A 131933-nucleotide genomic window follows, 5' to 3' on the forward strand; every position below is an offset into this window, starting at 1 on the left:
CATGGTGCGGTAGTCGGGATGGACAGAGGCAGACGACAAGAAGTGCGTGCGCTGAGGCGAATTCCATGCTGGAAGGAGAAAACAATGCCGAAGAGCGTCCGGCACGTGAATGCGCGGCGCAAGAAAAGGAACTAAAAGAAAAGCCAACCAATTAGGAAAGACCATGGGGCGTCAGGCAGCCAATCGGAAAATGACTAATCGGCCAGAGCAGAAGAAAAAGCATGGTCCACTGGCAGAAGGGAGGAGACGCCGGGAGAGTTCCAGGAAGCGACACCAGGAGGTCGGCCACCGGACCGGGAGTTGAAGACAGGCCGCTGGATTCCGGACCCGAGCCACCAGGACTTCACCCGACCGGGGCCTCCTGCCAACCCGTTCCTGTGCGTGCTTCTGCACCCGTGGGCAGGACGAGAGCAGTCGGGCTACGGGCCCAAGTTCTATGCCCAGCTGCCCAGTCAGAACGCCGCCCCCGTCTGTCATGCCACCTGCTGCCCGAGGCCGGCGTTCGAGCTTCTGTGCCCGTGGGCAGGACGAGAGCAGGCGGGCTATGGGCCCAAGTTCCACGTCCAGCTGCCCGGCCAGAATTCCCCGCCATCTACTCGTGCCGCCTAGCCGCCTACCTTCTATCTGCAAGCCAGAGCAAGCGCGCTCCGGTCGCCCGGTCAACCATCCAACACCCTAACGTTAAGTGAGACCGGCGCAACTCTTTCCATCAACTTGTCACCGCGTCGAGACTGTTATGCGTCCCTGCTGTTGTGGCAAGCCCAGACACGCACACTAGTTAACGTCACACTAGCCCCAAGTGTGTTTCTTACTGCCGTGATGTCTATTTGAGTGTTCATTTTATGCTTTCTATTTCCTTCGATTTATTTTAAGCCTCTTTCTGGTTTCATTAAAAGTTGGTGTGTGTCCTCGAAACCAACAGCTTTGTCCCCAATTAGGCATCACACACACATACAAGCTCACAGTTCATGGCACAATTAAATTAACTGCACATCAGCTGGTTACAACATTGAGCACAAGGGGCCAGCCAGGCCTTTTGGCACACTTTAGGAAAGAATTGAACCAACAGCTTACCAACATTTCATCAAAACAATTATTTACTGTATGTCTCGTATCCCACAGGAACTGTCCTTTCTAAAAAAAATAGCTTCACTGTGTGGTTCAAGCAGATGTCATTTAGGTTTTTCATTACCTTCAGCAGCTGGGCTTTTTTTCCTCACTACAGTCACTGACGCATCACTTGTTTCGAATGGATTGGCTTTAAAAAGCAGCTGTCCGCGAGCTGTGTCATCGGTGCAGACCCAAGAAGGCAGTGGCACAGAACCGTGAACGATGATGTTCCTGAGGATGGCGAAATCTTCTTGGTCCTCGAGCACATTCCACGAACCGGGACCCTTGACGTACTCCTGTGGAGTCAGGGCCAGGAAGCGCAGCTTGGGAAGAAAGGGCCGAATGACCGCTTGCAGCTCCAGTGGGGTCTCACCCAATGACAGAGACTTTCGGCACTTCTCTTCCGCCCACTTCCGGATGGCCAGGAAGATGCAACTCTCGGGCACACCACTTATGACTTTCAGAATGGACTCTACCGTGCTGTCGAGCGAGTCGATGAACGATTCTGAATTGATCACCGAAAGGGCATCATTCTTGAGCACCTGAAGAGCTGCCTTGTCGATCCTGTCAGTGTCAGTTGTTGCCAAACAGTCCAAAAGGGGACAGACCTTGTCAGCAGACATATTTGCTTCAATGTATTTGGAGCACACTGTCACAAGTTCAGGCACGAGGTACTTGTCTGCAGCTTCTCGAATGTGGATTGCCTCTTCGAAGGAGTCAGGTTCGCAAGTGCCTGAGTAGAGGTACCTGCGCAATAACAGTGAAAGCTACCATGTTAGGATATAAAAGTCAGCAGCATGCTGTACACAAAGACAACACCCAGATTTGTACATGCTCTGCATGATACAGGGATGCAAGCGGCCAAGGAAGTTTTGCAGCAGCTCTGGAAGCAGCAAATTTGACACTTTGGGGCAGGTTTGGAGCATGAACTGTCTGTTTTGGAGCAGCTTGGTAAAAGCCAATATCAGTGAAATACAGGCATATGAAGAAAAGGTGTTCCCTATTTGACTTTACAGAACAGTATTATGTTAAGAGGAAGCTTTAGCTCGGGCCCAACTCCGACGCGGCCTATTCAAATACATGTAAAACGCAAGAACGTTTTTATGAGATAACCCCTGGACCGATTTTGATGAAATTTGTCGCATTTGAAAGAGAAAGTTAATTTCTAGTGACTGTTGGAAGCGGAATTTCGATTTAGGGCTTGAATTTTCTTAAAACGATTTTCAAATATTTGACCGTTTGAAAAAAATAGAAGCACGAAGTTTATAAATTCATAGCTCTGCATCAAGAACCGATATCGCGGTTCTGTAAACGGCATCCATTAGATCATTCAAAGCGGACAAATTCAATATGTCATTTTACATCTTACGTGAATTTTTGACGCTGGTTACAACGGTATTGCAAAAGTTGTATTTCTCTATTATTAAATTTTTTTATATTCATGTGTAACATATCAATTTTGTCCGCTATGGATGTACTTTTAGATGCAATTCACAGAATTGTATTATAATCTTTAGTGGTTGAGTTACAGAGTTGTAAACTTGATAGTTTCGTTTTTTGAAAATTTTTGATTTTCGCCAATTTTTAAGAAAAGATTGACGACCTAACTCAAAAATTCGAAACCAACAGTCACTAGATATTAAGTTTTTCTTTTAAATGCAACAAACCTCGTCAAATTTGGTGCAGTGGTTGCCGAGAAAAACGAATTCTCCTTTTACATGTATTTAGATAGGAGCACTCGAGCTAAAGCTTCCTCTTAAGGCAGATCAGTTCTGCGAAGGCCCGCAAGGCAAGAAAAATTCATGACAGGCAAAAACGTCATCCACCTGACTGCAGTATGAAGCTACAAAGGAATCTCATACAGGTTTCTCAGAAAACACCATTAAATTACATACCGAATATGCCAACTAAATGTGGCCAAGAAAAAATTAACCGAAGGCTTTCTGTGAACTCTCTATCTTGGTGAGCTTGTGTTAATGCTAGGCGAGCTTCTTTTTTCCATTGTGAACAAGCAAGTAATAATTAACTTTAATGAATTAACATTACTTGCTTATTTATTATATGGTGTCAATGCAAAAGTTGTGGAATATGTTGAGAAATGACCGAAAACAGCCTATATAGCGACCTAGGTCTTGCGTACCCTTTTTTCACTGACAGAAAAAAGAAATCCATGTGACGAGTCCCCACATCAGCAATATAAGTGGTCTCAGATGTAAACGTCAACATCAGTGCACTGTCTATATTACGAACATGTAAACTTCGGTCACAGTTTTGTAACGGTTAGGAAAGCAAACCGCCACAAGACCATGCTACTTCGCGTTGGATAAGGCCCGAAGATGCACGCCAAAAACTGCCGACATGGTGAGAAAGAAGCACGGCGGCTCGTTCGCTGTGCCCCTACTTGACGAGGTTTGTGTAAAGATTGATGCAATTTTTGGTGCGCAGAAGCATTGTCACGGCCACAGCAGGTATCTTTCTTGTTTTTATTTTTGATTTATTTCACATTTTTTTTTTCTCATTACGAAAAGTCTTAACGAATTTTAGGTTGTTTTAAATGCTGTTGGTCATTTCTCAACGTCTTCCACAACTTTTTCATTGACATTTCATAGATTACATAAATTAACAAATTTAGCTAATTGAACATATTGGTTTAGTGCACTTACTACACAATAAACGAGAAATGTTCACAGTGGCCACCATGAACAACACCCATCAACATACAATGAACGTGTTTATGTAGTGCTGTCAGGTAATTTTTAATTCTTGGCAACCTCGGTTAAGACAGTAAATACCACAGAATAAATGTGAAGTTGACGTACTGGTCATTGCATGTTTGCCAGTATTTCACCTGGCTTGCCGAGAGAAAGCTCTAAGATATCTCTAAAAACAGCAACGGGATAAAAATATTTACTGGCTTTCCGCTCTGCGTCGTCGACCAATATATTGAATGAGCCCAATTATTCGGGCCTTATTCACAGTTCTGCCACAGGCGCTATATACAGTTGAACCCGACTATATCGAACCCGTTTACATTGAATTATTTTATGCATCGAACAATTTATGGGCACGGTATAGTTACAATGAGTATATATAGCAAAAATTACGCTTACATCGAACAAAAATAGCAGCGACTCCCGATATATTGAACGACAAGCTGCAGAAATGTGCCCCCAGAAGTTGGCTTTCCCTTGCGGTGGTGGGGAAACCCGGCGGCGTGGGTCCATCCAATCGCTTTCCCTACTGTGACCACGCTGCCTTGGCCAAGCCGTCGACACCCCCCTGCAATAAATGATCCTGGCCTGCCCGCAGCGCTTGCCTAGATAACCAATCAGAGGCTCTTGTGTCCTCGTCGTGCAAAATGCCGAAAGTGTGAGTTGTCTCGCTGCTTTTCTGGTTCATTGTGTTTTCACCTTGTGGGCCTTCTCCCTCAGTGTTGCCGTGAAGAAGCAACAGAATTCGCCTTTCATCGTGAAGCTCGAAATCATAAATCGGGTCAAACGCGGTGAGAAGTCTGATGTCCCTGCAGCGTGCAAGATTCTGAGGAGCACTCTCAGCACGTTCTTGAGTAAGGGGGAGATAGGGTTAAAGCGGACAAACTCGCGACCCGGTGCCTGTGGCGCTCGATGTGTATGCATGGTCGTGTAGAAGTGGTTCATCCGAAAGTGCTTCTGACGTGCCAACTTCCGCGTGCTCGGTGATGACTAATTTCTGATGAATGCGACGAAGCCATTGCAGGTGTTGTCGAATTTTGGAGCGAGCTGTCAAAATTTACGGAAGCTGTCGACGAATCAACAGTGGACGAGTTTGTGAGTGCAGATGATAGTGTCGCGGCCACGGGAGAGCCCGAAAACGAAGACTACGTTGCCAACATTGTACCGAGCACAAGTGAAAGGGGGCGCAATTAGGAAAGCAATGACGGTCCTTTGCCCACATCCTCTGAAGTGATTGGTGCACTCACACTAGTCCGGTGGTTCTGAGCAAATGCGGAAGGTTGCGGCCTCAGCTGCTCCGACTCCTTAGAAAATGTGGAGAAGTGTGTGCGTCGCAGGCAGTGAAATTGCCCAAGCAGAAGAAAATGCAGAACTATTTCATGCGAAACTAAGCTGGTTTCATCAATAAAGTGATTTTGTAAATGGTATGTACTTTTATGACATCCAATTATTTAGCAGGCTTATATCGAATTAAGCTCCATATCGAACTGATAGGCATTTTCTTGCGAGTTCGATATAGCCAGGTTCAACTGTAAAGCTAATGTAAGATGGCAACTGATATTTCGTGCACTGAATGATGCCTTATTAAAATTTTTGTACTTGATTTGTGCAAGTCACCTCAAGAACATCACTGCCTCGAACGCTGTTTCGGAGGTTTGCAGTCTCGCCAAACATTTGATTACGATCACAATTTGGCCGCTAAGGTTGACTAAATATGAAACTTTAGATCCTTGGCTTGCGTTCTGCATTGGCAAGAGCCTGATTTTGTGCGATGTAGCGAGGCAGGAAGTTGCGTAGCCGGAGTGCATGTTTCAATGATGATTGCGATCGACAGTGGAAGTGTGCCACCAGGAAGTTTCACGAATGCAAGCAGGCCGTTTGTTGGTGTGCCAAGCTATCATCCCGGTAACCGGACATGGTGCACGTGCGAAATGAATTTAGAAAATCACACGCATGGCTTTCGCCCATTAATCGGCGCATATGTACCAAAAGGGTGCAAAACAGAGTGCTAAAAGCTCACGAGCTACATGCTGGGTAGACTATGCAACCTTATTCATTCAGCATGGGTTTCATTCCTGACTGCCCCATGAAATGAGCGCCAGTTCAAATTATCTTTAGCTGGTCCACATATATGAAAACGTGTAACATTTTTATGAAACATTCGTAATGCATTGCATAGCACAAAAGTTTTCTTTTTCTTCAGTTACTATATGCCCCCAAACACACTACACTCCAAAGATGCCGACACTGAAAAGGATAGCTTTAAGCTTGGATTGCACAGCTAAGCCTTAGCCAACGCATGCCTGTGGCTGTGTGGCTGCCACTGAACACTCACATCCTGCAAAATATGGGAACTTCATTCGAATTAGTGCTTTGGCGCAAGATGGCGCAGCACTTCCATCCTTGAGGTTATGAATATGAGGAGAAAGCAGATGGGTAAAGCACGAGAAACAGCTACTACAATGTAGGGGACAGACTTGCAGAGGCGGAGGAAATGTCAATGCTTGCATTTAGTCACTTAACCTATTTTGGGCTGCACATTATGCTGCTGGCATCTGTTCAGCCCTTATCAACCTTTTCGGGCACTGTGTACACCAAGATAGTGCATCAACAGCAAAGGCATTGATGAAATTAACAATATTTAAAATGTGTTGCATACATCTTGAAATGCTACGATTGCAAATGTGCTGCAATTTTGAATAACATGTGCAAAATGTTTTAGCAAAATGAGTGGGAAGGTAGACGATTGGGGATCTTTACTCGGTGTCCGTATCTTGTATGCAGTGGGTCCACTTTCATTGTTTTTCACAATGTCATGCTAGCCAGGCATAGTTTTTCAAGTGGCTGGATAAGTGCTTCTCAAGCTTTTCAAAACATGATATAGCTGATGTTCTCATATTTGATGTTCCTGTCACGAGCTTTCGCGTGGAGTCCACACTCTAAACTTGACAAAGCTCACTCAAATATTGATAATTTTTAATCTTTGCTGCAGCAGTACACTTTCTACGATCCTGAAGATGCAAGAAATGTGATGAAAGTAAGTTTTCAATCGACAGGATAAAACGGCATCAGAGAGGTTAATGCAGTACACACATAAAATTTTCATGTTGCATTTTTCTCTTCGACAGGTAACCGTCAACGCAACAATCATGGTTCAAAGCCTTGGTTGGAGAAGCATGCGATGGTTGTCTTTTAATGCGACCAGTTTTTAGCAAAGGATAAATGCAGCGCAACTGAGCTGACATGGCAATCAGAGCGACGTCACAGCAATTACAGGAGGCAATCATGTGATATCACAAGCCAGTCAAGAAATGAGCTAGCTCTAATGAATTCAGCTAACTAGCTCAGTATATAAAAACCACATATTCAAAACATTTCCCTTACGATAGTTATGTAGACAGATCGAGATAGATCAATTCAAGGTCCAGCAATATGTGATAAGAGCACACAACGCTACATGCCAAAACGACCAAGACCAGGGTGTCTACCAAGTTGACATTTCCAAATTCCCCAAGTTTTCCAGGTTTTCCCTGAGCACCTTTGCAAAATTCCCTGAATGAGCCAGAACTTTGTTTTATGTCAGGACAGGCTGACACCATGTTGCCCGATGATGTCACTTTCTAGTAAGCATGTTGAAAAAAAAATGATTTAATCCAGTTTGAATTGTAAGGAGTAATATCTATTAAAAAGAAAACAGAAGGAAGGTGTTAGTAAAATGCACTGCAAAACAATGGTAAAACCCATTCCAAATTGAGTCGAACATTTTCAAATACGAATGAAAAGGAGATGCATACATAAGTAAATATTTTTGAATATGAGCTATTTCTATCAATGATAGCAAGCTCATCGGTATGAGGCCTGTACTTTGTCACAACTAAGATTCTCTCTCAGCAGCTGGGAAGTCAACATCAACTGTCCTGACATACTCTCAGCCCATACACAATATCTCAGTGTTGGGTTTCACTGCTTTAAAGTGTTTATTTTGGTTTGGATGAGGGAGACCTGCATCTCGGTGTCAGCCAACACTTTGTTTTTTGAGCTCAAGCTCCTTCAAAGAGGCAGCAGCATGCTTCCTTTCCCGTTAATTCCTCATATGTCGGTCCTTTCTATTCTCATCCTCCTTCTGCCACGCGTTCACCCCATCGATCATTTGAAGCATCCTCTTGGTCAGTTGTACAGTCAACGCCTGATTTTTCGGACTCCCTAGGGGCTGCAAAAACAACCGAAAAATCGGGCAGTATGCAAAACATGAATGCATGTCTTTAACTGCCCAGCTAAGATTGCCACAGGCATGTCCGAAAAAGCTCTTAAGGCCTGCCAGTTAACTTATTAGGCAATCGGTGCTCGTACTGTGACAGGAGACGGGGGTGCATGCGTGTATAATTAAGGAATACATACTGTGTCCCATGACAATTGCTTCTTCCCACGTTTGTTATGCTTCACCACGCAACACTGCTGCACTGAGGCGAAGCTAACTTTCGAAGACTGGCATTCCACAACGTGTTGTGCACTGCGAGCTTCGAAGCCAATCGTGAGGATTACAAAGGCGGAGTCGGTGCCATTGCTGACAGCGGCGAATTCTTTCAATGAAAAACACGGCACCGCATGGCAAGAAGTTTAATAGCGAACATAGAAGCAGCTATGCCTAACATTGCCGCGGTGGTGGCTACAGCTGCCAGCGGACCTGCATACGAGTGCAGGTTCGAGGCGACGAGATAATCAAAATGGCAGCGGTGATGGCTTTGATTAATACTATTTCAGACTTGCAGTCAGGGCAATATACATTGACTATATGGTGTACATGGTGATGCCGCAAAGCCGTGCAAATTATCGAGCATGTCCGAAACATCGGACGTCTGGAAATTCGGTCGTCAACTGCTCTGGCAATACCTCGTGCTGATGACACGGCGTCAGTGACGATTCGTTGCGATTCCTCTGTTACTGGAGCCAGCATTAACACGACTTTTGTTCCCTTTCAATAAAGTTACAGCTAATTTTCCCTGATAGAAGCACAAATTCCCTCAGTTTTGCCTGAGTATTTCCAGACAATTCAAGTTCCCTGAGAATTCCCGGTTCTCCCGGTTGGTAGACACCTTGAAGACATGCATGCAGCGAGTCTTCTCAGTGCAGTATGGTGCGTGAAGACGGGAGGAATGTGTGGCACAGAGAAGTTCAATAAGCGCCCCCTTTGGCTCGTTGCGAAATTATTATTATAGGAATAAAAGGCAATACATTGAAACTCAAACACAAAAGGCTCACATGAACTGGATCTATGGGCGTTACGAATACAAGTTGATAGGAGAATAAAAGTAAGCAACACAGCAGATACCCTCACTCGGCATGGACTTTGTTGCGTCAAGGTAACGTTTGTATGGGCCTCGAGCTCCACCACTGGAAAAGCTGAAGCCACCGTCGGCGTGACATGCTATTAGGGATCACATGGACATAGCGGCCGCGTCGGCTGCTTCGGGAGCGCCGAAGCGAGCTGAAAACGAGAGTTTAAATTCCCTCGTACGCTGCGGTCCTCATTTAGTGGCGAGATTTTCCCGCTTCGAGTGTCTCCTTTACAACGTTTGAAAGCACTAGAATAGGTAGTGGCTGCCTTTGAAGGCGCGCAACATGGTAGGCTACTGCTCGGTGCCGCAGTGCCGGACATACGCAATGGAGCACGGTGGCAGCCTTATTCACACGCAGCCGCAGGAAAAGAAGCTCCGTGAAGCTTGGCTCGCGAAACATAAAACCGGCAAACAGTCATCGGCTACAACTCAGGTATGCAGCAAGCACAGACGCGAGGAATATTTCTGCTACGGCACCGGGTCTGCGATGTTTGGAAAACGCGCACTGAGACGCTCGCCCGATTCCGGTGTCCGACTAATGTCATGACGGTTTGGTCTATGAACTTGTCGATGCTATAGATACTGGCAAGTTCAGTGGAATGGAAAGGGAGCAGTAAGACGCACATTAAAAAAAAGGCATGACATATGGTCATGTTTGTACGTGTTATGAATTAATGCACTGGATTGCAAAAAAGCAGTGGGAATCGCACGCTGAGAACACCGATAAACATACAGTGCGACGCAACTCGAGAAATAATATGGAAACGTCCAAGAATTTAGAAGAAAAAAGAAAGATTGAATAGTTGCGATGGCACATCATAGTCCCCATAGGCGTCGAAGTCTCTACAATGAAATTATTTTTGAACCGCTCTGATAGCGCCCGCGCAGCAATGGCTGCTTGTATACTGTCAAATGCTCATATTCTGCGGCCCAAAGCTTATGGCACGGTGCGAAAACGCGCACACGGCGAAAGCGAAACTGCACGGACAAGCATGCAGACGTGCTGTCGGTCGCTGTGAATCTGTGCGATCGCTGCATTGAGGCTTCATTCTATTATGCTCAATTTAGTTATGCAAACACTATAAGAAGATATTTCACATAGTTAGCTCTCAGCGTTTACCTACCTTTCACGCAAAAAGACTCCGTCGCGGCGACCGCGCGCAGTGGTGTTCACTGTACGTATTCGGTAAAGAGATAAACGATTCTGTGCCTTCAGTTTGCCCAAGATTATTATTTAGACAGTAAAAAACTTCTCTCGTTTCGAAAGTACTTACAGAAATGTCCGGGAGAGCTCATGCGTGGCGTTTTCAGTGAGCGCTGACAGCAAAACCTATGAGGGGCGTGCCGCGTGATCCCTCATACTACGCCAGCGAGCCGCTTCCGATAGATGGCGACTCCATAACTCCTCGCCGCCAATAAGACTGACAATTATCCAAGAAATTTTTCCAAGTTCATTCTACAAATGTCAGGTGCATCACACGATCATGGCACATTGCCCTTGTAAGCCTGTTCCAATGTTTACACAATTACATAAAACTAGCTAACAAATCTTAACTTTGTGCTGAGAATCCATGCAAATGCTACTGTCACATTCTTGTCACGGTGAAGTACCAGACGTCCAAAACTGTGGGTCATGAATCTAACTTTATTGGGTGAACATTCAAGAAATTTTAAAACCACAGGCCTTGCAACTTATTGCTTATAAAATAAGGGACAATATGTGAACTTTTAGATTTCATTCTTTTCGACAATTTTGGTTCTCTCTGTGTGAAAAATCTGCAAAAGTAGCCACATTCATTTTCGAAGTTGCCACTTCATTAGTCTCGGTCTTAATTAGATGGTGCTGTAATCTACGACATTGTCGAAGACTGCTGTTAAAATTTGGCATTCAGATGTCTGGCTGTACAATTCTGCATTGCTTTCTGTCATATCTCTGGCATAGCCACTCAATTAAAAGAAAGACCACATCAAGTAGCTCCAACATTCTTGTCATTACACTTTTTAAGTAATGAGTCTGATGGTATGGCTAGCTGGTGTAGGTGAAGCTGAAACAATCTTGATAAACTGCTTCTGGGCGCAAGAGAACACACACAGAAAAAAGAATGCCCTCTTCCCTCCCCCTTTTCACGTTTGTGTTTTCTTGCGCTCTGAAGCAATTTACCACGACGGATTACCGAATAGCCCAGTTACAAGTTCTAAGCTAAAACCAGCATTCTCCCTAGCTTTAGCATAGCCTACATCTTTTCATAATGAAATGCATTACCAGAGCTGCCTGCAGAGGTGTTCACCAATAACAACTGCTGTAGTACCAACATCTCGGGAATGGGCGAGCCACTGGCTTAGGAAAAAGCACTAAGAAAATGCTTGGTACAGAGCTAGCCCAGACCTACTAGCAACATGTGAATGCAGATCTGAGAGCATCCCCTACACTACTATCGACCTGCCAACTTCCAAGGTTTGAAAAGTACCTCTATAGCCTAAGCCTAAAATTACAAAATTTTGTTAAGGAGCCCTCCACCAAATATGGGCACTGCAAACGAACACTGTGGCATGTAAACCATGCAGTGGCAATTACATCCGTTAAGTATGACACAACTGCATGGTGCGAGAACAGTTGAGATTTCTAACACGAGCCTGTGTGCCATTCCTCTCGAGGAAGCCCCGCTTCTTGTGAGACAGTCAGTCAAACGCACAAATGACACTGGATGAGACGCACTGCCTGCAATGTCACTGACCATGGCATGTGACTTCTGTTAATCATGTTAACATGCAATGCTGCCACTGGAAGTGTGCCGCACAACAGAAAAGGAAGAAAAAAAGGAGGCAGAGCTCACCACAAGAATATGACATGATTGCTCAGCTCTAGTTCGGATAGGGCAGGGAAGGATGCCGTTTGTGGATGCTAGTCAAGGCAATGGAGAAGAGTGTCTATATTGGCAGTTGTGCTCGCCTCCTGGGAGCATGGCGACATGGCATTTATATCTTCTCCAATAATGAACCCATTTGAAAAATTCTTGCGGTAAAACACTCCCAAGATAGTGCTTTACAACGTCCATTGTACAACCAAAATTTACAACACGGCCTGCAGAGGGGCCCTTTAAAAATAACAGAAATTACTTTAGTACTCAGTTGCAGACCGTTTATTAAACTAATTCACAGCATTTGTTCTGCAGAAACCTGCAGTCACAGCGGCCAAAAATATGATTGAAGTTATAAATGGGTTCAGGAACTGTATTTGAATTTTCAAAAATAGATTCTGCCCTAAGCTAGAAGCAAATAAAAAATTGCAAAACCATTAGCGTCATTACAAATATTGTAAAAAGCTCAAAAATCAGAGAATGTTACGTGAAAAATTGTAAAAGTTAGGAGATATGCTACTACATCTGCTGGAAACCACCACTCGACGGCTGCTGGAGACAAGCACCACCACTGGAAAGAGTGGCACTACCAGTGATGTGATGTGCGATGAGGGGTCACATTGACTGCATCAGAAGTACTGGAGCGGAACTAAAAAAACGACAATGTTTTTTTACATGTAAGCATTCTTTGGCAAGTACCTCAGCCCCATCACGTGAAAAGTTTAACGCCTTGTATCTGCACAAAACTGAGTAATTTGCCAAGACATTTCATCATTATAATAGTCCAAATATACATGATTGGTAGCTTTATTAGCAATAAAGAACAATTTAAACCCCCCCCTCCCCTCCCGAGAAAGAGAGATTACACACAGGGATACAATGGGCTCCATAGGAAATGCATGGGGAAGCTTATTCGCGCTTTCCAGAAACGCTAGCGCCACCGCGCGAATTTTCTCGGAAGCCGGGAGGGGGTGATGGATTTCTCGCTCACACAGTTTCTACAGGTGTGTTGGCGTTCTTGTGCTCTCCGTTATGGAAAAAACAGTCAACGAGCGAAGAGCAACCGCATGTGCAGTGTGCCGCAATGCACAAATTGTGCAATTTGCGGAAAAGTGAGCCTGCACCACTTTCCAAAAGATAAAAAACGGAGGAAGTTGTGGGCGATCAAGCTCCGCATCGGGAAGGAAGTAAGCAAAGAAATAGTTGCATGTAGCGATCATTTTAACAAAGATGACTTCTTTTGGGGCCACCTTGGTAAGTAATTGACTGTTACGATGCTCTCAATGATTTCATTTTATTCTTGTGGTGAGCTGATTGTGAAATTTTGCCTTAAAGGCAGGTTGAAGCCCTTACGAAAGCGGCTGAAAAGAAACGCCGTGCCTTCGCAAAAGATCCCTCTGCGCTCCCACGAAGCAAGTGTGAGGCCTAGGGTTCCCCGAAGAAAGCCCCCCACAAATTCTCAAAGTAAGTTTAAGTACGCAACCATCACCATTTATTAAATGTTCTGCCTGCACTCACGCTGTTTCGGTAAATATTCCTCGACGGTGCCTGACACTGCGTAGTGAGCATTTCAAACTAGGGAACGTATTGTGCAACTGTTCTTAGTCGTTCTGTGTGAAAATCAAACAGGCGGTCAATGCACAAGGCGTTCGCTGCTTTTTTTTTGGCTGTAGTGAAAATTGTGTACCGATCGGAGGTACTGCGCATGGGTTTGTGATTTTGTATTTGTTTTGCTTGGTCTTAAGTATCTCTTGTATTGACCTAACAATGTTGCAGGAAACAAGGGCCAACACGATGACGTATCTGAAGTGGTCATTAATGAAGATTGCGCATGCGAGCTTCCTGATAATTCGGAAGAAAGTGAATACAATGGTGAGAATTCTTTGTTCCGACCCTCGCGCCCAAGTTTTGATGATGCATAGGCGTTACCACAGGTTTAAGTTTGCCGTTTCACCCAAACAAGGCAAGTCCGGTTGTGCAACTGTAAAGGGCAATACAGTAGAACCCCGCTGTTACGTTCCTCACTGCTGCGTTTTCCCGGCTGCTACGTCGTTTTCATCTGCTCCCGGCATAGCTTCCATAGGATCCAATGTATAAGGAACCCCGCTATTACGTAATAGCTGTGAAAACGTTCCCGCATGATGCATCGCAACCCAAACCCACCTGGGCTAAAGTAGGCAACGTGCTCCAACCGCCATTTTGGCTTTCGACGAGTTTTGACCGGGCTCGGCTATGGAACTGGCTGCAAGAAGCCGCACGCCAGTTCGAGAGGCCACCACTAGGTGGCCATTTTTGAAAAATTCTCTCATTATCATCACTGTGATTACGGTCACCGCATGGTTTGTTGGACGGGTCGACTCACGGAGGAAGGAAACTCAGGAGAGGCCCTGACGTCACTCTTTGTGAAGCTATAGCTAAAGGGAAGCCGGAAGTTGGCGTTGCTCATAGCGTCGCTCCGCCTATCGGGCCAGCTCTCCTCTCTTGTTTACATTTCTCGCGAAACCACACCGCGCTGCGCGCAACCGGGCTGCTCGGATGCGCGCGCTCCGCAGCAATACCAAACAATCGTTAGCACGTTAGCATGATTACGCCAAAGAGGGCAAAATTTCCCGCGGATATTCCTTCGTCCGTTGCCATTGCTGTGGCGCGGTGACGACGAGGAGCACGAGCCGCATGATGCCAGTGAGTTGCCAAATCCTAGCTTTGGAGAAGCCGTCACGGCTCTGGACCTCCCCCGCACGTACGTCGCACCTCACAGCGACGCTGACAGCAATGCGGCCTTCCAGGCTATTGAGAAACGTGTGGTGATTTCTAGCGAGTGAAAGAAACGGCAAGCCACCATAGACTTTTTTAAAGTTCTAAGCGCACTCTGGTGGAAATAAATTGTCTATAGTTGAAGCTGCACTTTTTTCATTCATTTCCGGAGCTTTCCTCACTGTTGTGTTCTCCCGGCTGTTACATTTTTTTTCCTCAGTCCGGTGAAAAACGTATGAACGGGGTTCCACTGTATATTGAGAGTGGTATCGCCGAAAGATTTTGGGCACCTAGATAAATACATGTTCTACTCTTAAGAGACTAAGGCTTTTCTAATGTCACCTTAGGCAAGTAACCTACTGGAGTGACTCTGATGCAATAGTGTTCTGTGTGTGTGCATGTGTTTTTTTTCTATGATCTTTCTCACACTTTGTGCTTTTCTTTGTAATATTTCGGCACCCCCCTTACCCTTTCCCCTGTGCGCCAGGTTAGCAAGGTGGATGTTTACCTTCCAGGTAACCTGCCCGCCTTTCGCATCAGATTCTCTCTCTCTCTGCTCTTGAATTTTAGAGCAAAGGCAAGCCAGTGCAATGCATAGTTTTATTTTGCCGTAGGACTAAATACACTGTGTTGTAGGACACTTCACATTGTTTTATGAAAGATTTAGTTCACCATCATTGTATCGCAGACCCACCTGTGCAGGATTGGCTTCCCCCCCTTTCAAGCTCTTGCTCACAAACAACAGCAGGTAACTTTTTGCTTAAAACTGTACCAATTTCGCCCTCATTTTTTCTTGCGTTACAGAACAAGACGCTGCAAGGGCACTTGTTGAACTTCAAGAGCTGGGCCACACACTCGAGCTAAACAAATACGTTCAAGTGAACTCACTGGACTTCCCACAAAAATTTAGGATTTCGGACGTGCTTCTTTCTGATGCTCACCTAAACACTTTGACTGGCATACCTTGTCATGCACTTCTAAACAAGATTGTTTCACTCGTAGAGAAGTATGAGGCGGCGAATAGGATGGAAGCTTCTGTGAGGGACAGAGTTATTTTGGTTTTCATAGTTCTGAAACAGGCTATGTCTATTTCCTGTCTGAGTGTACTTTTTCAATGCAGCATTTCGTCCATACACAGATATTTTGTGCACACACTGCCTCTTGTTGCTGCGGTGCTGAAAGCTGCCATTGAGTGGCCTTCAAAGGAGGAAATTTTAAACAATATGCCTTTGCACTTTAAGCAGTATCCGAGAGTGCGAGGCGTTGTAGATTGCAATGAAATCCCAGTTGAAAGGTCTCGCTGTGTGAAATGTCAGCTACTGACATATTCACCAATACAAGTCGACTTACACTGTAAAATTTCTCATATGTGTAAGTCCAGCTGGCACAATAACATTCATCAGTGAAGCATTTGGTGGACGAGCCTCAGACAAAGCCATTACAGCTGAGTGTGCAATATTGGAGAAGTTCGAGTCATTCACAGATGACATTATGGTCAATAGGGGTTTTTTCATTGATGACTTGTGCAGTGCCCATGCAATTGGCGTAATTCGGCCACCTTTTGCTAAAAAGGACTGCCAGTTTGACCGCAATGATGCCCTTAGGACAGCTGACATTGCTAGGGCACGGGTTCATGTAGAACGAGCAATACGAGTTAAAATATTTAAGCTCTTCAACTCAACTCTGTCCTGGGAAATGCTGCCTTATATCAATGAGCTGTTCACAGTTGTGTGTGGGCTAACTAACTTGTGCGCACCAATATTGGCTGATGATCAATTTCAGTAAGCACACTTGCAAAGGTGACACAATTCATCATTATCATTGCAAGCCTATTTTATGTCCACTGCAGGACGAAGGTCTATCCCTGCAACCTCCAATTATCCCTGTCCTGTGCCAGCCAATTCCAACTAGTGCCTGCGAATTTCTTAATTTCATCACCCCAGCTAGACTTCTCCCGTACTCGACTGCGCTTCCTTTCTCTTCGCACTCATTCTGCAACCCTAATGGCCTACCGGTTACCTAACCTACGCATTACATGATGTGCCCAGCTACATTTTTTTCTAATAATGTCAATAAGTATATTGGGTATGTCTGTTTGCTCTCTGATCCACACCACTATCTTCCAGTCTCTTAACTATATGTCTAACATTCTTCGTTCCATCGTTCTTTGCGCGTTCCTTAACTTGTTTGCAAGCTTCTTTGTCAGTCTCCACATTTATGCCCATATGTTAGCACTGGTACAATGCGCTGATTGTACACCTCTTTTTAATGATAATGGTAAGCTTCCAGCCAGGATCTGGCATGTGCTCCAACCCATTTGTATTCTTTTGCTGCTTTTACTATAATTTCGAGATGGCTGGTGCTATTACCCTGCTTATCTTTTAGTGCATACATCTCGGTTTGACCTACGCCAAGCTTCCTTCACTGATTTCATGCTGTGTCCATCTTTTACGGCTTTTTTCAGTCGTCACGTTATCATTTCGAATATTACTTATTTTCGCCTTGTTGATCAGTTTTGAGTTTCGTAAATTCTATCTTATCTCTTGAGGTGGACACTTTCATTCTTTGTCGCTTCTTTATTAGATCCTTTGTTACTTGGGAGAGCTTGCCTACTGGTTGCCTTGGTGCCTTGCCTCCCACTTCAATTGCTGCCTCTGAAGCCATCCTCGTTACGGTTTCATTCATTACCTCTATGTCATCTTCATCCCTCTGTTCTAAGGCTGCATATTTGTTTGCAAGTACCAGCCTGAATTGGTCTGCTTTTAACCTTACTGCACCTAGATTGGCTTGTTTCTTCTTGACCAATTTTAATCTTTCCCTCTTCAAATTGAGGTGAATCTTAGCCCTCACTAACCTATCAGTGTTGATCAGACACATATTGCTATGGTTAACGGAGCACAAATTGACGAGTGTTAATGTTACGTTAACAGAACAATCTCTTTTGGTTTATTTTCCACTTAATTTGTGCGACATCATCAGCTGTTCAATTATACATACTGTCTATAGTATGCGCTGTTGGGTCAAATAGGCGTGATGGTTATTTTTAATTTTTTTCATCACTTTGTCGTGTACATCGCAATGTGTAACTAAGTACAGCTGTGAACTTGTACGCATTGCAACCACAAAGACATGAAGAATGTGAACCGAGAGCAGGTGGCAAATATACAAGCATGCGAGAGCCTCGCATGTGGCATACATTTATTTTCAGACAGCCTATACAAATGGAAGTGATGTGTACACATTCAGTTAAGAGACATATGAAAGTTGAGAGGAGGGCGAATATCAACGTTTTCTAAAAATAGTAAATATTGAATATCAAATAGCAAAACACGGAAACACATTTACAGGAGGAATGTTTATTGTGGTATGTTTATAGGTATGATACATGTACTGACAAGTACAAAAAAGCAGCGAAGTATATCAGGTACAAAGGACCCGTTCTAAACAGAGAAACACTAATTTGCAAGTAAAAAAACTACTTAAATTCGCTCAAGTACTTTAGAGTGACTGCAAACAAGCTCTTCAAGAATTATGAGCTGCTGTGAGACTAGCTTTCCAAAGAATGCAAAATAAATAGTTGCTCAAGAACAAAAAAAGATCAACACCTTTATTTTCTCTTTTTTGCAACATGTGCACTGTAGACACTTGTAAAGGTGTCATTTGCAGAGAAAACATCACAGGTTGTAGTGTAACATCCAAAAGCACTAAATGACAGAATACAAGCAAAATTCGCAGGTGGCCATGTATGCTTATGCTGCAAAACCTAGAACCAAAATTGAACTCCTCATTTTGCTTCTGTGATGCTTCAAAAATTCTTGCCATTTCAGTTCTCACAATTTGCTATACTTTCCTTAGCAGACATTGAACAGTAAATATAAATTAACAATCGCTTAATTGCTGCTACATATATTGCAATTCACGGCGGCCGCATTTCAATGGGGGCGAAATGCGAAAACACCCGTGTATTTAGATTTACGTGCATGTTAAAGAACGCCAGGTGGTTCAAATTTCCGGCGTCCTCCACTACGGCGGGCCTCGTAATCAAAAAGTGGTTTTGGCACGTAAAACCCCATAATTTAATTTCTTAAAGGGGTGGAGACATCAAAATTTTCGTTCATGCGTTTGTTGATTCAAACGCTGCGTCATGCTTCAGGGAGCACGATACACACAGCGGGATTCATATATATCCGATAAATAATTTAATAATAGCATTATTATACCGAGCGATTTCGGTTTCGGTTTCTGGGCTCCGGGGGATGCTATGACGTCACAGAGGAGGAAATGCAACATGGCTTGGTCACGTGGACCACAAAAATAGTGACGTAAAACTATGCTGCGTCGTCTGCTCGCGCATACGCGTGCTCTGCCAGCAGAGGTCAACAACTGGCGATTTGAAGTGCATGTCGCGATGATTATAATTATTGTGAAGAGCGACAACAACGGTAAGAAAATATTGCGGCTTGTGAGAGTCGGTGATTCATTCCGAAGCGCCGTAACTTAGCTTTGAAGTAAACCGGAAAAGGCCTAGCAACGATATCGGCGGCACCGAACGATCAGAGGCGGTGAAGCTGCCGTCGGTGCCAGAGTGACCACTCCTCGGTCGCTGATTGGCCGCTTCGCCGTACGGCTGCCGCACAAATGGATCCCGGGCCCGTCCTCTCTACGGCAAGGAAATCTCGCCGTTCGCGAGCAAAACCGCCGGCGCACGGGGCCCCGCGAACGGCAAACGGCGTGCGGCGAGTTTCCGTGCCGGTAACGTGGACGGGCTCTCGCATTGAGAAAGGCCAAGCGAAGGAGAGATCGCTCCGAGCTGCCGAACTATACGACTATGCGAGGAGAGAAGCGGACAACACGAACGCCGCATATCCTGGTCCCTTTCGGAGTCGGCCGGCTAGTGGACGGGCTTTACACTCAAACGTGTAAAGCCCCGTCCGCACGGCAACTCGCCGCACGCAGTTTGCCGTTCGCGGGCCGCCGTGCGGCGTTCGTGTTGTCCACTTCTCTCTTGTGTCCGTGCCTGCACGCCTTACCCCTTCTTTGTATTAAGAAAAGATTTCTATATGGGGCCTGTAGCTCGGTCATAGTGGAGGCTATGCTCGGTCGCTCGGCTCAGCAGGCTCCGTAATCGGCATTTCATCGCTACTCATCATACGTCACGTTTTTGTGCTAGTGTGCTATGACATCAATATTTTCGTTCCTCCTCTGTGACGTAGTCACTGCCGCACTAGCGATGGGTCTCGACTACGAGAAGGAGTTTTTAATGACTTTTTGGAGCTGAAGTAAAATTATTTTGAAATGTTTGCAGCGTCCAATACCTCATTCTGGGTGTCCTTGCATACGGAAGCAGCCTACAACATGCTTTTTATAGTCTCAAAATTTGGTGTCCCAACCCCTTTAATATATTGCAATTCGTAAATATTACAAAGTACTGAATAGCTTTTCTTCTAAGTGTCCCCCCTCCCACTGAATGGAAGTGATCAACAAGGAAAAAACCTATGAACATCAACATACTTTCAAGCCTTGCTAATCTGCACAAGCTTAGCTAGTACCCTTTTGAAGTAGACATACTGCAGTCTGTCTACAAGTGCCTGAATATGCTCGGTGTCTCTCGGCACATGAATGACAAGGCTCTCAACTTTCGAATATACTATAAAATGACACAGACTCCTGTTAAGGAGGAGCATGCCCAGTTGAACCTGGGAATAATACTTGTGAGCTCGTCTCAATGCATAATTTTCTCCATCACACGCAATAAATGCCAGCTTCTTAGCATTTACAAAGTCTTGTATGCTACAGTGCTTGCCTAGAACAGGACACTTCACTTCCAGCAAGATTTTTGTTCCCCTCTGCTCACTTATTCCATCTAGGCTGTAGCCAAGCCAAGGAACATCTGGAATGACGATGAGTCCCAGCTTGCTCATGCTTTTGTTACGAGTCTTCTCGTACTCTTCAAGTGCAAGAGGCTCGTTGTCTTTTCCATACATTGTAGCTTCATTTCCCTTGAAAGGCTCCTTGCAGTACAGCCTGTCCAGCTTTGCTTCCCAACTGCGTGTACCCCTTTCTTCAAACGTGTAAAGTTCTCTGCAGATGCTTCCAGTTATTCTTTTTTTTTCTTTCGCTGTGCTACAGAGTGGATGACTGATCAGTTGTCTCGCGGCATATTTCCCTAGCTTTGGCATAGCAGAGGCACACATTTTGAAGATAAACTCTTTTCATTTTCATTGAGATGTTCAAGAGTAAACCTTTTCAGTACTGTTTTTTCACCATCTAGCACTGATTCAAAAAATGATAATTTTTTGTATTCTCTCAAGTAGCAACCTTGTGTGAAAATTGTGTCGATAGCGTGGACTACGTTCAAACTGCTGGTGAAAGGGATTGACTTTCTTGCACGAGTTTTGTGTTTTGCCAGTGCAGAATGTGGTACTGTGGCAATAAGTTCGTTCCTAATCAGGGCTTTAACATCTTCAGGGACACTTATTGGTTGAAGCTGCTCGACGTGGCAAAACAAACTAGTTGGCCTTGGTTTGCAGATGCTAGCGGCACTGGCACGTCCCCACTGTTGTTGCACATCCGTACATGACAATGAATCCAGGGAAGTGGCACTTGTCCTGTACATCAAAATAAGCATACCTTGCTGAGATACTCTCTGTTTTGGCTTTTTTCTGCATCTTTCATATGATTCAAGAAAATGTTTCCTAACAAGTGTTGTGATGGGGCTAGTTGGAATTCTATGATGTAACTTGGTAGCGCGGAAATAAAAATGAGACCGACGGGAACCATTTCAGTTTTGAGTTAGCACTTGTGTATGTTGGTTCCATTTTCTTCATCCTTTGTTTCCATGTTAGTAAGTTACATCAACAATATTTTACAGTAGATTCAGAATCAAAATCCTACAGTAAACAAATAAAGAAAGCCCAGAACGTTTAAAACATTTCTGGGCATTCTGTGGTTATTAATACAGCCTGTGCCAACCTGAAGTGACTGAAGGAACACATACTCAATTGATTGCTACGTAGAAACATGTTCTTGAAACTCGGTTCTTAGTGCAACAAAAAGCACCAGATGGCACTGAAAAGGCATCATTGCCATTGACTTCTATGTTCGCCTTTTACAATGTGGCTCTTAGTTCGACATAAGGTAAACACATTCAGTGTCACTTGGTGCACATTACAGGCAATCCAACTAACGAAAATAAACAAACACATGATGTAAAATGTTTTACCTGTTCAAATATATCAAAGTGGCAAACACATGTTTGCATTGACCAGAGAGACCGGCCTTGCACGTGCATTCTCCCTGAAAACAATCAAACCAATAAGCACGCAAACGACCTTAAAACCGCACTAATTATTTACAGGGTAAATGCGTAGGCTCCCACATGCACATTGAATTCTGGAAGCCGAAAACAACACATTGGTGCTTTTATGACACTAGAACGACGAAGTTGCGCGTTCTAGCCCGAGAAGTAAAAAAATTGCATTTAACGCGTTGCACTTTGGCGAAATCGCCGTACAGCACGCGAAAACGCTAATCACGCTGGAAACGGGGCGCGCTGGCACACCTCATCGTCTCGCTCATAGCTTCTAAATTCTAAACAAGCGTTCCACAAATAAGCAATTGCAGGGAGCCATGAATGCACATAACGTCATTAATGCACACAACATTTATTTTATGCAGCGGCATGCGGGGTACTGCGCTTTGCTTACATCCGAGTGCTACCAATTAACTGCTTGGTGTCAATTCTCGTATATCACGTATAGCTTAAAAAACGTAAGGAGAAGTACTGACCTTTACGGCACCGGTTTCATTGCAAACTTGAACTTTTATAGTATGCGGGGGGCCTCTCACGGTGCTTGTCTGCAGGCATAGTGACTCGACCTCGACAGCCGCGCTTGTCGTTGCTCGTATTCCACAGCATATTATATGGCCAGCGTTAAACGCAGCCTCTCCTTCTACAACACATCTCTGCGTTTCCTTAGCAAGGTCAAGGATCGCGCTTAGAGATACTAGAGGCCCGTTAGCCACCTGCACCTGGAGACGCGCACGCTTTCGTGTTGGCTCCACCACCTCTATCCCCGCCATATTGAAACGTTCTCCGCGCCCCCTATAGTCGCTGGAAAGTGTGAATAGCAGGGGTGGGCCAACTTGAAATTTGTGGTTGGGCCAACTTGAAATTTAGTGGTATGCTAACACATCCTTAGACAACTCCACCTGAGTTTCTGCATTCTCCTATCCCTGCCATGCTGCCATGTGTGCTTTGCCTGCACTAAGGCTCGCAGCACAGTAAAAAATGATGAGACATTTCAGAGACTCAAAGAAATGTTGAATTGCTGCGAAGGACTACACTTGCCAACCGATAATTAGGACTCAATGAGGATTGCCAAAACATTCAAACTATCGAGAGTCCAAAATACGGGATTTGCCCAAAAATAGGAGACTTATTTCACAAATAGCCAAAAGGAGTGTGCGACATTCTCGGATAGTCATTTTCAAAGATACCTTCAATTTCATTAAAGTAGCGCAAGACGCATCGACGTTTAGGAGTGGCAACATTCTTGGCACAGTGCCAAGCATGCTATTTTTCATGTGACTAGAGCAAGACATGCTGGCATCCATGAGAGACGCCACTCTTGTGAGTGTCAAGCAGGCTATTTTATCACAGTGTGGAAACACTGCCACTGGTAGACGTGTCCGGTGCTAGTCATGCGAAATACTTTATTGCAAAAACGAAAGCATCATTCAAAAGTGACTGTCCAAAAATACAGCCCAAGTTTGCCAATGTGTATTGCAGCGAGCACACAGTTGTCCTTGGCATAGACATTCCATGGCTGGGATTTTATAGCAACGCCTTTTATGCTATTGCTTTTCACGCTTTTCATGCATCGTCAGTGGTCAGAGCAATGCTGCACAAGTGTTAACAGTAGTAGCTGGCCATGAACAGTGGATGATAAACAAGGCATAGAATTGTGCAGAAAGCATCATAACAAAATCACGGCCCATATCTTGTATAGTCACGCTGTCACTACAGATAGACGAAAGTACAATCAATGCATGCACTGAATTCTCATTGACGACTACTAGACTGACTAGGCTTCACTAGTTTAGGTTTCATGGAGTGCCGGTGACAATCTTACTTCAAAATGGTAAATGAAGTAGAATTACAAAGGGGGAAAAATGACATAAAAGCATTTATTTAACTGAACTTAATAGAAAACTTAATAGAAAATGAGAGATGAGGCTAAGCATTGCGGAGGAGGAAAGTGGGCAGAGACGTGCTGGGTTCACCTCCTCTAGCATCTTCTACAGGTTTTGTTTACAATACGGACATACCGGCTTCGTCCCGTGATAACATCGTCCTTGTGCACTGTACACTGTGCATGTTAGTGAAAGCGTGTGACGGGAACCAACAATGGCAGTTCAATCTCACGTGCGCAAGGAAGCGTGTCCTCTTCCGTCACCGCATGGTACCGGGGAAGTGGAGCGTTGTACTTCGGCTGCGCGCGATCACGCGGGCTTTATCTTGAAGGCGATCTGCTTAGGGGCCACAGTCTATGTGGGCCGATGGTTCGTAGCTTTGCATGCACTGTGTCCTCGCTGTTGCTGCCACAATTCCTCATGACAATGTTTTTACAGCCAGTGTCAGCGGTCATCGAGTGTGATGTGTTTATGCTAGCCTGTGCACACTGACACCACGCTAGTGAAGTACAGTCGAGCCCACTTATAACGGCCCCACTTAAGACGAATGCTTGCTTATCACGAACAAGTCCGGCGTGACCGCCAAAATATACGTTTAGGCTATGGCGCTCGGTCTCAGCTACAACGAACGCCCGCGAGCCTAGCCGATCGGCTACAGCGAACGCCTTGGTGTCGCGGACCACTTTCCACGTGGCGAGATCCGCCGACCCTGTGCTGTGCACGCTCCGAGAATTGGCTTTCCCGCGGCGTCTCGCCGGAGGCACGGAGGAGCGGCGATGCGGCGAGGGGATCACCGCGGTAACGAGAGAGAGAAAAAAAAATTCCGGCCCAGTACGCATCAGCAACGTGAACACACAAGTCGAAAGTGACAGCACATTTGCCACGGGACCCCACTGGCCATCGTCGACGTCAGGGCAGCGGCGAAGTTTTCCACCAATTGACAACGTAGCACATGATCATGTGCTTTCGTACCCCCTGTTCTCCCTCACCTCCCCCCCCCCCCCTTAACCCCGCGCCTCACACCTCACATGACTGCGGGACTGTCTTTTTCTTGCTTGTGGTTGTGCTAGCGTTGTCGGCGTTGTTTCCTACTGGTGTGCTCCCGTGCCTATCCGAGATGGCAGATTCGCCGGCGTCTACTTCGACAGTGAAGCGAAAAGCTTTGGACTTGGCCACGAAACTGTTGATCTTGAAAGACCTTTCCCAAGGCACGAAAAACCACGAACTGGTGAAAAAGTATGGTTTGTCGAAATCGACACTATCCACGATACTAAAAGAGAAGGACAAAATCTACAATAGTGCCGCCACGGACTCCGCGACGAGGAAGCGCCTACGGAAAGCCACATATGCAGACGTTGAAGACGCGCTTTTAAAGTGGTTCCTTGATACTCAAGCACGCAATGTTCCCATCAGCGGGCCGCTGATGTCGTCCAAAGCAAAGGACTTAGCGTTCCTCCTGGACTTCCCAGATTTTTCTCCTGGCAATGGCTGGCTCCATCGCTTCAAGCTCCGCCACGGAATTATTTTCAAGACCATCAACAGCGAATCGGCATCGGTAAGCGACGAAGACATTAACACGTGGATGTCTAAAAACTTGGCTCATGTATCAAGTTATGCTGAAAGGGATGTGTGTAACGCCGATGAAACGGCGCTATTTTATCAAATGCTGCCTGGCAAAACGCACGCTATGAAGGGTGACAAATGCGTTGGCAGCAAGCACAACAAAGTTCGCATAACTGTGCTTTTGTGCACCAACATGGATGGAAGCGATCGATGCTTGCCATTTGTCATCGGTAAATCAAAGAGGCCACGTTGCTTCCGCACATACGTACCAGTGCGTTACAGGCATAACTCGAAGTAGTGGATGACACGCGAGTTGTTCGCGGAATGGCTTATTGACTTTGACAGCAGCATGGCGAAGAAAGGGCGCAAAGTTCTTCTGATTCTCGACAACTGTACCGCTCACCATGTCCAAGTTGTCTTAACGGCAGTTGAGTTGCTTTTTCTACCGCCAAATGTAACTTCAAAAGCACAATCGCTGGACATGGGTGTAATACGGTCGTTTAAAGCGGCCTACAGGCGCCGTGTTGTGCAGCGGATGCTGATTGCAGTTGATCGCCCCGCTGCCAATGTGCCTCTGCAGGTCTCGCTGTACTCGGCGATAGAAATGATCAAAGCGGCGTGGATGCAAGTGACACCCGAATGCATCCGGAATTGTTTTCGCAAGGCCGGCTTCGCTGACGCACCTGAAGCAGGCATTGAAGACACTGAACAAAGCCAGCCTGACGACGACTTGTGGCGACGCGTTGTTGACGCTAACCTGGCCGGCTGCTATCTTGATTGGCAAGATTTTGTTGATGTGGACGACGCTGCAGAAGTTGCGGAGTCGTTTTGCGACGAGACCGCCGTACAGGAAGTGCGGGCATCAAGCGACGCTTGATGCCCGCTTACGGGTACTGGATCCGTCGGATCCAGCACCCGTAAGCGCGACCACAGCAGTGAGCCATATTGAGGCACTTAGAAATCTTGTGTATTTTAAGGCCTTGGGTGACGAATACATCGCAGCTTTGAACAAGCTTGAAACCGCCGTCATTGGGTGTGCTCTGACGAGGCAGACAACGATCACCGATTTTTTTTCTCAATAAATTTTTGTTTTGATTGATGTCAATTTTTGTGTGTGGCCCACATACCACGAACTTCTGGATAGAATGAACGAATTCCGCGTGACGCTCGGGTTCGTTATAAGCGGGCTCAACTGTAGTTAGTAAACGAATGTTTACAAGGGGGCGTTCTACTCCGGCGGCTGCTGCGCGAGCCTTGTCTTGAATACAATCTGCGATGTGGACAGTGTAGGCGTCTAGGCACACAGAGAGCCGATAGCTTCGTGTGCGCTATAGCACCCATGAGCTTGCGCGTCCCTTGTGTTCACAAAGTGAAACGTCACGGTCTCATTTTACTTCCTCCTCTTGTTGCTGCTGTCCACGGGCGATGTGCGTGGCAGGTGACCAGTAGGGTGCCTTGATGCGCACGTCTCTGGGTGCGGCACATCAATGCACCCTAGCCTCCAGGATCGGTAGTGGTGGCAATCACTCTGAACGTTCGTCTTACCCAAAGAGTACGTCTGAGGCAGTTCGTCTTAAGCATTTTCTTTTTGCATGCTGTTCATTACATTCGAGAATTCGGCTTAACCAAGTTCGCTTAACGACAGCTCACTGTATCAGCATACGGTCATGGAGTCGGAGTCCAAATTATCTCACAATGCGCTATACAGTGTCTAAAATTTCCGTCATCTTTATGCATCAAGTCTACAGGGCTAGTGGCGGTGCCACAGGACCGTCTCAATAATTAAGCATGTCAGAATTATCGGTGCCCAAATAATCAATCACTGACTGTATTGTACATTCCCATGCTCAACGAGTTCAACGGCTGCACAAGGGAAGTTTTTTTTTTTCATTACCTGGAAGCATTTTCGCAATGACAGTTGCTTACGTCTAGCCAAATGCTCATATGCTCTCACGTAAAGCACACAGTACAGTGTTTACATACATTACAGTGAAATCAGGATATAACAACCTTCAGGGGACCGGGGCGAATTGTTCGTTACTCTGAAAGATTGTTACAGTTAAACCTGGATGTAACAAACCTATATGTAACGAATTCCTGGATTTAACGAAGTTTTTGAATTCCCCAACGCTACCCCCATTGAAGCCCATGTATTTTCGACCTTGATGTAACGAATGCGTTGCGGCGGTTAGCCTTGATGTAACGAACTCCCAAAGCTGATCAGTCATTACTTTTTGCACTTTTAAAGAAAATTCGGTCGAAGAAATGCTGTAGATTATTGAATATTAATGCTGTAAGGAGCCAGCAGCTACGCGAACGCCAGGGATTGCCGCGACCGAGCAAAGTTAGCGATGATGATGATGATGGTGGCAACTAGCGCCGCTCCGTGCCTAACGTAGCAGTCTTTTCAGGCTTTGCTTGTCTAGCGTGGCACCAGGTGGCATTGGTATCGGCAGCTGATTTCTCTTGCAGAATTATTTTGTTTCGTACGGATTTGAGGACAAGCATTCTTATTTTGTGATTTTCATTTGTTTCAACGGCTTAGACACACTTATGCGTAAGAATTCACTTGAAAAGCAACGCTGATAGCCGGTTCTTTCATTGCCAGGGCACGGGAAGGGAGAAGGGAAGGGACGATGACGAATGACATGCGTCACTTTTTTTTCTTTCTCTGTGGATGCGTTGCATTCGCCCTTTTGAGTGTTGTCCTGCGTTCTGCACGTGTGCGTGTGTCAACTGTGCTCTGGTACTGGTTTGTCCGACTTGTTTTGGAGGTGCTAGGCCTGCCTGTCGGCGTGTAGTCGTGCGTCTTCGCTTCTAACTGCGTCGTCGGTTGGTCGTGATGAGTTCTACTACAAGAAAACGAAAAGTTCTGTCTTTTGAAGACAAACTCGCAATTTTAAATGCAGTCTCCGCAGGCGAGAAGAAGAAGGACGTTGCCACCCGTTTCAGCATTCCAGCGAGCACATTATCAACGATTTTGAGTGCGGAACACAGCATCAGAAACGCAGTGGAGTCGGGAACAAGCTCGAAGAAAAAAAGACTGAAGCTGTCCACATACACTGATGTGGACAAGGCAGTGTTCACGTGGTTTTTGGACATGCGAGCCAGAAATGTACCCATAAGTGGCGCGATCTTACAACAGAAGGCAAAGGATTTTGCGTGTATCTTGGGCCATGATGATTTCAAGGCAAGCAACAGGTGGCTGCAGGGATTTAAGAGCCGGCACGGTGTCGTCGGAAGAGTAATCAGCGGCGAATCTGCCTCCGCAGACAGCGATGCTGCTGCTTCGTGGGTGGCTGACAAGCTGCCCGGAATCCTGAGTCGCTTCGAGGCGGCTGATGTCTACAATGCCGACGAGACAGCTCTATTTTATCAAATGCTTCCGGGCCGCACGCTAGCGTTAAAAGGCGATGATTGCCGCGGCGGAAAGCAGCGCAAGCTCCGCATAAGGATTCTGCTGTGTGCCAACCTCGACGGCACAGACAAGCGAGTCCCACTAGTTGTCGGCAAAAGTGCCCGTCCCAGGTGTTTTAAGGGAACGAAGCGTATGCCCGTGAAGTATGTGGCGAATTCCAAAGCGTGGATGACTCGGCCAATATTTTCTGAGTGGTTAAAGGAATTTAACCAGGACGTCAAGCGGCAAGGCCGTCAAGTTTGCCTACTGCTGGACAATTGCTCAGCGCACCACGTCGAGGGCCTGCAGCTGTCGAACATCGAACTGCATTACTTCCCGGCCAACTGCACGTCCCTAATACAACCCCTGGACAAAGGGGTCATTAACAGTTTTAAATGCTGTTACCGGCGCCGACTAATCCTGAAGATACTTCTCGACATCCGTCTGGAACGGGAGATGAAGATCGACATTTATCAAGCAGTCGAGATGCTTGCTGTCTCCTGGCAAGAGGTCAGGGCAGAAGTTATCGCGAATTGCTTTTTAAAGGCCGGAGTAGCCAAAAACGCACGGGCTGGTGGCGACGAGGAGGAGGAGGAAGACCTTTCTACTCCGTCCGATGTGGCCGAAGTGTGGAACGAGCTATGTACTAACGGTGGTGTACCCGACGACGTTGAACTTACTGACTTTTTGTTTGCCGACAACGCTGCCGTGGCTACAGAAGAGATGTCTGATGCAGCAGTAGCTGAAAGCGTGCAAAATCCCGATGGTGGTGATGATGGTGCCTGTGAGGCAGATCCGTGTGACGTGCCTACTGCAAAGGAGGTGATGAACGCAATGGACGTTATGCGCCGTTTCGTCGGCTCACTCGACGATGAAGGAGCTCTACACGATTTAGCTTCTTTGGAGCGGCGTGTTGTGCCTTCACTCGTGCTGAAAAAGCAAGCGGAAATTACGCAGTTTTTTGGTGTAAAATAAATGCTTGAAGGGTGAGTTCACCTTCACGGATATATTGAGCTATTTGGTTTCGTTGCTGCATCATTCGTACGAACCTTCACGCGAAACCTGCATGTAACTAAAACCTGCATGTAACGAAAAATTGCGAGCTTTTGTCAACTTCGTTATCTCCAGGTTTAACTGGAAATTAACCATTCCGCCCTGTCAACCCATAAGTTCATAAGGTGTCACCATATAAGCTATCTATGAAAACATCACTGTTGGCTCTCTGCATACGCTGTTGCTATATTCCATAAATTCTGCCACCATGCATCACCGAAGCACCATAATAATAAAAGTGACGTGTGCAAAACGGACGCCGACACCGAGAACACCATCGACAAAAAGGTAGCTCCGCATCCCCTCCAAAGCGCAATGCCTCTTGCTTTTTACTGGTTGATCACATTTCTTGCCGTGGACACTGCAACTGTCTCACTCAGACAAACACCTGAATTATGTCAAAGGGCAAGCGCGCATAAACAACACCGTCTGGAAAGTGCAAAGTGCGACTGCATGGCATCCCCGTGTGTATGAATGTTACATTTCACCGGGCGCATAGCTAGTGCAGCTGCAGAAATGAACGTGAAAGAAAGAGATGTGTGCAGAAAGAAGGACGGGACGTGCCTCCGTTGCTAGGTGACACTTTTCTGGGAGAAGTATGCCCTCACAAAACCTGATGCGTCGTCGGCTCCGCTCACCCGCATTCCTTTTTTCGTGGGCGTCTTCTCAGGTTTTCCAAACCCATGCGCCGCGATGTATGCTCTCTGTGCCTTGTCGTTTGCTAGCCTACTGTTTGGGCTGCAGTGAAGGATATGCGGAAATCTAAGAATCCCCAGATTGCGGAATATTAGTTCATAGTACTGAGCCGTTGCTAACATCACAGGGAAACTGAACATTGATCGGTATTCTAAAGTTCTTAGTACTGAAATATTTTTGCATTGAAACTACAGTCAAACCTCATTAATATGTACCCGCTTAACACTTTCCTGTCCGCATCTAAACAGATCGACAATATGCTGTCGATGGCTTCAACGTAAATTTTATCCCATTCAGAGCGCTTATGGACAGCTAGCGCCACCTAGTGCATAAAAGAACAACGTTTTTTCAAGTTTCACTTTTGTGTTTCGTTTTTTCACTGCGGGAGGGATATTTAACGCACCTTTTAATCGCGCTTGACGAGCGCTTGTAGTTTCCGACATGGCGTCGATGTCGCGCTCAGCTGCTCCTCGGAAACTGCGAGTTTCAACGGATTCTGATGAGTCTGCATGAGAATTTTGAGATGGTGGTAGCAGCAGTGACTCGGGAGATGATTTTTGACTCATCCGACTTCAGCACGGACGGTGAAAGTGCGTCAAGTAGCTCCAGAATATCGACAGATATCCGCCGGTAAGTTCCGTTTTCTACTCCAAATCATTTCATCGTCGCCGCGATCAGATCTAAAGACATCCGGTGTGTTCTAAAGGTCGCAGTTCTTATCTGCAGGTTGTCAGCATCATTTGGCAGGACCACTTGTCGGCGGTGGCACAAAGAGGGGAGTTTTGCACGAGAAGACGGCCAGGAGTTGACTTCGGCATTGCGCTTCGCAGTGCCGCGCAGCGCTTCGTAAAAGCCATTGACTTCTTTGCGCTGTTCTTCACGGGAGAAATAATCGCAGAGATAAGCAACATGACTAATAAATATGCGTGGATACATAGTTTGGAGAAGCAGTCATACAGTGAGAGAGACGGATCATGGAAAGAAGTGACTTCTGATGAGATGATGAAGTTTATCGGACTTCTCATTTACATAGGTATCGTACAAGTGCCGCGCTTGCACTGCTACTGGAACATGCGGAAATTATTTTCTGGCCTTCTTCCGCCTTCGGTAATGCCAACGAATCGATTCAAAGCGTTGGTTGCATTCCTCAGTGTGTCCAACCCTGAGAAGACAACTGCCGCATCCCATGGCAAGCTGCATCACGTAGCTCCACTGCTGAAGCACATCAACGCCTTATCCGCTCAATTTTTTCAACCTCATTGGAGCCTCTCCGTTGACGTAGGATGGTAAAGTCCAAAGGCAGATCTGGGATTATACAGTACATGCGGGACAAAGTTATCAAGTGGGGATATAAATTGTGGGTTTTGGCGGACTCCAAACCTGGTTACACTGTTCAGTGTATACACGGGAAAGCACGAAGCACCAAACGCACGTGGGCTGGCATTCGATGTTGTGATGTTGCTGGCAGAGGACTACCTGGATCAAGGCTACATAATTTATTTGAACAACTTTTACATGTCGACATCCTTGTTTGTACATTTGTTGGAGCGCAACACACTTGACTGTGCCACAACGCGCAAGGGTCGTCGGGGCTTTCCAACCGAGCTGAAGGACCCTCAATGAGAAAAAAAAGCAAAGAGAGGAGATGGTCGGTGGCTACGGGATCAGGACGTTCTGTACTTACAATGGAAGGACAAGCGTGTTGTTCACATGATGTCGACAGCCCACACAGCCAACAAATTCGTACTTGCGAAGCGAAGGAAAGTGAACAATAAGTGGGAAGAAGTATCTGTGAAAAAGCCGATACTGACTTACAAGTACAACGTGGGCATGCTTGGCATCGATAAATCAGACCAGCTAATTGGGACATACAATGTTCTGATGAAGTGGATGCGCTGGTGGAAAACACTGTTTTTCCACTGTATAGATATTGCTGTTGTAAACAGCTTAATCCTATTTGATGAGCACCGCCGGCAGCATCCCAAAGTGCCTGAATTGTCAAGAGGTTCGCGCTTCGATCAGTTCGTGTTCAGGCTAGAATTGGTGGAGCAGCACCTAGGACTTGATAAGCAACATCCAGACACCCAAGGCTCCTACTGCTGTTCCCGCTACAAGTGCCCCTAGGGATCAACAGCACAAGCCCCAGAAGCTACAAAGATATAGGAACTACAAATTGTGCTATCAAGAACGGAAAGTTGAACAAAAACACGTTTTCCGCGAGACACGCTCTGCAAATTTTTGCTTCACCACATCACACAAGTGCTTTGTGCGGTGGCACGATAGCCACTAGGGCTAACATTTTCTTTTGTAAAAAAATAACTTGTACATATAGAAAGTTCATGTTTTCAGGAATATTGAATACGGCCTTTTTCTTCAAAATCTATATTTTGATTTTTTTTATGTTGTCTTAGTGCAAAGCAGCATCAATGTTCTTACGGAGTTTTCTCGTTTTTGTTACAAATTTTTTTATTAAGTAATTTTTTCAAAGAATTGGTAATAAATGTTTGCTTGCAAATAATACCATTAGAAAGCACATTCCTTCTACAAATTGACACTACACATTTTAATATCAAGCATTTGGTGCAGCAGCAATAAAATTCTTTACTAGACCACCCGAAAACTGCTTACTTTCCAGCGGACAGGAAAGTGTTAATGTGTAATTGCATTTTAAATGCAGCCGCGAAGATTCCCCCACCCAGCCCCCATTGAAGCCCATGTATTGGCTGACCGCTTAAGCTGTAGTCGCCCAGTGCACACCAAATGGATAGTGCGTACTACTTTCTTGTTCTACATGCACAGGCACAAAATCGGCAAAATCTCATGAGTGCAGATGTTCGAATCTCGAGTTACGACCAGCCATTTGTGCACAGGCGCGAGTATGAGCGGGTGTGAGAAAAAAAATCTGGGGGCTTTTGCTCCTTGAATATGTGACTCTGCCTAGGCATTACGGAGGAAGTTTCTTAACGCATGTTGTATGTGTTTATCCCCTAGGTATGCCGGCATTGCGGAGTGGAGTCGAATTTGTTTACGCTCCCGACGCTGGCTGGCCGCACAGTGAGGCAGTGGGCACGGACGCGCCATTCGGTGATCGATTGTTTCTGAAGGTACACCGGACAGACTTCCTCATGCCTGCGGCGCTGAGTCAGTCAGGCCGAATTAAACCTTGCCTGCCCCTTATGGAGCTCTACCTTCAAAAAAACATCACTGATTTTTCCAGGGGAGCTGTAGGGGCCATAGCAGAGGCCTGGCTTGCTCTCCCTGTGCAGTATCTTCGCTCTTGGCAGGCTTTTTGTATGCGCTGCCCATTTTTGAGTGGTCCCCTCGAGTGAAATAAACACATGGTGGCTTTGCAACTGCGGGTGAACTCGGCTGACTGCTTCTCACGCTTCCCGGCAATTGGAGCGTATGTAACCGTAATGTTTACCGGAAAACGCTCGCTGCGAATGCTATGCACAAAGGAGAGCTTTGTGGTGGGACCGTGGCCTCTTGCATGGGCCGCGATGGATGGATGGATGTTATGAGCATCCCCTTTGGAATGGGATGGTGGGTTGCGCCACCAAGCTCTTGCTATTATATTGCCTAATGTCCTACCTAGGTTAAAGAAGGAAAAAAAAAGAAAAAGAAACAACACTATGAACTCCCACAACCAAATTTTCTGCTCCCCTATTGTGAACTTTGCTTTTGTACGTTTCCGTTTTTTGTCATTTCCCTACTTTCCTTCCACCAAACTTCCAATCGCCTCTTACTAATCTCTATTGCGGACATGTTCAGATGTCTTCACATTCTAATAAAACATACTCCATCCCTAGCTTTACCGCAGCCACACACATGCTTCTCCTTCCTTCTTATATCTCGCTTTACAAGTGCGTGTTCTAATAAGGCATCCCAATCTTGCTTCGAAAAGTAACGAGCTTCTCTCTGAGTTATCATGAATTGTTTCTTTCCTGATTTTGTTTTTTCCTCTTAACCCTTTGACGGTCAATGACGTAAATATACAGCGCCGCGAACAAGTCCAAAAATGGTCGATGCCGTATATCTACGGCGCCATCTGTACGTTTAAAAAGCGCGCCAATTTCCTAACTTTTTCTTTTCTGTCATGTGCTGCCACTATGTGGGGATACTGGGAATTTCTTTCGCACACCTCCCTCTCTCAATTTTCGTTGCATGGTTTCTTTTAGCGCTAGTTTGCTCCCGTATGTCTATATGCTACCGCTCGCGCATTGGCGTGCGCGCGGGCGGGCGGTTTCGGCTTTTTGCGCTTGCGAAACTGATGGCTATCTCGTTTCAAATCGCTCAAAGGGTGACCGCTTGTTTCTCGCTCGTTTAGTGCTCATAGGGGTGCGCGTAGGAAGGATGCTGCCATGCATTCGTTTCCGTTTCTTTTCTTTTTTTTAGGACTCGCAAAAACTAATTGCCCTAGCTGGTTGGTGATAAGATGAAGATTAGCGGAAGTTTGTCACACGTGTTGCTTTTTTTTATGGGCACACAACCAAACAGTTTTCTTGAGTGCGCGCACCTACGCAGTTCGATTAGCTATGGACGTACGTATTAGTGCAAGAGCAGGAACATTTGAGGCTTGCGAAATATTCTCGTGTGCGGATTTTCAAAGCCCTGAACTATGTGCATAAAAATCCATCACATTCTTAATTCTGATAAATTTATTTCCTTTTTTTATTGTTGTTATTCATGAATGAAGAATGCATATATAGCAATGCAAAACATTTTTTTTCTCACTTTATGGTCACCCTAGAAAAATTACGGTAATTTTTTTCCGAAATAAATCCCCAAGAAGTATCGGATCTGCAATAAAAAAATCGACCCTGGGCGGTCACATATGGCAAAAGAAATCGACCCTCAAAGAGTTAATGCTGCACTAGCTAGACAATAAGCAGGTACTGCAAATTACTTTTTTTTTTTTTAAATTATGGTGTTTTACGTGCCAAAACCACTTTCTGATTATGAGGCACGCCGTAGTGGGAGACTCCGGAAATTTCGACCACCTGGGGTTCTTTTAACGTGCACCTAAATCTAAGCACACGGGTGTTTTCGCATTTCGCCCCCATCGAAATGCGGCCGCCGTGGCCGGGATTCGATCCCGCGACGTCGTGCTCAGCAGCCTAACACCATAGCCACTGAGCAACCACGGCGGGTATGCAAATTACTGGACATTTTACTTAAACAGACAAAAAAAAAAGTATTACGAAAACAAATTTGAGCAGAATAACCCCAAAAAGCAGTGACAGTTACAGAACTCTTTTCTTAAGAAGTCACCTGTTGACGCCTCTATAACCAAAATAAATTGCCTCACTCTTGGCGAGCCCAAGGAAATGGCTAATGGTTTGTCAGACTACTTTTCTTCTGTTTACACTAATAACGATCTACATGTGCAGTAGTATAATACTTTGAGCCGTACGACACAATCACTCTTCTTCTTAGGAGCTACACCAAATGAAGTGTGTTACATGATTGCTAATATTAAAAATACAGGGCATGGCTTAGATAAAATTTGTGGCAGGCATTTAAAACTGGTTGTGCATTTAATTTCCGGCCCGCTCTGTAATATTATCAACTTTATGTTTAAACAAGGTGCGTTCCCTTCATTTAAAAAAAATGCTAAGAATATTCCCGTTTTTAATAAAGGCGACAAACAAACTGTTAATAATTACAGCATTTACACGATTGTAAGCCGACCTATATTTTTAAAATTTGAATACAGTCGACTCCCGTTAATACGAAGTTCACGGGGACCGCAAAAAACTTCGAATTAAACGAACTTCCAATTAAGCACAAAACATAAAAAACAGCACTTTATTTGTGGGGAAATCGAGTATTTTCTCTAAGAAAAATAGTCGGTCATCTTCCTTTGCTTCTTGCCGAATCGCGCTGCTAAAAACAAGTTCTGCAGGCTGTAGATGTGGCGGAATGCTTCTTCCGCGTTACCTTCAGCGGCAAAGAAGCGTTCCGCAAGAGCAAGGCCCGCAGCTACATCGGCAGCCTTAGGTTGCGGCTCGCCTTCAACGTCATCGTCGCTTTCCTGGGTCGCTTCCCGGGGCCAAATAATCTCTACAATTTCGCTATCCGTCAGCGCACCGCACGTTTCGACCGCCTTGTCTACGGCGACGTAATCTTCAAAATTGACGTCCCCGAGAGCATCACCAAAATCAGTGCCGTCAAGCTCGCTTGCTGACGCTTCCTCCGCTGAAATTTCAGAGGCATCCTCCGAAGAAGCTGCCACAAAACCGCAAGCCCTGAAGCAGTTTGCGATTGTTTCTTGCTTCACACGATCCCATGCTCGCGCCAACATGTGGATGGCACTAAGCAGGCTCACCTCGTACTTTGTGGAGCTATCCATACACAAAATCATGCGCTCGAGGAGGTGCTGCCTGTACAGGACTTTAACATTCTTGATGATGCCTTGGTCCATTGGCTGCAAAACAGCCGTTGTGTTTGCAGGCAAAAATGCGAGGCGTATTGCACTCAAGGCTGGCACATTCACGTGAGCACTGCAGTGATCGACAAGGAACAACACCTTGCGGTTCGAAGCAGCAAACTTGCGGTCCAATTTGCTTATCCAGCTCTTGAAGATTTCGGCCGTCATCCACGCTTTTTTGTTCGCCTCATAGTCCACAGGGCCTTTAAAACATCTCGGCTTCGCGGCTTTCCCGATCACAAGTAACCGACATCGTTCCGTGCTAGTCATGTTTGCCGCGATCAGCACCAACACTCTCTCCTTGCTGCGTTTTCCCCCAGCACAGTCGTCGTCCTTGAATGTCAGGGTCTTCTCTGGTAGAAGCCGATAGAAGAGTGCAGTCTCATCTGCATTGAAGATGTCTTCCGGTCTGTATTCGGCGAGATATTCACGCAGCTTTCTGTCCTTCCACAAGGCGCATGTTTCCTGGTTAACGGACGCCTTTTCACTACACACGCTCTTGAAAACCAGGTCATGGCGATCTTTAAAGCGCGTCAGCCATCCATCTGACGAAACGAAGTCATCGATCCCCAACATTGCTGCAAGCGTTCGGGCTTTCATTGCAAAGATGTCTCTGCTGAGAGGAAGTTTGTTGCTCCCGGCCTCCCTAATCCAAACCAGCAGAGCCTTCTCCAACTCTGGGTAAGCGCCGGTGTGCATTCGCTTCCGAGAAGTCTTGAACTTGTCGTTCTCAAATGCATCCATTATTGTGCGCTTGTTCTTGATGTAGTTAGAGAGCGTTTCGGCTTGATCCCGTACTTCCGCGCTATGTCTTGTTTGGCGGCACCTCCCTTCTCAACTTCCTTCAAAACCTCGACTTTCGTTGCCAGGTCGAGCGTGCGATAAGAGCCACGGTTTGCCATGGCTATAAACTGCGCGACTAGGTACAGTCAATTGCGAATCACTCGTGGAACAACCTAGCCTACGAGCTTCCCGCACAAAGGCGCTCGACCAAAACACACACCTTGACATACGCTGCGCACGCTGCAAGACTAATCTCGCACAATCTCGCCACTGCCAGTATGCAGTGCTGCGTGCACCTATGGCACCCGCGTGGCCTCCGCGATCAGCTCCGGCCACGCGCGGCAGCCTCCGGCGGGAGCCGCTTCGCCTCCCGCCGGAGTTGATCGCGGAGGCCACGGCAGCCATAGCAATGAATAATCGCGCCGCTCCAAGAAGGATGGCGTTGCGGGCGGCTGCGGTGGCGATGACACCAACGTGGAGCACGGAACTGTTGCAACACTTGAAAAATTGCACATTCTACCAAAGAATGACGGTCACCTCGACGATCCCGGCTGAAAATTAACTTCCAGTTAAACAATATTACTAAATGAGGACTTCGAATTATCGAGCGATTTCTTCTATAGGATTATATGCAAAACTGACGGGACCAGCACTTCACTTCTCATTAACCGAAAATTCCAATTAACCGGCTTCGAATTATTGGGAGTCGACTGTATCTGAAGTGGGGGGGTCGACTTACAATCAAAAACAAAACATGGCACAGGCAAAAAAAGTGAAACCAACGAGATACCAGGGAACTACAACGTAGTTACAATTTTATGTTTACTCTATGGCCCTACCCATAGTTTTCGCTATCCCGCGCATTTGTTCGATTTTTGGAAGGGCTTTTCAACATTTTTTTAGAGTTTTACAGTGCACACAACACTCACGGAGGGTGTCGATAGTTGATGGAAGAGCCACTTATCTATTTGTGGCGGCACCCCCAGAACGGCAGGGCTTGCAGGGAGTACATAGGGTGTATCAATAGTTTGTGGATGAGCAGACACCGCTCACGTGTTTGTATTTCCCTGTAGCTCTTAGTTTCACGCGTTCGGCTCGACTGCCGGCTACCTGTTACTTCCATGCTTCCTCAGTTGTCATGAGTGCTCCAGGCCCACTAAACATTCGGCGCTCGTTCACAGCAGCGTTCAAGAGGGCGGTCATCCTTTACGCCAAAGAAACAAATCACTGCGCAGCGGGCCGCAATTTCGATGTTTCTGAACGGGTGGTGTGAGAGTGGCGACTGCAACAAAGCGAAATTTTCACCTGTGACGGCAAGTGAGGAATTTCCCACGTGCCGAAGTCTGGACGCTTTCCTGAGCTGTAGGCCAAGCTCACGGCATATGTCGCTGAAGTGCGTGATCGGTCCCTGCCCGTAAAGTGCGACATGGTCAGGAAACAAGCCTGGATCTTCGCCTTTTAAGGACCAGCTCCACCGTGAGTACAACGAGTGGCTGGCGGCAGAATTCCGCAAACTTACGCCAACTGAACCTGCCAAAAGAGGCTCCCTAACGTCTGCGTGTGGTTGGGAGCATTCAGCGTGGGCTGCTGTTCCACAAGGTGTCGTGGTGCGGTCGTTTGCCAAATGTGGAATTTCGCTGAACGACGACGCGCTGTAGGACTGTAGCAGCGATGACGATGGCAGCACTAGTGAGGATGAGTAGTCCAGTGACCATGTCAGCTACTAATAAATTTTCGTTTTGGAATGCACCTTTGGGTATGCTCTTCTTTTTCCCCTGTCACACGCGATATGGGGGGGGTCAACTTACAATCGTGTATATACAGTACCGACCAATTGCAATTCTTTCCTGCCTCGGTAAACTCACTGAGAAATTATTTCTTAAACATCTTAATGACTACTTAACAAGCTTTAAGTTGCAAACAACAAAAAAAAAGACAATTTGGTTACCGCCCAGGAAGTTCCACTAATCTAGCTGTGCTGTCTCTAACTGACTGCATAAAAGAATATATAGATTCAGGAAACTTAGTCGGATCTGTTTTTTTAGAATTCAGTAAAGCTTTGACACAGTTAACCATCAAGTCCTGTTTAATAAACTTGAATCTTATGGTATAACCGGTGCTGCACTAACATTATTAAAACATTACTTGCTTGACCAGCCATACAGAGTACATGTAACAAGTACTTTCTCTGCAACAAAATGTGTTAACCAGGGTGTAACACAAGAATCAGTTCTAGGTCCTTTGCTTTTGCTTCGCTATATTACTGATCTTCTGGACTCTCTTAATTCCTCCAACTATGTTCCTCGTGTTTTATAAGCAGATGACACAACCATAACTTCATCTGATAAATCTATTGCTGCTCTTACTTCGAAGTTAAATATTGCATTGAGTAACATTATGAAATGGTGTAGCAACAATTACTTAGTTCTTAGTTCTTTAAAAACTGAATTTATGTTGTTTAAAAGTGTTCAGAGGCCCTTAACGTTTATTCCTGAACTAAAGCTTGGAATTCATTCAATTCCCATTTGCAACAATGTTACTTTTCTTGGCATACATCTTGACCCTAACCTTACTTTTCGCTGTCACTTCCAACATCTCAAGCAGAAGACTGCATTCTGTATCTGTGCATTAATCAAAGCTTGCCCTTCTTTTTTTCATATGAGGCTCTGCTAGCGTTGAATTATGCTTTCATTCAGTCACATTAATTACGGCACTGTTTCATGCAGCAACATGTACGCTAGCGTATGTATGCATGTATGTATGTATGCTAGGCTGTGGGTTCGGTTCCCACCTGCGGCAAGTTGTTTTTTCAGCCACTTTAATTTCCATTAATTCTTCGTTTCTTTATTTCATTTATTAAGCACAAGCAATTTCCCCTATGTTGTCCTTGGTGTCAGTGTTTGTTGGCTTCTTATGATATTACTAATAAAATCGGGACCCTCGGTTAACCCCCTTTCTTCTCGTTTATCACATAACGAGGGTCTCGAATCCGGCTACATTGATGCCTTCAGGTAGCATATGTGGGTTTATTGACCAGTTGCCTTCACCCAAAAAGATCACGTTCTCGTGACGCCTGCGGCAAAAAGGACGTCCCACGTCCGCCACCATGGTCTGTGTGTGGTGGCGCTGCCTAACACTCCCAGGGTTCTACTAGAACACATAAATACCCAAGAAAGTGGATGGGAAAACAGCGCCACGGTAGCTCAATTGGTAGAGCACCGCACGCGAAATGCGAAGGCTGTGGGTTTGGTTCCCACCTGCGGCAAGTTGTTTTTTTCATCCACTTTAATTTCCCTTAATTCTTCGTTTCTTTATTTCATTTATTAAACACAAGTAATTTCCCCTATGTTGTCCTTGGTGTCAGTGTTTGTTGGCTTCTTATGATATTACTAATAAAATCGGGACCCTCGGTTAACCCCCTTTCTTCTTGTTTAACATGTATGCTTGTCACTTATCAATTCAATAGATCGAGAATCAGTCAATACACATTATCGCTTATAGCTCGATGCAATCCAACGCCTTTGTGTTACTTCGCGCATACAATATCTAGCCTGTTAATAATTTTGCTCCAGTTTAACATACTCGTCTTGTTCCACAAGTTGCTTCACAATAACCTTACGTTTCCATTTTTGCAGTTGACCTTTTGCAGAATAAAAATATAACCAGATTTGCGACGAACAATTTTCTGTTACTTGTGGTTCATACCAATTATGGCAAAAGAACACCTGTGTTCACTGCAGTTTCTCTCTGGAATGAATTACCATCGACAATAAAACCCTGTACTTCTCTTTAAATCTTTAAATATTACCTTAAGCCTCATTTCCTACGATAACTGTACTAAGATCTCGCGGTGTATCATTGACTTCTGTCTCACATGTCGTTTCTTGTGTTTCATCCATCCTTTTTCCTGACTTTCTTCTATAACATGCTTTTTGTGTTTGATTTTGAATGAAGTGTATAATAATGTATTTGATCTGTTGATGTTATTTGATAATAATGCTCATTTTCTGTCTATAGATATTGCCATCAATGTTATTATTAACCAAGGGTCCCACTACAGTTCTTTCACTTTGGGACCCTGGTCTGTATATTTGTGATGTTGTAAACACTTTTCTTTTGAACCAATAAATCTGAATCTGAAATGTCAGCGCAGCCCGGATGTTGTACAACCAATCAATTTCATTTTGAACTGTCAGTTGACGATGAAGTTAGAGTAAATCATGGATAAAAGAATGCTTAGGAGAAGCACTGGCCCGCCCAGCTGTGTTGGAAGGAGTGCGACAGGAGTTGCATGCTGTTTTTTGCAAGGAAGAACTAGGACTTGCAGTCCAAACATTTCTGTTTCCATAGCAATCGCACGTGAAACTCTTAACTGCATTCACAGGTAACCTTATTGCGATAACCACCTTCACCTGCTTCACAGTGCATGTGGCATAGTGCCATTAGAAGCGTGCAGTACTTCAGGTACCAGCAAATCTCACAGGTTGTCCCATGTCTTATTCGCTTGCCGAAGCTAAAAAAACTACAACGCACGTCAGCATCTTGCGCTGCAACGCTTCACAGTCTGTCAATTTTCAGACTGCAGATCGTACGTTTTCCCAGTCAAGATGTTTTTTTAGTGCTTTCTTACAGAATGTATGAACGAGATTCTACTGAATTGCCCAAAACATATTAGATTTACTTTGTAATATTTGACAATTCGTTCTGCCCGGGTTCACTATAGCAAAGTTGTGGGGTCGCCCAACTCTCACTCGTCCCCTGAAGTTTTCCCTGCATGGCTCTCACATCTCCTGAATTCTGGCTCCTCTGCATAGCAAAGCGCTGCCTGTGATCAGTGCAGGCACAGAATAGTGCGAGCGTCGCGCAGACAATGCCATCTAACAGCAGGTTTACTCGGGCACAAGAGGGAATGGCCGCTGCCTCTTTGGCTTGTCGCCTGTACGTACGCTCTGCGGGACCGTCTCGTGAGGCTTCAGAGCGGGGCACTTGGATGGACAAACTCCATGTTCAAACGTGCCACCATTCACGACCATACATGCAAATGATTAGGCTTGGTTTCCAACTAGGGGGGCAAACCCATTTGCTCAATATCCTGCCGTGGCGAGTCGCACTTCCTCGATTCATCCGTGCCCATTAACATGTTCTATGGGTAGTAATTCAGGTGGCTCGCATTGGTGTAAGACAGACGCAATAAGTGTCCTTTTGATTGCTTGCACTACTGTGCTGTCGCTCCTTTGTCCCAAAAGAAGGGTTTGAGACCCCACAAAGTTCAACTGCATGTCTTATGTAAACTGGCAATTTTTGTCATAGCCTCCTTATAGCCGAGACTACATTGAATTATGAACTGACATCATGGGAAGATGAGAAATGAACAACGCAATACGCACAGACAACACCATCTTGCCTACTGTCCCTCCCCTTATTGCACCACCCATGGTTTACAATAGTTTCCTTATTAGCCGTCTTGTTAAACAGCACGAGACGACCCAACATAACAAGATGGAACACCAGCTAGCGCAGTCTCATTTTTTAATAGTCACGTCTTTCTTGAACGAAACAGTCATTTCATTATTTGCTGCTTCAGTACCTGAATTCTAGTGTACCACAGACGGTGCAATAAAGGAAGGGACAGTAGGTAAGATGGTGGCGTCTGTGTGTATTGCCTTGTGTGGCATTTCCACTTGTGACTGACTTCACAACACACACATGAGAACACACTGACTTGAGCAGCCCGTAGAATCCACTTGGGTGCAGGTCAGTGATGCAGACCTTGTCCTTTTCGGGCAGACTGCCAAAGAACATGGTGCCAAAGACATCATTTCTCATGGCCAGGAACTGCTTGTGCGCTCGGATGGTCCTCGTAAGCAAGTACCGCTCTGACTGTACCACGAACTCCACGTCTGAGAACACCGTGCTGTCCAGGTACTTCTCCAAGTTGATCTGCACATACAGTTGTTGAATGTCAAACAGTGTTACAAGCACTCATGTTCTCCCAAAAGCTTTGTTAAGGGGACAGTTGGGTGCTGGACCAAACTTGCTTCACTATGATTCAAGAAATGCGATAAGACCAACGTTATTTCTCTGCTTACCGTAGAACAAGAGTTCCTAGAATTTGAACTGAAACTCCAGAAGAACACTCTTTTGTGTTTTAACATCATAAAAAGAAAGACTTTTTTTTAAAATATATGGTCAAAGATGCAACTCTCCCCTTAAAGGGCCACATAGAATTTCGGTTACATGCTGGAAGTTGTTAAGTTCCCTCTGAAGAGTGTTCTACTACAAGATTCTTTCCCATTAGTTCATTAATAGCCGATATAGAAATATTTGAAGTGCCGCAAACCCATGACTTCAGGAGGTGAACATCGCACCCCCCCCCCCAACACAGACACTCTCTCCACTTGACCCGTCTAGCCTTCACAAGTGAAATTCCTACCATGTGTTCTCCCACAACGGAGCTCGAAGATTGCGCGATGCATACGTCACGGGCCCTGCTTTCTTTTTTTCCCCACTTCCTTTTCTTGTTGTGCGGCGCACTTCCACCGACGGTGTCGCGTGTGTGCGAGTTGCTGCGTTTGTCTAGTTTCGTGCAGCACATAATTTTGTGCACTGTGAATGAGAATACCTGACTAGCGGCATAAAACAGTGCTACACGAACGCTGAAGCAGACATAAGCGGATCACAGAGCATGACCGCATGCTGGGTGGAAAATGACAGTTTCGTTGTCTCCATGCGCGACTGCATGACGTGTGAACAGGCAGACTAAACTAAAGTACATCTCTCTTGCTACAGTACAAAGTAAAACAAAAACACGCAGGCATTAGGTTTGTGTGTTTTATTATTTCTCTAAACTTCAGTTCATCTTTTGAAGCAAGAGATTACAGAAATAACAGATGTTGCCTCGAATAATTCTCAAAGTCACATGTCACTATGAGCGACGGCATAGCATATACATGTGCCTAGGCGCACTCGTGCATACACATCACCTCTACGGTTGGGAGTATGGTGCCCGCAAGGAGAAGGGCAAATTGTGTTTGTTTTTAAATTTCAGCTCTTTCTGCAGTGCACAGTAATGTAATACTTAGCAGACATGATCGTTAGCACGCATTGTATACACTGCACTTGTCAGCTCAAAATCGCCAAACCAGGTGAGGGGCTTCAAAAGAGCACCTGAAGGCAACTGCACATTACCCCTCAAAGCGTGCTTGAATGAGCACACTCAGTGATTGGTCGATAGAGTGTTTGGGTTCAACATCCAAGTGCAACAGAGTGGTCACGAGAGGCACCATGGGCAAGGGCTCTACATGCGATAAATTTTGACTCTTCTGGTTTCTCTAATTTGTGCCTAGAGCAAGCTATACAACCTGTCAATGATAGAAGTGGCACTTGGTCTTTTGGAGCAACTTTCGGAGCAGGAAAAAATCAGTTTGGAGCAAGGAAATTATACTCTCGAGCCCAAACTTACTGCTCTGGTGCAAAGAGGAAGCTCTGTATAAGTTAATACTTCCTAAAACATTGTATTCAATATGTATTATACTAAGATGCTAGCATTTTTTCTTCAACTTGCTGTTCCATTTCATTATTGTTACATAAGAAATGAAACTAAGTGCAAACTTATTCCTAATTAACTGTTAATTCTGCATTTCAATAAAGAATTTCATAAATAATTAGTTTTAATCTCAAGGAATTGAGTCACCTGCACACTGTAGAAAGCCTATCACACATTCATATATGTGGGCAGCACAGTCACAGCTTCACTTTCACTTTTTCACTTTTTTATTTCCTTAAGGACCCCTCACTGGGGGTATTACATAAGCTATGTAAATTGCAGTGTGTACATGTGTTACATGTCTACACGTGTTAATGAATTTCCACACGCGAAACAAATTGTACAGTTGGTACAGAGATGGAGTGATTCGACGGTTGCGCGGGCAAAACTAAGATTGCGCGGGCCTATACACAACCGGCATCCTTGTATATGGGTGTTACCTCACCGGTCCTACATCACCCAGCCCAGGCGATCGCTTCTATCACTACTCACGGCAACATAGAAATCTGCTAGATTGTTTTTCACAAGAAGTAGTACTTAAGAGAAGAACATTAGAGCAAATGCGCAAGTGTTTTGTAAAACAATGCCAAGTATTAAACCACTGGCGTGATCGCCAGCAATGATAAGACGGCATTTCGTCTCTGAAACGGAAAGCTTTCTATCACAGCTTTCTTTTTTTTCACAATTCCTGCAAAGTCTTCATTAAGTCGGGTTTATTGCAAGCTAGTTTCATTGATTCGGGTTGATGACAACATTCAACCTTATGGTACTTGCTGGGGAATGGAAATTTCTTCGTTAGATAGAGAACGTTGTAATATTAGGCTTCATTAGATCCGAGTTTTAACAGTATTCCCAATCCAGAGCAGGTGCGGGTCAGCGCAGGCCTGGCACAATACCTGTCATAAAGGACAATTTTGCACAGCATGTACGGTCGAACCCGACTCCATCAAACCTGTTTACATTGAATTACTCTATATATCGAACAATTTATGGGTACGGTATAGTTACAATGAGTATACATAGCAGAAATTATGCTTACATGCTTACATGGATGTTTGCCAGTATTTCACCTGGCTTGCCGAAGGAAAGCTCTAAGATATCTTTAAAAACAGCAAAGGGATAAAAATGTTTACTGGCTTTCCGCTCTGCGTCGTCGACCAATATATTGAATGAGCCCAATTATTCGGATTATTCACGGTTCTGCCACAGGCACTATACACAGTTGAACCCGACTATATCGAACCCATTTACATTGAATTATATTATACATAGAACAATTTATGGGCGCGGTATAGTTACAATGAGTACACATAGCAAAAATTATGCTTACATCTTACATGCATGTTTGCCAGTATTTCACCTGGCTTGCAGAGAGAAAGCTCTAGGATATCTTTAAAAACAGCAACGGGATAAAAATGTTTACTGGCTTTCCGCTCTGCGTCGTCGACCAATATATTGAATGAGCCCAATTATTCGGGCTTATTCATGGTTCTGCCACAGGCGCTATATACAGTTGAACCCGACTATATCGAACCTGTTTACATTGAATTATTTTATACATCGAACAATTTATGGGCATGGCATAGTTACAATGAGTATACATAACAGAAATTATGCTTACATGCTTACATGGATGTTTGCCAGTATTTCACCTGGCTTGCCGAAGGAAAGCTCTAAGATATCTTTAAATAGAGCAACGGGATAAAAATATTTACTGGCTTTCCGCTCTGCGTCGTCGACCAATATATTGAATGAGCCCAATTATTCGGGCTTATTCACGGTTCTGCCACAGGCGCTATATACAGTTGAACCCGACTATATCGAACCCGTTTACATTGAATTATTTTATACATCGAACAATTTATGGGCATGGTATAGTTACAATGAGTATATATAGCAAAAACTATGCTTACATCGAACAAAAATAGTAGCAACTCCCGATATATCAAATGTCAAGCTTCGGAAATGTGCCCCCAGAAGTTGGCTTTCCGTTGCGATGGTGGGGAAACCCGGCGGCACAGGTCCATCCAATCGCTCTCCCTACCATGACCGCGCTTCCTTGGGCAAGCCGTTGACACCCCCCTGCAAAAAGTTATCCTGGCCTGCCCGCAGCGCTTGCCTAGATAGCCAATCAGAGGCTCTTGTGCCCTCGTCGTGCAAGATGGCGAAAGTGCGAGTTGTCTCACTGCTTTTTTGGTTCATTGTGTTTGTGCCTTTAGGGCCTTCTCCCTCAGTGTTGCCGTGATGAAGTGGCAGAATAGGCCTTTCGTCGTGAAGCTCGAAATCATAAGTCGAGTTGAACACGATGAGAAGTCGGACGTCCTCGCAGCTTGCAAGATTCCGAGGAGCACTCTCAACACGATCTTGAATAAGGGGGAGATTAGGGCTAAAGTGGACAAACTCGCGACCCAGTGCCTGTGGCACCCGACGCGTACGCACGGCCGTGTACAAGTGGTTCATGCGAAATTGCTTCAGATGGGCCGGCTTCCGCGTGCTCGGTGATGACTAAATTCTGATGAATGCGACAAAGCCGCTGCTGGTGTTACCGAAGTTTGGAGCGAGCTGTCACAATTTCCGGAAGCTGTTGACGAATCGACGGTCGACAAGTTTGTGAATGCAGATGATGGTGTCGCGGCCATGGGAGAGCCCAAAAACGAAGACTACAATGCCCACATCGTAACGAGCAGAACTGAAAGTGGGCGCAATGAGGAAAGCAATGACGGTCCTTTGCCCACATCCTCCGGATTGGTGCGCCCGCACTAGTCCGGTGCTTCTGCGCAAATGCAGAAGGTTGCAGCCTCAGCTACTCTGACTCCTTAGAAAATGTGGAGAAGTGTGTGCGTTGCAGGCAGTAAAATTGCCCAAGCAGAAGAAAATGCAGAACGCAGAACTATTTCATGCGAAACTAAGCTGGTTTCATCAGTAAAGTGATTTTGTAAATGGTATGTGCTTTTATGACATCCAATTATTTAGCAGGCTTATATCGAATTATGCTCCATATCGAACTGATAGGCATTTTCTTGCGAGTTCGATATAGCCGGGTTCAACTGTAGTAGGATTTCCTTCATGGCGCAGCGCCTGCATCATTGACTTATAACATTCTTGTATTATTGAAATATGGCCATTGGGGTCTGGAAACAACAAATCATGAGACGCTTCATAAGGCTTTGATCACAGCAAAACATTGGACTGCATGATTTTCACCAATGCACAGTCATCTAAAGCTGAGCATGGATTCTTCATTGCTTTGATACCAGCACTGTCTGAAAAAGAATGGTTATTGTAAAGGCATGCTCTGACGTGGGTCATTCTAGTATAGGCAACTAAGGGAAGCAACACTCGTACACAGAAGGTTCCACAAAGCTCAGTAGAGATTCAAGAGAGAACTACACAAAGTACTTTAAAAATTACCAATTTAAGAGTTCTTATGGACTAGTAACAGAATACTATGCAGCCTAACTCAGGACAATAGTGGTTTTAACAATATATTGGATATAACAATGAGCACCTACGCAGAGTCAACTTTTGTATGTGTTCTATGGTAAAATAAACTGTTTAATACAGTGCTCCCATGGCAAGCTATCAGTTATAACAATTATATGTAATTATCAGAAGTGTGCACTAAAAGAATGGAGAACACAAAACCCCTAGAAAAAAAAATGTGAGCCCCTTCACTACACCCGCCATTGTGTTGCGCACCCCACATAGCATGCTTATAAACACCTACTAAAACATATTAATCTTCCGAGACCTATAAGTGGGGGGTGCAAATTTGTAAGACCATATTCTCACAGTCATAGCCCAATTATCATAGTGAGATGATTTCTTTCTTCGTATATCTCGCATTGCAATTTAGGAGCTTAACCACTGTAAGCTTAAAGAAGAAGAAAAAAATGCGAGGATATTGAAAAATAAGACATTTACGACAGAAAGCTGAGCTAGTTGGTAAGGATTCATTATGCAAAATAGAAGTGAGGCGTGCAGACAGGACACAAGAGTAGAGAAGTGGACAACACGAACGCCGACTATCAAATGAAGGGAGCACTGAGGCGAAAAAAGAAAGAAGACACAAAACTCATCTGCCCATGCTCAGGAATGGTAACACCACGTGTCAATCGGGTACACGTGCCGGTCTACGTGAGAGATAACTGTTAAGGCACTTAATCTCTTTCTTATGTAAAGTAATCGAAGGCTGACTCACGCACGCACTTCCACCATTATAGATATGCCATGCCTCTACCATAAGACACGTATCTTCATTCTTATGCCTGTACAATATCGCGCATTCGTCTAACTCTGGCGTGCAGTTACAATCTCTGCAATGTAGCGAAAGATTAGAAGGCGATCCACCGGTTAACGACATTTTATGTTCCATTAGCCTCTGATTGATACACCGTCGCGTTTGCCCTACGTAGAACTGGCCACAGCTAAGGGGAATTTTATAGACCACACCCATACGACAGTCAGTAAAACTGTTGTTCTTACTGTGCTTCACTGGACAAATATCTGTTCGTTGTTTGCCTTTTACCGGCTCCTTTCTATTCTGTACGGCAGCGCATATCTTACCTAGCTTATTGGGAGCGGTGAAAGCGACATTAACATCATATCTACTAGCAACTTTTTTAAGCCTGTGCGACACTGAATGAATATACCGAATAGCCAATACTCTTTTTTTGCTATTACTGCTTTCTGTAATCACGTCCGTCCCTCTCGAAACCGACTTCTTTAGGCGCTCAGCCACAGTGGCCACCGCTACACTAGGATAACCTGCTTCTAATAGGCGCCGAACCTGCGCATTGAAACTGGCGCTCATTTTGTGCATGTAGGATCTGGTGAGGGAAGACTTAAGGCACGACATGGCAATTCCGTTTTTTACTGATTTATAATGCTTGGATTGAAAGTTTAGCAACGGCTTCGAAGATCTTGGGGAGTACTGCCAACAAACATGATTTTGTTCGAAGATCAAGGAAATGTCAAGAAACTGAATTAAGCGTCGCTGAGGAAATTCTTTGGTAAACTTTAATCCTCCTCCATAAAGTTTAAATTGGTCACTCTCTGAGGTAACAGCGGAATCGAATTCTTCCCTATTGTAGAAAATCAGGTAATCATGTACGTAACAAAATAACTTGATAACGCTTTCACCTAAGGCTTTCTCTAAGCAGCTGTCAACCTTACTCAGGTAAATATTGCTAAGAATAGGGGGCAACCTTCGAGCCAATACAAATGCCTGATTTCTGCAGAAAAACGCAATCTCTCCACCTAATCAGCGTCGACTTCAAGTACGTTGATATAATTTCTAGAAAAGCTCCCATGGAAACACCGCATCTGTCTATAAAAGCCGACTCTCGCATTTGTTCTTTAATGCACTCATTTACGGAATTTAGCAATCCGTCATGCGGCAAGGAATAATACAGGTCTTCGATATCCATACTAAAAGCTGTACAATCACCAGGGTTTTCCTCTCTCAAATACTGAACTAGTGCCTGAGAATTACGTAGGTAAAAGGGGTCTGAAAAAACTAGAGAAGCTAGGCAATTCTGTAGGTAACTAGCGACACAAACCTGCCACGTCCCTTTCTCTGACACTATAGCACAAAAAGGAATTTCTTGTTTATGGGTCTTGGCCGAGAAAAACAGTTCTAAGGTGAGGGATTTAGCTTTCTTGACATTACAGACAAGCCTATAAAGATTATGCCTTGACAAGAGGTCAACCGCACGTTGCTTAACTACCGAAGGCTTGAGTTTACTGGCTGCAAATTCTTTTCTATGGCTGAAATCGCTTTTTCTGAAAACATGTCATCTGGCATAATTACGAAATGACCTTCCTTGTCAGATATTACTGGTCTAAGTTTATGCTCCACAAGGTAATCAACTAACGGTCGGACAGGGTCAGGCGTCTTAAAATGAGAATTTGATTGTTTAATGCTAGCAATGCAATCCGAAATACAGCGCGAGCGTTCTTCTTCCGGGACGAACCTGGTTATGCAGCGCGGTATGCTTAAAACATCCAACGGGTTTTATGTTAGGCTTACAACAGTGCTTAGGACCGAAAGCAAGGGTTCTTCTATGCTTATCACTTACGATGACGTCTCCAGGAATCAGTACATTATTTGACGGTGAATTATTAGAAAGGTGTTTCCTCTTACTTTGTTGAAGCTCCGGAAGTTTCATCCTCCATAGGATGTCCGCATGTTGCACGGCTAACTTATTCCAATCGGCGCAGGGGCGGTTCCAGCATGCGTAAATGAGGTTTGTGTCTGCTTTCTTTTTTCGCCTCAGTGCTCCCTTCAGTTGATAGTCGGCGTTCGTGTTGTCCACTTCTCTACTCTTGTGTCCTGTCTGCACGCCTCACTTCTATTTTGCATAATGAATAAGACATTATTATGCATAATATACAGAGGTTACAAACAACCATGTAAGATGGCTAACTAGTCTAAAACACAACAAAACAACTTTTTTTCTATGCATCACAGTCGACAAATGAAATGCAAAAATAAGCATAACATATATTCAGCATGCAGTGCAATCAAGTGCCCAGCTCAATGTACCTTGCAGAAGAATAAAGTTTGTCTGAAAGAATATAAGGAGAGTATGAAGCACCATAGATATATTTGATTAGATTTTATAAAAATATATCTTGCCAATGCTGTGTGGGGTACCCAAAAAACTTGCCTCGTTAAGTGAAGGCTGTGGCTTGAATTCTGCGTAAAAGCACCTATAGTAACACGATGCCGAACTTGACTATGACAGAAGAAAACACCAATGAACGCCTGGCTCACCTCGCCATTCTTAAGGGTGTCGCTGGCACTGACCCCTTCAAAGGACAGGATGCTTCACAGGTGCAAAAGAGTATTAAATGTGATACAAATTTCAAAACATACAGATATGCAGCACGGCTAGTGCAAAGACGTGACGTCGAGGTGAGAGCAACACCAGTGACACTCAGTCCAGGCAGCAGGTGCATCAGACAGTAACAAAAGAAGGGAAAGAAGCATTGACGCCCACAGTACGACGACCCTACCATGAAAAGTGCCGGCAGCTGGTAGCGAATGCTTCATCTGCTTCTTGCTAAACGCCTCTCCGAAACCAGAGATTATGCAATGCCTGGCACTAAATAGGTGGGAAGACAGTGCACATGATGCCATGCCCAAGGTTCTTAGACACGCTCAGTTTCACAGCTCATTATGCCTGCCCACTAGCCAGCGTGGCCATAGCAGCTGTTGCTGGAACTGCTGGCGCTGCAGTCACATTCTTTAGACATGCACCGTGCGTCGTCTGTTCCTGCTGCGCTGGCTCATTTGCACCAGCTAGCCTGTAGCGTTTGTTTGCTGCTAAATTTAGTTTAGCTATGCACTCACAGCTTTATGATAAATCACCCATGGTTAAGGAGAATTCACTGCCTGTGTATCTAATGGCGCTGCAGTCGCGTATCTATTCACGCACACCGCATCACCTACTCCTGCTACTTGATCACTGCGGTAGGTTGTTATTTCTAAATGGCCAGCACCCTTTGCTCTTTGGTAACTGTAGTTTAGCTGTGCACACAAGAGTTTTATGCCAAGGACTTCCCTGTATCTGTGTTTCCCATAGCAACGCCCTTGAAAGATGGATCTAGCTAGTACCTGTAAGATGAAACTACGGCACAAGTGAGCGGTTGTACGCTATGGTTCTGCTTTTCCAACCAACTCAATTTTCAAAATTGGAAGTGCCCTGTTTAATGCTCTTTTTCTTTTGGCCTGCTTATTCTTAACATGTGCAATAAAGTCAACAAGTGCCTGTGCAGAGGTAGTGCTATTAAGGATGCATTGCGTGCTGTAACTTGTAAGGTGCACAAGAGCTTTGCTGGTAAGCTAGTCGCCCCTCACTCCTTTTGTGACGACAAACACTCCTCTCGCTATCAAGACACTGCACTCAGTGAGTTGCGCCAAATAAACCTTATACTGCATTTACTTGAATAATGATCGCGCTCGCGTAATGAACGCACCCCTGAATTTTGTCATCAAAATTCGATTTTTTTTCTTTCCTGTGTAATGATTACACCCCGCACTTGCCGTAGCGATACGTTGTGTGCCTAATCTTGCTAATGATGATTGCGCTTACCATCTGTTGAATGCGACGCGAACAACTCTTCAAGACATACCAAGTGGTCTGCACACCAACATTCTTAAGCAGATGCCCCATTTCATTCCTTTCATCCCTTTCCACACTTCCGTGAAAAAAAAAGAAAGAAAGCCACAACCAAACTTGCCTTGGCTTTATTCATCATCATCATCAGCCTATGTATATACACTGCAGGATGAAGCTATGGTGGCTAGATGGGGGTAGTGTGACGGGCGAGAGCGGAGGGGTGCACAAATTTGCGATGAAAGATGGCAGCCCCAGTAGATGGCGCTGGCTGCGCGACAAGTGGCAGCGGTGCTGGCCGGTTTCGCCTTGGGCCGCATGTTTTTACTTTCACCTTGTTTCCAATAATTACATGCCGCGTACGTGTTAACAGGACATGAACTTGTCATTTTGTTAGTTAGTTGAAAAGCATGCATTTGAAATTTTAAATAGGGCTACTTAACATAAACGAAAAGCACAATGTTTCTGATAGACGCAACTGGCAAGCGGCGTTTAGTTTAGAATTAAATGTTTCTCAGCACTGACTAGATTTGACATGTTTCGCAAACTTCATCTGAATTAATCCATTTAGTGAGCGCAGTCAAACTGTGTCTTGAGTGTTTGTTTCTTTACGGGCTTTGTTTGGAGTGTAAACTGCTTAATATTTTTCTCTTATATGAAGCAATGGTTCGCGTGTAGCGTGTTTATTTTTCGCTCACGAAGGTTTTGTTCAGTGTTGACATCATTTAAAATTAATTTTCTCTTTTCCTTTTACTTGGAGAGCTTATATTTTTAGAGTAGAAATGGCAATGGCTCTGTTGCACCGAACATCTGCATTCATTATTTTTTTAACTGTTTCTCTCCCGTTCCGTCGCTTTCGTGAAAATGGATTCTGCAGCAGTTTTCTCAAGTATTTGCAATGAATGCAGGGGCTTTCACATACATAAGTGCACTTGATGGAAAAGTAGCACCCAGCAAATGATATATATCTTCCTTGCTTCTCTGGTTTCACGCCACAGCCTCCACATAATACAAGTGCATGTGTGCTGTCAAGCCCTGACTGTGCTTCCTCCGGCCAAGAAACAGTGCACTGTGAGCGCAATTGGCCCCTGAGGAATACAGAGCAACACAACAATTCCGGTTGGTTCCTTTCTGACTTGAATTTCACTAAATTCGGCAGCAAGATGTGGTCAACCTTCTTGCCCTCGAGCTCAAAGGCTCCGAAAAACACACTGTAATGTTCACGTGGAAACATTACCTTATTCCATGTTGCATCAAGTAGGCAGACGTTATGACACATACGCTCAAGTTGCACGGCGTGCTGTATATCTGAGGCAATGATATCTGGCATATCTGGCTCCTGGCATAGCTGCGTGTCCGCTGCGGCATCTTCTTGCTGGGCGTCTTGCCTGTTGATCGCGTTCAGCTTTTGCCATTTTGCAGCAGGTCCACTTTGCTCACATATTTTTCTCCCTTTCCTTTGCATCTGAGCTTTCTTCGTGAAATACGTGGGTGCCTCAGGGAACACAGTAGGCATGGCGTCTTCTTTCAGACGCGGACGACTACGAGACAATTCCACAACCTCACCGTTGATAGTGTGCCGGTAGGTCCTTTAGACGAATCTTTCATCAAAGTGCTGTTCACAAAGCACGCTGTCATTGGTAAGCTCTTTGTCAGCCCACTTAATATTTCGGGCCCATTGCTCACTTCGCAAGACATCAGTTGCGGCTTTAAACACAGAAACCTTTTGCGAGCAAGATCGATACCCGCCTTTGCATCCAGGTACAAAGCACATACTTGAGCGGCTTGACGGCACGGTTCATTACATCCAACAGTCTGAATCTGAAGAGTCCATTCCTCGTGTGGCAACCCAACGACCCAACACTGCAGACAAATTTCACAGACCACGACAGAGGCGATAGCGAAGCGTCAACGCCGCCGGCGAAGCCCAGTCAGTGCCCGGCAGTCGCAAGCGTGGCACCTTTGAACACAGCGCTGCCCCTAGCGGTGGCTAAATTTTCACCGCGTTCCGCGCGCTCCTCCTCCATGGCGCGGATAAGGCACCCGTCCCACTACTCCACTCTAGCCACCATAATGAAGCCCTCTCCCTGCCATCTCCAATTACCCCTGTCCTGCGCCAACCAATTCCAACTAGCACCTGCAAATTTCCTAATTTTGTCACACAACCTAGTCTTCTGCCGTCCTCTACTGTGCTTCCCTTCTCTTGGTATCCATTGTCACCTTAATGGTCCAATGGTTATCTAATCTGCACATTACATGACCTGCCCAGCTCAATTTTTTTCTCTTAATGTCTATTAGAGTACCGTCTATACAAGTTTTCTCTGATCCAGACCGCTCTCTTTCTGTCGCTTAAAGTTATACCTAGCATTCTTCGTTCCATCGCTCTTTGTGCAGTCTTTGACTGGTTCTCCAGCTTCTTTGTCAGTCTCCAAGTCTCTGCGCCATATGGCAGTACCAGTAGAATGCACTGAATGTATATTTTCCTTTTCAATGATAACGGTAACCTCCCAGTCACGAGCTCACGATGTCTGCCGTATACGATCCAACCCACTTTTATTCTTCTGTGAATTTCCTTCTCATGGTCAGGGTTCCCTGTGATTAGTTGACTTAGGTAAACATACTCCTTCACAGACTTTAGAGGCTGACTTGCGATCCTGAACTCTTGTTCCCTTGCCCGGGTTTTTCTAATTATCTTTGTCTTCTGCATATTAATATTCAGCCCCACTCTTACACTCTCCCTGTTAAGGTCCTCAATCATTTGTTGTAACTCGTCCGCAGTGTTGCTGAATAGAAAAATGTCATTAGCAAACCGAAGGTCGCTGAGCTATTCGCCGTCGATCCTTACTCCTAAACCTTCGTAGCTTAATAGCTTGAATACTTCTTCCAAGCACGCAGTGCATAGCATTGTAGAGATTGTGTCTCCCTGTCTGACCCCTTTCTTTATAGATATCTTCCTGCTTTTCTTGTGTAGAATTAAGGTAGCTGTAGAATTTCTGTAGATATTTTCTAAGGTATTTAAATAAGCGTTCTGTACTCCTTGATTACGTAATGCCTCTAGGACTGCTGGTATCTCTACTGAATCAAATGCTTTTTCGTAATCTATGACAGCCATATAAAGAGGCTTATTATATATACTCTGCGGACTTCTCAATAACCTGGTAAATGACATGGATGTGATCCATTGTAGAGTAACCTTTCCTGAAGCCAGCCTGTTCCCTTGGTTGACTAAAGTCCAGTGTTGTCCTTATTCTATTGGAGATTATTTTGGTAAATATTTGATATAATACTGGGAGTAAGCTAATGGGCATATAATTTTTTAGTTCTTTAACATCGCCCTTTTTGTGGATTAGTATAATGTTTGTATTCTTCCAGTTTGCTGGGACCCTTGCAGTCGATAGACACTTCGTATAGTGAGCCACCAGCTTTCCTAGCATTATGTCTCCTCCATCTTTGATTAAATCAACTGTTATTCCATCCTCTCGTGCCGCTTTTCCCCGTTTGATGCCTTGCAAGGGCCTTCTGACCTTATCTCTAGTTATAGAAGTTTCTGTATAGCGTTCATTATTATTTTGAATAGAGTACTCCTGACTCCTCCGGGTACTGTACAGGTCAGTACAGAATTCTTCCGCTGCTTTTATTATACCTTCAAAATTTCCTATGGTGTTACCCTGCTTATTTTTCAGTGCATACATCTTGGTTTGTCCTATGCCAAGTTTTCTTCTCACTGATTTCAGGCTGCACCCATTTTTTATGGCTTCTTCAGTCCTTCTCACGTTATAATTTCTAATATTGCTTCTTTTCGCTTTGTTGATCAGTTTTGACAGTTCCGCGAATTCTGTCTTATCTCTTGAGTTGGACACTTCCATTCTTTGTCGTTTCTTTATTCGGTCCTTTGTTACTTGGGAGAGCTTGCCTACTGGTTGCCTTGGTGCCTTGTCTCCCACTTGAATTGCTGCCTCTGAAGCCAGCCTCGTTACGGTTTCATGCAGTCTTATAACAGAGAGATGATGCTGACATAGAGGTAATGACCTCTATGTCAGCATCATCTCTCTGTTATAAGACTGCATATTTGTCTGCAAGTACCAGCCTAAATTTGTCTGCTTTTACCCTTACTGCCTCTAAGTTCACCTGTGTTTTCTTGACCAATTTTGCTCTTTCTCTGTTCAAACTGAAGTGAATCCTAGCCCTCACTAACCTATGATCACTGCACTTTACCCTACCTATCACTTATACATCCTGTACTATGCTGGGATCGGCAGAAAGTATGAAATCAATTTAATTTCTTGTTTCACCATTAGGGCTTTTCCAGGTCCCATTTTCTGTTGCTAAGTTTCTTGAAAAAGGTGTTCATTATTCTCAGCTTATTCCTTTCTGCGAATTCTACCAGCATCTCCCCTCTAGCGTTTCTAGAATCGACACCGTAGCTGCCAATTGCCTGTTCACCCGCCTGCTTTTTCCCCACTGTTGCATTGAAGCCACCCATTACTACTCTATACTGCGTTTGCACTTTTCTCATCGCTTATTCGACATCTTCATAAAACTGATCTACTTCCTCATTGTTATGACTGGAAGTTGGAGCGTAGGTTTGTACTATCTTTAATTTATACCTTTTATTGAGTTTGATTATGACTACTGCTACCCTCTCGTTGATGCTGTAGAATTCGTCAATGTTGCCCGCTATGTCCTTATGGATGAGGAATCCTACCCCACATTGCTTCTTATCCGGGAGACCTCTATAGCAGAGGACATGGCCGTTATTCAGCAAGGTGCAAGCCTCACCAGTTCTAATCTCACTAAGGCCGAAAATATCCCAAACAATGTCTGATAGTTCTTCAAAGAGTCCTGCTAAGCTAGCCTCACTCGAGAGGGTTCAGGAGTTAAACGTTGCAAGGGTCAGTTTCCATTGGCAGCCTGTCCGGACCCAGGGATTATTAGCACCCTCTGCTGCGTTGCAAGTGTAACCGCCGCCTTGGTCAGGTGCTCCGCAGCCGCTGGAGACTGAGGGCCATTGGTTAATTGAAAATATCATTAGGAAAGCTTCATTATTTGTAGGCTTTATAATCGTTGTGGTCAACAGCAACAAAAAAGGTGCCTTTCGATTCCTCACGTTCAAACTCGTGGGCACGCAACAAATCGCGAGTGGCAACGATAGTGGCCACATTTACACTGATACGTTAGAAGTGTACCCTATTAATACACAACGCTTGTAACACAGCTAAACTGCTTGTCCACCCTTAGCGGAAACATGCCATATTAGCATAGTAGTGAAGACAAATGCCGCAGTTTTCGCAGCTTGCCTGCCATGTGTTTCTATGCCACTGGCAGCTAAGCGTGCCCATCTCTGTTTCTGTCTCCTCAAAGTTGACATGGCTCATTATTGCCACAAACTTGCCGATATTAATGATAGTATTCATTACCGATTCGGAAGAAACTGTTTCAATGCATGTAATGTACTCGCAACAAGAAAAAAAGTCGTGTTCGGCGCGTTCAGCTTGCTTCGCCGGCTGCCATTTTAGTTTTGGTGTCCTGCACTGTTACAGCGGCATCCACCTGTTTGTTGACCTGTTGTCATCCCGCAGCTAACGTGGGATAAAAAAAATTTTTTTTTTCTTTTTGCAGAAAATTTAACCCGCGTAATGATCACACCCCCAAATTTGTGTAAATATTTTTTACATAAAAGTGCGATCATTATGCAAGAAAATACGGCATTTTGCATGCCTTTTTACTGTCACCCAGGGATAATAAAAGTTGTAAGTGAGATATGTAATCTGATCCCCGTGGCAAGAAAAAAAAAGAAAAACACCGTACATATGTATGCCAAAGCTTAATTTTATTTTCGATAAACAAAACAGGCAACATAGTGATTTCAATAACCTTTTGCTCAAAGTAATTTTACCTTTTTTCTGGCCGTTTGCGTGCACCTACCCTGTGAACTAAGTCGTGATCACTGCTCTATTTTTTTTTTTTTATTGAGTATATACGCTTGGCTACATAAATCTTGACTATGCGTGTCACATTAAAGATCGTGGCAACCAACTGCCATCACGCACAGGTGGTCTGTCTATCCTGACCGGGACGTTCCAGAATAAATCGCCAGAAACAGCATTCCGCTTAAGTCTCCGACAAACAAATTATTGTGTGTTCAAATGGGGGTAAATTTCTTGAGGAATAATTTCCGATGGCCTCATCTCAGTGAAGTGTTTGTACGGGGCCGAGAATCACGTGCACATGTATTCGATGTCATAGGCATTTTTCTTCATTTTGTGCATGCAGTTTCTGTTATCACTTGATGGTGGTGTTTGGAGGCTTGCGTGATAAAAGTTGCCTCCGCCGTCTGTAAATGCAAGAGCACTGTACTGCTTTTGGTGGACGTGATCTCCTGATATATATGCCACCGTTTTACTTTGTTCTTTTTTTCTCCCCCGGCTTATTTTCAGGCTGTCTGCTTCTCCAAAGTTGATCTCAGCACTTGTGACGGCAGGATAGCCGCTTGAAATAGCCTGTTGTGTGATATGCTCTTCAAAGACAACAATTTTCATGACTCGAAGATGCTTGTACACTAGTTGTCTCATATAAAATGCTCCACGTGTCACTTGTGTGTGGTGTTGCATCCTAAATACAGTGGAACCCCGTTCATACGTTTTTCACCGGACTGAGGAAGAAAAACGTAACCGGGAAAACGCAACAGTGAGGAAAGCTCCAAAAATGAATGAAAAAAGTGCAGCTTCAACTATAGACAATTTATTTCCACAGAGTGCGCTTAGAACTTAAAAAAAGTCTAGAATGGTGGCTTGCCGTTTCTTTCGCTCGCTAGAAATCACCACACGTTTCTCAATAACCTGGAAGGCCGCATTGCTGTCAGCGTCGCTGTGAGGTGCGACGTACGTGTGGAGGAGGTCCAGAGCCGCGACGGCTACTCCAAAGCTAGGATTTGGCAACTCCCCTGCATCATGCGGCTCGTGCTCCTTGTCGTCACCGCGCCACGGCAATGGCAACGGACGAAGGAATATCCGCGAGAAAGTTTGCCCTCTTTGGCGTAATCATGCTAACGTGCTAACGATTGTTTAGTATTGCTGCGGAGCGCGCGCGTCCGAGCAGCCCGGTTGCGCGCAGCGCGGCGTGGTTTCGCGAGAAATGTAAACAAGTGAGGAGAGCTGGCCCGATAGGCGGAGCAACGCCATGAGCAACGCCAACTTCCGGCTTCCCTTTAGCTATAGCTTCACAAAGAGTGACGTCACAGCCTCTCCCGAGTTTCCTTCCTCCGTGAGTCGAACCATCCAACAAACCATGCTATGGTGGCTAGCATGGTTTGGCTAGCATGGTAGCACGGTTATGGTGGCTAGCATGGCTAGCCACCATAACCATGCGGTGACCATAATCACAGTGATGATAGTGAGAGCATTTTTCACGAATGGTCACCTAGTGGCGGCCTCTCAAACTGGCGTGCGGCTTCTTGCAGCCAGTTTCATAGCCAAGCCCGGTCAAAACTCGTCAAAAGCCAAAATGGCAGTTGGAGCGCGTTGCCTACTTTAGCCCAGGCGGGTTCGGGTTGCGACGCACCATGCGGGAACATTTCCACAGCTACTACGTAACAGCGGGGTTCCTTATACATTGGATCCTATGGAAGCTATACCGGGACCGGATGAAAACGACATAGCAGCCGGGAAAATGCAGCAGTGAGGAACGTAACAGCGGGGTTCTACTGAAAATAGAAAATTTCAGAATACAGCAGGAAATGCCACAGTGCTAAGCTTGCTGAACGCAAAGTTAGCAGCGCATATTTTTTACCTTGATTCTTCCCAACACAACGGCATGGTCTGAAACCAATCGAGCATGTCCATTGCAATTAAGCTTCTGCCTGAGTGCTTGCTGACACTCAAGTCTGTTCTTTTAGTGAATGTGACCTCTGCATAAAATTTTCTGCCTTCTAGATGTGCTCATGAAGAGAGAAAAAAAAAGAAAAGGCACGAAATTGTGCCCAAAACCGTAGTCCATTTCCTGCAAGGGATCGATACTTTTTTGTTAACAATTAGGGGTGTGCAAATTGAAATTTCGAATACGAATAGAATATTTTCCTTATTCGAAGCATATTCGATTCGAGAAATGCATATTCGGAAATTCCCGAATATTTAAGGTCGGCTGAATAACGGTGGAAATAGGTGCGAATAACTGCAAGTAATTGAGCAATTAACGAATTATATCCTTGCTCCGCATTCTCCTAAGAACATGTTTATACACTGAGAACTTCACATGATCCGCTAATTATCTGTATGCTCTGTTTCAGTCTACCTGCTTCAGGTCCGTGAGACATGATCAGTTTCGGCTTCTTTTTTACCAAGCTTTATTCCAGGGCTCTTTCATAATGATATATGATGTACTTTTGGGCTCTGTAAGTATACCCAATAAAACATGTATCTAGAAAATGTTACCATGGACAATTCTTAGATGTTTGAAAATTAAAAAGAAGAAAATATATGTTCGAGCAGAACATTTAATCGCCATCGACAACTCCTGCCTTGTGTTCCCACTTTTCTAAGGGGGTCGCTGGCTCTTTGCTACGTGCTGCGCTACTGCTCTGTGAGGCAAACGCAAACCACGCTGAATTCGCCGCTGCGCTATTTGTAACTATATCGGTGCTGATAGAGCCCTCACTCAAGCGTGTTCTCCAAGAATGGCATCAACTGAAGAAGACGAGCCACTGAGCAAGCAAGAAAAGAAAGCCGGAAAAACTCTTTCGCGGTACTACACAAGACTCTCGCCGTCGACAGCTCAGTGCAAATCGTGCGAACGTGTTCCTCAAACGCCAACGGGAACGACTACTACTCTTCAAAATCACATGAAACAGCACCCTTTGTTGATGAAATAGTACAAAAAAGACACCGCTGCAAACGTGCCATTGAAGAATCAAGTGACCCTGGACGGTATACTACAGCAGAGACAGCAGCCATTGTCTCAGAAGAAAGCAAACGAACTTAACCAGAAAGCGGCAGAAATGGTCGCCTTAGATCTTCTCCCTTACAGCTTTGTAGAAAACCAGAGGTTCAAAGCATTGATGAAAGCAGCTGCACCGTGCTACTGTCTGCCAACTGCCGCATGTGCTCGTCCCGCACTTGTACGACAAAAAAAGAGCAAAGGTATGACACGAGCTGCCAAAAGCACTTGAACAAGGGACGAGCACTCTCGCTTTTATGAGCGATACCTGGACGTCACGGGCCAACGAGGGCTCTGTAAGCCACATCTGTCATTTTCTTATGGTGAAGTTCGAGATAAAAAGTTCCCTTTGAACACGTGACATATGTCGGAGAGTCACACGGCTGTGAACATAGCTGCATCATTGGAGCAGCTATGCACAGACTGGGAGATAACAATCGACTGCATGAATTACATCGTGACAGACAACAGTCACAATATCCGAGTGGCTGCTAGGAGACTGCTATGGCTCCAGCAAGCCTGATTTGCGCACACTCTGCAGATGGTGAACAGTGATGCGATGTCATGCACTCCGACAATCAAAAGACTCTGCAAGAAGGCGAAAGTGATTGTAGGACATTACAAACGTAGCCCTAGTGTGCAGAAGACTGAACCATCTGAAGAGGCAGTTGAACAAAGACGCACTTTATGTTGTGCAGGATGTTGACAAGATGGAACAGGCAGTACCTCATGCTCTCGAGGATCCTTGAACTCAAAGAGTCCATGACACTTGAGCTCACCACTTTGGACACGAGCATAGATAACTTTATTTGACGCAACTGTGATCTGAAGTGCTGAAAAGTACCCCTCCTTGTCATGTCAAATTGCAATTATTTTTGGAATGCTGCACTGCTTCGAAGGTTGCAAAGGCAACTCGGGGTTTGCTAACAATCTTGCAAAATGTATCAAGACCCGTTTTGCGGAGTGCGAATTTGACGAAGTGGCCAGCCTGGTCATGTTTCTTGAATCAGCACTTTGAGGCCACAGTTCATCAGGCATCTGGTCAGATGATCTGGCTGAAAGACCTTGTGACAAGGGAGCTCCAGGCAGCTGACGTGGAACCCAGTGGGGACACTGCTGTGCCAACATAGACTTCGCGTCCTCTGGTGGCATCCAGTGTATGGAATGCGTTTGACGATCTAGTGATGAACAAGGAGAAGACACACTTGGCATCTGCCTCTGAGAGGGAAGTTACAGACTATGCGGAAAAGCCTCTTCTGGAAAGGGGCAAGAATCCTTATGAGTGGTGGCAGTCAATTGACCGCTTCAAGTACCCACTTTTTAAGTGCACTCGCCCAGAAGTACTGGGCCATCCCTGCCCCCCTCAGTTCCTAGTGAAAGTCTTTTCTACCGGTGGAAATGTTGCCACAGTGCATAGAGAGCACTTACTTTCTGAACGTGTTAAGCAGTTAATTTTCCTTCACGATAATCTGTAACAAGCGTTTTACCTGACAGATCATTACCTGACATTATTTGAGTGCATTACCTATAATGAGTGCCTCGTTAACCTGAAGCAGCCATATAAAATGCAATATTATTTTTAAAAGGGTAATAAAGCTATTGTTACCTCGTTTTGCAATTTTTAATACTACACATATATTCAATATTCGAAGACAGTTTTTTGCCTTATTTGTATTCGATTCATATTCAAAAATTTCAATATTCGCGCACTCCTATTAACAATACTAATATGCTAGTAGTACTTCAAAATATAGGCTACTCAGACGATGTTCACAAACTTTCTCTGAAGCGATTTTTCTTTCGGCATAGCACATATTCTCATTTTTAAAGCCCTCCGACGTCTTGGTGGCACGAAAAAATAGTGACTACCATCACCATGCGCCTGGCCACTGGCGCAGCCGAGTGCAAAGCAGAGCCACAGAGGAAGCTTGTTGCTCTTATAACACGCAGAAATGCTTCTGCACAAAGCTTTTCTACAGAAAAACTGCCATGCATCACACAACACTAACAACACAGCAACAGATAAAGCAACACCACCAAAATGACCAAAAGTGAAAGCAGAAATGAAACCAGAAGTGCCACGAGTGAAGAAAGATGTGATTGCAGCGCCATTAGTTTGCGTGATCACCACTTTGGCTACCTCTCAAACAGAGCTGTGAAACTGAAGGACAGTAAAGCCTCGTTAATTTGACCCTCGCTAATTTAGAAAATTATATAATTTGGACTCATCCTCTGGTCCCGGCAGGTGCATGCATTATTTAGTGGAATCAAACTTTTGTTAATTGGGATTTATTTGGCCTCACATAGTTTTCAGACAGGTGTCGGAGCTCGGCAATTGTGGAACGCGGGAAATGTGCGGCGCAAATGAACAAGAACGGTGCTAGTGTCCAACCGAAATGAAGCACCAGTGTCCGCATCGCCATGGTCAACAGCGGAAATCATACGTGAATGACAGCAACGCTGAAATGCTTCATCCCTATTTGTGCTACTAAAGCCTTTATATGCCTTTATTCTTGCGTTTAGCTCCGCTCTTGACACTGCGTCGGCCACGTGCCTTCATAACTGCGTAGTCGCCATCCATGATTGCATCGAGAGCGACTGTGGTTTCGTCCGCAGTTGTTGCCACAAAGGGTAGTGTCAGCTAGACTAGGTGCACGTGTCGGCCACGCGCCTTTATAACCGCAAGTTCGCTGTCTATGGCCGTGTTGTAGCGGTCGAGGTTACGTCTGCCGCGTTAGCTGTAAGCAGTAGTTTCCTTTTGACTCGGTGCTATCTTGTTGAGGGTGAAGAGCACCGGCTACGTCATGATGGACGGACAATCGGTTGGCGACCAGCTCACTGGCGAAAAAATAATCTTGATGGGCGCGCGGTTGTGAAAAACCGTGCTGTCCCATGCGCTGCGGCCGTGCTGGGAAGGAAGTCGCGAGGCTTGGGCCACAGCGAGTGCTAATCAGTTACAAGATGATGACGAGAATTGCCGTTTTAAACACCCATTTTGCCCAAAATGGAAACAGGATTTGCTCGTTCATTCAGTAAATAAAAGCATGTTGACGTAGTACGCACTCGTTTATTGTTTTCTTGATATCCACGATAATTGGACAGTCAATTAATTCGGACATTTTTGTCAGTCCAGTGAAATCCAAATTAACTGTATGTCTAGAACGTTGGCCAGGCCATCTCAGCATGCCCGCTCTTTGCACATACGGCAGATGAGCTCTAAAATGGGGTGCGCAGCCACAGCTGTGCTAGAAAAAAGGAGACACACGCAAACCTCCACCCCCTCCACCTTTCCCCTTGCTAGCACAGGAAGATGGCACTCGTCAAGCCACCATCCTTCTCAGTTCACCCTCACCCGTTTTCACATACACACAAGGACTGCAGCGCATGAAGCACAATAAAATGTTATTGCACTTCGACTTTATATGAAACACAATGCTGCTCCACTCTTGGTCCAAGACCATCTTGGCGCCAAGAGGCACATTTGCAAGCAGCCGCTTGTAATTCAACCATTTAGCTATTTGCGCCCGTGGAAGTTTATTTTTATTGCTTCGGTATCCCTTCGTGGCAGTACCGAAATTTTGTTCTATTGAAATCGTGTATACAGACACTTTATGTTATATTTAGGTTCTAAATACATGGTGTTCTATGGCCAACAAGTCATAAAAGGTTAAATACTTCGTTATATCAAGGTTTAACTGTATTTTGAAGACTTATGTTTAGCACCGTTTGTCCTCTATATGCGAGTCAGTTCGTGCCAAAACAGTAACCAATATTATTTTCTGGTTTTGACTTGATTCGGGTTCAGGCACGTTCTAAGAATATTGGTTTGGGTTCAGTTCTGGCTAGAACTCGGTTAAGCAAGTTAAAATTAAATGAGAAACATTGCAGTTCCATTTATTCGTATGGCTGGCAAAACCAATTGCACATCACCGCTGTCAACAGCACAACCACACACTGACATCACGAACTACGGAAGGTCGTTATATATTAGGCTCTATGGACAATGGGTTAAGAATTTGGTGCAATTCTATGTTAACTGCTAGTAAGCTCTAAGCAGGTACATATTAACCATTTGATGGTCAATGACGTAAATATACAGTGCCGCGAACAAGTCCGAAAATGGTCGATGCCGTATATTTACCGCGCCGTCTGTACGCTTAAAAAGTGCGCCAAATTCCTAACTTTTTCTTTTGTCATGTTGCTGCCACTATGTGGGGATACAGTGAATTTTTTTCGCGCGCCTCCCTCTCTCGGTTTTTGTTGAATGGTTTCTTTTAGCGCTAGTTTGCTCCCGCGCCTCTATATACTACCGCTCGCATATTGGCATGCGCGCGGGCGGGCGGCCGTTTGGATTTTGTTTCGCGGCCGGTTTCGGCTTTTTTTGCTTGCGAAACTGATGGCTATCTTGTTTCAAATCGCTCAAAGGGCGACTGCTTGTTTATCGCTCGTTTAGTACTCACAGGGGTGCGCATAGGAAGGATGCCACCGTGCATGCGTTTCCGTTTCTTTTTTCTTTTTTTTAAGACTCGCGAAAACTAACTGCCCTAGCTGGTTGGCGATAAGGTCAACATTAGCGGAAGTTTATCACACGTGTTGCTTTTTTTGAGGGGCACACAACCATCAGTTTTCTTGAGTGCGCGCACCTACGCAGTTTGATTACGCTACGGACGTACATAGTAGTGTAAAGCTAGAACTGCAAGGCGCGTTTTTCGCTCGCGAAAAACGTTTACAACTTGTTTACAACTTCACATATAAAAAGGAGTGTCGTTCGCTTACCACCGAGCAGAAGAGGCGATTGCTACTATTAAGGGGGATGCTGATACTGAAGCAAGAAAAAATGCGGGTCAGGAGGTATATGTGGGTGCGGCCTGCATGGTTGAGAAGAGAGCGAGTACCATACACTGGTAATATTATTAGCAAATTGTCTTGCCATAATTAGCGATGAGACGCGACGCTTCTCCACTTTAGTTATTACGGCCTCGTTGAAGGTTGCTTTCTCCATTTTAGGTGAATACGATGCGCAAACAACACGATGTGCGAACGAAATCACGGTAGCACGTGTTTTCTATGACGCGCGCGCCAGTTTTGCAGAGAAAAAAAAAATATTTACGCCAAGGAGGTTCCGTCGAGATGCGCAGAGAGCAGGGCCATCTGGCGGCAAAAAAAAAAAAAAATCACGTGACCAAATGCCACGTGACACCTGAACTCTGATTGGCGGACGCGCCGCGCGACGCGTCTTTTTCTACTCCGACCGGCAGCACGCGGCGGCACGATTTCGTGATGGATCATACTGGGCACGTGTCAAAATGACGCTCGCGTCACACCATCCGCACGTCAATCGCGCCTTAAGAGCAGTTCCGCCTTAAGAGCAGGAACATTTGGCACTTGTGAAATATTCTCGTGTGCGGATCTTCAAAGTTTTGAACTATGTGCATACAAATACATCAAATTTTTAATTCTGATAAGTTTATTTCCATTTTTATTGTTGTTATTCATGAATGAAGAGTGCATATATATCAACGCAAAACATTTTTTTTCTCACTTTATGGTCACTCTAGAAAAATTACGGTAAATTTTTTTCGAAATAAGTCCCTAAGAAGAATTGGAATCTGCAATAAAAAGATCGACCCTGGGCGGTTGCATATGGTGAAAAAAATCGACCCTCAAAGGGTTAACAAGCTTTTACTAGACGACGCACACACACAGCACGGCCACACTGCCTTTTCGTTTTGCGTTTCTTCTAATATTTTTGTGTGTATCACTGCAGCAAAAGTTTTCAGCCACGAAACAAATGCCCTGATTGCAAGCTTTGTATCATTGCTTTAAATTATTCGTGTCACCATCGGCATCCCAGCAAGGCAAGAAATTTATCTCGTATGTGTTTTACCAGTTGCGGCGCGGGTGGCTTCGGCTTTGGGGTGGCTTCTGTAGGTGGTGCATTGAACTTGAAAGGTGCTTTTGGGTCTGCCTGCACTAGATGAGAAAAAAGCAGGCTCAGAAAAAAGAAAAAGACAATCAAATAAAAATTTGCAAAATATTGCATACTCAACAGATGTTTTTGAATAGCAGCCCAGAAGATTGTAGAGGGGGTCAAGTGCGAAGGGCACCCACCTACTACAGATCGTCATGATGTATGGGGTTTAATAGTGCAAGGATCAGCTCTTGCCAAAGAGCCTCAAGTAGTTGATCATGGGATCATGGGTTTCATGCTTTTGCTAATCTATGAAAGCCATATAGAGAGGCTTATCGTACTCTGTGGATTTATCGATTACCTGGTTGATGACATGGATGTGATCCATTGTAGAGTATCCCCTCCTGAAACCAGCCTGTTCCCTTAGTTAACTGAAGTGCAGTGCTACCCTCATTCTATTAGAGATTATCATGGCGAATATTTTATATAATACCGGAAGTAAGCTAATGGGTCAATCATTTTTCAATTCCTTAATGTCTCCCTTTTTGTGGATTAGTGTAATGTTGGCGTTCTTCCAGTTCTCTGGAACCCTTGCAGTTGATAGTTCATATAAAGGGCCGCTCTTTTCTTTAAGCATTACGTCTTATCCCTTGATCTGGATCTACCACTGACTGCATCTTTCTTAATTTTGCTAAAGCTTTTGACAAAGTTAATCACTCACTGCTATTTTACAAATCCACTTGTGCTTGTTTGGATTTGTGCTTTCCTTACCAATTGTATGCAGTTTGTCTCTAGTAACGGTCGTGACACCAACTACAGTACGATCAGGTGTTCTACAGGGATCTATATTTGGGTCCTTACTCTTTCCGATTTATATTAAAGGGCCCGTGAAACGGTTTGGACAAATTTTGTAGATGCATAGGGTACAGCTAAAGTTAATCATTCGCGCCACAATTTGTGTGAAACGTCTCACATTAAGAGAGTTACAAGTTACCCTCCTCTATAGCCATGCATTTTCTCCTCAAATCGGTCGCTGAGTGATCGAGGCTAAGCTCCGCTTTAACTGGCTCTGCGTCATGATGGCACGTCATGTCGTCGACTTCCGGTTCTCTAGGAGCGTGTAAAAGAAGCCTCTCCAAACTCTTCGCCAGCTGCTTGGCAGTCGACCCCAAGCGAGAGCTATAAGCAGCTTGCATTGCGAGCATTCTGTTGCAGTGCCGAACATGTCTGGTATTCCGGTAACCACAGGCAAGCTGGGCGTTGTGACCGAACAGTGGAGGCATAAACTCAAGCTGATGAAGGAACTTTAGCATAGACGTGTGTGAGCTGCCTGATTGGTCTCCACGGTCCAGCCACCCGTTGGCACAGAGCTTACAAAGCCAAACAAAGAGCTTATATTGCTCTAACCAAGTGTAAAAGATTTTAAACATTTACAAGAACGTATTAATGAATACACTCCTGCAAAAAATTTACACCAGCAGCAAAGAAGAATACATTTAGTTACTGCTACAGTGTGTGGTTGAGCTCTGTGCCACCAGGTGGCTGCACGGTGCAAACCATTCACATTTGCGCTTATGCTCGCCCCGTGAAACTGGACGGTCAAGCGGCCAGGCCCTGTTCGTTTGCGCTTGCCTTTACCCGAATACCGGACTCACGAAACGTTATTGTGGTAGTAATTCTCCGGCGTAAAGTGACAGCCGCAAACGCGCAAATCCTGGCACCGATCGGATAGCAGAAGTCCGATGCGCTGCAGCCAGTACGATCGTCTACTGCCTTGCAGAGGGACACGATGTTGCAGTTTGACATATTGCAAGTCGCTACGTTTGCAGTCCACAACGAAACAAAGTCGAATCATAGTGCTCGCGAAAAGACTGAGACTGACTCTGACCGCGGAGCTCTCGTCAAAATGGAGCACGTTGTAACACAAGCAGATGACGCTTGATGTGTGCCGGAAGTGCTTAAGTGTAGTGAGAAATTGTTCTTGTGCATTCTCTTTCTGTTACTTTCTTTTTATAGAAACAAATTAACTAACATTCCAACTATTACAAACATAATTTGTTCACCATAAATGTGGAAAAATTATTGATGATGCACCCTGGGGAGCCACTCGGATAGCTCGCCCTACTGACGTCAATTGGGTGATTTAAGTCATATGGGTAGGGGTGACTTAAAATTCCACCGAGCAGTGGTGTACATTTTTAAAACCTTATAATAAATTACACGCTTTATGCAGAGCACTTAGATGCGTCAATTAATGATCAGAAGGACCTACTCTAATGACTCGGTATGTTTGTACAAAATCGTTTCAGGGTCCCTTCAATGACCTACCGTATTTACACGACTGTAAGTCGACCACTTTTTTTTACATTTGAAAGTCTGAAGTTGGCGGGGGTCGACTTACAATCGAAACCAAAACACAGCCCTGCCAAAAAAGCGAGACCAACGAGAGCTACAACGTAGTTACAATTTTATGTTTGCTCTATGGCCCTACCCGTATCTTTTCACTATCCCGTGTGTTTGTTCGCTTTCGGAAGGGTTTCGCAACATTTTTGAGAGTTTTACAGTGCATGCAACACTCATGGGGGGGGGGGGGTAATAGTTGGTGGAAGCGCCGCTGTTCCCATTTGCAGCGGCACCCTCAGAACGGCAGCGCTTGCGGGGAGTGTCGGTAGTTCATGGAAGAGCAGACACCGCTAGCAGGTTTCTCTTTCTCTGTTGAAAGGCATTGGCATTGGCTTGACGCTTTCCACTTGACTGCTGGCTATGTGCTACTTGTACGCTTCCCCAGTCGTCATGAGTGCTCCAGGCCCACTAATCGTTCGGCACTTGTTCACAGCAGCATTCAAGAGGGCTTCAATCCTTTACGCCTTCACTGCACAGCGGGTCGCAATTTCGATGTTTCTGAACGGGTGGTGCGAGAGTGGCGACTGCAGCAAAGCGAAATTTCCACCTGTGACGGCAAGTGAGAAATTTCCCACGTGCCGAAGCTGGACGCTTTCCGGAGCTGTAGGCTAAGCCTGCAGCGTACGTCGCTGAAATACGTGATCGGTCCCTGCCAGTGAAGTGCGACATGGTCATGAAACAAGCCCGAACCTTCGCCTTTATTTTAAGGCCCTGCTCCGCCGTGAGTACAACGAGTGGCTGGCGGCAGAAGACCGCGAAATTACGCCAACCGGACCTGTCAAAAGAGCCTCCCTGACGGCTGCGTGTGGTTGGGTGCATTCGGTGTGGGCTGCTGTTCCCCAAGATGTCCTGGTGTGGTCGTTTTCCAAATGGGAAATTTCGCTGGACCACGACGCGCTGTGGGACCGCAGCAACGAGGACGATGGCAGCACTAGTGAAGACGAGTAGTTCAGTGACCATGTCAGCTACTAATAAATTTTCATTATCGAATGCACCCTCGGGTACGCTCTCTCTCTCTCTCTCTTTTTTTTTTCCTGTCACGCGATATGGGGGGTCGACTTGCAATCGTGTAAATGCAGTACCTAATAAATTTCTTTAAAAATATGCTTATTCACAAACAATTGTGTAATTCATCACTTAATAACAAATGATAATGAAAAAGATTTGCATGCCATTCTCAACAGTTGCAACAAATAGGAAATGGATTTAAATGTATCTAAATGTAAATGCATCCATGTGTGTCGCACTTCATCAACGTGCCCAAACCACACTCTCAATAATACTGTCATTTCTTATGTCTCCTTAACCAAATGCCTGGGTGCTACCTGTACCAGTAACCTAACGCGGAAGGATCATATAGATTCAATCACTGCAAATGCCAACTACAGGTTGTGATATATTAAACTTAACTTCTCCTTAGCACCACATCCGTTAAAAAAATTAACCAACTAGAAGCAATACAAAATCGCTGCATACATTTCACACCAGACTGCCACCATGCATTCAATGCATATATCCTACGCGAAGTCTGAGCTTAACCTTTCCATGCTTGCAACACGCCGGCAGTTGTCCCGCCTCCGCTTGTTCCACAAAGCATTTTATCACAATCACTACCTTCAAACACTTTTGATATAATCATCACCATACACCTCCCTATGTGTTGAACCTGTACTGAAGGTAAGTGTGCCAAGATGGAAAACTGTAACATATTCTGAATCTTTCTTGCCGAAAATTTGTATAGATAGGAACTGCCTCCCTCAGAGCATTGTACTACTAACTGATCTCTTTAATTGCGAGTGACTTCCGTTCTTGTTTCATATTGCACTGCTTGTGTTCCTCTGCTTAATTATATTTGTACTGCTTTGTATGTCTGTCTGTTTATGTGCAACTTTTCTCTTGTATTGTTCTTTCTTTTTTGCTCATGCATGCTTCCCTTTGCAAAGGCCATTTCACATGCAAGCGACGGCGGTGGTCGCGGCGGCCAAGCGGCAGTGCGGCGCGCAGACGCAGCTTCGGTTCACGTGCTTCGTTTTGGTGCGACACATGCCACTGTGATGCACAGTGTTGCTTGTGGAAAGCGCCCATGAGCCGCGGGTTTCAGCGGTCTTCAAGAGCTGCGCCTTGCTCCACATTTCCATGTTCTGGCATGCTTGAGCAGTGGGTTTGATCGAAGTATTAAGTTGGTGCTCCACTTTTGTGCTTGTAAACATTGCAAAAAATAAAAACACTGTGTATGGAACGGTGAATAAAACTTGTTTTATTCACATTTATGTCTCTTTTAGCTCTTTATAGACGAGACCCTAAAAGTCTTGTTTAGTACATGCGCACAGATTAGCCACATGGAAGCAAATGAATGGGTTGGTTCGTATATCCGTGATCTGAGCTTGAAGCACGTGCATGTCTGCCAATGGCTCTTGTTTTCGGATGCCGCAAGGCATTCGGGTGCCATCTCGGCCACCCGGATGCAAGAGGCCTATGGATGGCTTTCAAAGATCCTCGCATCCCTTTTCACATCTAAGCATTCGAGGAGAAAGGCGGCCCTTGTAGAGCTCGGGGTACTTCACCTTTTGACTGAAGAAACATGAACAAACAAAACTACGAACACACTAGTTCGTAGTTGTGAAGAAGGGGGAAAAAAAAGCACCTACATGCACTGCAAACAGAACGCATGGACAGCCATTTCATCGTGTCTGTCCGGGCTCATATGTGGTCACCCGCGGGGGAAGAAAGAGGCAAGAAGAAAACAGCGTGTGGGGACAATCTGGTTCAAAAGAATGGAACTCGAAAAGGACAGATGGAAACAAGCAGCAATTCTGAGACACCGACGGACATGGCCGACTCGAGCGACGCTGACATTGACGTTATGGAAGTAAGCGTCACTTGCAACGATGAGTACCTTCGGCTTCAGTACATAACTTCTTCCCAAACAACCCTCCTCTTTGTTGCGAAAATACTTCCTTTTAGCATCCCCAAACAAGCAGACACTGGACAACTTGAGTGATGAAAAAGCTTGTTGAAAACCACACAAGACATGCAAACTGGCAGCGGATGTCGTCTGCTAGAACCGTCTGCTTGAGCGGCCGAGTTCTCTGGTTCCCTGCACCGGCCGCGCTTTAGCCACGTTCCTGCCACGTGATCTTAATGTCACTGCTCAAGCCGCTCCACCATTCGTTGCCACTCTCACCACTCGTGAACTTTCCCAAATGTTGCAATCATGATTGCAGGAGCACGTGCCACTCTGAAAACTGGTATTAGGAAAGGAGGCTTGCTCTCCCGACGGGTGCCGCACTGTTTCTGGGCAAAATCGCTAGCACGTGAAACAGGCTTAATGCTGTAAAGCCATGAGGGTAAAAATAAATTAAACGTATGCCTATCTACATATCATATGCCCTATTGCTGCATTCTAAATCACAAAAAAATTTAAAGGGACACTAAAGTGAAAAATGATTTCTTCTGCATCAGTAAATTACCATTCTACCGCACCAAAAACACCACTCTTACAACGGTAAGATGTTTGGTAAGCCAGAAAACGCACAACAAAATACGGGTGGCAACGCCTACTTAAGTTCCCGCACCTGGGGGCTGTGACGTCTTGGATTCTGATTTTTTTATTTATTTATTTATTTATTTATACATACTGCAGCCCGTTAGGGCTATGGCAGGAGTGGGTTTACATGCGAAGAAAACTGATTATGATATGGAGAAACAAGAACATAGAAATATAAAGATGTGAAGGAACTATACATCAGCAATAGCATTTTAAAAATTGAGAAATGGGTAACAAATGAAATATAAAAATCTGAAGGAACTATACATCAGCAATAGCATTTAAAAATTGAGAAATCGGTAACAAACGAACTTTGGCAGGTAACAAATTCCACTGTTCAATCATGCGGGGAAAAAAACTGTATTTGAAAGTGTTAGTGCGTGGATGGAGTGGTCTGATATTAGAGGCGTGATAAGCTCTAGTTGAAGTCGGGCAAGCAGGCATTAAAAGGGAGGGATCTGATAGGTGACAAAGAGAGTTCTTATAAGAATAGAAAATCTTCAGAGATTCTATGTGCCGCCGCCTAGAAAGAAACTGGAGGCTTAATTCCATAAGAGCAGCTGACGGTGAAAAGTCTCGGTCGAAGCGACAGTAAACAAAACGAATAGCCTTCCTCTGGACAGACTCAACACAATTAATTTCACATTGTTTATATGGGCTCCATACGGAGGAAGCATATTCTAAAATTGGGCGAATCAGTGTTTTATATGCTACTAATTTAGTGTCCCTCGGAGCAGGAGACAACGTCCAGCGGATGTAACCAAGTTTTTGTAACGCTTTACTACAAATGTAATCTATATGTTTAGACCAAGACAAGGCGGGTGTAAAAATGATGCCTAAATATTTGTATTGAAAAACTCGTGTTAGTGGTACACCGTTGCATATATAATCATAACATACGGGCATGTGTCTGTGAGTAAAAGACATTAGAACAGTTTTATCAAAATTTATGCTCATTTTCCAAGTCGCACACCAGTCACAAAATGAAACAAAGGAATCTTTAAGGCGCTGATGATCAGCGAGTGAGTCAACTGGGCTGTACATAACACAATCATCTGCATAGAGGCGTATTTTAGAAGTAACATGGTCTGGAAGGTCGTTAATGAACAATAAGAATAGTAGAGGGCCAAATACGGATCCCTGTGGGACTCCTGAGGTGACATCGACTACCGACGAATCCGCAGAATCATAGCACACGAATTGGGAACGCAAAGAAAGGAAACTGGAAATCCAAGACACTAACTGAGGGTTATTTAGAATATTATGGAGTTTCAAAAGCAATTTAGAATGTAGTACAGTGTCAAAAGCTTTGCTAAAGTCAATAAAAATGGTGTCAATCTGATTACCTAAGTCGATGTAATGGGAAAGGTCATGAGTGAACTCCGTAAGCTGTGTTACAGTACTAAAACCGCGCCTGAAGCCGTACTGAAAGCTGTTCAATAGGTTATTCTTTTCAAGGAACAGTATTATATGCTTATAGATTATGTGTTCTAGTATTTTACATGAGGTTGCAGTTAAAGAAATGGGCCTATAGTTAGATAAAAGCTGCCTGTCACCAGATTTATATAAAGGTAGTACTTTAGCTCTTTTCCAGGAAGAAGGCACAACGCCACTATTAAGGGACTTCTGACATATAATAAACAGATATTTAGATGTCCATTGCGAGAATCGTACTAAAAAGGAATTCGGAATTCCATCAGGGCTGGCTGGCTTTTTAGTATCTAAGTTTAGTATGAGATTCAAAACACCTTCTAGGCTAATGTTGATATCATCAATTGCATATGAATCGTTAGTTGCAAATGTTGAACGACTGGAATCATCCGAGGCGAATACTGACTGAAAATATGTATTAAACGCTTCTGAAATCTCTAATGGATCGTTAACAACACTGTTGTTGAGTTTAAAAGATGTGGAAGAAGAAGAGCCAGGAGATATGAAAGACCAGAATTTACGGGGGTTAGACTTGAGCAGTTTCGGCAACTGAACATGATAGAAGAAATTTTTGGCCGAGGTGGTTTTTTTTTTTCTGGAGTTCATTTTTTACCTGAGCCTACAAAACGCATCTTCTGATAGAGTCTTCTAGGGCCTACTAATTATATATAGCGGTACAGATTGACTAGACTGTGTTCTAAAGGAACCAAATATTAAACATGGCAAGTTTCGGGAACCTTTAGTCAGCCAACGCGGCCCAAATGCGAAAACATACTTTGGAATCACTGACATCACGCTAACGTACCGGCGCTGGGGTTTCGGCGCGAAATTCAAATACTGATAATTGTACCTTCATTTTCTCCTCTAATAATCAGACTATTTTTTTGAAATGACTGCATGCAGGGTTCTCAAACATTGCTTCACTAGTCTGAACTGATTTACTGTTTCGCTTTAGTGTCCCTTTAAGCATCGATATTTCAATTTACCGCTATGCATGCAAGTGACTTCTAATAAAACTTACTTATTGAAACTGCAGCACCCACTGTGTTAAGACTAATGGATTTCCTAAAGAATCTGGGCACAAATTCTGAAGTTTTGTGAGCACAATTTGAAGCTTGTTTGCCTTGCTGCAATTAACCACAGCGTATTGCTTCCGTGAGTGGGGACCACTGTTGCCTCATTATGGTCAGAGTCGCATGCCGAAGAGCCAATTTTGGCTGCCATTTTCTAGCTTTTGAACAATAAGTGTGTTGCAGAAACTCATTTTTGAAGCAACTTTATTCACTTTGAAGTTGCCAAATTGTCACCAATAGTTTTTTCACATTGCTAGAAAATCCAGCAGTTGCTAAAAGAAAAATTTCTCGCTAAACAGAAATAAATGTTGCTAAGTCTAGCGACAAAATTGCCAAAATGGCAGCACTTCTGCTCACAAACAAACATGTTTGTTACTATTTAGAGACTGAAAGATGTAGATTTTTGCGTTTGTCTTGTTTTCCTCTCCCTATATCTTTCACCCTGTGCAATAAACTTCTTTGGTAACCCAGCAGCTATGTCCCCTGTTTCCTTAATTTGTTTACCCGTTTATGAGCTGTGTGCCATATTGCAGTAAAAGCTTGTTTTAATTCACAACTCGTTAATTTGATGTAGCCGATGCAGTCCATCAAACATATATGTATTGAAAGCAATATGTAATGCATCCCGCTAATTGATACTGATATCCGCACCGACACCCATAATTAAAACTCCACGCCATCGTGGATGGGGAGAGTGCTAGTACGCGGGAGCACGTTGGCGACGCTGACGTCGTCGCGCAGACCACGCAGCTTTGCTCTTTCCATCGGCGGCCCTCTGTTTAGGCCTGAATGGTGAGAGAGACCCAGTTGTGCCTGGCCACATATAGCTAATGCCTCTGTTGCAGGTTGTTTCTCTCCCTCTCAAGACCTTCAAGATAACAACGTAGACGCGGCGCTACGAGTTTCTTTTCCTTTTTTCATGCCACATCTTGGAGGCTATGCTCTTTCTCTACAAACTGTTCTGCCGACAAGCGGCACCAGGTAATGTTTAAAACATGGCGGCCGTGACCCTTGTCAGCACTCGCAGTACCAAAAACATAGCCTTTGAGATTCGTGGCTATTACTCAAAGGAAAGCATTGCTGGGGTACGTGTTTGGACACCGCCTATATGTATAGTGGAATTCGACAGTGTGCAGCCGGTGCAGCTATGAAAGCACAACGGAGACCAACGTTGCAGCAGGTTGTGGTGCGTTTCGTGAGTGCAGCTCTTGTTCCTGCGGTGAGCATCGGCGGCGTAAAGGCGCATTTATAGTTCTGATGTTTTCGGCTCGCGTTGCTTGTGGCCAGTCACGCTACGCCGCTTGCCCTGTGCAAGATGAAATACCATTCCCTCTAGACTTTCAACATGCGTGCTGTCGGCTGCTCTCCTTGGAGCATGCGCAGAACGATCCCTAACCCGCGCGCCGATTTGAACAGCTGTCTGCGACTGGGGGCGAATGGGTGTGCACACCTTTGTTCTCCGTGCGATGCATTGTGCGTCGGCACAGTTGGCGCGGCGAAAGCGTGGATTTAGCAAGAGCCATCACGAGGCTGGGCACATCGGACCTTGTTGGCCGTGTCCGGTTACGTTGGTTGCGCCAGTGCTCAGAACTACAGTTCGAACCCGCAATAACAAAATCGCCGGGGAAAGCAAAAAATTTCACTTTTGCGGGAATTTTGTTAGTGCGAGAATGAGGCAGAAAAGACAGGGAAGGGAATTGGCTGGCAACAAAAAATTTTAACAAAGGAAGGAGAAAAAAATCAATTTACTGCCAAAAGTCAGTCAGCTTACTTTGCCGAGCCTTGCCTTGCAGCAATTTTACTGCTCTCGATTCGCACTGAAAAAAGTGGTCCATTGCCACGACGTTATCATGCTCACCAAAAAACGAACGAATTACGTCGAAGGCATTCAACACATCCCGCGGGTTCGCCGTCTTCTCATGATTATGTACCCGGTAGTCGGCGGCGGCGGCACTTTGGCAAACGCTACTTATGATGACCTCATAGGTCATCTCTTCACGCATGACAACACCTTCATCCGCACGAACGAACTCATTGATGCTGAGGCCATCCGGAACACCATTTGTCATGGCAGAAAGTTCACCCATGCCTGGGCCAGCGATGGCGGCACTGCGCTGTCAGCACTGTCATTGAGTGCGCCTTCAGGCGAATCTCCTTGCGATGCCACTGGATCAGTGCATGACGCTTGCCGAGTGGCAATGAAGCCGGCGTGTTTAAAACAATTATCTATCACGGCTGGCGACGTCGCAACCCATGCGGCGGCCACCATCTCAAGCGCCATGAACATGTCCACTATGGCGGGACGCTTCAACTGGAGGTTCAGCAGCAGACACTGAATCAGCCTCTCCCTGTAGGCGCACTTGATGCTATGAATGACGCCTTGATCGAGCGGCTGCAGCACGGAAACGCAGTTTGGAGGGAAAAAAAAAACAATCGCACGTTTCCAAGCTCCACGTCGTCAACATGATGGGCACTGCAATTGTCCAAAAAAAGGCAGACTGACCTGCCTGCCTTCCACATGTCTATATCTAAGGCCTCAAGCCAGCTGCCAAATATGGCCCCGGTCATCCATGCCTTCAGGTTCGCGGTGTATTGTACAGGCAGCTGACGATTTCCCATGAAGCAGCGTGGCTTCTTGCTTCTGCCGATTACAAGCAGTGGCCGTTTATCTGTGCCATCTATGCTAGTGCACAACAAAATTGTTACACGCTGCTTGCTGCGTTTTCCCCCGCGTCATTTCTGGCCTTTTAAGTCCAGGGTTTTTAATAGCAGCATCTCGTAGAATAAGGCCGTTTCACCAGCGTTATACGTAAATCTCCAAGGGCCTGCACTGGTCCAATACTTCTTTTTGTTCGTTAGCAGCCATGGCGACGTTGTCACAGGGTCGGCGGCTGCTGCCTCCCCGGAAATGACCTTGGCCACTATGTCGCGACAGGCTTTGAAACAGCTGAACCAGCCAGGGCTAGCCTTATGTGCCTGAGAACGCACGCGAAGTCCAGCGCTTTCCGCTGAAGCACTCTGCCAAACAACGGCCCTTTGTTGGCACGCCGTTCACAAAACCATGCGAACACCACCTTGTTTACGTCTGGAAATGCCGCAGCGCTCACCGTTTCGTTTTTCGCACTCACACCATTTTCGAGCGTGCCGAGAATGGAGGCCTTGTTTTTCAGAATCGTAGATATCGAACTGCAAGCAATTCCAAATTCTTCGGTGATATTTATTTTCTTCCTGCCCTTTTTAGCTTGGGCAATAATTGCAGCCTTATCCTGCAATGTCATAAATTTCCTCTTTTTGGCTGGAGGCGGCATCTTAGCAGGCTGGCAAAGCAAATGGTCCGATTGGCACGTAGACACACAGTTGATGCACTCTAGCACCGACGACACTGAGCACACGACCATGTGCGACGGTACACAAAGCCCACTGATAAAGCGTCATCCGGGTTATCCCAGCCTTCACGTGTAGTAGATGTCGAATTGGCTGCCACGCACCCAGAAGTTTCGCTCCGCATTTAACACACGCTGTGATGGCACACAGGATTAAATAAAATGTGCTCACTGCGAGGTCGCCTACGGTTCTTGTCTTTTTTTAATTTGTATAATTTAAATACTAATAATTGCATTTTTGGCCCAAACACTGCGCAGTCGCCCGTTGCGAAGGGGATGGGCGAACGACCACCATCTTCATCACTGTCACCTGTCACAAGGTGTCGCGAGGCTCTTTTTCTATTGTAAACAATAATGACAGCGGCCATAGAAATGTGCTGTGGCAGTAGTTCATGCAATTTAAGCACAGAACGAATGCATTTGAGCAGTTTCCGGACCCAATTCGTGTTATGTGAGTAGATTATTTGCGGACTGTCATTTCAGAAAATTTCGATAATGAGAGAGTGCTGTACAAAAAAGTTTTGTTGTCGAGAGATAGGAAATGCATTGACTCTTATGGGTGTTCACCGGGGATCCGAAAATATTTCGTTGTGGCGAGAATTTCGTTGCCTCGGGATTTCATTACCGCGGGTTTCGACTGTATAGATGTTGTTCTTTCCAACGTTACATAGCGCGTGCACTCTCTAATGCTACGTTCAACTACATACGCACCTTAACTAAGTGATATTGTTCTCAGACTTTCGTTAGTTCAAATATTGCATAATTCTAACTTTTGTAGTATCCCCGCGGAATTCGAATTGACGAGCTTTCACCGTATATTATCTAGTCTTGTAAATTAACTATCGTGAGACTGTATAAGGCACACCTGTGCATTAATGCCTATTATTCAGCCATGCTTTTGCTATATGGATAGTTCTGCCTTCCTATGCCTTTTCTTTTTAATTGCAGCTTGAACAGCAAACAACATACTAGGTGTCTCTATGAAGACTAACCTCCTTATTCAGAAATGCAACTTAACATGAAGCTCATGCTTGACTTGATATAAATGACGCCTGGTGCGAACACGCCGAAGACACTCATTGCGTTTCTTTTGGTGCGTTGACGACAGGCGTCACTTAAGTCAAGCCAAGCATGGGCTTCAAATTAAGATGCATTTCTGAATATGGGGGTAAGTCACATTAAAAAAAGAAAAGCCATTTCGAAATAAAAGGACAGATGCTTCGGATACATGCCATCAGTGGCGGCGGCTGTGGTGTGATGGGTGATATGTGGTAATTATTTGTTAATTAATAGAAAATCATTAACTTAAGCTTTTAATTTCAGCCGACTCACCACACTTGGGAAATAGAAGTGAGTCTTCTGTACAAGGAATATAAAAACTTTTGGATTTGAGAAAATGCAATTACCCGCTGAACTGCAGCACGACGAATTTTAGCTTCCAGAGCACACAACACCAAAACCCAAAGCTTGCGCACAGCCCTCGAGGTGGACAGCCAGCGCCCCGTGCCGAGTGCCAGGCGCTCAGTGATGCAAGCTAAACTGCACTGAGCCCCTGCATCTGAAAACGACTAGCTGCTTCATCACTTTAAGCAGCCTGCTTTCACGTGTATGCCTTTGCCCCATGTGTCCATTGCACTGCAGCAATACTGTAATGGAACACCAGTTTTCTGCTGCTTACTGTGATTCTACTGGTGACAATGTGTGCCAACTTCACCTACCTCCCGAACATCTGCGGGTTGTTCTGTGCTTATTGTTGCTGCTGGAATTTGCAAGGTTCCCTCCTATGGGGGAGCACTTTAAATAAAAACACTAAACCAGTTTATACAGATAAAGCCTTCTTTCAAGACTATATATTCATTGACGTCGCAGTGAAAAGGGCGATTAAGGTGCAACAATCTACGTTCTGAATTTCACGCAGAAACTCAAGTGCCTGTATGTCACTGTGATGCCACAGATTTCCAAGTATATATATATATATATTTTTTTTTTGTATTTTGGCCATCGTGGGGCAGAAAGTTTCTCGAAACCGAATAAGTGCAGCCTACTGTTCTTCCGATTACGTTGTGTGTCCACCTTTGCTGATGAAGAATTAACTCCAGCAGACTGGGGTCAAAAATCCATGGTGCCATGGCCAGCTGGTGCGGGAACACCAAGGCCTCGTCACCGTCCATCTTTCTGCTTTGCGTCTTTTCTGGCTTCGTCATGGTGAGAGCAGCCTATTTGCTATCGCACTAGGGTAATTTGCTAACACAGCTCAAATAACTTTTCTCCTTAGCGCCCCATTTACAAGCAAAGCACTCAGAAGGCAGCAAGTTAAACCTCCAAATCCAGGGCAATAATATAGCAGCAGAAGTGCAGACTTGTTCGATTAGACTGGGCTCCCTCCCCACAAAATCCCAAACACCAACACAACCAATAAAAAAATGAAAAGAAAAATTACTCCTCTTTTATTTATGGCCATAGTACATTCTTACATTCTTAAGGAAAAATTTACTAGAGTGATATACGTTACGGGGATGTTGGGAGTATAGAAAGACTGTATTTACAATGTATACACAAGCAGAGCCAGTGTAGTTAAAAATGGCTAACCAGTTACAACACGCAGAAGCCAGCGTCTCACGATCTTTTTCTTCCTTCCTCTTCTTTTATCCTCACGTAACAATATTGTTTAGAATAGCAATCATTTGTAACTTTCTCACTGACCTATCCACAGTTGACACTCCAGCGCATCAAGGATGGTACTATGGGCTTTGCACCTAACACTTAAATCAGCATTTTAAGGAATTAAACTAAGCCTAGCAAATATGGCATATTGGGCTTCATGGAGATCAGAAGCGTTAGCGCAGAGGATTTTATCTAAATACGTGAGAATTAAGAAATCATTTTTTTCGGCAACCACAGCACTGAATTTGATGAGGTTTGTTTCATTTCAAATGAAAAGTTAAAATCTAGTGGCTGAAGGAAGCAGAGTTTTTAGTTGGGCTTTTATAAAATTGTAGAAAATGTAAAACAAAGTTATTAAGGTGACCACTCGGCAACCTGGTAATAAAAACGGATGTCACAATTTTGCAACGTGCACCTATTAAGAAATTTATAGCAGGTGAAATGATGCCCGACATCTACACTACTCTCATATATACCCGAAATTCGTGAGCAAGGCTTTTGCAGGACCCTTGTAAGGGTTAAGAATTTTATGTAACAATTACATCTACCACACTTGTATATTCAGATGTTCAAACAGATGCAGATTAGAGAACTGCAATATTCATTTCATTCTTTACTTCTTTTTTGCAGAGGTACGGATTTGTAAACCTACTGCTTCACTTTTTTTACCTCTAGGCCCTAAATGAAATTTCTGCTTTCTATTGTCATTAGAATTTAACGTTCTCTCAATTGCAAAACATTTTATACAAATCTGTCTAGCAGTTTATCTCGTCAAACTCTGCTATAATCCACAGTGGGGATTGCACTATTGATTAAAAAAAACATTCCTGTGCTTTACATGTACTTGAACAGGAAGCATTGGAGCTGTTCTCAAGCTATATTAGGCGACAAAATTGATGTTAATAGCATGTGACTCTAGGCACCTGACAAGATCATCATCATCATCATCATCATCATCATCATTCTAGTTACGCCCACTGCAGGGCAAAGGCCTCTCCCATACTTCTCCAACTACCCCGGCCATGTACTAATTGTGGCCATGTTGTCCCTGCAAATGTCTTAATGTCATCCGCCCACCTAACTTTCTGCCGCCCCCTGCTACGCATCCCTTCCCTTGGAATCCAGTCCGTAACCCTTAGTGACCATCGGTTATCTTCCCTCCTCATTATATGTCCGGCCCATGCCCATTTCTTTTTCTTGATTTCAACTAAGATCTCGTTTACCCGCGTTTGTTGCCTCACCCAATCTGCTCTTTTCTTATCCCTTAACGTTACACCCATCATTCTTCTTTCCATAGCTCGTTGCATCGTCCTCAATTTCAGCAGAACCCTTTTCGTAAGCCTCCAGGTTTCTGCCCCATATGTGAGTACTGGTAACACACAGCTGTTATACACTTTCCTTTTGAGGGATAGTGGCAACCTGCTGTTCATGATTTGAGAATGCCTGCCAAACGCACCCCAGCTCATTCTTATTCTTCTGGTTATTTCAGTCTCATGATCCGGATCCGTGGTCACTACCTGCCCTAAGTAGATGTATTCCCTTATCACTTCCAGTGCTTCGCTACCTATCGTAAACTGCTGTTCTCTTCCGAGACTGTTAAACAATACTTTAGTTTTCTGCAGATTAATTTTCAGACCCACCCTTCTGCTTTGCCTCTCCAGTGAGCATGCATTGCAATTGGTCTCCTGAGTTACTAAGCAAGGCAATATCATCAGCGAATCGCAAGTTGCTAAGGTATTCTCCATCAACTTTTATCCCCAATTCTTCCCACTCCAGGCCTCTGAATACCTCCTGTAAACATGCTGTGAATAGCATTGGAGATATCGTATCTCCCTGTCTGACGCCTTTCTTTATAGGGATTTTGTTGCTTTCTTTGTGGAGGACTACGGTGGCTGTGGAGCCGCTATAGATGTCTTCCAGTATCTTTACATATGGCTCATCTACACCCTGATTCCGTAATGCCTCCATGACTGCTGAGGTTTCGACTGAATCAAACGCTTTCTCGTAATCAATGAAAGCTATACATAAGGGTTGGTTATATTCTGCACATTTCTCTATCACTTGATTGATAGTATGAATATGGTCTATTGTTGAGTAGCCTTTACGGAATCCTGCCTGGTCCTTTGGTTGACAGAAGTCTAAGGTGTTCCTGATTCTATTTGCGATTACCTTAGAAAATACTTTGTAGGCAACGGACAGTAAGCTGATTGGTCTATAATTTTTCAAGTCTTTGGCGTCCCCTTTCTTATGGATTAGGATTATGTTAGCGTTCTTCCAAGATTCCGGTACGCTCGAGTTTATGAGGCATTGCGTATACAGGGTGGCCAGTTTCTCTAGAACAATCTGACCACCATCCTTCAACAAATCTGCTGTTACCTGATCCTCCCCAGCTGCCTTCCCCCTTTGCATAGCTCCTAAGGCTTTCTTTACTTCTTCTGGCGTTACCTGTGGGATTTCGAATTCCTCTAGGCTATTCTCTCTTCCACTATCGTCGTGGGTGCCACTGGTACTGTATAAATCTCTATAGAACTCCTCAGCCACTTGAACTATCTCATCCATATTAGTAACGATATTGCCGGCTTTGTCTCTTAACGCACACATCTGATTCTTGCCTATTCCTAGTTTCTTCTTCACTGTTTTTAGGCTTCCTCCGTTCCTGAGAGCCTGTTCAATTCTATCCATATTATAGTTCCTGATGTCCGCTGTCTTACGCTTGTTGATTAACTTAGAAAGTTCTGCCAGTTCTATTCTAGCTGTAGGGTTAGAGGCTTTCATACATTGGCGTTTCTTGATCAGATCTTTCGTCTCCAGCGATAGCTTACTGGTTTCCTGTCTAACGGCGTTACCACCGACTTCTATTGCGCACTCCTTAATGATGCCCATGAGATAGTCGTTCATTGCTTCAACACTAAGGTCCTCTTCCTGAGTTAAAGCCGAATACCTGTTCTGTAGCTTGATCCGGAATTCCTCTAATTTCCCTCTTACCACTAACTCATTGATTGGCTTCTTGTGTACCAGTTTCTTCTGTTCCCTCCTCAAGTCTAGGCTAATTCGAGTTCTTACCATCCTATGGTCACTGCAGCGTACCTTGCCGAGCACGTCTACATCTTGTATGATGCCAGGGTTCGCGCAGAGTATGAAGTCGATTTCATTTCTAGTCCCACCATTCGGGCTCCTCCACGTCCACTTTCGGCTAACCCGCTTGCGGAAAAAGGTGTTCATTATCCGCATATTATTCTGTCCTGCAAACTCTACTAATAATTCTCCTCTGCTATTCCTAGAGCCTATGCCATATTCCCCCACTGACTTGTCTCCAGCCTGCTTCTTGCCTACCCTGGCATTGAAGTCGCCCATCAGTATAGTGTATTTTGTTTTGACTTTACCCATCGCCGATTCCACGTCTTCATAAAAGCTTTCGACTTCCTGGTCATCATGACTGCATGTAGGGGCATAGACTTGTACCACCTTCAATTTGTACCTCTTATTAAGTTTCACAACAAGACCTGCCACCCTCTCGTTAATGCTATAGAATTCCTGTATGTTACCAGCTATTTCCTTATTAATCAGGAATGCGACTCCTAGTTCTCGTCTCTCTGCTAAGCCCCGGTAACACAGTACATGCCCGCTTTTTAGCATTGTATATGCTTCTTTTGTCCTCCTAACCTCGCTGAGCCCTATTATATCCCATTTACTGCCCTCTCATTCCTCCAATAACACTGCTAGACTCGGCTCACTAGATAGCGTTGTAACGTTAAACGTTGCCAGGTTCAGATTCCAATGGCGGCCTGTCCGGACAAGATGCAGTACTACAAGATGCAACAAGATGCAGTACTACAAATGCTGCACGCAATAAATTTATGCTTGAATCTGGAGGTCTTACCTGTTGGCGCAAACTGAAAGCCTGTGGTGGTCCCCTGCGAGTTCAGCACAGGAGGAGCCCTCGAGAGGAACGAAGCAAACGCTGGCGCTGGCTGCGACATTTTACAAGCGTGTCGCAAGGATGGCCGAGATGCAACTTTTACATGCAATGCCACGGCTGAAGTTGCCCTCAGAGGCTGTTTTGTGGCTCTGCAAGGAGCGGGACAAAGGGTGCCAAGGGAAGGGAAGCGCTGTCAAGGACGGCAGAGCCCTAGTATAGACCAGGATACAAATCAAGATATTTTCCTGAAAAAAAAAAAAGAAAAGCAAGCTTAAGTCACCCCTCAACTTTTACAGAGCAGTTTGTTCTAGAGAAAGAAGATGGCGCTTTCGGCGGGGCGCTGCATATTGCCTCAGTGAAAGCGCACAAATACAAAACTATTTCCATTTCTGTCCTGCTTCTGTACGATCATCATCATCAGCCCATTTTATGACCACTGCAGGATGAAGGCCTCTCCCTGCGGTCTGCAATTACCCCTGTCCTGTGCCAACAGATTCCAACTAGCACCAGCAAATTTCCTAATTTCGTCGCACCCCCTAGTCTTCCGCCATTCTATACTGTGCTTCCTTTCTTTGAGTACCTATTCTGTCACCCTAATGGTCCAACGGTTATCTAATCTGCGCATAACATGACCTGCCTAGCGCCATTTTTTTCTCTTAATGTATATTATAATATCGTCTATACCCATTTGCTCTCTGATCCAAACCTCTCTCTTCCTGTCTCTTAAAGTTATGCCTAGCATTCTTCATTCCATCACTCTTTGCGACGTCCTTAACTTGTTCTCAAGCTTCTTTGTCAGTCTCCAAGTCTCTGCCCCATATGTCAGCACCAGTAAAATGCACTGATTGTATAACTTCCTTTTCAATGATAACGGTAAGCTTCCAGTCAGGAGCTCACGATGTCTGCCGTATGCGATCCAAACCATTTTTATTCGTCTGTGAATTTCCTTCTCATGGTCAGGGTTCCCTGTGATTAGTTGACCTAGGTAAACATACCCCTTCACAGACTTTAGAGGCTGACTTGCGATCCTGAACTCTTGTTCCCTTGCCCGGTTATTTATCATTATCTTTGTCTTCTGCATATTAATCTTCCAATACCACCCTTACACTCTCTCTGTTAAGGTCCTCAATCATTTGTTGTAACTCGTCCACAGTGTTGCTGAATAGAACAATGTCATAGACAAACCAAAGGTTGCCGAGTTATTCGCCATCGATCCTTACTCCTAAACCTCCCCAGGTTAAAAGCTTGAATACTTCTAAGCATGCAGTGAATAGCATTGGAGAGATTGTATCTCCTTTTCTGACCCCTTTCTTTATAGGTATTTTCCTAATTTTTTCGTGTAGAATTAAGGTGGCTGTGGAATCTCTGTAGATATTTTCCAGGGCATTTACGTAAGCTGTCTGTACTTCTTGATTACGCAATGCCTCTATGACTGCTAGTATCTCTACTGAATCAAATGCTTTTTCATAATCTATGAAAGCCATATTGAGAGGTTTATTGTACTCTGAGGATTTCTCGATAACCTGATTAATGACATAGATGTGATCCATTGTAGAGTATCAATCAATCAATCAATCAATCATTTTATTTCCTTAAAAAAGGAGGAGAGCAGGACTAAAAGCTTGGACAGCTTGATGAGGTCCCGACCCCTTGTAAGTTGGCATAACAGCAAGATGACAAGTCATACACAAGAAATGAAAAAAGCATCACAATGTAACAGGTAATACAGAGTGAAACAAGACGGCAAGAAATACTCATAAATAAGAGTGGGGAACAAAATTAGGAGAATAAGAAGGCATGGTCTAGTCTTGCAAATAAATAAGTTGACAAAAACGTTTAATTCGAGAGTTTCGGTTTCTGGAGGGATCAAAATTTTGTCGGTCTAATAGGTTTAACCCTTTGAGGGTCGATGCCGTAAATATACGGCGCCGCGAACAGTTCCGAAAATGGTCGATGCCGTATATTTAGGGTGCCGTCTGTACATTTAAAACGCGTGCTAATTTCCAAACTTGTTCTTGCCTGGCATGCACTGCCACTATGTGGGAATACATGGAATTTTTTTCTCGTGTCTCTCTCTTTCAGTTTTCGTTGTATAGTTCTTTTTTTGCTCCGGCGCGTCTGCTACCGCTCGCGCATTGGCTCCTTCGCGGGCGCACGGCGGTTAGTTTTGGTTTTGTTCCGCACGCGGTTTCGGCTTCTTTCGCTCGCAAAACTGATGGCGCAAGGCACATGTGCGCTGAGTGCAACCAACCGATATGTGTGGAGCCATGCTTCAAGGACTACCACACGTTGAAGAAATATTAGTGCAAGAGGAACATTTGAGACTTGTGAAAAGTTTTCATGTACGCATTCTTCTTGTGTATTTTTCTCGTGTGGACATTGTCGATAACAATGCGCCAATTTTTTAAAAATTCCTATAGCTTTATTTGCAATTTTTTATTGTTTTTCATGAATTAACAGTACATCATGGTGTCTACCAAGTTGACATTTCCAAATTCCCCGAGTTTTCCAGGTTTTCCCTGAGTGTCGTTGCACACTTCCCTGAGTGATGCAGAACTATGTTTTATGTCAAGACTGGCTGAAACCATATCGCCTGATGCTGTCACTCTCTAGTAAGCACACAAAAAAATAAAAAAGCGACTTAATCCAATTTGAATACTAAGGAGTAGTGTTTATGTTATTCAAAAAGAGAATAGAAGCAGGGGTTAGTAAAATGCACAGCAAATAAAGTGTCTTCGAAAAAAATTGCAAATGAAGTCGGACATTCACAAATATGAATAAAAAGGTGATGCACATAGAAGCAAATATATTCGAATATGAGCTATTTCTATCAACTGATAGCAAGCTCATGTGGTATGAGGCCCGAACTCTGTCACCAATTGAGATTCTCTCTCAACTGCTTGTAAGCCAACCTCAACTGTCCTGACATACTCTCAGCCCGCGCACGACGCCTGAGTGTTGTGTTCCACTGCTTTAAAGAGTTTATTTTGGTTTGGATGAGGAACACCTGCATCTCAGCATCAGCCACAATTTAGTTTTTTGAGCTCAAACTTCTTCAAAACGGTGGCAGCAAGCTTCCTTTCCCGTTTATTCCTCAATGCATACATCATTTCTGTTCTTGTCCTCCTTCTGCCAGTCGTTCACCCCAAGGACCATTTGAAGCATCTTGGCCAGTTGCACAGAAGCATCTTGGCCAGTTGCACAGTCCACAACCAATTTTTAGAACTCCCTAGGGGTCGGGAAAACGTTCGAAAAATCGGCCAGCTGGAAAAAAATTAATGCGTGTCATTTACTGCCCTTAGGGGCTCAAACCGCGACAGGTACGTTCGAAAACGCTCTGAAGGCCTGTCGGTACACATATTAGGCATATCGGCGCTCGTACTGCGACACGAAATACAGGGTGCACGCGTGTATAATTAAGGAATGCATACTGTGTTCCGTGCCAATAGCCCCTTCCCACGCTTGTTATGCTTCACTGCAATACTTCTGAGTATGCTTGACCATGTAACATTTCTGTACAGAGGCGAAGCGGACTTTCGGGAACGGGCATTATGCAACGCACCGTGTTTTCCAAGTTCCTAAGCCAATCACGAGGACCACAAATTCGAAGTCCGTGCCATTGCTGACATCAGCTAATTCTTTCAATAAAAAACTCGGCATCCAACGGCAAGAAGCTTCGTAGCGAACGTCGAAGCAGCTAGGCCTAGCGTTGCCGCAGTGGTGGCAAAGGCTGCCAGCGAATCTACGTGCGAGAGTGCCGGTTCGAGGTGGCGAATTAATCAAAACGGCAGCGGTGGTACCTTTGATTATTGCCGTTTCGGACCCGCGGTCATGGCAAAACGTCCGGAAAATAAGACGGCGAAGAGTTCTTGCGTCCGAAATTTCACACGTTCTGATACGTTGTCTCTATGGGTTACGTGGCGGTGCCGCGAAGCCGTCCGAATTATCGAGAATCCGGAAAGTCGGTCGTTGACTGCACACTGGGAACTCCTCCAGCCGACAACAGCGCGGTAAAGACGATTCATTACGATTACTGTCTTGCTCGAGCCAGCATTACCGCGACTTTCAACCCTTTCAATAAAATTGGCGCTAATTTTCCCTGATAGAGGCCCAAATTCCCTGAGTTTTCCCTGACTTTTTCCAGACTACTCAATATCCCCGAGAATTCCCGGTTTTCCCGGTTGGTAGACACCCTGTACATATATGCCAACGCAAAACATTTTTTTCTTACTTTGCGGTCACCCTGGAAAAATTACGATAATTCTTTTTCGAAATAGGTCCCTTTGAAGAATTTAAATGTGCAATAAAAAGAATCGACCCTGGGTGGTCGCATATGGCGAAAAAAAATCGACCCTCAAAGGGTTAAAAGCGAAGGTAATGTATAAGATAAAGATTGCTCATCATAGGAAGTTCTTGGGGTGGGTACGAACCACATTTCTTTATGTCGGGTCTGTCGAATATTTCTATTTTCTCGAAGTTTTGCTAGATGAATTGTATCATCAATGCCAAATTTTACGAAACCTTTGTTGCACAACATCAACCTATAATTGTAAAAACAAAATACAGGAAGAATTTCATATTTAGAAAAAAGTGGTTCTGTGGAGTGCGTATAATGGACATCAGCTATGTAACGCACAACTCTTTTTTGTAGCAAATGTAGTTTGCGCAAGTTTGTTACACCAGTTGTGCCTCACACCATGACGCAGTACTGCATGACAGATACCACCAGAGCATTGTATGCATTATTTTTACCTTGGTCGGGAGAAAGCGACGCAGACGAGCAGTAACACCAATGACAGATGACAATTTAGATTGGAGATGATCAACATGCTCATTCCAGGTAAGGTGCTTTGTAAAACGCACCCCAGGGATATTAACGGAATCCACTATCTCTAACTGCTCACTGCCCAGACACAAATTCACATTAGTTGTCAACAATTTTCCTCTAGGCGCGTACAAGATAACTTTTGTTTTCTCAGATAACTTTAGTTTTCTTTTGTTTTCTGATTTTTAAGCAGTTTATCACGGACCACCGTTCTAAGTCAGACAGCGTCTTATTAGCCTTTATTTCTATATCTGTTTCCACATTGTCTGTAATAAAAACAGTTGTGTCATCGGCATATGAAACGAATGTAGCGTTATCTTTACAGCGTACAATGTCGTTTATATAAATCAAAAATAAAAGTGGGCCCAAAATACTTCCTTGCGGCACACCAGTGATAATTGGCTTCCTTGGTTGTGTAAAGTCCAGTGTTTCCCTTACTCTATTGGAGATATTTTGGTAAATATATTATATAATACTGGGAGTAAGCTAATGGGCCTATAATTTTTCAGTTCTTTGTCGTCTGCCTTTTTGTGGATTCGTGTAAAGTTTGCATTCTTCCAGTTTTCAAGGTCCCTTGCAGTCAATAGACACTTCGTATAGAGAGCTGCCAGTTTTTCTAGCATTATGTCTCCTCCACCATCTTTAATTAAATCGACTGTTATTCCATCTTCTCCGGACGCTTTTCCCTGTTTCATGTCTTGCAAGGCGCTTCCGACCTAATCTCTAGTTATAGGAGGAGTTTCTGTATCCTGTTCACAATTGTTTCGAATAGAGTACTCCCGAGTCCTCTGGGTACTGTACAGGTCAGTATAGAATTCTTCCGCTGCTTTTATTATACCTTCGAGATTGATGATATTACCCTGCTTACATTTCAGTGCATACATCTTGGTTTGTCCTATGCAAAGTTTCCTTCTCACTGATTTCTGGTTGCATCCATTTTTTACAGCTTCTTCAGTCTTTCTCACGTTATAATTTCAATATCACCTATCTTTGCCTCATTGATCAGTTTTGACAGTTCTGCGAATTCTATCCTATCTCTTGAGTTGCACACTTTCATTCTTTGTCATTTCTTTATTAGGTCCTTTGTTACTTGGGAGAGCTTGCCTAGTGGTTGGCTCGAATGAATTGAATTATGGGGTTTTATGTGCCAAAACCACTTTCTGATTATGAGGCACGCTGTAGTGGGGGACTCCGAAAATTTCGACCACCTGGGGTTCTTTAACGTGCACCTAAATCAAAGTACACGGGTGTTTTCGCATTTTGCCCCATATCGAAATGTGGCCACCGTGGCCGGGACTCGATTCCGCGACCTCGTGCTTAGCAGCCCAACAACATAGTCACTAAGCAACCATAGCAGGTACTGGTTGGCTTGGTGCCTTGCCTCCCACTTCAATTGCTGCCTCTGCAGCCAGCCTCATCTCTCTAATCTGAGGCTGCATATTTGTTCGCAAGTACCACCCTGAATTTGTCTGCATTTACCCTTACTACCTCTATGATGACATGTTTTTTTCTTGACCAATTTTACTCTTTCTCTGTTTAAATTGAGGTGAATCCTGGCCCTCACTAACCTGATCAGCAGTTGGAAATGCAACTGGGTTTTCGCCAACGCACTGAGCTCTATTCATGCTGCAAAATGTGGAGCGGTGGAGCGAGGACATGTGCTGTAGATGGCTTAAAGGATAGTGACTGGCATATTAAGGAATGGATAGAATCTGTGTGTCCAAGTTTATGAACCACTGCTACATAAGGGTTGCCAGTGTTGCTGGCTCTTCGCAATGCATGGCTTCAGCCTCGAGCACAAAAAAAATCACTCATCAGCCAGCATTGTATCACTAAGCTCCAAGGAAAGCACTTCAACCCCAGAAGGTCAGCAAGAGCAAGTTACAAATTGACAAAGGGAGTAACGCCACTTCCTGATGATGATGATGATGATGATGATGTGTGGTGTTTTGTGGCGCAAGGGCCAGGTTTGGCCAAAGAGCGCCATGACAAGTGGTAATGTTAATGGTTTATGGAAGATGTGACTTGGCTGTAAAGTGGCCTAAAAATAGTCGCAGTAAAGTGCGTAAAATCTACGTGCTATAAAATTATGGCGATGACTAATGACGAATACTATGAACACTAGAATGCATTGGGAAAATGATGCAATGTACAAAATGTGTGAGATGCTAAAATTTTCTAAGAGCACTACTGCCTCGCCAGAGCCCTTGAACCCAAGGGACGAGAGGCATGCGCTATGTGGAACAACTATCGCAGCGCTATCCTCTATAGAGAGGAGGTGCTACGAACGTATGGACTAATTACATGTAATACAACATCTTTCAGGAAACCTAGGACTGCGCTGGTATCAAAGAGTGGTTCTGGACCAAGTAACATAACAGGATGAAGGGGGATGTGCTGCCGGTATGCTAGGGAAAAATGTTTCCTTCTCTCAGATTCGGCTGCCCGACACTCCAGGAGGACGTGGAGGACGGTCAGCCTCTCCCCGCATCTACCGCAGGTTGGAGGATCATTTTCAGTGAGTAAAAAGTTATGTGTACCAAATGTGTGTCCTATTCTGAGGCGACAGAATAGGACATCTGTTCGCCGTGACTTTGTTACGGAGGGCCAAGAACCTAACTGTGGCTTTATCACGTGCAGTTTGTTATTTACTTCTGCGTCCCACTTACGTTGCCAGTGGTTTCGCAGTTTCCTTCTTAAAAAAGGCTTCAGGTCTGTGACAGGGACCGAAGCAGTAGGATTAACTGTATGCAATGAAATTGATGTGGCCATCTGGTCTGCTAGAACATTACCCTCGATGCCCCTATGTCCAGGCACCCAGCATATAATGACATGCTGGTTAGACATATATGCTCCACAGAGAATGGAATAGAGCTCAGTAATTACGGGGTTTCTGTGTTTACAGTGTGACTTCAAGGCTTTTACGACGCTTAGGGAGTCTGTAAATAAAATTGTTTTTTGAATATTTTATTTTCTGATATGTTTCACAGCCGACAATAGTGCATGGGCCTCAGTCGTAAATATGCTTGTTTCAGGGTGCAGTACACCGGATTCCGAGAAGGATGGGCCAATGGCTGCGTAGGACACCCCGGCATGCGACTTAGAAGCGTCTGTGTAAAACTCTGTGCACGAGTACTTGTACTGCAGCTCCAAGAAGTGCATCTTTATACGTGTCTCTGGCGCATGTTTAGTGACCTCTATAAAGGATGTGTCACACTCTATCAGTTGCCACTCCCAGGGCGGTACTAGCTTACCTGGAGGCATTAGGCGTTGTTCGAGAACTGGGACATCCATTTCCGTGCTAAGTTCTCTTGCACGCAGTGAGAAAGGAAGTCTCATAGAGGGTCTGTTATGAAAAAGTGTTTCACACGTCAAGTCGTTAGCAGTTGCGAAACACGGATGTTCCTTATTAGAGCGAACCTTGAGAAAATACGTTAAGCTGATGTTTGTTCTCTGAAGATGGAGTGGCCACTCATCTGACTCTACATATAGACTTTCAACAGGGCTTGTTCTAAATGCGCCAGTGGCCAGACGGATACCCAGATGGTGAACGAGGTCTAACATCTTAAGCGCGCTCGGTGCGGCAGAGTGATATACTACGGCACCATAATCTAACCGTGATCGAACTAGGCTCTTCTAAATATTCAATAAACACTGTCTGTCGCTACCCCACGTTGTGTGGGCTAGGATTTTAAGTAAGTTCATTGTTCTAAGACATTTTTCTATAAGATGTTTTAGGTGAGGAATGAAACTGAGCCTGGAGTCAAGAATAACACCAAGGAATTTGTGTTCTTTGTTGACAGGAATTTGTTGTCCGCACAGTTCTACACAAGGATCTGGGACCAGGCCTCTCTTTCTTGAAGAGAACACAAGAACTTTTGTGGGGGTTGACCTTAAATCCGTTTTGGTCTGCCCATTTGGACACTTTGTTTAAGCCCTGCTGTAGCTGTCTTTCGCATACTGTGAGGTTGCAGGATTTGAAGCCTATTTGTATACAGTCGACTCCCGTTAATACGAAGTTCACGGGGACCGCAAAAAAACGTCGAATTAAACGAACTTCTAATTAAGCACAAAACACAAAAAACAGCCCTTTATTTGTGGCGAAATGGAGTATTTTCTCTAAGAAAAATAGTCGGTCATCTTGCTTTGCTTCTTCTTGCCGAATCGCGCTGCTGAAAGCAAGTTCTGCAGGCTGTAGATGTGGCTGAACGCTTCTTCCGTGTTACCTTCAGCGGCAAAGAAGCGCTCCGCAAGAGCAAGGCCCGCAGCTACATCTACAGCCTTAGGTTGCGGCTCGCCTTCAACGTCATCGTCTCTTCCTGGGGCCGAATAATCCCTACAATTTCGCTATCCGCCAGCACACCGCACGTTTCGACCGCCTTGTCTACAGCGACGTAATCTTCAAAATTGACGTCCCCGAGAGCATCACCAAAATCAGTGCCGTCAAGCTCGCTTGTTGACGCTTCCTCCACTGAAATTTCAGAGGCATCCTCCGAAGAAGCTGCCACAAAACCGCAAGCCCTGAAGCAGTTTGCGATTGTTTCTTGCTTCACACGATCCCATGCTCGCGCCAACATGTGGATGGCACTAAGCAGGCTCACCTCGTACTTTGTGGAGCTATCCATACACAAAATCATGCGCTCGAGGAGGTGCCGCCTGTACAGGACTAACATTCTTGATGATGCCTTGGTCCATTGGCTGCAAAACAGCCGTTGTGTTTGCAGGCAAAAATGCGAGGCGTATTGCACTCAAGGCTGGCACATTCACGTGAGCACTGCAGTGATCGACAAGGAACAACACCTTGCGGTTCGAAGCAGCAAACTTGCGGTCCAATTTGCTTATCCAGCTCTTGAAGATTTCGGCTGTCATCCACGCTTTTTTGTTCGCCTCATAGTCCACAGGCAGCGTCTTCACGCCTTTAAAACATCTCGGCTTCGCGGCTTTCCCCATCACAAGTAACCGACATCGTTCCGTGCCAGTCATGTTTGCCGCGATCAGCACCGACACTCTCTCCTTGCTGCGTTTGTCCCCAGCACAGTCGTCCTTGAATGTCAGGGTCTTCTCTGGTAGAAGCCGATAGAAGAATGCAGTCTCATCTGCATTGAAGATGTCTTCCGGTCTGTATTCGGCAAGATATTCACGCAGCTTTCCGTCCTTCCACGTGGCGCATGTTTCCTGGTTAACGGACGCCTTTTCACCACACACGCTCTTGAAAACCAGGTCATGGTGATCTTTAAAGCGCGTCAGTTAACCATCTGACAAAACGAAGTCATCGATCCCGAACATTGCTGCAAGCGTTCGGGCTTTCATCGCAACGATGTCTCCGCTGAGAGGAAGTTTGTTGCTCCTGGCCTCCCTAATCCAAACCGGCGCTTACCTTCTCCAACTCTGGGTAAGCGCCGGTGCGCATTCGCTTCCGAGAAGTCTTGAACAAGTCGTTCTCAAATGCATCCATTATTGTGCACTTGTTCTTGATGTAGTTAGAGAGCGTGTTCGGCTTGATCCCGTACTTCCGCGCTATGTCTTGTTTGGCGGCACCTCCCTTCTCAACTTCCTTCAAAACCTCGACTTTCGTTGCCAGGTCGAGCGTGCGATAAGAGCCACGGTTTGCCATGGCTATAAACTGCGCGACTAGGTATAGTCAATTCCGAATCACTCGTGGAACAATCTAGCCTACGAGCTTCCCGCACAAAGGCGCTCGACAACACACGCCTCGACATACGCTGCGCACGCTGCAAGACTAATCTCGCACAATCTCGCCACTGCCAGTATGCAGCGCTGCAGGCACCTATGGCACCCGCGTGGCCTCCGCGATCAGCTCCGGCCATGCGCGGCAGCCGCGCGTGGCCTCCGGCGGGAGCCGCTTCGCCTCCCGCCGGAGTTGATTGTGGAGGCCACGGCAGCTGTAGCAATGAATAATCGCGCCGCTCTAAGAAGGATGGCGTTGCGGGCGGCTGCGGTGGCGATGACACCAACGCGGAGCACGGAACTGTTGCAACACTTGAAAAATTGCACATTCTACCAAAGAATGACGGTCACCTCGAGGATTCTGGCTGAAAATTAACTACCAATTAAACAATATTACTGTATGAGGACTTCGAATTATCGAGCAATTTCTTCTATAGGATTACATGCAAAACTGACGGGACCAGCACTTCACTTCTAATTAACTGAAAATTCCAATTAAGCGGCTTCGAATTATCGGGAGTCGACTGTATCGTCTACGTATACGGAATAAAAAATGGCAGGTGGTAGTGAAGCACGTAGTGTGTTCATCTTAACGATGAAGAGGGTGCAGCTGAGCACGTCTCCCTGGGGTACATCAGTTTCCTGGGTAAAGGGACGTGACAGTGCATTGCAGACTTTTACACGGAAGGTACGATTGGACAAATAGCTTTCAATTATTTTCAACCTATTTCCACAGATGCCCATTCCTGACAAATCTCGCAAGATCCCGTAGCGCCATGTTGTATCATATGCCTTCTCCATATCGAGGAATGTGGAGAGGAAATACTGTTTGTGTACAAAGGCATCGCGAATATATCCTTCAATGCGCACAAGATGATCTGTTATTGACCGCCCTTGTCTGAAGCCACATTGATAGGGATCAAGTGTATTGTTGATTTCAAGGAAGTGTATGAGTCTATGATTAATCATTTTTTCAAAGAGCTTACACAGACAATTCGTAAGAGCTATCGGACGATAACTTGCTGCCACGGAGGGGTCTTTTCCCTGCTTCAGGACAGGAACCACAATCGCCTCTTTCTATGCAGATGGGAGGTATCCCGCAGCTAAGATAGTGTTGTAAAGTGTGAGTAGTGTAACTTGTGTATCAGTATGCAAGTTTCTGATCATATGCATGACTCTGTCAGGTCCCGGTGCAGCGCTTTTGCATGTGTTCAATGCAGCTCTCAACTCGGCAATACTGAAAGGCCGGTTATAGGGTTCATTCTGTCTGGATTTTCTAATTATTGGCTTACATTCTTCTATTTGTTTATATTTGAGAAAGGACTGAGAATAATGGGTTGAGCTCGACACGCTCTCAAAGTGCTCCCCAAGTGAGTCTGCCTGATCTTGCAGGGTATTGCCTTGTGTGTTTACCAGAGGGAGTGAATATGTTTGGCGCCCTCTAATCCTATTGACCCTGTTCCAGGCTTTGGCCTCGTCTCTAAACGAGTTAATACTCGATAAAAACTTCAGCCAGCTCTCTCTTCTGGCTTGTCGGCGCGTTCTCCTGCCTTCGGATTTTGCTTTTTTAAAGTTAGATTCTCCGCAGTGGGAGAGGCGCATAGCAACCCCCCCGCTTTGTTTTGTTTCTTACGGGCGGTCATACATTCGTCGTTCCACCGCGGGACGCGCCGTTTGCATGCTAAACCACTCACTTCGGATATGCATTTTGATGCGGCATCTATTATGAATGTTGCAAGATACTCCACCGCAGCATCAATTTCTAAAGAAGACATGTCAGCCCATGAGATTCTAGTGAGAGTTCGACATTTCACCCAATCAGCTGTCTCAATCTTCCACCTCGGAGCTTGTGGAGGATATTCGTTTTCTTTAGGTGACCTCAGCAGTATAGGGAAGTGGTCACTGCCGTAAGGGTTGTCGGTAACTTCCCATTCAAGTTCAGGCAGTACAGACGGGGAGACTATGCTAAGATCTATTGAAGAATAGGTTCTGTTTGCAAGAGAGTAATATGTGTGTTCCTTCTTATTCAACAGGCACGCACCAGAAGAAAAAAGGAACTGTTCAACAAGACGTCCTCGCGCATCTATACGAGGATCGCCCCACAGGAAGTTATGTGCATTGAAATCGCCAAGAACAACATATGGTTCTGGCAATTCATCTATAAAGGACTGAAATTCTTGTTTGCTTAGTTTGTAGTGTGGGGGTATATAAAGAGAGCAAATAGTGATAAGTTTGTTTAGCAGAACAACTCGAACCGCCACTGCCTCAAGAGCAGTTCGTAGTTGTAAACGTTGACAGGCTACGCTTTTTTGAATTACAATTACAACACCGCCCAATGATGCGACAGCATCATCGCGATCTTTGCGAAAAGTAACATACTGTCGAAGAAAGTTTGTGTATTTTGATTTTAAGTGTGTTTCCTGTAAACACAGCACTTTTGAATTGTGTTTATGGATAAGTTCTTGCACATCATCGAGATTCCTAAGAAGACCTCTGACATTCCATTGAATGATTTGTGTATCCATATTTAAAGAAAAATTGGTGCTGTGTTTACGGAAACGGAGGTGATGCCTTAGATTACAGAGCTCTTTCGAGGCTCTGTAACGGGGGTTCTACCCTTTCTAAAGCGTTCGAGGGAGCCTCGCCGCTCCTTAGGCGCTTGGTGCGCCTTGAGAATAGGTGTAGTGTCCATTGCCTCTTGTGAGGCGCCGGACACGTGCTCTTGAGAGCGAGATGTTTCCCGAGAGAGTCCCGCCTTGGAGGGCAAGACCCCTGCGCCCACCAGCCCGGAGGTCGATGGGGCTCCCTGAGGGAGCTGGCTGCGCCGGCTGTTGCCAGCGCTGGAAGGGGCCGGCGGGGTTGGGGCGGCCTCGGCTGCGCCCACCTTCGGGGTCGAGGGCCCCGTCTGCTGTGTTGGCATAGCAGCGTTAGCTGCAGCCGCCGAGGGGGCGGTTGGCGTCACTGCCGCCTCACTGGGTGTGGGTCGGACAGCCGCCGGAGACCGTTGTGGCGCTGCCCCCTGACGTGCCACATCGGCAAAGGTGTGCTTTGGCAGGAAGGATACCCGCCTGCATGCCTTTGAAACTTATGTTTTCTTTTACTTTAATTGTAACTATTTCCTTTTCTTCCACGATGGGCACGACCGCAAGTATGCAGCGTGCTCCCCTTCACAGTTTACACAATGGAGAGAGTTTTACAAGTTTCAGAGGTGTGCTCATGAGCACTGCATTTCGCGCAGGTTTGGCGGCCTCGACAGCTCTGTGAACTGTGACTGAAACGCTGGCATTTGAAGCAACGCAGGGGATTTGGAACATATGGGCAAACACGGAGCTTGATATAGCCGGCCTCGATGGACTCGGGCAGAACACTTGTGCCAAAAGTAAGTATCAGGTGTTTGGTCTGAATTTCCTTATTATCACGCCTCATCTTTATTCGCTTAACGTTGATGACGTTCTGCTCGCTGAAGCCCTCCAAGAGCTCAGCCTCAGTCAGCTCCAAGAGATCATCATCGGAGACTACGCCACGGCTGGTATTCATAGTACGATGCGGTGTTACTGTTACTTTGGCGTCGCCAAATGATACTAGAGTGGGTAGCTTTTCATATTGCTTCAGGTTGCGGAGCTCCAAGAGGAGATCACCGCTGGCCATTCTGGATGCTTTGTAACCGGTACCAAAAACTTGGGTCAGAGACTTGGACACGAGGAATGGTGAGATTGTTCGAACGGGTTTGTTTGGTGTTTCAGAGTGGACTACATGGAATCGAGGAAAAATTTCTTGTTGACGGGCGAAAAATTCTAAGACATCATCGGTGCGCCCCCTCTTCAGGGAGCGATCAGGTAGTGGGGGGAAAGAAGAAGCCATAAGAGGTTGTAATTTCGGCAGTAACGCCAGCCACCCACTGTGGAGTCCTACAAGGGGACGCAGCAGGGCCTGTGAAACACGTCCTGCAAACGTCAGCTGTACATTACCACTATAACCAAATCTGAAATAACCTAGGTTGGTTATTCACACAAGGTTAACCCTTGCTGCCTGGAAAAATTGGAAGTAAAGAGAAGCGAGGAGAAGACAGGAAAGATGGAAAGTGAGAGAAAGACGAAGGTTGGAGGGAGAGCGAGAGACAGGAAAAGGCAACTACCGATTTCCCCCAGTTGGGTCAGTCCAGGGGTGCCGTCTACGTGAAGCAGAGGCCAAAGAGGTGTGTTGCCTCCGCTGGGGGGCCTTAAAGGTCCGAACACCCGGCATCGGCTCAACCCCCAGGATCCCCCTTTCCCCGGACACGGCTAAGCCACGCACGGTTAAACGCGGGAGGGTCCAACCCTCGTGTGCTCGGGTACGTGGTGTCGCAACACACCAAACGCCTGCTGACGCAGACGCCCCTGCGGGGAACGCCACTTCCTGGCATAGTAAGTTTATCACATCATTATCTACACACATCCACCTCAACTCGCGCGCAAGCTTATGCCCATGCTATTGCCAATGTATCAATAATAAGAGAACAGGCACAGACTTGAATCAATGTGCTAATGTATGGGCAACGGCGACTACATTGACATCACACGAATGTTTGAAGCTGTACGTTTCATGACGGTCAACAGAGTAAGCGAGTAACTAGCAATAATATGTGTGCTGCAAGTTATTACAAAGTTCAGAACATTTACCTTCCAAGCCCGTTGTGCAGCTAGAACAAATCTATTGCAACTAGGCACAACTGCAAGTGTTTATGCAGAAAATAAACAATCAGATAGTGACCGCACCGAGAAACTTTACTGAATAAGAAACCTGACAAGCTGCTGCTTCAAAGAACTTGCCAAATAATGACTAAAGAGCAAAACACACTGATCCTGATTAAATTCAGAAGCAGAAAAGGTTCCGTAACATGGAATACATTTCTAGTGCCACTTTTAGTACAAGCATTGTACACTTTGCTCGCGCCACTTAGACAAGGCGTAACGAGCTGAGAGATCACTTACACGTCCTCATAAGATTGTAGTCAAAGCTTTGTGTCGTCCATCTAGTCACAGTCTACGATATCTGCCGAAACAAAGGTTTGCTGGGCTAGACCGGCGTAACGCGCGTACATTATAAACACAGAGGCAATGGAGGCAGCTGAGGCAAGCAGTGAACACATCACCACGTGATCAAACATGGCACTGCCCACGGAATCGCCGTGAACAAGGTCTGTACATAGGCTGCGCATAATGTCAATTCCTGTATTCTGGTGATGCATCTGCCACTACAGAGTCCTTAAGTCGCGAGGGGGATCCCTGTCTCGGGGCTTCGTTCACAAGAGTGTGGCAGATTATGCACTCTGTTTAGTTTGCCTAGTGGTTCCGTGCCAATGTCGTGGTGAAGGAGCATGGTTTAGGGCTTCATACAGCACACCTGGGGAACTTGAAGGGAAAGAAGAAACCTGAACTTCCTCTCGAAACAAAAAAGCCTGAAGTGGTGCTCCAGGTGCACAACAAACTGAAAAACATGGCATAAAGGTACCTGCTGTTCGTTCTGCACCATGTAAACTGGCTGGGTTATGCCTACATATTCCTGGGCTACCAAAGAAACCCACTTGTGCGAAGAAACATGCCAGGCCGTATGTCACATGCGCTGTTGGCGTCGTGTATGAAATTCCGTTCACATGTGGAAATGTCTACATCGGACAAACAGGTCAGTGTATCAATAACCGATCGGATCGGATTGTGTTTATCGGCGCATTGTCAGGCCTGTGCCTCTGAGCCAGCATTTGAATTTTGAGCAAGAGCATGAATATGCTTGCAAAAATGATAATGAAAGTGTACTAGATAAAGAATTAAAGACCTGTATAAGCGACACTTCTGTCTTGCTGCGCAGCAAAGATATTTTTAGAAAGTGTTACAACCGCTGCACGCTGGCTGAGATGGTGAGACTGTGGCTTTTACTTGCAGTGTGGTCTGTGCACCTGCCTTGGTTCTACATACTACGTAGGTACGCTGTTCTTAATAAAATTCACTTGCGAGTTGGAGTCCGTCCCATGTGAAGTTTGTGCTTTCCTTTATTTCATTCACTTGCGAGTTGGAGCCCGTCCCATGTGAAGTTTGTGCTTTCCTTTATTTCATTCACTTGGGGGACCAGCATTCAAAAAGAAAGTTGTCCTGTGTGCTGGCATCAATTTATATCAATTCCCAGTTGCTGCAGATAATGTGACCATACTGGCCACTGTCATGCATGCCAAGATATTTAAAAAACTATTTTGTCTTATGAAGGCATAGAAATTCGGCTCGCACAATGAACCCGACTGCAGTGAAGTTGCCACAAAGCATGTCGTGCTAGGCCATGCGAGTTGAATGCCTACTTTTGCATATTGTAACTGTGATAAAATAGCAATGCTTGAAATCCATCTTTAAAGGGCTACTAAAGGCAGATACTAAGTGGGCGTGGACTGTTAAAATACCATTCCACAAGCCTCGCAGAGCTGGTTTCATGCCAAGAAAAGACTTAGTTTAAGAGAAAATTGCATCTGAAGGGTCCACATATCTTTACCGCAATTCAACTCCCCCAGTACCCAACTGGGGAATGGCCAGTGGCGCTGCAAACGCCACCACTGCCCTTTACTTTCGTCAGTGAGTAAAACTGCATTTGACAGACAGCACTACGGTTTTCTGCGCAAAACGCAAATGCACAGTCGTGAGGAAACCGAGCTAATACAGAGAGTTGGATTCACCATTCCTTCTCTTGGTTAAGGGGTGTGGGCCATTCGGCAATCCCGCGACGTCACATGGATGTGGCATTCTGTGCTACCTGCAGTTTGAGTTTCATGAGTCGGCAAACCCAGTGCAGCACTACGTGATAACAAAACTACTGAAATGCAAAAGCGTGGGTGGCGCATGGTAAAGAAAACAATACCTTTTGACTGCCTGAGTCATTGTCAAGGGCAATGGCAATAATTTCTTTTTTTCTAAGAATCAAATAGAGCTTGTCAAGGAGCATTTACTTTTGTCTTATAATGCAATACAATGATCTTTTTATTACGAGTGGCTGAGTAATAGCGAGAGAATTATAATGAGGAATGCCTTCGTCATCGGGCTAGTACTTGAATGTCCCGGGAGTCTCTAATCGTGCCCTCACTTTACCTCAATTTCTCGATTACTAAAGCTCTGTTTGTGATAATATTGACGCCTTAGGGGTTCTAAGAGGCTAATCTATCACTTTAGCCTAACTTAATGTTATGTCCGTGGTAGCCGTAAGAAAAGGCGTTCAGAACATGGAACGAAGTTATTTCAGAGGGACTTGGGCGCAGCGTGGTCCGAAGTAATCTCCGGTTGCTCTCTGTCTGCTCCTGCTTTTTGTGTCTCTCCGGGAGTGCCGGTCTGGAGGGTGTTGTCGTCGTGTCGACTTTCGCGGGGCGGGTGCCGTGTTGTCTGGTTACACCTATGGCTGGTTTTCTCCGTCAGATCCACTGGCTATGTCGGAAGTGTCGGTTCAGAAGTGCCATGTTCCTTTGATAATAGCCACGTCATGTTGAAAGAAGCCTGAGGGCAGCTGTCTTTGGCGGCGTCAGACGGCGGGGAATGTGCTCTTGAGCTTCCTGTGCTCTTCCTGCTTGGGCCAAGCAATGGCCTGCAGTATTCTGAAATAAAATAAGTAAGCGACGTAGCTAATTGAGGTGTCGGCGGCTAACCGTGCCGTTTAAGTTGACCAGCCATGACCTCAGGCCCATGCGTTTCATCACGATGGCGGGGACCCACGCGGGCTCTCGTTGAAACTGGCGGGCAAGCACTTGCTGTCCTTTCTCGAGTTTCCTGCAGCGCGGAGCATCTTGGATTCCTCTTGCGGCTTTTGAAGGCGGTTCCGGCAGGACAGTTGATATGTGTGTTCAAAGCGCTTGGGAGAACATCAGCTGTGCGGGGGTCTGGCCTGTCGTATTCTGCACGGTTGCGTGCTGCTTGGACAAAAAGCGTGCAATGCGCCACTGTACTGGCCCTGTAGGGTGTCCTGCGAGAGTGTGTTTTAGCTCTCCAACGTAGCGTTCAGCCTGTCCGTTTGTTGCTGGGTGGTACGGAGCAGATGTTACCATTGTGATGCTGTTGTCACGGTAGAATTTCTCGATTTCTGCAGACACGAATGTGGTTCCGTTGTCTGATACAATGAACACAGGGCTTCGACGACAGCTGTTGTACTGTTCATGTGGGGGAAAACCCATTTACTGTAGGCGTCCACAACCACCAGAAATGTGGACCTGTCAATTGGGCCTGTGAAATCGAGGTGCAGGGTGTGCCAAGGTGTGTTCGGTCTGTTTGAATCGGGAACTGGCAGAGCACGTTGATTGGTCTGGCAAGCTGTGCACTCTGCCACAAGTGTCTCAATATCCGCATCTATTCCTGGCTACCACATGTAGCTGCGGGCGCACTTCATTGCGACCACACCTCTGTGTCGAGCATGGATGAGAGCCGTGGCTTGTGGGCGAAGTGGGCCTGGAATGACAACTCGTGATCCTAGCATGATGCAGCCACGACGGCAGCTCAACTCCGTAGATTTCTGGCGAAAAGTGCTGAAGTTGTCTTTTTTTTTAGTTTTTGAATGCTGACTTCCTGTAGAGCTTTGTACAGCCTGCACAATGTCAGGTCATCTTGAGTGGCCGTTGCAACTGCGCCGGCTGTTAGCAGAGGCCTTGGTGGCACTTTGAGCATCAAAACGCAGCCAACTTGAGGCAGGTCCTCAATGGTTTCGCTAAGGGGTAGGCAGCTCAGCGTGTCGGCATTTTGGTGCTTGCTTTCGGGGCGGTACACAAGGTCGTAGTCACAAGCTGACATGTTAATGTACCATGGGGCCATAGGGGGCAACAGCGTCTGCGGAATCTGCTTCTGCGGCCCCATGATGCCCAAAAGCGGCCTGTGATCAGTTCGAATGGTCACGTGTCTGCCCGCGATACACTGATGAAAATGGGTGGCACCATAGACGATGGCCAGTACTTCCAGATCGAGATGAGAATACTTGCACTCTGAAGGTGATGGCATGCGGGAAGTGAAGGCGATCGCTGCTTCTCTGCCTTGGTTGTCTCTTTGCGAGAGAACTGTACCCACGCTGCAGGACGACGCATCACATGCCAAGAGTAAGGGCAACGTCTGATAGTTGTGCCTGAGTGTGGTATCCTGTGTTAACTTCTGGTTCCGGTTTTGAGTCTTTACATCAGGGCGCCACTCAGCGCCAAACGCTGTAAGTTGCCTCCTGCTTCCCCTCGGAGAAATAAAAGAGCATTCTTTGTCTGGTCCCCGAATGAAGCTGTCCGGCTCTTTCTTGCGGCGCTGCGCGCCCCGGCCGTTTAGGCCTCATGCCGTAAACCTTTCGTCCGGCCACCCCGTCGAAGCTACAACAAACTGGCGACGAGGTAAACCGCTCACTTTACTTTTTACGTCTCCTTGCCTTTCTACTTCTGCTGCTCCCCTGCTTCCGGCATGCAAGACGCTACGTCCACTTCGTCGTCGTCCACCGCAACTCCGCCACCTTTGTTCTCCGTGCCCAGCATGACGTTCGCACCACCCATGCCGCCTTTTCTTGCATTACCCGGTACTCCTTCGGTACCGTGGCTTACATGGAAATGTTCTTTTTGCACGTTTCTTCAGGCGACCAGATGCGAAGCATTACAAGACGAGAGGAAGAAAGCCATTTTACTGAGTAATTTAGACTTTGAGGGGCAGCGTCTCTCCTATGACCTCGCGTCGCAAACGGACCAGACAGCCACTACGTTCGAAGACGTTCTCCACATCTTCAACCAGCACTACGAAGAAAGCACCAATCCCCTGGTGCACCGTATTGTCACGAAAAGACAATTGAAGATGTACCCGGCGTCGGCGAGACAGACAGTTGTACAAGATGGCGTACACAAAACTCAAGCTGGCGTCCTCAGCCTCTGCTTCTTCTTCTTTAGCGCCCACCTCTTGCCGAGCGCGCGTTCAAGTCACTTCTTTTTTCAGCGCTGGCGCGTGACAACTAGCGGCATTATCCCCCCGCCAAAAGAAAAGCATCGACCCGATGCTTACTAAACTACGATGCTTACTAAAAGAAAGTGGGAGTGTGGTAGTCGTATGAGATCAGTTGGCGCCGCCTTAACGCGCGAAATACGGTTTGAGGCGAACAACATGCACTATCTCTGAGTGGTGCTGTCGACGCCGAGGCGACGCGGCACTGTCGGGAATGACCTCATAGTTCACTTCACTAACGCGGCGTATCACTTTGTACGGTCCAAAGTATCTACTCAGCAGCTTCTCAGACAACCCCTGACGACGAATTGGAGTCCACACCCAGACTTGGTCACCTGGCTGGTATTCGACTTGCCGATGTCGAAGGTTGTAGCGTCGCGCGTCTGCACTCTGCTGCGTCGTGATGTGTATGCGCGCGAGTTGACGAGCTTCCTCGGCGCGTTGAGTAAGTTGCTCGGCGTCGGAAGTAAGTGATGCGTCGGTGTCGTGCGGGAGCATTGCGTCTAGCGTGGTCTGGACCGCGCGCCCGTAGACAAGACTGAACGGTGTGAAGCGGTGTTGTACGCGAATGTAACGTACGGAAGGACTTGATCCCATGTTTTATGGTGGACGTCTACATACATAGACAGCATGTCAGCAATGGTTTTGTTTAGCCGTTCCGTCAGTCCGTTGGTCTGCGGATGATAGGCAGTGGCCTTGCGATGCTGCGTGCAGCTCAGCTCAAATATGTCCTCTATCAGTGCGGCCGTAAAGGCAGTTCCTCTGTCTGTGATTACATGTGATGGGGCACCATGTCTTAGGACGATCTGATCGATAAAGAACTGGGCAACTTCGTAGGCGGTGGCACGTTGGACAGCTTTCGTCTCGGCGTAGCGGGTTAGATAGTCTGTGGCGACTACAATCCACTTGTTTCCGCTGGCTGACAAGGGAAAGGGTCCCAGAAGATCCATACCGATTTGATCAAACGGCGCGCTAGGTGGTGCGATGGGTTGCAGTAACCCCCCGGGCTTCAAAGACGGCGATTTCCGGCGTTGACACTCACGGCAGCTTTGGACGTAACGCTTCACCGTGGGAGAAAGTCAGGGCCAGTAGTACGTCTGGCGTACTCTTGCAAGAGTGCGTGAAAATCCCATGTGTCCAGACGTGGGCTCATCATGGCAGGCTAGGAGAATGTCAGCACGGAGGGTGGCAGGTACGACCAATAGATACTCTTTGTCGCTGGCACTCGAGTTTCTCTTGTAGAGGACACCCTTTCGGAGGCAGAAGGTCGAGAGACTGCGAGAAAGGTGTCGTGGAATTGTAACATTCTTGCCTTCTAGGTGATCGATGATAGGACGTATTTCGGCGTCCTCGCGCTGTCGTGTGATCAGGTCAGATGCGGTGAGGGCCCCAATGAATGCGCCGTCATCGTCCATGTCCTTATCGCAAGTTTTGACGGGAGCGCGTGACAACGCGTCAGCATCTTCGTGTTTGCGGCCCGATTTGTATACGATGGTAACATCGAACTCCAGCAGACGCAGACTTCATCGAGCAAGTCGCCCGGAGGGGTCTCGTAGGTTGGCTAGCCAACACAAGGAATGGTGGTCTGTCACCACGTTGAAAGGGCGACCATAGAGATAAGGCCGAAATTTCATGATGGCCCACACAACCGCTAGACACTCTTTCTCGGAAGTGGAGTAGTTAATTTCGGCACGTGAAAGGGTGCGACTGGCGTAAGCGATCACTCGCTCGACGCCTTCCTGGTGTTGAACGAGAACAGCGCCAAGACCGATGTTGCTTGCGTCGGTATGCACCTCGGTGTCAGCGTCCTCGTCAAAGTGAGCGAGAACGGGTGATTCCTGCAGGCGCTGCCGTAACTCGGTGAAAGCTGCGTCCTGCTCATCTGTCCAAACGAAGGGTGTGTCTTCTCGCGTGAGGCGTATGAGTGGTTCGGCGATCCGGGAGAAATTTGCGATGAAGCGACGATAGTACGCACACAGACCGAGAAAGCGGCGTACTGCTTTCTTGTCGCGAGGAGTCGGAAAAGCAGCAACAGCAGATATTTAGTCTGGGTCAGGCTGGACACCGTCGGCGTTCACGACATGACCGAGAAACTTCAACTCTTCGTAACCGAAGTGACACTTTTCTGGCTTTAGTGTGAGATTAGCGGAGCGCCTCAAGTACCGCCTCTAAACGCTTTAGATGTTCTTCGAAGGTCGCCGCAAACACGACGACATCATCTAAGTATACTAAACAACTGTGCCACTTCAGACCCGTAAGAACAGTGTCCATCATTCTCTGGAATGTGGCCGGTGCAGAACACAGGCCGAATGGAAGTACTTTAAATTCGTACAGTCCATCCGGGGTAACAAAGGCAGTTTTTTCGCGATCTCGTTCGTCAACTTCGATTTGCCAATATCCACTCTTCAAATCTATTGATGAAAAATACTTGGTTCGCCGCAGCCGATCTAAGGAATCATCGATCTGCGGAAGCGGATAAACGTCTTTTTTTGTGACGTTATTCAACTTTCTATAGTCAACACAGAACCTAAGCGTTCCGTCTTTCTTTTTGACAAGGACCACCAGCGACGACCAAGGGCTTTGGGATGGTTGTATGACGTCATCGTCAAGCATTTCTTTCACTTGTGCATTAATAACGTTGCGCTCTTTCGCCGATACGCGATAAGGCAGTTGTCGTATGGGACGAGAATCGTCATACGTGATTATTCGGTGTCTCGTGATGGCCGTCTGGCGTACCTTATAAGTAGATGCGAAGCACTCCTTGAACCGAAGTAGTAACTCACGCAGCGCTTTTTGCTTTTCCTCAGAAAGGTCTGAATTGATGTCGATGTTGGTGAGTGTGTGAGCTGGGTTGTCCTTTGTCATAGGCGCAAAGCATTCAGCAACGTCTGCTAAGGGCTCAGCAAAAGCGATAGCAGTACGACGAAACAGGTGCTGATGTTCCTGGCTGAAGTCCGTCACGAGGAGCGCAGAATGTCCACCTCGAAGCATAATGAGACTGCGGGCTGCACATACACCATGAGTCAGCATAAGGGAGGAATTGCCCTCTGCAACAGCTTCGCCGTCACGCAGATCGTCGCATACGACGGCTACCAGGACACTTGCGTGTGGTGGTAAAGTTACACTGTCGGCGTAAACCCGAAGCGCGTGACGTCGGCAATTGTCGTGGCTGTTCGCTGCTCTCTCTGTCGAAAAAGTCACTGTGCGTGCCCGGAGGTCTATAACGGCACCATACTCTCGCAGAAAGTCGACGCCCAAGATGAGGTCTCGAGAGCAATCGCGGAGTATAAGGCAGCTGGCTGGAAACGTGGACCCACGAATTTGTACTCTGACCGTGCACATGCCCAACGGTGTTACGATATGCCCGCCAGCAGTACGAATTTGCGTTCCAGACCAAGGCGTGATAACTTTTCTAAGTTCCGTCGCTAGTTTACCGCACAAGATCGAGTAGTCGGCACCCGTATCCAATAACGCACTAACGTGGCGGCCGTCGAGCACAACAGGTATGTCTAGCGAGAGACTGTCGCTGAGTTCAGCTGCTGTCGTCGCTGAATCGTGCTGAATAGACCGTGCTTGCGTCGATGGGAGGTCTTCGGAAGGGCGATTATCAGCGGCCTCGCCCCCGAAGGTCGCTGTTCTTAGTTTTCCCGGCGAGGGCTTGGCGATCGTCCCTGCGCTGCCATTGGAGGGCTTCTAGGAGCTGGGGAAGATCACCTGGGGGACAGCGAGCACGACTGCCGCCGCGGGAACAGTGGCATACCCTGCTGGTTCAAGTACTCTTCAATCGCCCTAAGCCTTTCGCCATATCTGGGCCTTGGTGAATCCGCGGCGAAACTTTGCAGTCCAAGGCGGCGGTATGGGCATTCGCGGTATACGTGACCGGCTTCTCCACAGTGATAGCACAGAGGCCTTCTGTCCGGGGTACGCCAGACGTCAGATTTCCTTTCGAGCGGGCGCCGATCCTCCATACGATGGATCGGTTGCACTGATGGGAGCGGTGGGACGTATGACGCGGCGTAAGACGTGGCAGGGATGAAATGGGTCGGAGCGCGGACAGGGACTCGCCCAAAACTTCCGCATACGACGGCAGCTGCAACTGTGCTGTCACAGGCGGCGCATTGCTGCTTGGGACGGGACCTTGGATCGCTTGCTGCACTTCACTTCTCACGAGGGCAGAAATGGAACCCAGCGTGGGCTGAGGCGGGCAGCTGAGCCGTTGAAGCTCCTCACGAACCACAGAGCGGATAAGGTCTCGGAGAACGTCCAGGTTTCCAAAGGCAACCGCGTCCGTCAGTGAAGCAGCATTCGCGTGTCTGTCATACGTAGCTGAGCGCTGGTCCGAAGGTGAAGTAGCGTTCATTTGCCTTTCATAGAAGGCTGAGCGATGGTGCAGCATCTTTTCCATCGTGGTGGCTTCGGTTAAGAATTCACCCACGGTCTTCAGCGGGCTTCGAACCAGGCCAGCAAATAGCTCTTCTTTAACTCCCCGCATTAGATGGCGCAGCTTCTTTTCTTCTGACATGGTAGGGTCCACCCGACGGAAGAGGCGCGTCATATCCTCTACGTACGACGTCACGCCCTCATTCGGCAGATGAATGCGGCATTGGAGCGCCCGTTCGGCTCATTCGCGGCGATCAGCATTGGTGTATGTCTCCAGCAAGGCACGGCGGAACTCGAGCCACGATTTCAGGAGCCCTTCTCGGTTCTCGTACCAAGTGCAAGCACCGTCCTCCAAGCTGAAGTACACGTTTCTCAGCTTCGCCGCGTCGCTCCATTCGTTTATCTCAGCAACGCGCTCAAACTGGGCTAACCAGTCTTCAACATCCTCGAAGACATCCCCGTGAAACACTTTCGGCACTCTGAGATTCTGGAGCAGGTACTGAGTTGCCGTTGTGGCCGTACCTTGCATAATGGTCGATGGAGACGTCAATGTTCCTTCCATACTGGTCCGTGGGGGCGTCGATGTTGTTGCGGAGAGGTGATCAAGCTCCGGAGGTAATCCTCAGATTCTCCTGCTGGCCCGGTGAACAGGGATGTCCACTAGTATAGGGCTGGTACTCCGGCTACCAGGAGGAGCTTGTGGCATCGGATGAACCGTACCCAGCACCTCCACCAGTTTTGTCACGAAAAGACAATTGAAGATGTACCTGGCGTCAGTGAGACAGACAGTTGTACAAGATGGCGTACACAAAACTCAAGCTGGCGTCCTCAGCCTTTGCTTCTTCTTCTTTAGCGCCCACCTCTTGCCGAGCGCGCGTTCAAGTCACTTCTTTTTTCAGCGCTGGCGCGTGACAACTAGCGGCAGTATTATCTTCCGGGAAAGGAAGCAACTACCTGAAGAAACCTTTCAGGACTTCGTCACCGCGCTACAAAGGCTAGCGCCTGCTTGTACGTTCGGCGCTTGGCATGACGAGTCTCTTCGCGACCAAATCCTCCAAGGCATCGCATCAACAAGAATTAGAAAAAGGTTACTCTACGAAGGAGCGTCCCTCACACTCAAGAAGGCCCAGGAAATCGGACGAACCGTACAGCAAGTTCACAAAGAACTTCAAGTCTTTAACAGCTCGTCTGTTCAGTGCGTCTCGACGCAACGCCAAGATGGCGTCGACAGCCGTCCCCTTCCTCGCCCGGGTGCGCAAGATGGCGGTTCCAGCCACCCTTCTCCCTCGAACTGGCGGCTTCAAGATGGCGCTCGGCGGCATGGCGGAAAGTCGTGACCTGGGGAGGCCGGCCAACATGGCGCGCGGCGCGAACTCCGCGAAACCAGTCGAGACATTGCGGGCCATTGCTACCGATGTGGTTCACCTCACCACATCGCATCTGATCCAGGCTGTCCAGCCAAGCACGTTTCCTGCCGTGCGTGCGGAAAAGTGGGACATTTCGCTTCAGTTTGCCGGTCGAGGAACCGAAAGCATCGACAGTGCCCTGCTCGTACGCAGCTTGATTTCGCTACATGCCAACAAGTGTCAGGAGTTCCAGCTGACCCAAGCGTTCAGTTTCCGTCTCTTTCGCATAACGCTCCCTCGGAGTTCGCCCAGCCGTACTCAGGACAATCGGGACTTGCAAAGGACTTCATCCACGATGTTAATCTTCAAGCTTCAATGCAGCCAGTCTCGGTGAAACTGCGTCCTCAACCTCGGGTTCTCCGTGAGCAAGTCTGCGCTGCAAACGGTATTTTGCCCCTGGAAAACAAAGTTCAGTCAGTTGTTGAGGCACCGCAGCCAACTGACAAGAAGTCGCTGCATTCATTTCTTGGTGTCACGCGATACTACGCTAAACTGATCCCGCAGCACGATGAATTGGTAGAGCCACTTAGGAAACTGCTAAAGCAAGGACAACCGTTTGTCTGGGATCAGGATACCGAGTATAGCTTCCAGACTATTAAGGAGGTTATTGCATCACGCCCAGTGGTACGCATGTTTCAACCGCATCTGCCTAGTGTTGTGACGGTTGATGCTTCTGACGTTGGCATAGGAGCCGTCCTACAGCAAAAATGCGGAAATGAGCTCTTTACAGTAGCTTTTGCTTCTTGTATGTTATCTTCCGCAGAATGACGGTACTCTGTAGGCGAACGGGAAGCATTGGCATGTCTGTTTGCGTGTGAACATTGGCATGTTTACTTGTGGGGTCAACAGTTCACTCTACGAACTGATCACCAAGTTCTAGTCGCATTGCTATCTTCAAAGGGTCCTGGACAGCGACCATTAAGAATTTCAATATCGAATGCAAGATTGCTATAGTACAATTTCTCCATTCAGTTCTGTAAAGGTGACCAAAATGTCATTGCGGACGCATTGTCACGCCTACCTGTCCCTCCCGAACGTGAACGAGCACTAGATGAGGAAATAGTGTCTTTAGTTTCATCTTGTATGACAAAGGAGGAATTCCAAGTAGCCACACAGGCAGATCCAGTGTGCCAAGCATTAAAAGACCCATCCTCATCGCCAGTTTGTTGTAGCTTCGACGGGGCGGCCGGACGAAAGGTTTACAGCATGAGGCCTAAACGGCCGGGGCGCGCAGCGCCGCAAGAAAGAGCCGGACAGCTTCAGTCGGGGACCAGACAAAGAATGCTCTTTTATTTCTCCGAGGGGAAAACTTACAGCGTTTGGCGCTGAGTGGCGCCCTGACGTAAAGACCCAAAACCGAAACCAGAAGTTAACACAGGGTACCACACTGAGCACTGCACTATCATGGAGCAGCTCCTTCAAGGCTTTAAATGCTTTCTCATGGTGTGGCAACCAATTCCAGGGAATGTTTTTCAGCAGGTTATAAAAATCATTGGCCACCATTGCTCGGTGTTCTAGGAACCGGTCATAGACCATTAGGAGCCCAAGAAAGGACTGCAGCTCCTGCTTGTTGGTTAGAGCACGTGCCTCTGTTATGGCCCGCACCTTATCACTGGTGGAGTGAATGCCTTTGGCATCAATCAGGTGCACCCAACAATCATATTCCCTGCACCCAATTTACGGCGCCAAAACTATGCACACAGATTCTGCCACCACAGATTGTTCCCTGTGCTCACGGCTGAACTTGTCTGGCGCCCAGCTGGGGTTTGCTTCATCGAAGAGCTTGGTGGGTTTCCTTGAAAAGGAAGGTGCTTTTGTTACAATCAAACTGGCACTTCAGCTTTGTACATAAATGCTCTGCCAACATAGCGTGCGCTTATCAACTCTGCAGTGGCACAGTGAGTGCAGAGACGGGTCATTGCAAACATAACATGCCTGTTATAAAATGACGGCTACATGCATGAACATTGTTCAGTGTTTTCATGTCCTTTCTGTTGATCCCTACGAACCTCTCCACTTTTAGGACACCACCTTCAGTCAGTCGTCTGGTTTGTTGTGACTTTAAGCAAACCATACATTCCTGCATTTGGTCCCTTTTTATTTGACATGCCTTTGACACTTTGTCCGGCAACCAATTATTGCACAAATCTCCACCATCACGGCATCGACAGGGAATGCAACACGTGCAGATTTCGATCTTACGAGAACGCCAACAGTGTTGTCTACTGTAATGTGCTCGGTAATGGCGGTGTCGTATCCCAGACATGGAGGAAGGAAAGCGTAGGAAAGGCTCTGGCCAGCACGGACGTGTTGGAGCAAGTGTGGTGGAAGTCACGTCTTGTTTTTCACAAAGGAGCACTGGGAATGGTTTCTCCAAACAACGTTGCCATAGCAACCGCGCTCCTGAAGCTTTCGTTGCTGCTCTCAGTCTCTGAAAAACGAGATAACATTTTTCAGCCCGTGTTTTTCTCACAGCACATTCAGTTTGCTAGGCAAACTGACTTTGCAGTGTGGTGTATAAGCTTGAAAGTTGTGTTAAGGGTCTATGAGTGTGGGTGTCAGCCAGCAACATAGACACTCAATTAGTCATGGCACAGGTCTTCGTCGTCTTCTTCAACGTGCCACGCAAAAGCACAGGAACGCGTCTGCTCCACTGAAACTCGTACAGAAGTTTCATAGGCTTTGTCCTGACATGCATCGGCAGCACACTTTCGGCAGCTCGTAGCAATGCAGTTTCAATGCTCACACCTATCTGCTCCAGTGAGCTGATTGGAGCACACACGAACATGGCTGCTTTTCCGTCTTCAAAAACGAGACAATAGGGCCTCTCCTATTTTCTTTCTTTCCTCTATGTATCCCAGAGCTCTGCAGTGCGACGTGAGTGCAACTTATGTACGTAGTGGTTTTTAGCACAATGTGCATGTTGGCCACTGTTGGCAAATGCGTAGCCAAAGCCATATCCCTATCTAAATGTGACAGCTGGCATTTTTTTAGAGCGCAGCTATGGTATACTGGAATATGGCACTGTGTCATCCGGGGCCGAAAACTTGACTACATTCAATGACTACCTGGAGTACTAGAGCACTCTTGTCTACTGCAGCGCCATCTGTTGCTGTAGCCTGAAGTCATTACCGGCAAGCAGAAAAAGAATGGTGCAACACAAGGCCTCCGGGATCAGAAGTTGTGGTTTTCGCAGAGGTCATGCATGCCCGCGTGGAGCTCGCCGATTGCTTGCTGCGGCTTTTCCATCCACATTCTTCGCACACTGTTTAGGCGCATGGCAAGCACTGGGTTTATAAAAGTCCTATTTCTTCTTTTTTTTGTGCATCAAATTTCCTGCACAATGATTAGAACTCTGGGCTGCTTCAGATCGGACACATTGAGAACATTGGCTTCATTGTTGCCCTTCAGCACCCTTTAGCAGAGCGAAATGGTCAAAAGAAGGTGGCTGTATTCATCACAGAGCAATAATATTATTTTTTTCTTCAGTGAAACCGGGCAGCCCTTTTTTGGCTGATGCAACATGAAATGAATCCCATACAACCCACAAGGCACAGTACAGGTGCTCGTTCTGGCACTTCTCATCCTCGTGTGTCTCGAATTAATTTGATTGCAAAAAAATTCATGTTTACCGAACGGAACAAGCAGATAATCGAGAACACTGCATGATCGGTGGTTAGAAACCTGCAAGCTTAGACGGCGTTACTGATGTATCCTAACAGTTTGTGTGAATTACATTTTGCAAATTATATTAACTTCAATTGGGTTTTCTGAGCATTTTAGTTTATAAATGGGGAAAGTCTTGCAGAACATATTTAAATTTCACATGCTAGAAACGCAGGTCAACCGCAGCACCCGTCTGGAGGCATCATTGCAGAAGTATCCCAAGTTCTCCCATTGTTTGCTATACGGACGACACACTGCCCTATTCCAGTACACCATAGGGCAGCTCATAAAGGGACACTACAGGCAAATATTAGGTCAAGCTAGATTTGTTCTCGAGAATCTCTAAGGCATCAATATTATTGCAAACAGTCTTAGTAATCGAGAAATTGAGGTAAATGCAGGACAAAAGTGGAGACTTCCCCAGGACATTCAAGTACTTGCCCGATGAAGAAGCCCCTCTTCATTTAAATTCTGTCACTAGTACTCAACCACTCAGTATAAAAACATAACTGTACTGAATTATAGCACCAAAGAAAATGCTACTTGTCCAGTTCTTTATCATTTTTAGAAACAAAGAACTCCTTGATAATACCTTTGACAATGATGCGGTTGGCTGAAAGGTTTAGTTTCGCTAGTCTGCATCGCCCGCACTTTCACATTTCATAAACTTTGTTATTGTGTAGCGCCGCACTCGTTTTGCTCGGTCTAAAACTCTCACAAACTTCAAGTAGCAGCGAATTCCACTTCCATGTGATGTCGTGGGATGCCCAAACGGTCCGCACCACTTGACCAAGAGCAGCTGCAGTGGCGAATCGAACATTCTGTTTTGGCTCGGTTGCTCCATGACTGGCTGTTTGCGTTTTGTGCAAAGCCCCTTACCGCCATCTGTAGGGCGCCGTTTTACTCACCAACAGCCACAAAGGGCGGTAATGAGATATTCAACGTCACCACTCCCCAATTGGGTGGCGGCAGATTTGAATTGCAATAGAAGTATTCGGACCATCCAGATGCAATTTTCTTAACTAAGTCTTTTCTTGGCATGAAACAAGTGTTGCGAGGTTTCTGGAATGGTATTTAAACAGTCCATGTCGAGTTAGTATTTGCCGTTAGTGTCCCTTTAAGTGCCCATTCCTGTGGTGAGCGTCGGCGGCATAACCGAGCGAACGAGCACAGCAAAAGAATAAAGAGCAAACGCAGAGCGGGAGATGGGCGAGCCACAAATGGCGAACACCAATGAGAGTGGCCCCTTCAGTGATGTGCGCACACGGAAAACTGGCGTCATTAGGACCCGCCCAAGCGCTCAATGCGTGCTCGTATCTGGTCTCAGCCGGACTGCTCGTTTCGTACTATCGTCTGCTCGCTTCAGCTCTCGCTTGCTTCGGTTGTCATGGTTTGCGACTGTTTTGTAATCTGATTGTATGAACGATGCGAGTTGTGTAGTATTTAGCGTGTAATCGCTGGTAGTATACCAGCGATTACATTGGAACCTTCGACGAGTCGTGTAAAAGTCGATGCGCTTGAGCCGCAGATCAAATTTTCGAGGATTGTCGACTCTGCTTGATGTCTCTCTCAAATTCTTTGCCTTAATATATTGCGAAATGAAAACACGTACAGAGCTGCACTCTAATTTCACACTAGGGAGTATCAATCTCCGGTGAATTTTTTTTCTTGTGACTGACTTCATGTGTACAATCTTACAGTTGACCTCTTCCATTTTTTTGTCTAGTGAGCGATGAGAAGCAGCACACAGACAGTTCAAGCAGCATTCAAGATAAAAGTAGTAGACTTCGCTGAAGCAAACAAAACATGGCCGCTCAGCACCAGTCTGGCATTTCTGAGAAAAAGAAAGTGTGCAATATTTCCATGCAGAAAAAGGAAAACTGCCAGTGTGCAACCCATGCAAAACATCACTTTGTCAGCGTCATGCAAAGCATTCACAGCTTGAGCCGCCACTTGCGGACTTTGTGTGGGAGCTTTCTGCATGCCCGCCACCATTGACAGTGCAGTCAGTTCACTGCAAAGCTGCAGCATTGTTGTGAAAATAAACTAATTTCAGTGATTTTAAAATAAACACAATCTGCAATGATTTCCTGAAATATTCTTCTGCTTGAACCATGCACCATGTGAATTGAATAGCCATCTGCAGACACCTGAACACTGCACTAGTGAGTTGAATTATAAGGTGCAGGACCTCTCGAACTACGTTGCGAAGCAAGCAGAATGGATATACAACATCTTATTTTTAGTATTCTAATTACAATGCAGCTGCACTGGAGCATTTCTGAAGCATTTTTCACAGGTCTATGAACGAATTATGCACATTTGGAACAAGAGTGTGACATGAAGATCCGAGTGCCTCCTTTACTCTTGCTACCTCACGACTAGGTTTTCCATATATTTATTTATTGACAGTACCCTTAAAGGCCCTCAGTTTAGGCTATTACCTAAGGGCGGAGACAGTACAAACAGAAATGTGATTACAGAGTGGTGCTAGTAGCAAGAAAAAATACGACAAAGCACCGAACAACAATTTGGTAACCGAGATTAGCTAGTAAACAATAAGAGTAAGAAAAACAAAAGTGTGTGCTCACATACCGCAGTATTAATATAAGTACTTAATAACAACTCACAAGAAACAAACGAACTAGTAAAGAGGTAACTGATTTGTGTAACACGTGAAATTTTGCAGTCAGATTTAACAGAAGGCAAGCTGTTCCATTCAATGAGGGTGCGAGGTATAAAAGAGCGTGCGTATTGTAATATGTAGCATGGTATGCTCTTGATTTTGAAATGGTGATCCCAGCGTGGAAAGACAACAAACGGTGAAGAAACCACGAAGAAATGTGATGATAAAGTTTGTGAAGCAGTCAAAAACGCGTTGATTTGCGGGCGAAGGGGCAGTACTTGTAAATCGGAACGTGCTTTCAATGACGAAACGCTAATGTGAGATAAATAGTCGGAAAAGAAGCAGAGGAGGAGGAGGAGGAACTTTATTATTGCAGAAACTGTTGCGCGGTTTATTCCTGGGTGGTTCCCTCTGACAGGGATCCACTGGCGATTGCGGCTCGCCGGGCCTGGTCGAGGGTCGCCAGTTGGCTTCCCAGGTCCAGTTCGGAGAGTCTCGCCTCCCAAGACCACGTAGTGAGTGTGTGTGTTGTGACTCGTGGCGAAATTGCGTCGCCCGGACGGTCGGTACATTCGTGTGTTATGTGCGCGAGTGTTGCTGCTGTGTGGTTGCTACACCATGGACATGTCCGGGACGTATAACTGTCTGGGGAGATTGCGTGTAGACGAGACAAGTGTGGGTATGTGTTAGTTTGCAGGCGGCGCCAGTCCCTTGCCTGGACTTTATTGAGAGCTTTGTGTGGGGGAGCGTATTGCGTTCTTCCGAGACGTTGTCGAGGGCCACACAGCTTTCAACAGATTCAATGTTGTTGACGATGTATGCCTAACCCGGATTCCAGCCAGTGCGTATTCGAGTTTCGGGCGGATTAGTGTAGCGTAATGTAAGCAACTTTACGTTTGTTAACAGATTTCAGAATATATTCAGAGCAGCAAAAATCACGCTTGACCTAAAAGGAGGGCACCGTCTGTGCACGCACCCACAGTAATCACGTGCGAGTTCCAAGTTATGCCCCCGACTTTGTACGGGTCGCAAAGTTTTGTAGTAGCACTGCGTAGCCGCTATCACACAAGAATATTTAGTTGATCGCAGTCCCGGTGGCGAAATTGAAAATCCCTCCTGAGTGAGCTACTTTTCTACACGTGACAACTTCCTGAAACGGGCGATGTTTCCATGAATGAAACAAAGGGTAAGAAAAGCGGCTATGTAGCGCTGTTTAACACAAAAGGTTTGACACTTACCAGTTTTTCAAGTCCCTATACCTCCGTGCGTGTTAATGACAGCGCCTGCAGAGGAACACGCACATTAAAAAATTATACCTGGAAACTTGGCAACAAATAATGCCGCGCGCCCGAGCAATGCCTCCTTTACTAGATGCCTGCCGCGTCGCTAGTCTTCCTATTGGAGCGGAGGTTCCCGTAGTTCAGGGGAGTCGCGGAGAGACGGCGCTCGCAGCCGACCCACTTCCTGTTGCGGAGGAAGTGACGATTACTAGGCTGGCGCGCGCTCGACCAATGGCCTGACGAGAGACTGTGGGTCCTGTGCCTCCGGGATCGCATCAGACGCCGCTAAAATCTCGGAGGCATGGCTACGTGATTTAGGTTTGCAGCGGCCACCGCAGCTAGCGCTCGCAGCCGACCCGGGTTAACCCGGGTGGGGAAGAGTAAAGAGGAAAGGGGCAGGAACCAGCTTCTCGGCTCACGCGGCAGGCATCTAGTAAAGGAGGCATTGGCCCGAGTCAGCTTCGGCTAGTGAGCAATGGTTGCTTTGCTTTTGTCTCTCTCCGACTACATACGGTCAGCGGCTGTCACACAGTAGTAAGCACAAAATACTTTCGGTTTCGGAACCTCACACTCGCAAAAGTGTCACTTTCGATATCTATGTGTGCCCCTTATTTTAGCAAGCTGTTTCTGGGCGCTGAATTTTGATCCCACCTACTGCATATGCGCTAGCAGGCAACGAAAAGATTAAGTTATTTTATCGAACCTAACCGAAATGTCGTGGGTGAAAAGCCCTAAACAGAAACCACAGGTCACTACATATAGCCATTGACACCAACCTCGCCAACCGAAAGTAACCATAGTAAAAGTAGCAGCATACGCTCCTGACACTGGCCAGGCGGCGCGTCCGGATGGATGGATGTGAACGACACAACCTAGTTATAGTAAATAGAGAAACTAAGTGTGAGGCATAGAGTTTCCTACAAAATGTAGGAAACTCTATGGTGTGAGGGACAAATCACGTGGGAGTCCCGTAACAGACAAACGACCATTGGATGGATGGAAACAACTTTATTCTGAATCCGGCAAATTGGATGACCCGGGCTCAGGTTTCCCATGAGGGGACTTCGAGGCCTTGCCTCGTCGCCGCCTCTCGGGCTTGCTGGACAGCCCACTCTTGCGTCTTGAGGTTGGAGCTGCGCAGAGCGGCGGCCCACTTCGACGCAAGAGCCTCTGGAGCTACTGCCATTGTAGCTGATGTAACCCGACACTCCCAAAACATGTGTGACAGCGTCGCTCTAGTTTCCTGACATAATTTGCAAAGAGCAGTCGGGTATTGCGCGGGGAAAATGTGCTGCAATCGCACCGGACTGGGGAATGTTTGTGTTTGCAATTGTCGCCAGATGACTGCCTGCAGTGTTTCAGCATGGGGTGAGGTGGGCAGCAACCGCCTGCCTAGCTGGTAGTGCTTGATGATGTCATTGTACCTGACCAGGCGTTCGCGCGTGTTTTGAGCCAGCAGTTCCGAACTCGAAGAGGCGGTCCCCGATTCTGCGCGGCGGGTCAGTTCTCGCGCAGAGCGGTGTGCTACCTCGTTCAAGTTAATGAGGCCCTCATCGGTGGGGGTGGCGACGTGCGCTGGAAACCATATGATGGCGGTGTTATCGAAGTGCTGTCGACCAGCTTTCCTTAGAATCTGGAGAGCTTCGGAGGAAAGGCGCCCCCGCGCGTAGTTGCGAACTGCGGATTGTGAGTCGCTAAAAACTACCTCGCAGAGGGGGTCGGTAAGCGCAAGCGCAATCGCTACCTCTTCTGCTGTTTCGGGGTGTTCCGTTGCGACACTACACGCGTGCGTAAGCCGGGAGCTAACGTCTACGACTACCGCCGTGAACCGGTGTTCTCGTGTGTATTCTGCGGCGTCTACAAAGCGCGTAGTCCTCTTTCCACCCAAGGAGCGCAGCAGTGCCTTGGCACGGGCCTGGCGTCGGCTCCGATTAAATTCGGGGTGCATGTTTCGAGGTATGGGGGCGACAATCAGCGTGTCGCTGAGGTCAGGTGGAAAGACCTGTTTCTGACCGTGTTGGACGTGGTATTTGAATCCGAGTTTCTGCAGGATGTACCGGCCCGTGGCTGTCAGAGACATGCGTTCGAGTTGAGAGGTTCTTTGCGCATCCACTATTTCCTCAAGCGTGTTGTATACCCCCAGCTGTAGCAGACGAGCAGTGCTTGTTGACTCCGGTAGGCCAAGGGCGATCTTGTAAGTCTTGCGAATAAGGGTGTTGATTTTCTCCCTTTCAGTGACATTGCAGTTGTGGAAGGCGGCCACATAAGTGATGTGACTGATTGCGAAAGAGTGTATGAGGCGCATGACACTGTCCTCCTTCATGCCCGTGTGCTTGTTTGTAATGCGTTTGATCAGGCGGGTAGCCGCGGTAACCTTGCCTTCGATTTTGCGAATAGCTTCTATGTTTGACCCGTTGGCTGTTATATGCATGCCTAGGATGCGTATCTTCGGGACTCGGGGAATGCAGGAGCCGTCTTGCGTATAGAGGATTATGTCGTCACATTGGCGCGATTCGGCTGTAGGCTTGGGCCGGCGGCGCGAGCGGTAGACGAGCAGCTCCGATTTCAGTGGAGATAGTCGGAGACCTGTGTCTTGCAGGTAGGTTTCGACTGCAGAGACCGCTGCTTGTAAGGTGCATTCTAGCTGACCGTCACTGCCCTTGTTGACCCACAGGGTGATGTCATCTGCGTACAAGGCGTGATGGAGGCCATCGATCTCGTCGAGGTAGGCCGGTAGACCCAGCATCACGAGGTTGAAAAGGAGCGGGGATATGACTGATCCTTGAGGAGTGCCGGTGCTTCCTAGTGTATGTTCGTCGGATGTCATGCTGCCGACCGCGAGGGTGACTGTGCGGCGCGACAGGAAGTCTCTGACGTAGTTGTAGCTTCGCTCACCCAAGTTGAGCTTGTTTATGCGGCTCAGGATTGCTGCATGTGCTACATTATCAAATGCCTTTTCCAAATCTAGGCAGAGGATGGCCCGGTTGCCACTAGTTGGGTCATTGATAATCTGGTGGTAGAGCTGGAGCATGACGTCTTGAGTGGAGAGGTGTGACCGGAAGCCCACCATAGTGGGTGGGTAGGCTCCAGTGTCCTCGAGGTGGTGGTTGATGCGGGAGAGGAACGCGTGCTCCATCACCTTGCCAACGCAGGATGTGAGGGAAATGGGCCGCAAGTGATCGAGGCTGGACGGCTTGCCTGGCTTCGGTATCAGGACTGCTTTAGAGCGTTTCCACGCCTCTGGGATGCAACCTGCCCGCCAGCATTTGTTGATGTATGCTGTAAGAGCGGTTATCGAGGCATCATCGAGGTTTCTTAGAGTCTTGTTCGTAACCTTGTCGGGACCAGGTGCTGATTTGCCATTAAGGTCGTGGAGAGCTGTGCGGATCTCTGACTGGTGAAATTCTTCATCGAGTGTCGCATTTGTCTCTCCAGTGTAATCCCCGTGTTGAACATCGGACCGTTGAGGGAAGTACTTGGCTAGCAGGCATGTCACGAGCCGGTGTTCACTCGTGGTAGCCTGTTCCTTGTGCAAAAGTCGTTGCAGGTTTGCTTGCTGAGCAGACTTGCTCTGCGTTTCCCCCAAGAGGTGACGAAGGAGACGCCACGTGCTGCCATTGTGGAGCTGCCCATCGACTGCGTTGCAGATGTCATACCACTGTTGGCGGCTTAAGGTCCGGCAATGTTCTTCCAGCTGGCGATTGATATGTGCGATCTCCTTACGAAGCTTTCGGTTGTGCCTTTGCTTCTTCCATCTAGCGTTTAGTGACGTCTTGGCTTCCCAGAGGTGGGCTAGTCGGCTGTCGATCTTGTCAACCTGGACTTCGGGTTCGAGCGCCTGCGTCGCCTTGTTCATGTCGTCGTTGAGCGTCTCCATCCATGCCTCGATGTCATCGATGTTCTCCTCACCTCTCTGTTCAGCTCGCTGCTTTCGGAATTTGTCCCAGTCCGTCCATTTGAATAGCTTAGGAAAAGGGGGTGTACCTGCCTGAGGAATTCATGTTTCTATGATCATGTGGTCACTACCGAGATCTTCAAAGGTATTGCGCCACATTGCTTGAGGGATGTTACGGACCGCCGTCAGGTCTGGTGTCGTGTCCCGTGCCGTAGAGGTGCCCGTGCGGGTTGGCGCCGTGGGATCGGTAATAAGAGTTAATTCGGCATCATGTAGGTCCTGCCACAGGCGTCGACCTTTGGCGGTAGTGTAGCCATAGCCCCAGGCCTCGTTCGGGGCGTTAAAATCTCCCCCCACCAGAAACGGGTTTGCGCCCGCCAAGGCAAGCGCCCCTCGGAACAGAGAGAGGAAACGAGCCCGTGAGTGAGCCGGATTACTATATACGTTCAGGAGAAATACACTGTAGTTGCGTGTTCTATTGGGAAGGAGCTCTACAAGCATGTTTTCCGCATATGTGCCGCTTACGCTGTGTTCTTGCACTACTATTCTTTTCCGAATTAAAATTGCAAGTCCGCGATCAACGGGAATCGGCGAGGCATTCGCAGTGTAACCTGGAAGCTTTGGTACGGTACCTACTGTTTCTTGTATCATTATGATGTCGGGTTTGGGTTGCGCGTGTCGGACGTATTGTTGCAGCAGTGGTTGCTTCTTAGTGACGCCCCGACAGTTCCACTGCCACACCACGAGCTCGTTAGTGGGGCTGGCCATCGTGGTGCTGTACTTGTGCGTTACCTGAAATAGGGCTAGGGTGAATGACTGTAGGGCCCATGGTGGGCATCATTTCCATGCCTGGGCGAAGGCCTATGTGAGTCTCGATTTTGTCTATATGGATTTCAACCCGGTCTGTTCGAGCAGTGAGGTTATTGACCGCAACGCCGATGTTGCGGATCCCGGTTTGAATTTCTGAAAGCAGCTTCCTCATTTCTTCTTGTTCTTTCCGCCAGTCATTTATCGTGACATGTGCTTTGCGCCAGTCACTTACTGCTGATTCGAGGTTCTCGAGCTGTTGACACTCGGAACTGGCCGCCGCGCGTTTCTTTGTGGGCGGCGCCGCACTGTCGTTACCGTTCGTGACGGGAGTCGGGACTAAAGCAGGTTTAGGTATAGATGTCTGCGCCATCGACTGTTTAATCTCTCGAATTTCTTGGGTTAATTGTAGCACGACCGTACGTAATTGTGCGTTTTCGCGCTGCATTTCTTCTAATGCCACATCCCTGGGGTCCCTCTTATTATTGGGTTCGGAGGCAGTAGCTCCCTGAGCCTTGCGTCTCAGCGAGCCCTTAACCGCATCTGCCCAGCTCACCTTGTCAGGTAGGTCCGAATCTTGCTGGCCGGCTTGCTGCAGACGCCGAGAGCTCGAACGGCTACGGCTCGGCCCGGGGGTTTTGCTGCGCGCCCGGCTCCGAGACCTGCTCTGCCGGCGGGATGGAGGCCCCGCAACCGAGCGAGACCGGGCCCGGCCTCGAGAACGGGAGCGGGAGGCAGGTGGGAAATGGTCGTCGTAGGTCTGTTGCTGTAGCCATAGCCTCCTTTATTTTTTTAATAATAGAGGAGGCTATGCTGTAGCTCGAGGGTGGCCTCCGCCGCTGCCCTCTGTCGGTCTCCGCGTCGTCCTTTAACAAGATAGGGGGTCTTGAATCGAGCCTTGCAGTATGGTGTTCTAGTTCACTATACTTGCAGGCCTTGTCCGCAGTGGGATGCGCTCCCCCACAAAGGTGACACTTTGGCGTGCATGTGTGATTGGGGTCTGGGTTCGAGGCTCCGCAGCCTCTACACACACGGTCTTGGGGGTTCGGGCAGACGTCCATGCGATGTCCGACGCGTCCGCACTGGTGGCACACGTCAATCTGCTTTCTGTACAAGGTACACCTGAGCATAGCACCCCCGTAGTACACCCACGTTGGTACTCGGCCACCATCGAAGGCGATGATGACCGACGTGGTCTTGCTGAGTCTTTTGGCCGCTAAGGCATTCGGGTTCCTCTTGTTGACGATATTGAGGTGAATGTCCTTCGCGTCTTCTTCGAGAGGAATGCCCCGCGGACGACTCCCTTGACTGTATATTCGGGAGCAGTTTCATATGCCCGTATCTCGAACTGGTGTCCGTCGACCTCAAAGCTGTCGAGTCGGCGGTACCGTTCTGCATTAGGAGAGTGAGGGGTACTCACAACGATGATATTTTGCTGAATATTTGGGCAGACAATGTCTTCCGTGGCGTCTTGTGGAGATACGTTTGCTGCCCTATATAAGGCCGAAGCGAGGCGGACGACCCCGACCCCGACCCAAGCCGCCCCGTGGCGTGATAACTACTTTGTGGTGATCACGTGGAAGAGTGGGCATCTTCCCTGCCTTCAGAACTTGCTGCTTGTGAGCGCGCGGGCCTCGCTGCGCCTTGTTCGTGCCTCCAACGCCGGTTTGGGAGGCTGATGCAACGTTAGGGTTAGCGCGCTTGCCCCAAGGAGAAAGTCGTTCACGCGGGCCAATGGTGCACCATCCTATTTCTTCGGAAATCTCGGTGGGTGAGATATCAGTTCCTGCAACTTGTATTTCCATGGCGGCTTGAAGAAATTTGACGCGCAGCCGTAACTGCGGCTCACGTAGCGGCCGGAGCACTAAGCTTAGCAGTAAGCTTAGCCCGGCGGTGCAGCGGCTCGGCAGAAATGGTCCAATAAAGCGGTGAAAATGCAGTTCCCACATTGAAGACGAATATCTGTAGAGTCAGGAGAACTTGCAGGAGATGATGGTGCAAAATTACAGAGATATCTTGCATAAACACTGCGAAATCATTTACGAAAGACAGAGCCGGCGTGAAGTGCATCCGCTCCCTTCGGCTTCTCAAACGACCATTGACTACTGCTTAATGTCGCAGGGATTGTATAGCAAGCTAGCAATAATGGAAATAGACGAAGAGGGGAAGTACAGCCTCGGAAGTGATCATAAGCGTATTAGTCTACAGTTGGGAGCCCTACTCAAAAGAGAAATGCAGGGAAGCCAAAAAGAGTACGCAAAATTAAATGACGCGCAAATAGCGCAAATAGCGGCTGGCATAGAGGAAGCAATAAAGAAACATCCCATGGAAAGGTGGGATTATAATCAGAACTACTCATTAGTACAAAAATAAAAGGGGTAGAGTAAACTGCTGGAGAGGAAAGGGGAAGCCACGAAGTTGGTGGAATAAGGAAATTAGAGAGGCCATCGAACAACGACGGTGGGCATCTCGGGAACACAGAGAAGCAAAGAGGGCGCAGTTATCTGAAGAGGAAATAGACCAAAAATGGGAATATTATCGACAAAAGAAACAACAAGTGCAGGTCCTCGTCCAGGCTAAAATAAAGCAGTCCTCTGATCGCTGGCTGGCTGAAGTTCCCGACGCAACTAAAGGGGGGTCAAGAAAATTCTGGAACCATATAAGCTGGCTGGGTAAAGCTAATCACAGAAAAGAGGAACAGATTCACGATGCCGAAGGAAATTGTTTAGAGGGAGATGACGCTGTGAACTACATCGGTTATAGCAGAGTCATTTAGGAAAGACGATAGGGTAATCGCCCCAAGTGAGGGAGCAACACAGAATAGCATAATAGAAAACAGCTTAGAATTGACCAATCTTAACTGGAAAAAGGCGGAAGCAAATGTTCCAAAATGCACGTCCGCGGGGATAGACGAAATTCCAATCAAGTTAATTAATGAACTTGGCCCAAGAAGCAAGGAAACGCTGATAAAAGCATTGGAGGCAGTCATAACAAATAAGCAAATTCCGCACAGCTGGAAACAGAGTAAAATGAATTTGATTTATAAAGGGAAAGGTGATAAGAAGAACACAAAATCTTTCCGACCAATTACGATAACATCAGTTATATATAGGCTGGCGATGCAGGCGGTGAAATTAAAAATGCAGTCATGGGTAGAAAGTAATAGAATACTTGGAGAACTTTAACGGGTTCAGAAATGGTAGGCGCTTAGATGATAGCCTGTTCGTGCTTACTCAGTGCATAGAAATAGCTAAGGCGGAAAATAGACCTCTGTATTTAGCCTTCCTGGACATAAGTGGTGCATACGACAATGTGAACAGGGAACTCCTGTGGAACATATTAAAAGCTGAAGGTATCGGTAATGAGGTAATTGATTTTCTACAGGAACTATATCGAGAAAATAATGTTGAAATAACATGGGAAGGAATCAAGAGTACGACAACTGTCGAGGTTCACAAAGGATTAAGGCAAGGTTGTCCTCTATCACCGCTGCTGTTCATGCTTTATATGATAAGCATGGAAAGAAGGTTACAACGAAGCAATCTAGGGTATAATCTGTCGTACAGATTAGGCGAAAAGGTTGTTGAGCAACGACTACCGGGTTTAATGTATGCGGACGATATTGTACTGTTTGCAGATAGCCAGGAAGATTTGCAAACTCTGGTTAATTACTGTGGGGACGAAGGAGACAGTTTAGGTTTCAGTTTTAGTGCAGCTAAGTCCGGTGGGATGTTTTTCAACGATACAACTGATCAGGAGCTTACAATACAAGGCCACGAAATACCCCGAGTGGCCGAATACAAGTATCTCGGGGTATGGATAAACAAAGGGCAGATGTACACGGAAAAGCACGAACAGTCTCTAATAGCAAAAGGGCGAAGAGATGCCGGGATAATGAAATTTACATAAGGCATTGTGGGGTTACAACAGGTATGAGGTACTGAGAGGCATTTGGAAGGGAGTAATGGTGCCGGGGCTTACTTTCGGGAATGCGGTCCTGTGTTTAAGGGCACAGGTTCAGTCGAGACTAGAAGTAAATCAGAGAGCTGTGGGAAGGTTAGCACTAGGTGCCCACGGGAAAACCACAAACGAAGCAGTACACGGAGATATGGGCTGGGCATCATTCGAAGCACGGGAAGCTCAGAGTAAAATCCTATACGAAAAACGTCTGAGGAAATTGGATGATAACAGGTGGGCAGCTAAGGCGTTTAAATACCTATACAGAAAGAGCGTTGACTCACAATGGCGGAAAAGAACTAGGAAGCTAACCAGTAAGTATGCCAGACACTAGGACGAAAAAGGACAGAGCATTAAACGACAGGTTAAAAATGCGGAAGGTAAAAATTGGATAAATTCAATGGAAAAGAAGCATATATATAGTGTAGAACTATATCGATACTGGGAACAGCAGATCAGGAAGGAAGCGTTTTATGATAACTCAAGAGGCAGTGCCCTACTCTTTGAAGCTAGATCAGGATGTCTTAGAACGCGGAGCTATAAAAAGAAATTTAACGAAGAAGAAGACACATGTACTGTGTGTGGTAAATATGTAGAAACGATGGAACACCTCATACTAGAATGTGATGGTATCAATCCCGATGTCGATGCGGCCACAGTCACCCTTCCTGAGGCCCTATACACTCTTAGGCAAAGTTACACCCTTTCGCTTGCCCCTTCTGCCACACAACGATAATCGTTATCTGCCTTGATGCGTTTCCTTTCTTTAACGCTGCGAGCCCGGAACTTTCCAGTGACGAACGGCGCGCGCGTTATCAGAAGGGGCACTCCAAAGGGTGTAAACTGTTCTACGCTGATAACGCGCGTGCCGTTCGTTACTGGAAAGTACCGGGCTCGCAGCGTTAAAGAAAGGAAACGCATCAAGGCAGATAATGATTATCGTTGTGTGGCAGAAGGGGCACTCCAAAGGGTGTAAACTGTTCTACGCTGATAACGCGCGTGCCGTTCGTTACTGGAAAGTACCGGGCTCGCAGCGTTAAAGAAAGGAAACGCATCAAGGCAGATAATGATTATCGTTGTGTGGCAGAAGGGGCACTCCAAAGGGTGTAAACTGTTCTACGCTGATAACGCGCGTGCCGTTCGTTACTGGAAAGTACCGGGCTCGCAGCGTTAAAGAAAGGAAACGCATCAAGGCAGATAATGATTATCGTTGTGTGGCAGAAGGGGCAAGCCAGAGGGTGTAACTTTGCCTAAGGGTTCAGAGATGATAGTCATGTAAATAAATATGCGGTGGAAATTAGCAAAAGGCGATTGGAGGATTGGTGGCTCAAAAGCAGAGAGGTGACATAAGGTTAAAAGGGTAGGAAGACGTATTTAAAGAAAATCGAGAAATTCAATAACACGCAACACAGATAAAAATAAAAGGCAAAATAAAAATCTGAGCATGGTGGCAACTGCCATCGCCCCGTTTCAAAGGGGACGCTCTTACCTTCCATCCATCCATGGATGGATGTTATGAGCGTCCCCTTTGGAACGGGGCGGTGGCTTGCGCCACCAAGCCCTTGCTACTATGCTGCCTAATATCATCATCATCATCATATGTACTTTATTTCTCGTCCGAGCGAGGGGAGACTGGGACTAAAGGCACGCAGGCCTGACAGAGGTCCCAGACCCCACGGTTACAACAGCGGATAAAATCAGTACAGACGAATACACATGTAACGTACATATATATTTTAGACAAGAGATCATAAATTCATCAACAAAAATGATTACAATATTTGTTCGTTAGAACCAGTAAGCCTCATAAAGATTAGCACAGTATGCGCTCTTTGTTAGATCGTACATGTCTACACACAAGAGGCAATAAAATGAAAAATGTTAATAATTAGTGAAAACAATGTCATCGGCGAGTAATAATGCATTAAGCTGTTTTTATAGGTACTTTCTGAAGCACTGAAGCTTAACGATTCTCCTACCTTGTTTACTATTTCTGTCGACTGATATATGAAAGTTTGTTTACCATAATTTGTCCTTGTTTTCGGTAAGTGTCTGGTATTCCGGCGCAGTGCATAACGAGGTATTTCATCGTTGTCTATTTTGGTGAATAATTTTTGCTTGTGTATGGTCATCAGAAGTTTCTTATAATATATTCTGTCTGCTCGAAGAAGGGAGTAGCGTTGAAATAATGGAGCTGTTTCAAGGTCTACAAAACGGCCATGGTAATTGCAGTATATACGAAGGATTCGTTTCTGCAAGATAATTAATTTGTTGTAGTTTGCTTTAGAAGTAGTACCCCAAACCAGGACCCCGTAGCAAAGTTTAGAGTAAATGAGAGTATTGTATTACTGTTGTTTGAGCCAAAGCGGAATCAGCTGGGTTATCCTGTTAATGATACCGACAGATTTAGAAAGGTAATTGCATAGCATCCTTATATGCGAACTCCAAAATAAATGTTCGTCAAACCAAACGCCTAAGAATTTTTGTTCTTGGACATGATTAATTGCTATACCATTGTAATTAATGTTAATGTCATTAGGTATGGTCTTGTTACGAGCCCTGAATAAAATGTATGTTGTTTTTGCAGTATTTAATTCAAGACTATTTGCACTCAACTACACTGATAAGCGATTTAG

The 131933-nt window shown here is 46.1% G+C and overlaps 1 protein-coding gene across 6 annotated transcripts; it reads right to left on the reverse strand.

The window, feature by feature from the left end:
- Positions 1–1075: 1075 nt before the first annotated feature.
- LOC142584701 (BTB/POZ domain-containing protein 6-like) lies at positions 1076–120736 on the reverse strand. Of its 6 annotated transcripts, none has more exons than XM_075694902.1 (6): positions 120597–120736; positions 89923–90081; positions 86779–87062; positions 68374–68459; positions 43609–43826; positions 1076–1857 (listed from the first exon to the last, which is right to left on the reverse strand). In XM_075694902.1, the coding sequence occupies exons 3-6, from the start codon at positions 86876–86878 to the stop codon at positions 1173–1175; spliced, it is 1089 nt and encodes a 362-aa protein (XP_075551017.1). In that variant the 5' UTR covers positions 86879–87062; positions 89923–90081; positions 120597–120736; the 3' UTR covers positions 1076–1172. The 6 variants fall into 6 exon arrangements, with proteins under 6 accessions (XP_075551017.1, XP_075551018.1, XP_075551016.1 ...); XM_075694903.1 differs by lacking the exon at positions 89923–90081 and adding an exon at positions 104025–104101 and having other exon boundaries at positions 86779–86966; XM_075694901.1 differs by lacking the exon at positions 89923–90081 and adding an exon at positions 104025–104101.
- Between the last annotated feature and the right edge of the window lie 11197 nt (positions 120737–131933).

This window comes from Dermacentor variabilis, chromosome 6 (assembly GCF_050947875.1).
Source record: "Dermacentor variabilis isolate Ectoservices chromosome 6, ASM5094787v1, whole genome shotgun sequence".
Lineage (NCBI taxonomy): Eukaryota > Metazoa > Arthropoda > Arachnida > Ixodida > Ixodidae > Dermacentor > Dermacentor variabilis.

Coding starts and splice junctions, on each gene's coding strand:
- LOC142584701 (XM_075694898.1), bottom strand. Junction 68,460..86,778: donor CTTTCAGTTTGCGCCAACAG/GTAAGACCTCCA, acceptor TTTCTCATCTAG/TGCAGGCAGACCCAAAAGCA. Junction 43,827..68,373: donor AGCCACCCGCGCCGCAACTG/GTAAAACACATA, acceptor CTGTATGTGCAG/ATCAACTTGGAGAAGTACCT.